Raw genomic sequence first — 144179 nt, forward strand, 5'->3', positions numbered from 1 at the left:
TCCTGCAAGGTCTGCATCATCCAAAGAAGTTGTGTGCAACAAGATGCCGCAGCCACATATTCTGCTTCAGCTGTAGATAAGGCAATCGAACTCTGTTTCTTGCTGAACCAAGATACTAATCTGGAGCCCATAAAGAATGCACCACCACTTGTGCTCTTCCTGTCATCCATGCTTCCGGCCCAATCTGCATCTCTATAAGCATGAAGTGTGAGATCTGTATCTCTAGGATACCATAATCCATAATTTTGTGTCCCTTGAAGATATTTGAAAATTCTCTTCACTGCCTGAAGATGAGTCTCCTTTGGATTTGCCTGAAATCTCCCAACTATTCCGACTGCATGCATGATGTCTGGTCGGGTACCTGTCAAATAAAGCAAACTCCCAATCATGGATCTATAAGTTGGTTGATGAACTGCTGCTGATTCATCATTTGCACTGAGGCTGCATCCTGTAACCATGGGTGTACATACTGGCTTTGAATCTTCCATGCCATACTTCTTCAAGATCTGCTTGAGGTACTTGGTTTGAGACAAGAAGATGCCTCCTTCATTTTGTTGGATTTGCAATCCAAGAAAGTATGTCAATTCTCCAAGTAGTGACATTTCGAATTCTTTCTGCATAACCAAGGCAAAGTTTTGACTCATAGTCTCTTCATTGCTGCCAAAGATAATATCATCTACATAAACAACAAGTATTAACAATTTGTTATTTTCAACTTTGATATAGAGATTGCTATCTGCTGATCCTTTTGAAAAGCCTTGTTGGTGAAGATATTTGTCCAATCGATAGTACCAAGCCCTTGGAGCTTGTTTGAGACCATAGAGAGCCTTTTTCAATCTGCATACAAGGTTTGGATCATTCCCAAGAATGAAACCATCTGGTTGCTCAATATATACTTCTTCTTCTAAGTCTCCATTCAGAAAGGCTGATTTTACGTCCATTTGAAATACCTTGAAGTTTTGAAAGCTTGAGAGAGCAAGGAACATTCGGATGGCCTCAAGTCTTGCAACAGGAGCAAAGGTCTCTTCAAAATCTATTCCTTCTTGCTGCGCATACCCTTTACAAACAAGTCTGGCCTTGTTTCTAATTACTTCTCCATTTTCATTCAATTTATTTTTGAAGACCCATTTTGTCCCTATGACATTTTTATCTTTTGGTCTAGGAACCAATTCCCAAGTGTTGTTCTTTTCGATCTGCTCAAGTTCTTCATCCATTGCTTTGACCCAGCATTCATCTTTGCATGCCTCCTTCACACTTTGTGGTTCAGTGGAAGAGAGTAATGCCAAATAGCTTGAAGCTTCTGCAATTCTTCTTCTTGTTTGTACTCCTGCTTCTTTCTGCCCCACAATCTGAGATTCTGGATGATTCTTTTGAACATATCTGGATGGAGTCTTCTCCTCTATTCTTGTCTGCTGCTCTGGTTCTTCTTGAGGTTCTTCTTCTTCTTGAGGTTCTTCTTCTTCATCATTCTGCCTTTGAGGGTAGCCTTCATCTTCTCCAATGTCTTCATGATGAACTTGCCTAGGAATATATCCCTTCTCATCAACCACTACATCAATGCTGTCAACAATTCTGCCAAGTTTTTATTGTAGCACTTGTATGCTTTGCTATGTGGAGAATAACCAAGAAGAATGCCTTCATCTGCTCTTGGTTCAAGTTTGCCAAGTTTCTCATCATTATTCTTAATATAACATTTGCTCCCAAAGATTTTTAAGTGCTTTACCGAAGGAGTCTCACCACTCCAGAGCTCATGAGGTGTTTGAGTGTTGTTTACTAGGACATTTGTTTTGTTAAGAATAATAACCGCAGCATGTGCAGCTTCACCCCAGAAGGTTGCGGGAGTACCTGATTCATCAAGCATAGCACGAGCCATTTGTTGGATTGTTCTGTTCATTCTTTCCACCACCCCATTTTGCTGAGGAGTTCTAGCTGTAGAGAATTCTCTTCTTATCCCATGTTCTTCACAGAAATCGAAAAATTCGTTTGAGGTAAACTCCCCACCTCTGTCAGATCTGAGGCACTTAATTTTGTGTCCTGATTCATTTTCAACCAAGGCTTTGAAGGATTTGAATTTTTCGAATGCTTCATCTTTGTGCTTCATAAGCCCTAACCAGACAAACCTGGAGAAATCGTCAATGAATAATATCAAATATTCTTCTCCTCGAGGTGTCCTTTTCCTAAATGGACCGCATACATCTGTATGGACTAGCTCAAGAGGTATGCTGGCTGATCCTTCCTTTTCTGGAAAATTAGTTCTGGTTTGCTTCCCAAACTGACAAGATTTGCATATAGTGTTGTCTGGAATTTTGATATCTGGAAGACCACGAACTGCCTGATATTTGCATGCTTTCCTTATTTGTGAAAAGCTTAGATGCCCCAACCTCCGATGCCATAGCCAGTGTTCATCATCCTTGCTCAAATAGCATTGTCGTGGTCCTTCTTCAAATATGTATAGATTATTTGGAGTCCTTCTTCCTTTGATCACTGTTTTACCTGTATCAAGATCACGAACACAACATCCATTTGATCTAAATATTACCTCTGTTCCTTGATCGCACATTTGACTGACACTCAGAAGATTATGCTTCAATCCATCAACATACAAAACATTTCCAGCTTTGACCTTCTCTTTCAATGGAGCAACACCTTTTCCTTTTATGGCTGCAGAGATATCGTTTCCAAAAGAAACTTTCTTCCCCTTTTCTAATGCGGTATATGACTCAAGCTTTTCTTTGTCCCCTGTCATATGCTTCGAACATCCGCTGTCAATGTACCATAGACTTTCTTGACCTTCTGCATAAAAGGCTATCCCACATCTTTCTGGTTGTGGTTCCTTTATTCTCCATGTTCTGACATTTGAGGTTTGTTCCTTCTGAGTTGTCTTCCAGAACCTGCTCCTGCATTCAGAGTCTTCATGACCAAAGTTATTACAAATAGAGCATTCAATTTCATTTTCAAGAACCGAAAAGTTGTTATAAGTCCTTTTCATGGTTCCAGTCATTCTCCCTTGCTTTTGAGCTTCTCTAGTCATGATTGTCTTGTAGGAAACACATTGAGCTGCTTTGTGACCGAAGTTATGGCAAGAAAAGCATTGGCCATTAAAGAAACTTCTGCGATAATCAGATCTATCATCCAACCGATTGTAGCTTCTATTCACATTCATTCTTGGAGCAAATTGGGAAGATTTTACCTGTGGCTGATTGTGGCTTCTGTTTGTCCTTAAGGCAGTTTGTCCCCGAATTTCTTGATGGTCTTTATTTGTTCTTGAGGTAAACTATCCTTGATTCACCTGATGACTTTTATTTGGCCTTTGCTCGCTTCTCCTTGCTGCATCAAGATAACTTTTAGAGGTAGAGGCTTGAGATGTTTCTCCATTATATCCAAGACCTGTCTTGATCAGAGGAGATCGCTGCACATTGATAATCTCATCCAAGGTTTCAGATCCTTTAACAAATTTAAGATTAATCGCTTTTGTTTTCTCAATCTCCTTTCTAAGACAAACAATCTCACATTCCAATTTTTCAAGATGTTTTTCCTTTTCAGCTAGTTGACATTGTAGAGAATCAATAATAGCACTCTTCTCTTCTAAGAAAACTTTGAGATCTTTCATTTCTTCACAGAAGCCTTCTACATCTATAGCATCCACGTAGTCATCATCTTCAAAAGCCATTAAAAGTTTATATCTATTACCTTGTTCATCTTCATCACTATTTGAAAGACCATCACTATCTTCATGAGTGTAATAGCTTTTCTTCTTTTCATTTTGTTTCTTGTTCCATTTAACAAGTTCCTTTCCCTTGTCATTCTTATCTTTGTGAGGACATCTAGCAGCATAATGACCTACTCTTCCACAAGCAAAGCATTTAAAAGGTAACTTACCTCTGAACCTTCCAGAACCCCTTTGAAGATTTCTGACAAAATTTGATTCTTCTTCTTCATCTTCTGGCATGTGACTTGCTTCATAATAATCTCCTTTGCCTGAAGCTTTGAAAGCAGCTTCTCTTCTGTCTGATGGACCTCCCTTTCTCATTTCATAAGCAGTTAGAATCCCATGAAGCTGAGACATAGTAAGAATTCGTAGATTTTCCTTTTCTTCTATTGCAGACACTTTAGATTCAAATTTGGGGGACAATGATCTTAGAACCTTTTCAACCACAATAGCCTCTTTTATTTCTTCACCCAAGTTTTTCATGCAATTAACAATCTCATCAACTCTAAGGAAATAGTTAGCCACACTTTCATCATTATACATTCTGAGAGTCTCATACTTAATCCTGAGAGTTTGAAGTTTAGCATGCTTTACCTGTTCGTCTCCTTCATAGCTCGTGACAATCTTGTCCCATATTTCTTTTGCAGATTTATAGTGCATTACCTTCATGAATTCCGATTGGGATATACATCCCAATAGAGTACTGACTGCTTTCGCATTTGTTTCATATTTCTTTTTCTCGTCTGCATCTGTAGGAGTAGCTGAAGGAAAAGTGTAGCCTGTCTCTACGATGTCCCAAACTTCTGTACCAAGAGATTGAAGATAGGCAGTAACTCTTACCTTCCAATAATTGAAGTTTGTCCCATCAAAAACCGGTGGCCTGATTGATGCTTCTCTCTCATAGTTGCTCATGATGAACGATCTACCTTCAAGCGATCAAGCTTCTCTGAAGGACCTGCTCTGATACCAATTGTTGGAAATAATACTGAGAGGGGGGGTGAATCAGTATTATCAGAAAAACTTTTTCATTTTATGCTCAGAAACATATACGCTACTTCAGTTAAGTGAAACAGCGTGTACACGCTACTGTGTCTAAAGAAACCAGCGTATAACAAGAAAACTTATGATTCAGTAGCTTATCTTCAGTAAATGCATCAGTACATTATTAACCATGATAGTAAAACAGGTGCAGTATAACAGAACAGATCATCATACAGAAAACACACACATGAACACCATGATATAAGGTGGAAACCCAATGTGCGTGAAAACCACCTGCTGCAAGTCGTCTCTATCTTTCTTTAATATGAAACTTCAGTTTACAATCTTTTGTACTGGTGCAGCCTTATACCAGTACGCAGGCTACAACCTGCTGAAGGCTTCAACCTTCTCTCGTTCTCCAAACTTCCTTGGAAGGGAGCTCCAACCCCCTTTGCTCTTGTACTAGCTAAGATACTAGTACGTAGGTGCTGGCCTACAATCTTCTTTCCTTCAGGTACCACTTTTCATCAATTTTCAGACTGGATATTCCTGAAGCACAACATTACAATCTGAAGACCACAATTCATTCAACTTTCATAACAGATCATTGAAGCACAAAACAACCAATACTAGCATCATCAATCTTTGAATCACTGAACCACTGAAACCCTGTCAACACCAGTCACCAGAACACAGAGCAGACTACAGAACTCTGTAATAGCAGTCAGACCCAACTGCAACCCCAGAAATCAAACTTCAAAAGATATACGCTACTTCAATGAGAGAAACCCGCGTATACACGCGCTTTTACCAAAGACAACCTGCGTACAGATCTAAAAATAGATTCTCTTAACTTGCAGCTGTACCAGACATCAGTTAGACCCAGAACATAACATTGCGTCAGTATGCAGATCAACCATATCATAATAGTGCATTTCAAACTATTAGATCCCGATCTCTCCTTAGATCTTGTTCTCCATCAACCGGTGAGATCTCTCCTTAGCTCAGATCAAGCAATTGCATCATCAACCCATAACCTGCATACTGGATCTAATACTTCATCAGATATTCAAGACTTTTCAGATACAATTGCCTAATGATATTCTTCTCCTTATATAGCCTTAGGCCTTGCTCAATACCACGGGCCAAAACCATAGAGATCCAATACCATCAACTTCAAAACTAGGGATCAACACGTTCGTCGAGACACCATGGTCCAAAACCATAGGCACAACTTCCAAGGAATAACCGCCACGGACCAAAGATAAGTTTTCCACATACATGCTCTTTTACTGAAGCCAACCTGCGTGTACACGCGACTTGGTATATAGCGAACCAGCGTATACGCGACTTGGTATATAGTTAACCTGCTTGTATACGCGACTTGGTATATAGTGAACCAATGTGTATATATTTTCTCTTCATACTTGTAGTCTGATCATCAATTCCTTGCTGCTATCCTTCTGCACTATGATTTGTCATCAGTGTGATTTGCCATCAAGGCCAACACTTGTTTCATAATGCCAACACCTATTTGTAGTCAGGACTTATTAATGTGGGAGCCTCCATAATAGCTTTTTTGATTGAATCAAATGATTTCCTTGTTGAATCAGTCCATCTTACCTTTGACTCTTTTCTCAACATGGAGGTAATATGCTTTACCAGCTCTGCAAAGTTTGGAATAAACCTCGTTACAAAATTTATTTTGCCCAAAAAAGAATGAATATCCTTCTTTGATCTAGGGACAGTCAAAGCCTGAATTGCTTTGACTCTTTCTAGGCCAATTTGAACACCTGCAACAGACACAATATGTCCTAAAGCTTGCCTTCATTTAAAGCAAATTGTGATTTTTTTGGATTGACTGAAATTCCAAACCTCCTGCACTTCAAGAACACTTTCTTCAGATGCTGCAAATGATGTTGATGGCTGCTGAAATAAACTGTTATATCATCAAGGTAGATAAGCACAAATTTGTCCTTCTCTCCCACAAATTTTATATCCATAGCTCTTTGAAAGGTGGCTCCAGCATTCATCAATCCAAATGGCATTTTAGCATACATAAACGTGCCCCAAGGAGTGGTAAATGCAGTCTTTTCTTGATCATCTGGGTGCACAGCAATCTGATTAAAGCCTAAAAATCCATCCAAAAACAGCATCACTTTAGCTCCTGAGACCTTCTGCAACAAATGCTCCATATTTGGCAGAGGATAGTTGTCTTTCTTGGAGCATTTATTCAAATTTTTGAAATCAACACACAGTCTGATTTCTCCACTCTTCTTCCTCACCACCACTAGATTTGCCACCCATTTTGAATATCTGAGAGGAACAATGATCTTGGCAGCCAGTAATTTTTTAATTTCTTTTTCAATCAGTGGAAGAAGCATAGGAGTTATTGGTCTCAGCTTCTGTTTGAGAGGAACAATGTCATTTTCCAGAGGGATTTTGTGCTGAATTATATTCCTGTCATATGTTTTCAGATCACTATATTCCCAGGCAAACACATCTGCAAATTGCCTCATTAAATTGCAGTACTTAGCACTTTGATCAGCAGACAAATGAGTGGACAGATTCACAAATTTAGGCTGACCTAGACTTCCTATATCATGCTTACAAACTGCAGATTGGTCTTCTTTCTGGGAAGCTTTGTAAGACACATCATTCTGGTCAAACAGTCTTTCAAGAGGAATTAGACCCTTAGGAATATGGTTACTAGGAAGCTGGACAATGTTGTCTTTACCAATTTTATTTCTAAGCTGGGATTGGGAATTTTCTAATAGGGCTTCATTCTCTTGGTCAATTTGCAACTCAGAAAACTCATCAATGACTTTTAGAAACCTATTTATCTCATCATCATCATCAAAAACTTTCCAATGGTGGACATTATCAAGCAAGGATGGTCTATACATCATTTGAACTTCATAAACTAATCTGAGAGGCATGGGAGGTATAAATAGACTAGCAAAAACAGAAAGGGAATCAGCAAGTTGATTCTGGGCTCTAGGAATATATGAAATACAGAAATAATCAAAAGAGTCTCTGATTCTCCATACCTCATTTCTGTATGCTTTCAGCCTTGGGTGCTTTTTTTGAAATGTCTTATTAACTTGCTGAATTATCAGATCAACATCTCCAAACACTTTCAGATTTTTGATCCCTCTGTCTTTAACTGCATTAAAGCCCAACAACAGTGCTTCATATTTTGCTATATTATTTGTCACCTAAAAACCAGCTTAAAAGACAACTGAATACTTTCTTGTTGTGGAGATACTAGCACCACCCCTGCTCCTGAAGTCTCCCTGGAACATGCTCCATCAAAGAACATCTCCCAAATCTGACTTCTTTGCTCCTCAGCCTAAGCTGTTGGTTTCCTGATCTGCATTTCGGCCTTCTGAGATTCTTCTATTTGGGGAATGCATACTCCAAAATCAGTGTCCACTGCATATATAGGATGATTGTAGGATTATTTTCAACACTGATAATATATGCCAACTGTGCTTCTCTGTACAGCCTCCTGCTTTCTCCTCCAAACATTAGGACAGTGGCATAAGATAAATCATTCTGTAGTGTCCCACCTAGTCTCTTAATCCACCCTCTGGACAGCAGCATGCCAAACTTAGGAGGGACATCTGCTACCACAATATCCATCATCATACTCTTCATGGGCATCTGAGTCAAGGTAATGGCCAGATCTTTAATCAATCCAAGACATTACACCTTCCTTGAATCAAAATAAAATAAATCAGGATAGGGTCTAGTGATATCAAGGCCTAACTCTTCCATGACAGCTTTAGGCATCAAATTGTGGCTAGCCCCTGTGTCTAGCAGGCAATTGTGGAGGATTTTGTCATGAATGGTCAATGAGACATAAAAAGATGGAGAATTATTATCAGCAGTTTCAATCATAGGGCTGAGCACAATGGCAGGCTTGTCATCTTGCGAATGGACAGAGTCAGTGGAGGTTTGTTTGGTTTCTAGCTCAAGGGCCTCAAGGATAGGCTTCCTAAATAACTCACTCTTCACCAACTCAACCAGAGGCATAGATATTTTCAATTTCTGAACTTCTGACTCAAAGCTGAAAGAAGAAGATGATTTATCAAAACCCTTTACCTCTTGAACTGGAGCCTTGAGGATGACTGGATCAGCTGTTGGTCTTCTTTGTTTGATATTCTGTGGTTCTATTTGGACAGCAGCTCCATGGGCAGCATTTCCTCTGATATTCTTTACATTGGACCTCAGATTGTATCTCTGATGCTGCTCACCAGATTGTAGAACAGCTCCTCTGTCCCATTCTTGACTATCTTGTTCTTGCAGCAATGATTGTTCATACTAAGCCAATGTCAAAAATGCAGCGCTGCCTTTGTCTTCCATACAGTGAATTTCATCATCATCTTCTTCAAATTGTTCCTCCTCCATGACTACATTCTGAAAAGGAGCTTTAACTTTCTGATCTTCCTTTGATTCTTCACCCCTCCACATTATTTGTAACTGCTCATTTGCTCTTCTGAAAGAATTTGGGTTTCTTGGAGCAAATGTGTTATGCTACCTTGTTTTCCCTAAATTCTGCTCAACCTTCATCTTAGAGATTTCAGCAGCCAATGACTCTATCATCTTAGTCATTTTATCTAATTTAGTCTCTGAAGATGATGCAGAAGAAGTAGAAGCCTGACTTCTTTGTCTTCTCCTGTCAGCTTGACTTTTTAGTTTCTCTGCAGCCATAATATTGGATTCCACCTCTAGGGTTGCATCTTGCATGTCTGCCAATGTAGCACATCTACTTTCCCTCAATAACAGGCAGAAATCAGATTCAAAAGCATTGGCATAAGTAAGTTTGGCAGAGGTAGGAGTAGGCTTTACCTCAGCTGGTATCTTACTGTACATTCTATTGAATCTTTTATTAAAATCAGTTATTGATTCCCCATTTTCCCTCTTCAAATTACCAAACTCTGTGTGATAATACAGCAAGTCATTTTTATCTCCCCATTGCTTCAAAAATGCATCATCTAATGCTTCAATATCAGTTATAGATCTCTGGGGCAATTCTCTAAACCACTTCCTAGCCTCTCCATCAAGGCTCTGGACAAAAACTCTCATCCACACATCATTTTCACTTATATCTAAATTATCAGCATAACTGTAAAAAGCTCCTAGGTGTTCTTCTGTTGTTACTCCCTCTGTACCAGTGAATTTAGCCATATATTTCTGATATTCTCCCACATGCATAGGATTTAAAGGCACATGAAATACTAAAGGTCCATATCTAGCAGCAACAATTCTCTCAATCCTCGTAGGTGCTTGCTATCCTGCCATGATTGGAAAATTTGGAAGAATACTAGCAGATGGAGTAGTAGGAAGTAATGTGATAGATGGCAAAGATAAAGGGATGTTTTGGGCTGAAATGGAAGCTTTCTTTGGACTGAGACTCAAAGGGGAACTAACTGTACAAGGGGCTGAACCAATCTCTGAAGACTTTTCCTTATTAACAGTGCTATGTTCTAAACCTTCCAACTGTAAATCTTCAGCAATAACTTTATCTTTTAGAGATGAATTAGATTTCTTAGGCTTACCTGATCCTGATGCCCCTTTCTGTGTAGATTTCTTCGATTTACCAATCTTCTCAGGTTCAGGCACTGGTTCAGCTGGTAATTTCTGAGGATTCCTTCGAGTATTTCTCACAAACTGAGCCAGAACTTCAAAGTGGAGTCGCCAAAGGATGGTCTTCCAACAATGGAGTTGCCAGACAGATGATTACAACCAGAAACTGTGTTCAAACCTTGTCTGTCATCAAATCTTGAAGCTATGTCATTCTCCCAGGGAAGCTGAGCTTCAATTCTCCTCTCCCCGGCAACGGTGCCAATTAATGTTATCACCCCAAGAAACTCACCTAGGTTGTATATCAGTGATGCTCGGGAACATTACAAACTCAACAAAAATGTTGGATAAATGGTGGATGAATGAAAGAAATGTTGCATATTCAAGCCAGATAACCACTTCTACTATGATTGACCCTAGACATGGGTGAACACCCCCAGACTACAAGGCTTTTAACCACCAATTACTCACAGTTTTAGAGACAATGTGATGATGGAGAACACTGATCACACCAGCAGATGCATAGGACCCTGTGATGGCCAGCTGCAACCAGTAAAGAGGTCTGCAAATCTATCTTCTAATGCACAGACAGGATGACAGCTCTCTGGCATTAAAACAACAGAACATGCATGCAATTTCAATGAAACTAACTAGATTTTAACACAGAGGTGGGATGACAGCCCCTCTGATGCTAAATATCAGCAGCACATGAACAAATGCATACAAGCACAACCTGGAACATAGAAGAAGCAGAAAGTGAGCAATTAACAGCAAAAGAAGCTTGTACTAGTTGGAAATGAAGACCAGAAGCTGCAGGTTACACAGTAGTTACAGTCTATAGAAGTTGAAGCTTACAACAAAATAACACTCATATGACACTCATCAACCCGATTACATTGTTTTTCTGAGTATATATAGAGTGTTTACAAAATATCTCTATTAGGCTATGCGTAAAGGTTTCTTAATGGATCACCAACCACATTTACAAACTATTATGGGCCTCTGATACATTCTGACTATTTTAATTAACAAATTTGACATTCTCTGATACTTTGATGTACTCCTTGAACAGGTGGAATGTTTCTTGCATAAATGTTCATAACTGCTGAATGAATTCAACTGCTCGAGGTAGTACTTTCTTGTCCTTGACCATGTTGTTCCTTGAATGGAGTTGCTGAGGATTAAATGCACTGAAAACCGGATCATCTTTTGCTCCTTCGCGCACCCAAAATTGGCCAAAAACCCAACAATATACATTAAGAAGGGACGAAGGGACAAGGGGAAACAATGGCCGTCGGATGGAAAAAAGGACGGCCAAGATCTATTTGGAATGGCTTACCAGGAGTATACGGGAGCGGAGCATTGCGGAACGTCAGATCATACACATGGACGAACAGGATTAGTTTATGGAGGGTATTGGGAGACGGGCGATTGAGTTAAATGAGGGTCGTCGGATCATAATCGGGGAGATCCGACGGTTCACGGACGACAGAGATGCGAGCACATTAACCAGCGGGGAAAGGGTATAGCAGCGGTAAGCAGTTTCCCCACACCGCTTACCCAGGCTCGGCAGTTTTCGTACAAACGGGCGCGATGCAATAATATGAAGACACGTGGCAGATGCGATGGCGGGTAAACCACTTTCCCCGGGGGTTATATTACATGCAGGTTCACGGAGCGGGGGAAAGCGTCAGTCGTTGGATCAAAAGGCGGGCGATCAGACAGTTGAGGTAACAGACATGTGATACGGGGTTGATGTGACAGGCGCAGGCGGGCCCGAGCTCTATTAAAACTTAGGGCTATAGTTTATTATATGCATGCTATATGAACCAAGGTTATGACTTAAGCACCCGGGAATAAACATATAAGGTTTATGCAAGGTTTAAAAGGCTTTCGGGCTTTTATAAAGGGTAATGGGGTTTAAACCAAAAGGGAGCCCAGGAGCCTGAAAAGAGATTATGAAGGGTTTTGGGGCCAAAACAGGGATAAAGGGGTTTTGAGGGAATGAGGAAAAAGCAAGGGAAGGATGAAATGATGATACGGGGAGTTATAAGGGCATAATAAAAATGAAGGAGAAGGATGAAACGAACAACTACAACTTCTCTACAACCCAAACCAGCATTGTCTGACCTGCTTTAACCCATGAAATGTTGCAAACTGTAGCAGAGCTAACAGCCACAAATACGATACCAACTGCAAGAGTTGGGGAAAATAACGTCTGGCAAAGAAACGACCATCGTTGTGCTCAATGCACTACCTGATGAATGGGGAAAATTTGTATCAATCATTTATGGAAAGAAGGAAGTGATCCCATTCAATGAAATTTGGTAATTATGTGAGGTTGAAGACACCAAAATAAAGGAAAAAATTGATGTAGGATCAAATGAACAAGTTCAAACATTTGTTTCCATGGATAGGAGAAAAGAAAAGTTTGGAAAGTTTATCCAATGCAATGGATGTCAGGAATATGGTCATTTCAAGAGAGATTGTCCTAAAATCAAGAAGGAAAACATGAAAGGAAAGGAAGGGAATGAAGCCCTTATTACCAAAGAAGTAGAAGAACCTAATGAGAAGAAATACAAGAAGGAAGGGATATATCCTTAGTATTAAGATCTCTCAGGTACATAGAAAGGAGAAGTAGGAGGTGAAAATACCTCTACCATAGTTTTTAGGATAAGAAACATTGTAAGTATGATATGATGCATCATATTAGAAATGGCATCATATTAGAAGCATTCAATTGACGCAGAAAAGTGTCCATGACATCATTATAGAAGCTTGAAAGGATAGCTAAAGTAGAAAGCTACATGGTTGTAGCAGCCATTATGATGGAAAGGAAATAGCTCATGGTACCTCATTGAAAGCATAATTAGTAGTATATATGGTTGGAAGAAAGTCATCTAGCATGATAAGAGATATCATCATCATCATCATTAGGAAGGAGTATTTGCATGATGAGGATAATCAATATCCTCCATTGGAATATTAATTAGAAGATTCACCTCTACTTGGAAGAAGAAAATGTCTCATTGATAATTCACCTTGTGTAAGATCCATTGTTTAGAAGGATGATGGTATGGTGACAAAAGAGTGCAACATGTAAATATGATTGAAATACTTTCAAGCAAGGAAAGGAAGTCATCGAAGGTAGTCTAGATGACCAAAAGGAGAAAATAGGTATGTATGTATTTGATAGATTAATTCATGTCATCATATAGTTGCAGATAGCATGGTTGAATGCTCTGTCTTATGAGCATGATCGAAAAATAAGGATCTATTCTTTTAAAATTATGCATGAAGGCATATACCTTAAACTAGTTCACATATTGATAAGATGAAGTCAACATAATATGTCCTCGTATAGAATATGAGGTGGTTGAAATGATGAAGGAACTATGTATAGAAGTTCCTGGGGAGAAATATGTGAAGAAGAAGGAGAGTTCATGAAAGATGAAAATATAGTGACGTGAGATAAGGTAAGTGATCAACATTCAATAACTAGAAGAATTAGCTATAAGATTTTCATAGAGAAGGTATGATGACCTTGATAAAGTCTGTGAAGGAAGGAGACCCTTGACATTTAAAGTCTTGGAGATGTGTTTACAAATGTGCAAGATGTTGATGTTGCAAGAAGTAGATGTCATGATGAAAGGCCATCATAAAAGGTAACTTTGATTTGATGTTCATTTTTTATTTTTTAATAACATCTGGTTGGGTTGAAACAAGGCTACCGAAAGGGAGTTGTAGATGTCACCTACAACTGGTACTCATGATAATGGATGGAAGATCCTGAAAGAAACATGACTTGGAAGAGGTATCTATGTGAATAAAAACCAAATGTGTACTAGAATATTACTTTTCGATGCAAAGAAGGATGACATGACTATTGGTTCAACACTATGGTTTGTTGAAAGGAAAGTGATGGATGGTTGATTCCCTACGAAGAAAATATAGAAGATGAAGTTCATGACATCGAAAGAAGGAGCCCTACAAGCAGCTGACAGTACCATGATATCCACCAAAGAGAATATAGTTATTGTTGGTAACAAGTCTCGAGTTAAGAGGGAGCTTAGACAAGTCACTGGGTAAGAGGGATCTTGGGGATATTCCTTTTATAGGAATGAGCATATCTTCCCTAGTTGGGAGGGAGAGGTAGACACATCATTCTTGTCTTCATATTGTGAAGAAATAATGGAGGATTGGGTAAGCATATGAGATTGATTCTAATACTCTTTGAGGATGTGGTAGGGCATCTAATAGGTAAGAGTAGTCAAAGAGGAAACTTAAGGATGTGTTATTCCAAGATAGGAATTTTCCTAAAAGGACATACCCTATGAACACTCGGGTGGGGTAAGTGCCTTGAGAGACAATGATGATGGTATTTATCAGTCATTGGTCTCACCAACATCGTGCTCTGATCTTGTGGAGAGATAGAGATGTCAGTCAAGGCCTTGTTATGTGACAATGTTGGTTAGTATGATGAGATGATCTGGCATAAGCTGAGGAAGTGGCTTATGAGATGGCTTACCAATCTAACTCTTCTTATGAGAATTCTTCAGTCTGAGAATGTCCAAGTACCTTGTATAGATTAGGAATACCTCCCTAGTTAAGAGGGAGTGTTGAAATATGTAACTAGTTTCGATCTTCATAATGACATACATAATCATGATTTTATGTATTTGACGTAAAGAGGAAAATAAAATTATTATTCTTATTCTTGAGGCATGGGTTTCATGCTCAAGGTTATTTGTTTTATAGGTCAAGCACTCATTGAGTGCTTCTAGGGCTTGTCTTTGAGTCAACAAGTCAAATTGAGTCATTTTCATGTATGGAAGATCCTTTTGGGCATGTTACATATTGTAAAGAAAATTTATTTGAGTAAAATTTAGAGTCAAAGACACTCGAATACTTTGTCATAGCGCTACAAACAAGTCGGCCTTCAAAAGGAGAAAGTCGGCCTACCTAGAGGGACAAGTCGACCTATTATGGCACTCAAAGAAGCCTATATATAGAAGCATCCAGCCTCATTCAAAGAGACACACATCCAGTAATAAGAAGTTTGATCAAGGAAAGAAGGAGACCTAAAGAAGAGCGAGAAAGTGGAGGTGAAACAAGAAGAATAAAATTGAAACTTTTGGATTTGTTTTTGGTTACATCTCTTCACACGTGAAAGATCTAGGGCATCACCTTGCTGCAGTAAGGATGAGTTGAAAAAGAAGCTAAAATTTCAGTGACAAGAAGTCAATTTTTCTAGTTGAATAATCAAGGAAGAGAGGGTTTTCGAAGCGAAGAAGAAAGATAGGGGATTATGCAGTAGGAGCTAAAATTTGCAAGTTGAAGTTGCAGTCTAAGGTTACAAGTCCAAAGTTTAGGTCGAAGAAGAAATTGCAGTAGCTACAAGGAAAGTTTGACTTGGTTTGACTTGGCAAGAAGAGGAAAGGTTTGACTAGGTCTTGGAGGGGCCTTGGTCAAGCGTCATAGGTCTTGGAATTTGTCAATTGAATTTATATAAGAAGAGAAGAGTTCTTGTGGGTTTTCCTCTCAAAAGGAGAGGTTTTGGCCCTGAATAATAGCTTATATGTTGTGTCCTATCGCCTCACTATTCTTTATTGTTTGGTAGTTGTTTGATGATAATAACAATAAATATAATCAAGTGAAAGAAGAAGCTACTCAAGTTAAGTAAAATATATCACAAGCGGTTATCAAAGTAAGAGAAATCACCTAACTAGTTGCCCCTAGATTTTTGAACAAAAGGATCATGTAATTCCTCGTAGATCCAAGAAGAATACAATAAGGGATATGTGGGAGGTTCTGACAAAGTCTTATCAAAGTAATAACACCAATAGGAATATGGTGTTGAGAGATAAGCTGAAGAACACCAAGATGACTAGATCAAATATTGTGACCTATTATCTCACCAAAATCACATAGGTTTGTGATGAGTTGGCTATAGTTGGTGAGATTGTGATAGATGAAGAGATGGTAAGGATGGCCCTAAATGGTTCATTAATCCATGGGCTCATTTAATCAAGGGAATTGTGGCACGAGAGGAACTTCCTAATTGGGATGGATTCTGGGATGTTTTCATCTAAGAAGATATTCAAGAAGAATCTCTGTCATAAGGCCATCATAGGGGTGATTTTGAGAAACTTGCTTTGGCTAGTCAATAAAGGAAGGGCAAAGGGAAGGTCAAGAAGGATATAAGTGGAGAGGCTACTTCACAGTCTGAAGAGAAGAAATAATTGAGCAAGTGAAATGCTTTGCGTGCCTCAAGAGGTCAGTATGTCCAGTGTCTAAAAAACAAGGGTAAGGGAAAGGCACAGTAAGTTGCATCTTTTGCGAATACTTAAGTAAATGAGTTTACTGCAAGATTCGAGAAGGAGTTCTCATTGGTGTCTTTCCTTTATGGCACTATAACCTAGCGTGCCCGATTCATGGAAAGTCGTGCTTCTCATCACATGATGGGAGCATAAGATTTTTTCACCAATTTATAAGAAGATGACTCAAATCCACATATAGAGCTTGGAAACAAAAATAAGTATGGTGTAGGGAGTTGGAACCATTAAATTTTAATTGGAGTTAGGACACCCTTTAGAAATGACAAACATATTGTATCTTCTCAGGATAACCAGGAATTGGCTCTTAGTCTTAGCCATGGAAGCTTCCAGGATGGATAGGTGCTTATCAGGCCAAGAGATGTAAAAATGCAAGTTGAAGAAAAAGGAACAAATATCGATCTAGTAAATATCACAACTCAAGAAGATGACAAACCAATTGAAGTAAAAACATATTCAGGTGTTGCAGTTCACACGATGGAAATTTCAAGTGAAGATTTAGCAATTAACCAAGTAACTTCCGTATGTGGAGGAAATTAAATACTTCAAGTAAATTAAGAAATTGCCACAAACAAGATAAGGGGAAATCAAATCACAAGAACTCCTTATCGACACCCAAATCATAAAAGAAGACATCTCAACTAGTCTACAAATCCATAACACTTAGACCAGAAACAAGTGACTTATATTCCAAAGAATATTGATGTCACCATAATCTATTCTTATGCAATCAATCCATCCCAAGCTTCCAGTAACCGCAAGATTCCACAAAAGATTAATTTGGATGGCTAGATCATTTCACTATGCGAAGATTTTGTACCACACTCAGAATTTCATGTCATCTTGTATCATTGAAGATGACAGTTCCAAAATTTGAGAAACATAGTAAGACATTACAAGATAGAAAAATATATCAAGCATTTACATCAATAAGTTTTAAAGGAAAAAAATTCTAAAGGGGAACGCAATGTTATGAATATAAATAGTTAATAGTTAAAAATGATTAATATATTGAAGAGACATGTCCTAAAGAACATGTATATTCATGAAAGGGAATATTGCCCAGTATATCAGTAGGGTTGTCATTTGTAACCAATCATATGATATCAAATGTACATTCTTATATATAAATATTACTTGTCCTATAAATGGATACTTACATATTTCAAATATTTTTAATATTCCGCTAAGTACAAACTTGTCTGTTTCAATAGCCAAAACCTGGTGGAAATGGCTCACCATCCCCAACACTTTATGGAGCAAATTATGGCACAGGAAATACACATTGAAAGTGGAGGGACAAGATCCAATCAAAATAGAGGGAAATCTAAAGGGTTTACAAATTTGGAATATGGCTTGGGAAAACAAAAACCTTATATAGAATCACAAGTTCTAGGAGATATGAGAAGGACAAATTGCCCTATTTTAGGAATATTCTTGGAATCGGCTACCTAAATTGTAGCAAAACAACCACCTCCAAGAACTAATGGCTTGGATGACCAATAATTGTCAGACAAAAGTGGCAGAATACTGGCAAAGAAACAAGGAGCTCCAATATTGGATGGAATGGAGGAACAAGAAGCAATGGCAATATAATGGAAACACAGAAGCATTAGAAGAATTTTGGTCCAAATTGAAATAAAGGCACATAAAAATCCAAAGAGGATATGTCAAACTACGATGGGGATACAAGTCAGAAGGTATTTATAATTGGAAGGAGACATGCAATCTTTTAATAGGATGTGATGACCTCCCTAAAGAGAAAATATGGAAAAATATTTGGAATCTAAAACACTAGTTGACAATAACAAATTTTCTCTGGAAAGTTTCACATCAAAAAATTCTCACATGGGACAATTTAAGGAAAAAGGCATATCATGCACCCTCATACTTTCATCTCTGCAAATCAAAGGAGGAAACAATGGACCATTGGTTATATGCATGCCCTTACACTTCCAAACTCTACATAAAGGTGTTTTAACTTTCCGGAAATTGGACAAAGTAAGAGGTAATATCAACAAGCCCATTACCGAATGGAGGGGCAGTGCTTTCAATAACATTATAGTAAACAAGGCATGATATTCTTGCCAAGTTTTATAATATGGGAAAATTTTACAAAGTGAAATAAAGAATATTCAAAAATATTAAGTAATCATTAGAATAGGTATGGATAAGCATATGCAAGGTCATTAGGGAGTCTATCCTAATTGTAAAGTGGTTCACTCAGGATTGGCAAGGAAACCCGAAGGACACAACAACTTTTCAGAAGAAAGATGCAATAGTCCTATAAAGTGGGTCTCTTCCTCTTGCTAGCAATGTCAAGCTCAACATCGATGGGACCTCTAAAGGAAACCTAGGTTTGACTAGTTTTGAAGGAATCCTTAGAGATGATCAAGGAAGGGCCCTTCATGTTTTTTCACGTTTCGTGGGTATTGAGAGCAACAATGCAATAGATGTTCTTGCACTAGAATATGGCCTAAGAGTTGTTATAAGCAAATGATTAAATAAAATTGTGATAGAAGGGGACTCTCAAATAATTGTCTCAATGGTAAAGAAACTACAAAATGGGACAACACCTTCTAAGGAGGCCAAAAGCTAGTGATTAGAGGGAAGCCCGGAGTGAGTTAGTCTTCTACTAGCTCAAATTCCAATTGTAACCCTTCACATGTTAGGAGAATAGGGAATAAATTAGCAGATAAATTGGAAAATGTAAGGGTACCTATGGGAGCACACATCTTGGATTCAAACTAGGTTGACTTCTATTAAGAAACTCTTAGGACGCAATGTCGAGAACTCATGCTTGCAAACATTCCACCCCCAACATTGGGTGGTCATTATACATGTGTGAATGCATCAGGGTCCAGATGATAGGAGGTTGTGATGATCATAACTTATCATCTACTTCCTACATACAGAAGAGAATGTGGGTCATGTTGATTTAGTTCAACTCGTGGGAGGTTCTATTGGCCATGGGGTTCATATGGCTGGTCAGGGTGGTGATGAAAACTTCTGCAATGAAGGCACACTAAATCATGGAGGTGACAACTATTGTTTTCATGGTGAGAAATTGTAATTATGAGAGGAAGGGAAACATTGGTGGCGTTGACCACTCATGTGTCAACCACCCCTAGAATAGGGTACAGTGAAGAACAGTCAGGATATTTTCAAATTTCACCATCATCTTACAGCTTTTGGTCATCATAATGTAACCCAAATTTTGCGATCTTGTGGGCCTTGTTGTAAAAATGATTCTAGTATGTTTACGAAGCCATGTGAAACATATAAATAACCTAAGATTTTTTCTATGGAGTTTTTTTTCCTCCACCAATTATCTGTGTTTTTAAACATTTATAATTGGTAGATTTTTTCTTCCAAGCATGCCCCAAAGCTATAGTGGGGCTTGATGGTAAGGTATTATGTGAGTACAAGTGTATAGAGTATGTAAATTATCATACTAGATCATCTGTAAAGTGTCGTAGAATTTGGTTGAGTCTAGAGGTCATGTTTGTATTGTCAAAATTCCCCCTTTGTATGGGATTTTCTATGTAATATCTGATGTAAGGATGTAAAAAAGTATTGCCTATAGAGGTTCTAGGGGGTGTGGGTACTCAAAATTATACCTCAACTTCTAAACTTTCTATATGGACACACTTTGAAGGTGGAAAAATATGTTTAAACCCCTCTAGAGTCATTTTTATTATTTTTGGGGAAAGAATGGAAAATAACTAGCCAGAAATTAGTCAAAAAATTAAAATGAGAGAAGTCTCATTTCCAAGGCTGAAAAGACCCACAAAACATTCTTTGAACAAGAAGGAAAATATTTTCTCAAGGAAATCAATTTTTTTGGTCCAAGTGGTTATTTTGAATGAGGGAATTCCAAAAAAAAATATTTTTGAAGACTTTCAAGTGGTCCAAAACCATCCCAAGGTCAAAGATTGGTCCACCTAGTACATCAATCAAGGAGGCCAAAACTTTTTAGAGATATATGTAGCAGCAATCAAAGGGATCTAATTATTTTGAGGAAGATCAAGCCATGGATCAAATCAACTAGTCATTTTTTCCTCTTTGAGGCTCTCGTGCTTTCATTTTTTTCTATATAAGGAAGCTCTAAGCTCCTCATTGTAACATCATGTAAAATTTTGAGCTCTTGGTCAAGTGAAGCTCTGTTACCTTTGTAATATTTCTTTTTTCTTTTTTCTTTTTTTTCTTTTTTTCTTTTTTTTGACAATAAAATAAGTCTTTGGGGAAAAGTTCTGGTGTTATTTTTCAGTTATATGGTATAATCTTCCTGATCTCTTGTGCTTAATGTTCTACTAGTGTTTTAAATTTGTTATTTCCATTAGCTCTTGAAGATTCATTAGTGTACAATTACCTTGCATCATTGTTTAGATTTGGAGAAACACACTAGGTGGAGCAGATCTATTGGTTTTCGGTTAAACCCTTAGACTCCTCTATCACTGTGTTATCCAAATATCTGTGGATCTAACAATTATCTTTCAAGTGTGTAGAAAATAATATTGTTGATCAGATCTTGGATACTTGTGGAAATTCTCAGTTGAATTAACCAACTATTCAAGAATAAACGTTGAAGAAACCATAGTGGGTCATCTGAAGACTTATCATTCGAAATAAGAAAAGGTTTTTTCCTTACCATTTGCTCTGGATCAAAATCTTACTTATCTTGAAAAACTTTCAAATTATTTTAGAGCTTTAATGGATAGATCTGTTATTTAAAGAGCTTATCGTTGTAAATTTGTGAATAGATCTTGTGTATATATCTTCTAATAACCTTGTACATAATTTCTATGTCTCATATATATTCGTTGGGTTTTCTTGTGCTTATTTTGTAGATCTGATGATAGGCATCAATTTTGGGTTTGGATCTATTTGTATATATTTTTGCAGGCTTGATCCCATTGAAATTTTGAAGGAAATCATTTTATGAAGCCAAGATCAGCCTCCTAGTCTGGACGACTATGGATTTTGAGGGCAACAAAAATTTTCAAGGGAGCCATCTAGCCTTTTCTAGTGGTCGCAAGGGTTTGGAGGCTTATTTCCCTCCAAATTGAATTTTTCCTCCAAGGATTTCCTCCATCATAATTTTTTGCAAATTTTTTAAGGGTTTTGCTTGGGGTTTTAGCCATTTTTTGCTCTTCAAATCTCATTCTTGGGTAGCCGCTAGCCTTAGGGATTGTTTAAGCACCTTGTGAGGGTTTGTTTATGGCTCATATAATTTTTGGAGACTCTTTCTTGAGGGACGTATGAATTATAGGCCTTTTTCTCTAAGTCGCAAGCTCTCTAGGGCTTTAAATTCTTGTCGTTAATTTATTTGCTAACCCTTGTGAGTTTGCAAGACTTTTCAATGAATTTTTGGAAGGTTTCACCATATATTTTTGGCATAAAAATCAAATTTTATAGGCTTGTTATCAGTTGCAAAAAAAATTTGGGAAAGCCACATTCTTTAGGGCCTTTTTCCTCAAGGTCAAGAGCTCCCAAAGGAGCCTCTTTTTTTATTGTTGCGAAGTTCTGGAGGACCAAAAAAAATGAAGTAAATTGAGCCTTGATCTTAAGAAAATCATCATACAAATTTTGATGAAATTTAAATAGAATTTTGATTGAATTTCTAAATAGGTCATGAGGTCTTAGAGGCCTTCTCTTACCTAGGTCATGGGCTTGGTTTACTAGTATAATTCCTTGTTGAAGGTTGAGAGCCCTTTGAGGGTTGGATTGGTTTTTTTAAATTGTTTGGAATCATAATTCATAGTTGGTCTGGTTCATCTTTGTACCTTGAGGAGATTGTCTGGAAAAGTTCTTCAATCATTGTATTTCTCCTTGAGTTGAAGGGTTCTTCCCTTTGTCAAAGGACTTCTTCTCTTGTAATATAATAATAAAGATCTTCTTCTTGAGGGAGCTTGGGATCTCAATCCCATGGTATCCCGCCTCGTTATTAAAAGGCAAGCATCATCTTCTTCTTTTTCTCTTAGTCTTTAGATCTAGCTTACTAACTTGTTTCTCTTGCATTGCTAGTTTCATTGTTATCATAGTTTAGATCTGATCTCTTTAGTTGCATTCATTAATTAGCTACTCTATCTAAAGTGCATGTGAAATATCTCGTCTTGTGTTTCATTTGCAATTGAAGATTAAAAGTGGTCTTTCTAATCTCTTGTTAACAATTTCATTTGTCATCATTCAATTGTGCTTTGATTAGACATCATTACTTGTTTCCATTGTCTAAAATAAGTGAAGATATATTAAGAGGCATTTCTTGTCAAAGGCATTGTGAGATGTTGCCATCTAATCTAATTGCATTTCCATTTCATTGAGTAATCTTAAGAATTGTTTCATTTGGATCATTGGCTCATAATCTTTTATTTTGAGTGACTATCATAAATCTTGGTTATAAATTTTCTCTATTGGAGCACCATTGTAATTGGATCTCATTGAAGCATTTGCATTTTCATCTCATTGAAGCATTTGCATTTGCATTGCATAAGCTTGGTTGATAGAGAGATAGGACAACCTTCTTCATTTCCAATTTGAAAAGTTTGACCCTTAAACAACAGTTAAAACGAGTGACCTTGCAGTTTTCTTGTGTCTAAGTCCCTTGTAGGAACAAATGCACTTGGGTTGTTAAAACTCTTGGGTAGGTATCGTTAATGAGGTCTTAGCCTCCTTCCCTAGTAGTTCTCCCAACAACCTTGTTCTAAGACTTGCTTTGATAATCGAAGAGAAGGCCTTCACCTTAGAATAGGCATATAATTAAAATTGACCGAGATCTTTCATTCCACATAGGTAGATCTTGCATTTCAATTGATTATCTGTAAGTGGAATTGTGAGCTCAAGTCATTTAATTGTGAAGCTTTTTTCCCCAGGGATAAAATATCATAATTTCCAATATTTTGTGAAAATTACATGTTGTAAATGCCATAGGCATATGAAAGTACCATGATCGTACTCAGCTGTAAAGAGTTTGTAAGAAACAAAAACTGTAAATTTCAACAAAATTACCCTGTATTGGGAGTATTGATGGTTGTTGTGCATATACATATTAATTACATATTCAAAAATTCACCATTGGTGATTACTATTTTGTTGCCAAAAAGAGATATAAACAAAATAAGACCGATGAAATTAAGGCCTGTCAGCCCTCTGAAGTGCCTAGTCCATATATGGTCTGTGGAAAAAGCGATAGGTACGCTCTGGTGAGTGCTTTGTAATCATCCATTCTCCTCGAGGACAATGTGTTGCCTCTTTCGATAGCTTGTCCGCACCCTCATTGCGCTCCCTGTAAATATGAGTGCATGAGACATGATCAAAATGTGTTTTGAGAAAAATAATATCATCCAAAATAGTTCTGAGTGTATATGCATGGCATGTTGTAGAGTTGTTGAACCAGATTATAACTATTTTGGAATCTCCAAATATTTGAAGATGTCTGCACTATTTTTGTATTGTGAAGTATAGGAGGTGTTGGAGAGTAAGCAGCGCTGCGAAATTATTTGTGCCCTCTCCCAATGCCATGCAAATATGAAAGAAATGTGAATTAGACAGATGAAGGATTAAGCCTCCACCACAACTTTGAGCTTGTGTTGCACCATCGAAGTATGCCCAGGGGTGTTCTTTGTCTATCTGTTCCTATGTGATGTTCCGGGTCCTAAATGCAGGTTCCTCAACCGGGATTTCCTCGAAGCTCATACAGATTTTTGGGGGGATCAAAGGCCAGACTATATTTCGGCCCCTAAATATTATTTTTTTCGGCACATCCATATGTGCCAGCAGACCAAAAGCAACGGGTTTTGAGTTCTCTACTCAGATGATGATTCCCACCATCTTTCCCAGGCGCTGGGGATGTCGTCACCGCTCCAGGATTGAGGGATTCTTAGCGTATGAATGACTTGCGCCCAGGTATGTTGAGTTGTGGTACATGAGAGGAATAGATGGTGGTTCGATTCCTCCTCTGCATGGCATAATACACACCAAGTCGGGCCTGGAAATTCCCTTTTCCTAAGGTTTGCACCTAAAGGTGTTTTGCCCATTATAATGTTCCACATCAAGAGTTTGGTGTGCGGAGGGGCTTTTAGCTTCCATAGATTACTCCACCAGCTCTTCAATCTATCCGGCTTGTGATCAGCGTGTATAATATCATACCCTTCCTTAGGGGAGTAGTGCCCTTTCTTTGAAAAAACCCAGATCAATTCATCCTCCTCATCTCTTAGGCAAACATGGGATTCTATTAATGTCTGCAGGTAATTTCTCCACTATTTTTGCCATTGGTCTGGAATGTCCCATGCCTCCCATGTTTTCCATGCTTGCTGTGAAAAGGTTGTGTTGTGAGGGTCCCCAAGATGTGTGATATAGTGTACTCCATTGTGGTTTAGCAGGGAGATCAAATCCGGTGGAAACTGATAGGCATTTCACTGCCTATCCATGGATCGATCCCTATTCGAACAAACCCACCATTTCCAATCCTCCAGATGAGGTCCCTTCTAATGATGGAAAGAGTGTTTAATACAACCTTCCAGATTACTGATATACCCTTCCTGTTCCATGAGGGTCTTCTTAGCCAGTCCAAGACAGTGCTCGGCCATATGTATTTGTGGGTGACCACCTCCAACCAAAGGCACTTGCACTTCAGGGGAATCCAGGCAATTTTTGCTGCCATTGCCTGAGCGAAAGCAGGTAGATGTTTTAAGCCCCAGCCACCCCATTTTTTAGGAGTTGTGATCCTGCTCCATTTTACCCATGCAAAGGGCTTCCCTTCTTTGTGTCCCTTCCATAGGAAGTGACTGCAGACTCAATGAATTCTATGTAGAATCCCCAGGGGGATCCAAACAAAAAACTAGGGTTGCTTCTAGCACTGCTTTGATAAGCACCAGCGGACCAACTCTGGAGAGTAGGCGGTGGCTCCAATTATTTAATTTTTTCTCCACCTTGGCAATCAACCAAGTCCAATCTGCAATTTTATAACTATCTGCTTTGATCTTGAAGCCCAAGTACTTCAGTCCATCCTTCATTCCCAAGGTTTGGAAGGGGAAATTTTGTAGTGCTAGCTGTGTTTCTTGTTGTGTGCAATCAAAGAAGGAAATTGTAGATTTTTCCCCATTTATTTCCATGCCTGTAGCAGCACTGAAAAGCTTCAATATTTCAGTGAGGGAGATGGTGCCTTGTATTCCCCCATCTAGGAATATGAGAATATCATCAACAAATAGCAGATGTGTTATAAGGCATTGTTCCAAGATCTTGAGGCCCCGAATCCTCCCAACTCTCTTCTCAGTCGCTATCAGTCTGCTTAGTCCTTCCATAACCAGGAGGAAAAGTAAGGGGGATAAGGGGCAGCCCTGTCTGATTCCCCTCTCCGCCAGAAAGGTTAGGGAGGCGGACCTATTAATTAGGATTGCAAAGGAAACTAAGGTAATACATCCCATTATCCATCTGATGAATACTAGTGGGAACCCCAGATGGGTGAGTATCATTCTTAGATATAACCAACTAACCTTATCGAAAGCCTTTGAGAGGTTGATTTTAAGCGACACCCCTTTCAAATTCTTCAACTTGATGGAGTGGAGGGCCTCTTGGGCAGATCCGATGGCTTCATGGATTTGTATATGTTGAAGGAAGGAAAATTGATCATGTGAGATGTGTTTAGATAGGACTGGCTTGATGCGATTTGCAATAATTTTATAGAGACAGTTGCAGAGGGATATAGGACAGAAGTCATGTAGGAGAGCAGAGAATCTGATTTAGGGAGGAGGGCAATAAAGGTAGAGTTTATAGGGGCATATATGCGGCCGAGGATCCGACTTAATTCCACCACCCCTAGCAGATCGGGTCCCATGATGTCGAGGAAGGCAAGGTAGAATTCCACAGGCCAGCCATCTGGTCCTGGACTTTTGTCCTTTTTGAACCACTTGAGAGTTCTCTCCAATTCCCCCATGGTGATTGGTTTGATAAGGTCTTCCATCCCATCAGGTTCCACAAATCCAGGGAAATGGCCTGCAATACTGATGATTTCAGCAAGTGATGTTCCTTACGAGGCTTTGAAGAGCTGCTTGAAATGTGATATACCCAATTGTGCGAGCTAAGTGTGTGTGTTGGCAATCTGATCCAGTGCTAAGGGAATCTGCCAGATGGTATTGCTAGCTTTCCTTCCATTTGCATATTTATGAAAGAACTTTGTGTTTCCATCTCCCGCTTGGAGCCAGATAGCCATACTTCTCAGTCTCCATGTTTCTTCCCGATCAAGTAGAATCTTAGATCTCTGAGACTCGAAATCTACAAGATGAAGCTTAGCTTCTATGGATGCGAAACCTTGTCCACTTTCATCCATTAAGGAGGCAAACTGTGATTCGATGTCAGCCAGATTGTGTTCATCCCTAGCCTTTTTCCTTTGCCCACTCAATGGTTAATCTCTTGAGTTGTCTCAGGTTTCTGCAAAACCCTTCAGCCTTTCTCTGGTCCATGGGTGGAGGCTGAGCTTGCCAAAAATCCGAGACCATCTTGATGTAGTCAGGGTCCTTAACCAGGTGGAGTTAAATTTGAATGGCACCCTAGGCTTTATGGTTGTGCCAACGACTTCCAGGTAAATGGGGGAGTGATCCAATATTGCCCTCGATCCCACCCATTGCTTGAAGATGGTGAGGGAAAGAAGGAGGTCTTCCAGAATGAGGTATCTATCTAACCTTCGGCCAAGGGCAGTGTCATCGGTCCACCTGTTAAGCCACGTGGGCATGTTTTTGTTCATGGGGACATCTATGAGTCCATACTATTCCAAGAGGGTGCTCAACTATTCAGAAAGGGGATCAAGCTGCGAGTGGTGTCCCCAGGATTCCTCATGTCCAGTGGAGAAATTCAGGTCTCCCCCTAGAATAGTAGATTTGTTGATCAAGGGATTTTTCAGAAAGGATTGCCAGAAGGCAAGTCTGTTTTGATTTGGGGCATAAATATTAATGATGTGGAGTTGTTTGCCAAATTCTACTTAGAAAATGTCCATGCCCATGATGCGGAGTTGTTTGCCCAATTCTGTCGAGAAAATGTCCATGCCCGGGAAGCCCTAGCCTCCCTATGAGGATATCACCTTTATAGTTAAAGGATTTATCCCAATGGCTAGACCCCCAGATCTTCTTACTGCATCCAAAGCTTGGAGGTGCCAGTCGGATAAGATGGCTTGGAGGGTCTCAACAATTTGCTCAGATGGACTAAGGGTTTCCTGGAGTAGTATCATGTCACAGGGTATACAATGCAAGAGTCGCTTGAGGGCCAATTTTTTGGAGGGGCAAGACAAACCCCTACAGTTGTATGAAAGTCGCTTCATCAGGGAACAGAGTCAAGGGTGTCAGTTGCTCTAAGTGCCCTTTCAATGGTGTTCTAGCGCCCCTAGGCCACATCAACCCCCGCGGATTTTATGGCTTCGGCAATCTTTGAAGGTCTGCCCCGGGTGGGTTTGAGCTTGATGGAGGGGGGAGGGATACCTAGACCCAGCAGATTAGGGTTTGCCAGTTGACAAGAGTGGAGGTTGTAGGAGTGTGAGCCCGAGGTAGTAGGGCAATAGGGAGGATTATGGAGGTGATTATGTTCATGGACCATCGGTGGCGTGGTGGAAAAAATGGGGGAGAGAGGTTCAAGCGCACAATTCATGGGGGTAATCATGCAAGAGATGGATGCAAACTAAACCAAAGGTGCATTTAAATTATTAAAAAGCAACGCAGTGGGAGAGGGAGAAGAAGTATTACCCAATGTAGGAGCAGTCTCCACAGCAGACCGGGATCGAGTCAGTGGAGGGGATATATGTGGTATCTGTGGAGCACTGGTTTGTTGTGCAGTGTCTCCATCCGCAACCTTTGAGTGATCCAGACTTGTGGGACGCTCATCCACAATCGGGTCTTCCGACTGACGATGCTTCGTTCCTTTTGTAGCAGCCTGTGTAGAAGGAGTGAGCAAAGGGCAGTCCTTGTAGAGGTGGCTGACCTTATGGCATCTTATGCAACAAAATGGAACACCTTCATAGTTAAGGTTCTGTCGACGCGAGAAATGTCTCCAATGGAGGGTTATCTTTTCTTCTAGCCCCTACCTTATATCCAAATGTACCAGGATACGCGCCATTGTCATGATTCCAGTCTTCTCGAAGGATTGATCATGTTTCAGGTATGTGCCCAGAGCATCTCCAATGCGCTTGAAGACCACAAGGGTCCAAAATTGCATCGAAAGGCCTGGAAAGCGAACCCAGATCAGCCCAGCTCCCAGTTGTTCCCTCTCTGGGTCAAAGGGTGGATCCCATCTCTTGAGCAGGACCGAAGCAAATTCTATGTGCCAAAACCGAGATAAAATCCAGTCTATGTATTCCTCCCTGTGGAAACGCAGGGCAAACTATCCTCGAGCCAGTACCTGGATGATGGGCAGTTCCTTTAGTAAGGAGCCCCAGATCTCGGTGGTCCGTAAGCGGAGACAGTCAACAAAGTAGTTTCTGCCACGCACACGACCAACCACTACCTTCTTTGTAGTCTCTACGACTTCACCCATCGAAATGTCTTCACCCAGTGCTAGGTTAATATCTTTGTCCACTGTTTTCAGGCACCTGCCTTTCCTAGGCTTGTTCGAGCGTCGCGTAGTTGGGTAGTCCTTGAGGTGACCACGACAACCCTAATTTACAGTCTAGGGGGTGGAAGGGGTAGATTTAGGGTTGGGTATTGGGGAACTAAAGCAGCTAGAGCGAATAGGGGTGTTAGGGTTAGGCCGCCAGGATTTAGGTTTGCACTGGAGAGGGCAAGGTTATTGAGTGAGGGCTGGAGCTAACCAGCCATATATTGGGTATTTAATGTCCTCAGAGCAGCACACCACTTAGCCCGATAACACGGGAGCGGGCAAATATTATTTAATGCCGAATTTGCCCGCTCCCGTGTTATCGCGTTAAGTCGCGTGCTGCTCTGAGGGCATTAAATACCCAATATATGGCTTATTAGCCCTTTCCATTGAGTGAGGGAGGCCCAGACGAATGGATGCGAGAGGTGGACGGGGTGCAATGCAGAGTGGATATATGGGGGAGTTGAGGTAATGGAGTGTCGAAAGTGGGCGAGGGTTGAAGGTAGGTTCCAAGTAGGTTTAGGGTAGGCGGTGATAGCGGGGGGCAATCCAGACCAGGGGCGTCGTCGATGTGAACCGAGGGCGGGGGATGAGGCGTAGAATAACCTGCGCATGCCTGGACGAAAGGTGCAGCTGACAGGGGGCGCAGGGTTGCAGCAAAAGGACCAGAGCCCGACACGGAGTGCTGGTGAGCCCATATGACCTCCTGGGGATGAGGGTCCTCCTCATAGTCTACCTCGTCCAACTCCATAGTAACCGTCAGTAAACGATTGGTGGAAAGACTGTTGTCGAGGTAAGAAAAAAGGGACGGTGTGGAAACTAGGTAACCGCCAAATGAAGAGCCGCAGTGGATCAGGTAACCACGAGGTGAAAGGTTGAGGGTCGCAGGGGGTTGGGAGGGGTAGGTAGTTAGAGGTCAAGCGAGACGGGAGCGATGTCTAGACCATCTTATCCAGGGCTGTTGGGCCCCTGAAACTCCATGGGAGCCACCATCAGAGCTCTCTAACAAAGATGGAAATAAAATAAAAAATGTCCCTCATTAATTGTGAAGCTTACATTGTTGTACTTGTCATTTTCAAGTTTATTGTTTCTTGAATAACATTTTACTTGAAGTGCGATCTTATCTCTTATTACTCATATATCCAATTGTTGTAATCTTTTGATCTCTCGTACTAACCTTGTCTTGCAACATTACTTGTCTTGTGACTTGAGATATAGTTCATTTTGTGCTAGTAATTTAATTTGTATTTGAGCATTATTATTAAGGCACTGATCTCTCACTCCCTATCTCATTAAGTGTCATATTGATTTGATCAAATCTATCTCTTTGAATTCACCTTACTCAATAATCATAATCTTACTTTCCAATTAACTTTAGATGAGGTTGTATAGAGAATTTTTTGCCTTGTCCTTAGTCTCCTAAAACTTGTTGTTCCAACAAGTTTTCCTCTTTCATCCATCTTTAGGGGCTAACCCCCATAGCTTGTCTAGGAGAGAGATTAAATGAAGTGAGTATAGAATAGGTGGAAACCCCTACTCTGAGAGTTGCGCCTTAGGTGTACATTTTGGGCGACAATAGGTGGTACAAGAAGGATAATTACCATCTTTGTGAAGCTTTTTATACAATGTTTGCATGCAAAGCTAAGAACTAGAGTTGTGCAGAAGTCACTACAATTTTTCCGTGGTAGCGAAAATTTTGGGTTTAAGTCTTGCTAGCTTAACTCTGTGAATAGTTACCTATCTCTACTCTAGAAGTAGTATCTAAGCTCTTGGAGAAGGGAACCTCGTTTGAATCGGCTCAATTTACAAGTACAGGGGGTAATTCTAAATTTGTATACCTTGTTGTTAAGGTTTACAGTGTTCCATTGTCTTTTTCCTCTAGTTCTCTAGAGAGCTACTGTTATTTGGTATGGTCAATATATTGGAGAGTGGGTCGATTAGTGAATTGATACTATCATCCTCCTGGGAAATTTGTTCCTTCTTTTAGTCTAGCTGGTTGCTTGTTTCTTTCTTGGGTCCTGTATCGAATTTAGAGGAGAAATTCCTCTTTACCCCACCTGTTCAACACCAGTCAATTATTTAAAACCTCTAAGCTGTCAGTGGGAGGATAAGGGAGGCACAAAGTCTTTATGTTATCTTATAGATAATCATTGTCTTAACCTTTGTGAGAGGGGACCTTCAACCGTGGTGAACAAAATTCTAGTCTAGTTCATTGCAAGGGCTTTGGGAAAGCCACTTGGTACTTGAACTAACTACTTGAACACCATAATGATCATTATCCATGTATGATTTTTGACAAGGTGACCAAAACAAAATACTCTCCAATCATGCCACGGGGACATAGAGGGAGATTAAGGAGTGTAGAGGGCCAAGGTGTTGCAGGTCATATAAATCAAAAGTCATATGAAGTAACCTCCACCTACATGCTCATCAAGTCGCTAAGCAGACCACCAATAGGTACTTCATTTACACCCCACCAGGGGTTCAAAGATAGATTGTTGAGGCGAAAGAAAGCACCAGAATTAGATGGAGATTTATTTCAAATTCTAATACACTAGAACATGTTGGTAACTGAGTTTTGAATACAAGTTCCACTTATTCCCATCAAATACGCTATTTCAGGGTAATTGATGTATGATGGCAAGTCAAGATTATCATGGGAAAAATAATGAGTGAAATATCAGAAGCTCAATAGGAAACTCAATTCCAACTGGACGAGATTTAGAGGCATATTGGCAAGTGGATCAAAAAATCAATGTATTGGCAGAATAGTTAGCCAACATTGAGTTTGATGACTCATAGGATGAAGCAGCTCCACCTAAAACCATTTAGGTGAACTCTCCAACTAACTAGACAAGGTGCAACATGTTTCCCTAATAACTACCAGTCTATATGGTTATCATGTTATTGTTGTTTTACAGTTATCTTATGGTAGTCTTTAAATATCACCAATAAACAGGTAGGGAAGGTAGCCCAATTTTGATACGTAAAAGCATATATAGTTAGTAGTCAATGTTAATTTTTTCTGACAAAACAATTAATGTTTAGCTAGTGGTCTAGTTTGTTGAGAAACCTATAGAGCAAAAGTTAAGATGATTTCTCTATCTATGATAACAGCTTGTGATATCTTTTTACCTTTTCTTACTTATTAGCTTCTTCTCTTATTATTATGTTCGTTATTATCATCAAACATATATCAAAAAAAGAAGAACAATCATACACAAGAACACAAGATATAGGTTGCAAGCTAGGGCCAAAACCTCACCACTTCAGAGGAAAACCCGTAAATCTCTTCTCTTCTTACAAATTCTTCAATTAACGAATTCCAAGACCTCTAGACCAAGACCAATACCCTTCCAAGACCAAGTCTGGCCTCTCCAGATGATGTGCTTCCTTAGTCCAATCCAAACCTAGTCAAATCTCTTCCAACAGCACAACTTTGACCCCCAGCTTTAGAATTTCAGCCTCTATTACAGGTCTGAAATTTTCAGCCCCCTACAACTGCTACTGCACCCACATGTGTGAGTGAAATTTAGCCTTCCAAGGCCTCCCAACAACTTCGCTTACCTTGCTTCCTTATCTAGGGCTAGTAGGTGACCTATTAGGCCCTTCTTCCAACAATTTCAACCCTCTTCTAGCATATAGAGAATTTCAACCTTGAAGCAGCAAACCCTCGCCTTCCTTCTTCGCACGTGTGAGAGAGAATTAACCCATAAACTTCTTTTCTTCATCCTCCTTTTTTGCTAGCCTTCTTGTGCTTCTCCTTTGCTTGAATGAGTGAGAAGTGAGTGTGTCCCAAGAAGGTCGAGTTCCCTCATTTATATAGGCATCTTAAGGTGGACGTGGCTCCTCAAAATAGGTCGACTTCATAGCTCCCAGACCGACTTGGTCTTGAAGGGTATTTTGACACTTTTAAACACGAAAAGAATTATTTTTACAAGTTACAATGTGCCCAAAGGGGTCTTCAACTTATGACAGTGACTCTTTTGACCTCTTGACCTATGACAAACCTTAAAAGCACTAAATGAGTGCTTGACCTCTAAAATAAAAGACCTTGAGCATGCTCAAAAATAACAATAATAATTTTTCTTTTATTTTACAAAATACAAGAATCAAAAATCCGTTTCATATTTATGAAGACTGAGCCTAGTTACACATTTTTCAACATAGTTTCCCCAATAGTAGCCCAGTGGCATCAACAAAACAATTATCATATGTATTTTTTTTATTTTGCCTTAATATAAAGCTTCCTAACAAAAAAAACATCAATTTAACTAAATTGTTAATTTAGAAACATCTTATCAATTAAGAAAAATAAAAATAAAAAATAAATTAGGAAAGTACAAGAATAATTAATTGTATCAATACTAACCTTGAGTATTGTAGACTTTCTCCTACAAAATTAATATATATTTTGTTAAAAATAACCCATAAAAAAATGTCGTGGTCCTTTTATTACTTTTATATTTTGTTAAAAATAACCCATAAAAAAATGTCTTTGTCCTTTTATTACTTTTTCTATGAATAATTTTGTGTGATAATTAACAATTTTTTCTAAAATGAACAATCGCCGAATATTTAAATTTATATTTACATAACGTAATAATACATCACAAATTACCAATCCATGCACAATATTTCTCACACTTCTAGAAGATACTCTAGACAATAATAAACAACATGCACCATTTTACCGAGCGCTACTCAATATTTCTCAATCACTTTTGGACAATACTAAGGGTAGTGGTGGACACCATGCACCATTTAAGTGTTGCTTGTCTTCAACAAAAATATTTGGCAATCTAAGGTGGTGAAGAAGACAATGGTACAACATATAAAATGTTTAGCCATGAGCAACCTATGGTGAGGTGGAAACATAACATATGTGCCACATAGGTACAATAAACATCTAGTCCTATCGATTGCACTCATTTTGAGACATTAAGGTTCCAACCATTACCTCTTCGATTTACCCTCTATTACTTCAATTGTGTCAACAAATATATGGTTGAACGGTAAGGAGGGGTGCTCACTATGTGGGCCAAAGTTCAAATCTAGTGAATACTTTGCTCCCCACACTTCAATGCATTTAGACATATTCATACCATATTATACAATCGGCTATTAAAATGTTGCTAATGAATATTTATTTGACATAGTCATACCATACTTGGAATAGATTAGAGGAGGATAAGATATAAAGTTAAAATTACAAAGATAAAAGAAATGTGGTTAAAAAGAACCCACCACCATGCATCACCAAATGGTATACATAGGAGGCCAACAAAATCAATTTTCATATATATATCCACATGCTGCCTGCTTTTTGGGACTGTTTTGATCATCTGCCGACATATGCTTTCTCAAACATCCTGGAAGTGGCCTCATATGCCACCCTTATGTATCTTATGATGGCTTTTATATTATCTTAATATAATGCATTTCTGCTTTTTTTCTCTGAAAAATATATATATGTATTATGAAAATGTTATTTCTGACTTTTCTTTTAACTGTTTTTCTTATAATTCATTTTTCCCTTATATAAGACACAAACCAATCAAACCATTGCAGATGGTAACTATCAAATGGCTAAGTTGATATCACTCGTCTCCTCTGTACTAAATTTTTCATCTCAATTTTCATTTCAAGGGTCTTACCAGAATTGACCACCTCATGAATACATCACTTACAATTGTATACCTCTTGACAATATACAATACTTTGCGCGATGCGTAATAGCTATCATTGTTCTCGAAGCATATACACCTGGATAAAATAAGCCAATTAAAAACCACAATAAACTTAAAGACGCTGTTCCTCTAGAATTCAAGATCCGCCATCATTTGCATCTGGAAAGGTTAAACATTTATAAACTTTGCACTGTTGGCATATCAGAAACCCACTCTGCACCAATACAAACAACGTAATCACTTTATGGCTCCTCCCAAGTGAAGAACTTACAAGGTGTATACAAGCTATTAGTGTTTCAGAAAATACTAAAGAAAAGATCATGTCATGTAATACAATAACCAAATATTAATACTTCTCAGTTTGTAAAACCACCTATCTAGCTTTAAAACCTCAAAAGGCTAAGAAGAATGATTCACAAAATACAAGATATTCAGATTGTCTAGGTGTTTGTAATAAAATATTATAGACCAACCTTGTTAACATTAATATACCTGTGGAGAGAGTAACAAAGAAATAACCGTGACAAAGAAAACATCGAGTGAAGCTTTTGCTAAATTTGGGGTTCAACAATCATTGATTAAAGTCAACCTCCACTCCTAGCTAGCATTTCTTCCCATGAACCATTTACTGTAGTAATTTCTTCCATCAATGTCCTCTTTTGCAGAATAGGGATCTCGGGTTACCTAATGTTTAATATTGTTAAACATTGTCCAGACATTATGGAAATAGGCATTTTAAGAATTTCCTAGCATAGTTCCCTCCCATCGTAATTCACAGTTGCTTCAAAGATAAAACTCTTTTAGCTGCAAGCATATTATTGCAAGGTATAAAAGATGTTTAAAACCACCTTTGAACATGTTTTGATGTAGAGCCTATAATAAACTGCAAGGAGATAATCCTCAAATTCAAAAGATGGCTGCATTTGCAAATTTTGCAAACAAGAAATTGGAAACAATGCAAGATTTGTCATCCCATGGGATACATTGTACTTCGGGCACAGTTCCTTTAGTAACCATAAAGTGGATTATCCAAGCTTTCAAACAAGTTAGCATTGTACTTGATATCTGGGACTCTCATGACACCAGAAAGAGAATCTTCTAAACTATACTCGCATGACAATCTTTCCATTTATTGTGTTATTTCAAGTAACTTGTATGCTTCGAAATCACTAGGACAACCCAGTGAAGAAAAAAAGTAGTTTCTCTTATAAGGATCCTACGTTTAGCATATTCATGTTTGTGTATCTTGAGGCAATCGGATTATGTATTTAATAAACACAGGCTGATTAAGTAAAGTGGGGACCAACAGAAATGCCCTATTAGCAAGGAATGAGCCCAAGTATTGATGTCATCAATTCAATGTGTTTTTAGTAAGTTGGCCAATGGGTTTCCAAGCCAAAAAATTGTTCGTTAGTTAAAAGTTCATTAATTGAAACTATGGAATGTCATATATGAAGGTCAGTAAATGAAGAGATGATGGAGGACAACCAAAGTGAGTTTTGGATCTGACCCCTTAATTAAGAGGATATATCTTCTTTTCCATCCATATTAACTATGTTGAAAAGGTGGCAACGTAAATCACATGCCTTGATATGGCTTCATACAATGGAAGAGAGGATCACCTTCAAATTGGACAAACTTGATTTAGTTCATAATGTCATAAGAGCCGTCTTGTGTTCTTCTTAACCAATTCTTCTTGTCCAGGATCTATTGGCGTTCTCCTGGCTTTGGATGTATTTAAGAGATAGGGAATTTAACCACTATTATGATAGCTTGCCTGGCAATTATACCCAACAAAAGCTTGCAAGATAAAGTTTCTGCTGCCAAACAGAGAGAGTTCCATACCTCGTTTGGTATATGTGTCAACAAGATCCTACTTGTATTTGTTCCCACTCGTATTAGATTTCCAAAGAAGGACACTGCAATCTTGTAAATGTTCCTAGTGTGAGCTGATGGACCAGTAGAGACAGGAGACGGTAAGTTGCACGAAGCCAGATGAAGGGTTAGGATAGAGGCTAAGGTCTCTATTTGAATGGAAAAAATAGCAAGATGTGTGCCTTCTCATCTATTGGAGTGTGATGTTTTGCTTCATCTATTATATCTGGTAGCTCAAACATGTTTAGAGAGCACTATTGTTATTGAAGAGATCCATCGAGTTGCATTTTGAGAGTTTTGGTGGACAGCTTGTAACCCCATATTCATACACATTCCTTAGCTTGAGAGAATATTTCCATATTGAATTAGACAGTTGTTTAGGACAATAGAATAATTGGGTGATCTGGTTCCCCATTTGCATTTTACATATTACAAAACTCTTTAGTCTCAGATAGGTAGCATGTAAAAAAAGAATAGGAGATGAAGTATAAATCCTTTCAAAGCCCCTAGGAAATTATTTCAATGGTCCTTGGACTCGCCTAGAATATCTATCCCATAAGTTTCTTTTACAAACTACCCCAAAGATAGATTTTTTAGTAGGAAAAATAAATTGACTTCATTCCTCTCCTAGAATAAAGTCACTTATCTCTATTTTGATGCTTGGTGCAAAGGCGGGCACCACATCCAATGTTTTAGGGCGACTACTACACTCTCCCTTGTAGTAGACCTACATTTATATATGGTATGGAAAGGTCTTGAAAAAGGTTTGAGTGGCTCCTCCTTGATCATCCGGACCCAAGCCAAAGCTAGCCACCCACCTTCACCGAATGTAGGATGGGATGTATGAAAGAATCTCTCCTAGATGGACCCAATAGGGAAATTTCAGACTGTGACCTTATGCATGGGTGTTGATGAGAGATCAAATCAGGATATCACTGAGGTGTGAATTGACTGACTGCGTTAGGTCCTTTCATTGAACTAGATTCGCACATGGGCATATCCATATTTGCCAAAACAGGTCCTTCCCTACCATCATACTTACAAATGGGAGATTATTTGATCCATTGACATAATGACCTTGTTACCACAAATTCTAGCAAGCCTTGGAGAGGGAAACCCTACAAGACAAGAGCTAGACAAAATGTTAACAATTGGGTAGAGACACAATGTCACCTCAACCAAAACCCCCTGCTCTTTATGAACTTTCACTAATGGGAAGAGTCTCGATAGGAAGGAGATCACTTAGAATAGATATGCTAGGTATAGGGCACGAAGTGATCAAGCTAGAACTCATTCAAGAGAGAGACTCAATCATGGTTCAAGACTTCAAAGAAGCAAAATGCTCTCAAAGAAAAGCCCTAGAAAAGAAGACACAGGACCTAGGGTTTTGAGATTTTTCGATGGTGATAGGTATTCACAAGGTCAAGGCTTGGGAGAAAAGGCTTCTTATGATCTACTTCAACAAGTACTAAGCTCATACAACCTTCAATGAAGTCTTCAAGTTGAGAGAAAAAGAACTAGGGTTTCCCTCTTGGAGCAACACCCAGGGCAAGATATTTTATGGATGAAATTTGAGTGAATGCCCACCAAACTTGGAGAACAAGTAGCCTAGACCCTAAGCTTGATGTTTAGGCTCTCAAATCACCAAAAATCCTCCATAAAATTTCGCTACAAGCCCTAGATTTTTGCCCTAGCCTTAAAAGGACCGATTTTAAGGAGAGAAAATTGAGGAGAAAATTTAGGATTGATCACAAATGACTTGGACTAGTGCCTTGTCCTTTAGGCATATCGAGTCAAAAATGAAATAGATAAGCTAGATCCTTTCTAAGGAGGCTATAAATTGATGCCCTAGGTACCAACTTTTTTTTTTTTTTTGTAAGCTCAGGTATTACTCATTCTATTACTGAAAATTTCAAAAGATACATCATCCAAACCATAGTTGCCCGCCCTCAAGGGGAAACCGGGTCAAAATCCACCTATAATTTTTGAGACCAGCCCAAAAATAATAGGCTCTTAGTCTGAACAGAGTAGCTAAAACAGCAGAACAGTTTTGAAACTTACTACAAATCCTAATCAGAACTATATTCTTATTCCTACTAACCATCTAAAAAGACAAGAGCAAAAACAGAATAACAGCTTTAAACATATCTCTCTTCAAGCATTCTCCATATCCACAGGCTGCCTTTCTCTTTGCGCGGGGTCCGGGCGCTCTCTCTTCAGAATTTGGAGAATTTCATCCATCTTTTCTTCCTGCTTTGTCAAGGCAATACGGATGTAGCTCAGCTCTTTACGAGTCTCAGGTTTCTCCTGCAGTAAATCTGCCATTTCTTTAGCAACCTGTTCCAAGGCTTTCGCCATCAATCCTTTCATTACCCAATACATATGTAGGGACTGATTGTATAGAGTCATACGACCACGAGTGTGGCCAGGGTCATGAAGGAGCGTTGCCCACTCTTCCATCTCGTCTGATGATTGCTCTTGTAAGGCCTCCTCCTCAAGATAATGCATTATCCTACGAGTAGCAGGATCAGCATTGTTTTGGAAAGCCTTTTCCGCCTCTCGAATTTGATGCATCACCGTTCTCTTGGGCTTCGCGGTTTGCTGCTGCCTTTTATCAGAATTTTCCCCTTCCTCGCGTTCTGTCTTGCTCTGGTTTCTGCCCCTCTTCTGAGTTTTGTTTTGGCCAACGCCCAGGGGACGACCCCGCTTGCGGAGCCCCGGACGCCTATCTTCAGAGGTTGTCTGCATTGGCTGATTCGTATCCGGCTGGGGAAGGCTTTCTTTCGTACTCCTCTTCTGCATCTTCTTAAAACTTTTCCCTGGGATTCCATCACCTTCCTCGCCTGAGTTGTCTTCTACATCCCAAATCTTGAGCGGAGGGTCTTGTTCTATGGGGCTCTTGCCCTTCCAATGCTGTCGATCTTCATCAGCTGCACTCCGCTCCCCTATACCACGACCCCTCTGACGAGTTTCCATAACACTTGCAGCCCTGTCACTCTTCCCTCTCTGATTATTTACCACCTTAGGATGCCTCTGCTGGGAAATACAGAAAGACTTCTGAACTATCCCACTAAGGTGTCTATCTGTCGATCTTTGGCTCTCCTGACTTCGGATATTTATAATATGCTTGACATAAAATGAGGTCCGAATTTTCATTTCCGGTTGTTTCCCCTCAGGCTCCGGTACCTCGCTGCCTTCAGCCGTCCCATTTCTAATCCCATCCTCTGCTGTGTACCCTGGCACACCGTTTATCTCCCCTCTCAGCCGACGGGTATTCATTACCGCACCAGGTGTGTAATCTTTAGTACCCATCTCATCTGCCATCATAATACCACCTTTTAATTCCTGATTCGTCACCATGTGAGTTTTCATGCAATTCATCACCTTAATCGATCGAACCTTAGGCATGTTCGATCGTGCCCCCTCCAATTAATAATCCCTTTCATTGATCGGAGTGTGATCTCCGATAGCACGATCATGATCTACCTTAATGATCTCTATCAAATCTTTCCAATCCCTATTTGCCTCCGCATTCCTCCACTGACTATCTATCCTGCTTTCCTGACCTCTGCAGCCCCAATTGGCTAGCCAATCCGCAGGTTTATTGCCATTTCTCCTAACATGATTAATGATACAGTAGTCTATTCTTCTAATCATGTCCGCTATCTCCTGTACGATGCCTGCCGTGCGCCAGCTCTTGGTAACCTTTTCCCACCCCTTGCCATTCCTGAGTTTCTTTACCATGTCAATGGCAATCTGGGAGTCGCCTGTAATTTCCAGGTTGGAGTAACCGTTCCTGATAGCAAGTCTTAATCCGGTATGGAGAGCCCAAAACTCGGCCTCATTATTGGTCATTTCCCCCCCCCCAGTCAGCATAGATCCATCTTACTTGTCTATTGCTGTCACGGAATATACCCCCGAACCCTGCCTCACCTGGGTTGCCCTTAGAGGCCCCGTCGAAATTTAGTTTTATAAATTGGTCCCTGGGATAGGTAAACTTGTCTGGGCTTTTAATCCTCATGTCCTGCCCTCTCCTTAATTGATAGTGCACCATCTCAAATTTAATATTGAGTCTGTTCAAAATTTCTTGCTCCCCTGGATCTGCTTTCCAATCTTCGTCTTGCCATCTTTCCACTAGTATGGTTTCTCTCACAGCCTCAACCACCCGCTCCCAGATCACCTCAGGTTCCTTGTTGACATTTTGGAAAATCCCTAGGTACCAACTTTTAACATTTAATATGAATAACATTTAACTACATGTTGTACAATGAATAACATATGAAATACTCAACTAGATAGCCTTTCAAAATTAATTTTCAACAATTAGGGCACAAAATAGCATAACCTAGAAACAACAATTCCATACATTAGACAATTTCAAGATAGAAAATATTCAACAATAAGCACTTACAAGACAACATGTAGTATATCCATCCATTATCCAAAGAAGTAGCTCCAAAGACAATCAAAAATAGCTTCCAAATATCGAAATGCATCCAATATATCTCCAATAGCCAAGAAGGAACAAGTGCAAAAATCCTCTAAGAGGTCAAATTCCAAGTGTGATGATGATGAGAGACTCAAATGAGGTCTCTTCTATTTATACATGTCTAATCAAGTCTAATTTTAGCCTAAAGCCCCTCTTAGTTGTCAAATGATGGGCAAAAACTAATTGTGATTACAAGCCAACCACAGTCAATGTGAAATCATAAAAATTAACTCACAAGAGGGTTGAAATGCTGACATCATCACTATGTGGGCCTCTTGGAGGCGTGCGTTGAGCTCTCGTGGTGCCAAATTAAGTCAACAAGGCTCCGAAAATCATCCTTTAGGGGTTGGCCCTAGATATCCATGCACATCATCATGTGGACCCTAGTTTTGTGTTTGGGGCATAAAATGGGTCTAATTTGTCTCTTGGTGATAGAATAAGTTGGATCTGCTCCAATTTTAAGGGCTCAGAGTATGGTGCTAGCCCTCCCATGTCTCAAAGGGTGAGACAACCTCATCTGGGCCTTGGATCGGCTGCCAAACCATGTGATCATTGCTAAGTTGGTTGGGGCATGCTGGTCCAAGTGCATCATCTCATGAATAATGTGGGGCAAAGCACAGACTGCTCGGGGAGTTGTAGGTGCCCATGGAGTGGAATGATGCTCTGCAAGTGATTGGAGTCCCATGGCTCTCAATGCTTCACCTGTAGGGTGTCATATGCTCCTCTAGTGGACTTGGGCCCCAATTAAGTTGCCCAACCCATGATGAAACCACCTGCCAATCACACATAATGTCTGGTGCTACATCTTCACCATCAGATACAATTAATCATTAATGCATCTAAGTGAACCAAGCTTGTTAATTAAGGGTAGATTGAGATTCCCTATGGGGCTTCTCTTCCAAATTTGGGGTTTTGATCACGTAATACTATTACCCCCCTTAGGTAGGAGTGGCTAATAAATGATCCTATTAGGTGTTCCCAACCCCTAAGGGGAAAGACATGTCCCTGGTACACCCTTCAATTAATAGGTGGCATTTGAATAATGATGACATAGATGGGGGCAAAGGGGTCACAAGGCCAAATGCCATGGATACAAGGATGGTAATAATCAGGAAGTCCACATATTGGGTATATAGATTTGAGGGAGTAATCGTGGATATATGAGTTACCCCAACCTTCGTTTTTCCACTCTTCTTTATTTTTCTTTTTCCTTTTCTTGATTTTTCTTTGTATTACAGCTCGGGGCTTCAGGAAATGAGAGCATTTTGTGAATGATGTATAGCAGTTATTAACCCCTTAAGGTGGGGCAATTCATCGCCTACGGGGGGTTGGGACGTGCATGGGTTCCTTTATGATGTGAGGGGCACTCATGGGCCCTAAAAACCAAGATGATGGCCATGATCATCATAAGGGTTACAGCTCATGTTTGGCTTTTGCCCACGTGCTATATTAAATGTCTCGGCCATCTTTCGCATATTATGATCTTTCTTTTTCTTTTGTTTCTTGCTTGTGGCCATGATATGCTTTTAACTTTCTTTTAGCTCCATCAACCTCCAAGGAAACATTTCCAAGCCTGACCCAGATGTGTGGACAAGGGGAGGGGGTGTGCCAGAGCCTTGTGGACTCAGTGGTCACATGGAACCAAAAAAGGAAAAATGTGAAATAGAGCTTGTAATGTGCGGAGAGGAGTGAAAATTGTGAAACAAGAAAACGAGACCATGCTATCAAAATTAGGGTTTTTGTTCCCATTTAAGGTGAGGGAACAAAGCCATAGTCAAAGCCCATCCTTCTTCCAAGTCACCTAATAATCCATGAAAAAAAATTCCCAAATGAAAAACAAGCACAAACACCTGATTGCACAATGAAAAACATATCGTTGGGTCGGATTGTCCACCTTCTAACATATGCTCTCGATAGATGGATGAGGAAATATACAATTAATGCAGGGAGTAGAGATAAAGTGGCACATCACATCGGCTACAAGGTGGCTCTCAAGGGTTGTTGGTTGTTGGCTGGAAGAAGATGAATAAGAGAAAAGCTCTCCTGGGGTCCCAACTTTTGGTGGGTAACAAAACCTAATAGGCTTTACTTAATTGGCCAATGCATGCATGCAAAGGGTGATATAATGACCTAATTGACTTGACTTATTGGGCTAAGAATCTAAGATGGACAACACTGCTGCAAAATAGCCAAAGATGTCACTATTTTTTTTTTCTTTTCTTGGATTTATTCTTATCTCAGTGGCTCTCATTATAAGTGTCATCACTTGATCTTCTAAACACTTAATTTAGGTAGCTTTTAAGTGGTCATATGTTTTACCATTATGGGCCTAACTTAGAATTCTTTTGCAAGGTTTTGTCGTGTTAAATTAACATGTTGTGGTTTTCATATTACATTGCATATAATCAAATTGGTGCCTAGAGCATTTTACATAATCAATTGTTTCCTAATAATATCAATACAATTGAAGCTTGAGTAAGCCATAGAAAACTAATTGCTTCCAATATATGGGAATTTGAACCAATGGTCATTTTAGTTCCCTCTCTACCTCTTAAGAATATAAAATATGAAAAATACAATGTAGCTTCAAGGAATGGAACCTTAGCAACTACAACCAAGGAATTCAAGGATGGGCACTGCAAAAAACTAAAAGAACAAGAGATTCCATGACCTCTAGTGCATTGGAATCAACTAAGGGCATGAAACAACGGAGCACACAAGTAGCAGCAATTAGAAGAAATCATTGCATCATGTCGACATGGATCATTAAAGCATATTGATCATACTCTAGAGTCTAGATATTGATCCACAAAAAAAAATGAGTCTAATGAAAAACAAGTGAATATTGGATTTTGCAAAGACGTGGCTATAGTGATGAAAATCCACTTGCATCCCAAAGTACGTTAATAGAATTACCAAAGTCAATTCCACTAATAATTACTCTTTATTCTATTACTTAGTCCTTTGGAATATGGCTTACAATGTTGCAGATGCTCCCCTTATGCCAACATAGTTTCATTGGTAAAGTGGTGGAGCTTCATGTCTCACTTCATCTTTCCATGTCTTAGAGCATTACCTGTGTTGATGCTTGGCCTTCCTACCCAACACCCTCTGCATTGTTGCATCCTGTACTGCTGCCCATGGCTCTACCACTGCCACTGCTACATTTGTATGGCAGCTCCTCTACATCTGTGTTGTTGCTGGTCCTTCCTCCCAACACTACATCTGCACTATAGCCCTCTCTCCTCATGCTGCATCGTGTTTCCCATAGCACTACCACTGCTACTGCTGCACTACAACTCAATTACTAAGACGATGGTAACTGATCTACCCAACTACTGACATCCTTGTCAGGCTAGAAACCCTCCTGATGCTGAAGCTCCCTCTGTCGCTATCATGTGCTCCCTCTGCTGCCTCTGCGTTGTCACAACTTTGTGCCTCTCGCACTGCTGCAAGCACCTCTATGCCTTCTTGCACTGCTGCAACCTCCTTTATGCCTCTCTCATTGCTGCAACTCCCACTACGTTGCTACAAATCCCCACACTCTAACACTCTCTGTCGCTTCATCCGCATCCGCTTCTACCGACATCCGCCATCCTACTACTGTCACTTCGGGGCTCCCGTAGCTAGATATGATCCAAGAGTTTGGGTACCTCAAGGATCCTTCCCCTCATCTCTTGTAGTCCTCCTGACTACAGCTCGATATCTCCCCACCTCTTCTATAGAGGTACATGAGCACTCATGGCACAATCGTCATCATCCTCTACCTCCTTTTCCGCCTTTGTTGGTGCTGCCTTGGAGTCAAACACCTCTCCCTTATTCTTCTTCCTTGGACACTCGCTTGCATAATGGCCTAGCTCCCCACAGTTAAAGCACTTAATCTTGGAGAGGTCCTTTTTCTTCCTCTTCCCTTGTTGCCCCGCAGATGCCAGAGCCACATCCTCTTCCTCCTCTTTCTTGACTCGGGCTCCTTTGCCGCTACTTCCTATCTTGGTCAGTCATCTGATCTCTTCTTGGCGAAGAGCTGCCCACAATTCTTCCCATCCTGGAAGATTCGCTCTGCCCAAAATGCTTTGGACGAATGTCTCCCACTCCTCGGAGACTGCGTTCAGGGCGGTCCTCACCATTAACTCTTGATCCGGCGTGGCCCCTATGGAAGTCAGTTGGTCCCGAATCTCCTACAACCTGTTGAGGAAGTGATCTATCTACTCCCCCTTCTGCATCTGATACGACCGCAGCTGATTCTCCAGTAGCATCTTCCTCTGCACGGAAGTGCCTTGATACAATGTCTTCAAGGTATCCCACATTTCCTTTGTTGTGTCCTTCTCGGCAATATGTTGGACTACATGATCCTTGACCCCATCAAGGATTATGCATTTCGCCTTGACCATCGCATCTTCATACCTTTCGTTATCAGCTGGGTCGACTGAGATAGCCACGGTTCTCGAGGCGAAGGCCTTAATGCGATGTCTATCCAGAATAAACAGGATCTTGGCCTTCCAGATGACAAAGTTGGACGTCCTATCTAGCGTGTCCTGATCCCTCAGCCCATTCATTGCCATCTCTGCTCTTCTTTTCGACTCCTCTGAGTCTCTACTTCCCTTCTGGAAGTTCTCTTCTAGACTCCCTCTGAGTCTCGGTTTCCCTCCTGGAAATCCTTCATCCAACAGTTGAATCGTACCTCTCCGATCTCCTTTGCTCTTGCAACACTGATCTGGATTTCTTGGCTAGAAATCCGCCTAGGTAGCGATTCCCTTCTACCTTGGTTCTATCCCGTTAGGTACTATTCTGCTTCAATAGCAACAACACCCCACTAGCTTCACACTCCACAATCTGCCCACAGCTTCCTATGCCCTAACAACTGAAGAACTGAGCTTCTGGGCTCTGTGCAATCCCGGCAGTGGCTGAATCGCTCCACTAACCAACTGCATCACTCCTACTTAGGTGAGAAGGATGACGTGGCTCTTCGTGAGCCTCTTCTGCCTCTCATTGCTTCTACGCTGGCCCCTTCTCTGGCCCGAACTGATGACGTAGGCCGTCTGTGTCACCCTTCTCTGCTGCTTTCTGCTTAGGAACAACTTATGTCACTCAGTACAGTTGTTTCTGCTACAAATTCTTTGATTCAGCTGGTGCCTTCGGTTCTCCTGTGATATGCAATGCTCTGATAACATGTTGGAATTTCTAAGTCTAACCCGTTAGAAATTTTCCTGCACTATCTAGTTTATTTCGCCTACTTGTTTAATTACTAAACAAGTTATTTAACCATATAAATACTAAAATAAACACAATGCAGTCTCAACCATCTACAGATCATCAACTGAAAGAAACAGACGAACACACAAAGGACACCGTTATTTTTGGACAATAGTTCCCAAAAAACCCAAATTGGGAAAACGGGTGCATCAGTTCTGAGGGTTTTATTATTAAGCAAATTTTCTTGAGTACAATTGGGTGCCAAACTGGCTCACCCAACAGAGAAAATAATCTGGCAGTAATACCTCTCTTCAGAAGCAAATATTCTGAAAGTCTACTACATGAAACTCTCTCCATCACCTCTCTAAGGCTCAACATCAGCCCTCTTGGCCTTTGCGTCAATCTAGAACCCTCTGCATCAGCCTCCTAGTGCACTGTGCAGCCTCTCTGACCCTCTGCATCACTTCTGCAACCTCCCTTTACTCACACAGACCCTCTGGGCCTCTGCGCAGTCACTGCTTGCCTCTGCCTCTCTACCTTTGCGCTGGTCTTCCGGCACTATCTCTACCTCTCTGTTATGCACTCACTACCCCTCACTGCAACTCTGATCACTGGTTCGATTTCCCTTAGCAAACCCCGCTCTAGAAAATCGAACTAACTGATCACTTTGGGATATCTCCAACTGATCCTCAAGCCTCCTCTTATACTTTTTTTGTTGAATCTTCAACGACCGAGATTACATCTCTAATCAACGGCTAAGATTAGATTGGGCATGATCCATGTCATTTAGAACCTTCTAACCCAGTTTTATATTAAACCCATTAATATTTTTATTTTCCTAAGTTTAGACTTAGGAACCCATTAAAAATATTAATTATTTTAATATCTCCTTCACCGAGTAGAATTTCCCCAAACCATTTCTGGGTCTTGGAGATTTCATGTGCTTTAGCCTCTCCACCAATTTTCATAGCTAGATCAGATCCGATGCTACCCAAAATCAACAATTGTGGCATCTTACTTTATAAGGATTTCTAGAATCAGAGTGAATTCCAAGCAATAGATGAAACTGTACCAGAAAAAAGAACTCATAATCACTACTCTTCTAGGTCTATCGAAGTCATGGAGTGCTTTTGCATCAAGAATCAACAGTTGGAAGGATACTCCAACATTCAAACAAATGTGGAATGCATGCAGGCAAGAAGAATCTAGAGTATCATCAGTAAACAACAAGAAGGGGGATGAAGAACAAAACACCTCAAATGCGTATATTGCTCATCATAAGAAGAAGGGAACCTTCAATAAGTCCAAAGGACCAAAGAAGAAAGTAGACCTATCAAAGATTGAATGCTACAATTGTCATAAGATGGGTCATTATAAAAATCAATGTCCGAAGAATCCAAGGAATGGGAAGAGAGAAAGAGAACATGCAAATATTGTCGATGAAGCTCCACCTAAGAAGAACAAAATTGAAGAATCAGAAGTCAAGGACTTATACTATTAAGTCCCCTCTCTCTTATCCCTCTTAGGCTTCTATTTTTATGTTTTAAATTGGTTTCCTTTATGTTTTGATTTCTAGAGTTTGTAGGTCTAACATGTCTTGTTAGAACATTTTTTAATTATTTTGATAAGTTGTAGGTATCCCTCTGAAAGATTGGATTAAGAGGGAGCCTCCACCATTTTACCAAAAGATAAGTATCTTGTTCCTTGTTTCCTCTTTATGTTTGGTTTCCTTCTCACATCAAGATTTGTTTGAATTATATTCTAGTAACTTTTATGTTTTCCGTGGTAGGAAATATTGAAGAATACACAATGGTTGTGAAGGAGACTTCAAAGGACAAATTTGAAGCATGGAAAAAGTTTTGTTGCAAAGGAAGCCCCTCTAGAATTTGTTGTCGCACAGATTGACACGACAATGCTCAAACCGGGGGCTGTCACTCTGATCCCCGATCTCTCCGTTTAAGCCTGTCTCTCGCGACTAAGGGGGGTAGACCCTATGGGACAATAGATGACCAACTGTGGACCAATTGGGTTGGGAGACACGAGGGAAACAAGTACTTAATTGATTTTATTAAGTTAATAGACCAGTGCCTTATGGAGTTAATGTTTAAATGATTACTTACTAAATGTTGCAGAAATGTAAACCATGTAGAGCAATCATTTATCATCAGATAACCCGAGCGAGAATTAACTTTTATCAAATGCAAGAAAATGCTTAACGGCTTAATGATACTCCAGCAATTTAAAATTTCGAAAGATAAAGCTTCGATACACAACCACGTAAAAAAAATTAACCAGAGATCACATTCATGTAGTTGACCTTCATATGAACATTAAAGCATGTTAAACATTAATTCCCACATCAACATTTTAGCCTCAGCAGAAAAGATGAAAACTAAAAAAAAAAAAAAAAAAATCCCGAGCCAAGACTGAAAATGGAAAAAGATTTCCCAAAATATTTTTATATTTTTTAAATAAAACAAAAAAAAAATCTAAACTAAATAAAAGAAACCCTTTTTTGCTTTTTTATAATTTTATAAAAAAAAAAAATTGTTTATGAAATTTTATGATTTCTTTAATTTTTTATATATTTTTTATGATTTAAAAAAAAAAAAAAAAAAAAAAACCTAAACTAAATTATAAAATTTAAATCTAATTTTTTTTTTATGAATTTTAATTCTTACACTAAAAATGAAACAAAGATTAAAGAAATCTAATCTAAAACTAAAAAAAAAAAAATCAAGTCTAAATTTAAAATCTAAAAAATCTAAACTTTAATGAGAAATGAAAATTTAAAAAATTTTATTTTTGAATTTTCTATTTTTTTTTAAATGAAAAATTAAAACAACGAATAAAAAAAAATAAACAAAACTGAAATGAGGCTTTTAAAGTCCTTAAAAAAAAAATTAACTAAAATACATTAACTAAACTATGAAAAATAAAATAAAATCGAATCTAAATTTAAATCTAATCAAAAGATACAAAAAATAAAAAAACGAAAAACTAAACCTATGCATATATCATATCAAAAAAAAAAACTTACGCTAAACCTAATGTGCAAAGATGAAATCGTATTTCAAATGTGCAGCTGCAGGTACGGCGGGAGAAGGGTTTGCTGCGGGCTACGTGCAGGTTGGAGATGGATTACAGCAGCAGTTATTTGTTTTGCAGGTGCGTGGAGTAATGGGAGGCACGCAGATCTGGCAGCATTTTTTTTTTTTTTGCAGGAAATGAGCAGCTTGGATAGCAAAATACGATTTTGGAGTGGCAGCTTCGATGATGGACGCAGGCAGAAGCGTGAAGATTTGTTGATCTGGGCAGCAATGTTGATTCGCTGATTTGCTGATTTGATTAATGGCAACAACTTTGTTGATCTGGACAGCGTGAGGAGCACCAATGGATAGAGGTGCAATCTCGATAGCCACCAGCAGAGAAAAGATCGAACAATGAAGAGAAGGACGCTGGCTACAAAACTTTCATCAAAATTTTGAAATTTCTTCAACAAAATCGCAAAAAGCCCCAGGCAGCAGAAAATAAAATGGCCAAATAAAAACCCAGAAATTTCCAAATTATATTTCTGCTTAAAATTTAGCAGTGAAACCCTCAAAGACTTCTGAATAAAATTTATATGTTCAGCTTCAGATTTGTTATTTGAAACTCATGTAAGATCACCTTCAGATAAACAAAAAATTTAAAATCCTGAACTGCAGAAATGATGCACCTGCAAAGCCTAGTTTCTGGGGCCAGATCTGGCTTCCCACAAAATTTCTTTTTAGACCTGCAACCTGCAATAGCAAAACACGAAACACCCAAAAATAAAATGTGCAAAAAAGGAAACTAAAACCCTAAAAAAAACCAGCTAAATAATTACAGTATTTACAGATCTAAGGCTCTTTTAACAGCCATATTTGTCAATAATCCACAGTTATATTTTCGGAATTTCAAACTTAATGTGAAGTGCTTCAGAAAACCCTGCATGCATAAAAAATTTCAAATGATAAGCCCGGGATCAAGAACTGGCTGGGCTCTTTCAGAAAACACAATCCGGGAGTTGGCTGATTCAACCGAGAACTTCCCCTAACGCCCGGTAATCTGAAAAAAAAAAAAAGGATTTCCTGCACAGCTTAAAATCAACCATTAACATAGAGGAAGAAAACAATAGTGAAACCACGATCAAATGGAGATACCTGCCACTATATTTCAGAATCTAAACTATCATTCAAACCCCAAAGATCAGACAAGATACCTGTGCCTAGATCAATCTTCATTAAGCTATCATTAATGGCTGAAAATAAAATTATGCAGAAAAAATAAAACAATCTTACAGCATTTTCAGAAGAGTAACACCAGCAAGATTTTTAACCCCAAAGTCTTCTTTATTGCACAAAAAATGACTACAAGAGAGCTTTCTTTAGCACCAGACTCTCAGATCAAATCTCATCTCAAATGACCCCTAGCACCCTATTTAAAGCAAAAATTCCCAACAGCTAGTTCGAGTGATCCATGTCAAAATGATCTCGATCGTCGATGAGGATCAAGACATCTCTTAATCTCATCCGTCGAATTTTTTAATGCATTAAAAATTGAAATTCTGCATTTATTTACTCAAAAATTTTATTATTTTTAGGTTTTTACTTTATTTTATTATTTTATTATTTTTTATTTAAATTTTTATTTTTTTAATTTTTAATTTATTTTTAAATGGATCCTCGAACTTAGCCTTTGGAAAAATCACCTAGGACCTACGACTTAGGACTTATGAGGGGATTAAAACATTTTCTAACCCTCAAGACACTTTACATCATGATTTTTGCAACTTTACATCTCAAGGGGGAGAACCCATTTGACATAGACCCTCATAAACCACCCAGTTCTACGACACAACTATAATCTAGCAGATTAAGACACTAGGATTCTCCTAAGTTTCTAATGACAAAATCCATTCCGGCTTTGGGGTTAGGCTGAAGGAAAACTCTGTTGATAATAGATCGGTGAGACAAAAAACCTTCCGGAACGTAGATTATCACTAGAAAATTAGGTCCACCTAGGCAATTTACATACATGACTCAACTCTGCTAAGATTATTTACAATTCAATATGCAGACTGGGTTTACAACATAAATTGATCAAGTCGACAATGGCTGTCAAATGGCACGGACATGTCGATCAAGCGCTATCCCTTTTTGCGAAGAAAAGGGGGTGTACTGCTGGGTAGTTGACACGTAGTGGTCAACATCTGGCTCCACTTGGGGACACGTTGCTGCACTGTAGGAATGTGAGATTCCAGAATCTGCACCCATGCAACACACAACAAAACATAAGTAGCATCCATCCAAAAATCATCATATAACATTCAGCACAGGAAAGATATAAGCTCTTCATTTATTAACTAATCTAGAAAAGCAAATCTAATCTTAAAACAGAAATGAAAATGCTGAAATGACAAGGAGTAGGGTTAGAAATACAATACAAAGGATGCCCCATGGCATCAGATGTGTTCAATATAGTGTATACTGAGCATTTTCCTGCTTTCAGACAAATCTGTCGGCTGCTTGTCGGATGTGCCATGTCCAATTTTGCATATGGTAGGACTTTTTCCTATCTGAAAATCAAGCTGCTCACGGCCGTCTGATGCATCAAATCTTCTTTTCGTTTTCTTTCTCTTGTGACTTTTCTTTGTGGCAGGCTGTATTAATGACGACGTGGAACTTTCTATTTCATAGCTCTTAGATGAAGTATGTAAGATATGTGTGACATGTCTTTCCTCATCTTGCATCTGATCTTTATCGTTTTTAATTTTATCTAGATCACCTTCAATTAACCACCTTTCAATTGAACCAATGACCTCCTCATAGTAAGATGGAGTTTGTTGCAGCGGATGAGAAGGCTCTTGATCTATTGATGTTTCCTGGTTTCCTTCATCTTCCGACTGCTGTTGAAATTTCTGAAATTGTATTTTAATGCCGTCTATCTGACTAGAGTGTTCAACCTTTATAGCATTGATTTCCCTGGCATGGTCTTCTTCCATGGTCATCAAGCAATGTTGTATAGAGTTTATCTCTTTCTTATGATTTGCTTGCATGGTCTTCATATTTTCCTCTAAGCCTGACATCTTGCTTTGCATAAAACTAATTTCTGTGTCATGATTAATCTTCATGGCTTCAATTTCCTTACTATGTTGATTTTGCATGATCTCCATCTCCCTATTACGCTTTTCCAGGGGGGTGCATAAAGTTCTCACATCATTGGCGTAATTAGTTTGATTTATCTCCATATTTCTTACCAGTAGCATTAGTTCTTGTATAATTTGCTTATGATCTTCCTTTTCATTGTCAACACTACTATGATCTGCAATGGTACAAGTGGATGGCACATTCTGATATGAAGAATTGTCTTGGAATCTTTCATCGACAGCTGGACCTTTTACAAGATTACTTTCATTTTGTTGCACAATTTTAGGGGCACAAGGCGAGCTATCTGGATCACCATATCTATCTTTAAAAGCATCGACAATGTCTTGTAAAGAAGTGAAAGAATCTTCAGGACAATTATTAAACCAGTTCAAAGCATCACCCTTTAAAGAATGGACAAATAGACACATCTTGACATCTTCATGATTATATTGAGGAAGTCTACAATATATGATCATTACACAAGTAAACCTGTTTAAATGTTGTCTAACAGCGACCGAATCACCACCTGAGAACAAAAATAATTTAGAAATGGCCTCTTTCGGAAAATCATGGAGATTATCAGTAAAATGACATGGTTTAAATGAATAATCCATGATGAATAATAAGGGATCAAATGGATGATAGAACGAGATCTCTGCTCAAGAAAATCAATAGATGAAAGAAGTGGAGTCGCCACTTGAACAATGAATATAATTCTAGGATCCAAAAGAAACCAACAAGCAAATATGAGGGAGGCTTCTTGTCTGAGAAAAAATAAATGAGAAGAAATGGAGTCGCCACCCAAACAAGAAACAAACTGAAGAGAAGTTTTTGATATGACGAAAGATAAGGTGATGAAAAAGATCCAAATGATGCCCAAAAATGTTGAATCTGCCAGCTCAAACGCGAGATGAGAAAGATGAAAGAATGATGAGAAATGAGAATATGAATGTCGTTGAAGCACCAAGAACAAAATATCCCCGGCAACGGTGCCAAAAAATGTTGTCGCACAGATTGACACGACAACGCTCAGACCGGGGGCTGTCACTGTGATCCCCGATCTCTCCGTTTAAGCCTGTCTCTCGCAGCTAAGGGGGGTAGACCCTATGGGACAATAGATGACCAACTGTGGACCAGTTGGGTTTGGAGACACGAGGGAAAACAAGCACTTAATTGATTTTATTAAGTTAATAGACCAGTGCCTTATGGAGTTAATGTTTAAATGATTACTTACTAAATGTTGCAGAAATGTAAACCATGTAGAGCAATCATTTATCATCAGATAGCCCGAGCGAGAATTAACTTTTATCAAATGCAAGAAAATGCTTAACGGCTTAATGATACTCCAGCAATTTAAAATTTCGAAAGATAAAGCTTCGATACACAACCACGTAAAAAAAACTAACCAGAGATCACATTCATGTAGTTGACCTTCATATGAACATTAAAGCATGTTAAACATTAATTCCCACATCAACATTTTAGCCTCAGCAGAAAAAATGAAAACTAAAAAAAAAAAAAAAAAAATTCCCGAGCCAAGACTGAAAATGGCAAAAGATTTCCCAAAATATTTTTATATTTTTTAAATAAAACAAAAAAAAAAATCTAAACAGCCCTTTTTTGCTTTTTTATAATTTTATAAGATATTTTTTTGTTTATGAAATTTTATGATTTTTTTAATTTTTTATATATTTTTTATGATTTAAAAAAATAAATAAAATAAAACCTAAACTAAATTATAAAATTTAAATCTAATTTTTTTTTATGAATTTTAATTCTTACACTACAAATGAAACAAAGATTAAAGAAATCTAATCTAAAACTAAAAAAAAAAAAATCAAATCTAAATTTAAAATCTAAAAAACCTAAACTTTAATGAGAAATGAAAATTTAAAAAATGTTATTTTTGAATTTTCTATTTTTTTAAATGAAAAATTAAAACAACGAATAAAAAAAAATAAACAAAACTGAAATGAGGCTTTTAAAGTCCTTAAAGAAAAAATTTAACTAAAATACATTAACTAAACTATGAAAAATAAAATAAAATCGAATCTAAATTTAAATCTAATCAAAAGATACAAAAAATAAAAAACGAAAAACTCAACCTACGCATATATCATATCAAAAAAAAAAAAAAAACTTACGCTAAACCTAATGTGCAAAGATGAAATCGTATTTCAAATGTGCAGCGGCTGGTACGGCGGGAGAAGGGTTTGTTGTGGGCTACGTGCAGGTTGGAAATGGAATACAACAGCAGTTATTTGTTTTGCAGGTGCGTGGAGTAATGGGAGGCACGCAGATCTGGCAACGTTTTTTTTTTTTGCAGGAAATGAGCAGCTTGGATAGCAAAATACGATTTTGGAGTGGCAGCTTCGATGATGGATGCAGGCGGAAGCGTGAAGATTTATTGATCTGGGCAGCAATGTTGATTCGCTGATTTGCTGATTTGATTAATGGCAACAACTTTGTTGATCTGGACAGCGTGAGGAGCACCAATGGATAGAGGTGCAATCTCGATAGCCACCAGCAGAGAAAAGATCGAACAATGAAGAGAAGGACGTTGGCTACAAAACTTTCATCAAAATTTTGAAATTTCTTCAACAAAATCGCAAAAAGCCCCAGGCAGCAGAAAATAAAATGGCCAAATAAAAACCCAGAAATTTCCAGATTATATTTTTGCTTAAAATTTAGCAGTGAAACCCTCAAAGACTTCTGAATAAAATTTATATGTTCAGCTTCAGATTTGTTATTTGAAACTCATGTAAGATCACCTTCAGATAAACAAAAAATTTAAAATCTTGAACTGCAGAAATGATGCACTTGCAAAGCCTAGTTTCTGGGGCCAGATTTGGCTTCCCACAAAATTTCTTTTTAGACTTGCAACCTGCAATAGCAAAACACGAAACACCCAAAAATAAAATGTGCAAAAAAGGAAACTAAAACCCTAAAAAAAACCAGCTAAATAATTATAGTATTTACAGATCTAAGGCTCTTTTAGCAGCCATATTTGTCAATAATCCACAGTTATATTTTCGGAATTTCAAACTTAATGTGAAGTTCTTCAGAAAACCCTGCATGCATAAAAAATTTCAAATGATAAGCCCGGGATCAAGAACTGGCTGGGCTCTTTCAGAAAACACAATCCGGGAGTTGGCTGGTTCAGCCGAGAACTTCCCCTAACGCCCGGTAATCTGAAAAAAGGATTTCCTGCACAGCTTAAAATCAACCATTAACATAGAGGGAGAAAACAATAGTGAAACCCCGATCAAATGGAGATACCTACCACTATATTTCAGAATCTAAACTATCATTCAAACCCCAAAGATCAGACAAGATACCTGTGCCTAGATCAATCTTCATTAAGCTATCATTAATGGCCGAAAATAAAATTATGCAGAAAAAATAAAACAATCTTACAGCATTTTCAGAAGAGTAACACCAGCAAGATTTTTAACCCCAAAGTCTTCTTTATTGCACAAAAAATGACTACAATAGAGCTTTCTTTAGCACCAGACTCTCAGATCAAATCTCATCTCAAATGACCCTTAGCACCCTATTTAAAGCAAAAATTCCCAACAGCTAGTTCGAGTGATCCATGTCAAAATGATCTCGACCGTCGATGAGGATCAAGACATCTCTTAATCTCATCCGTCAAATTTTTTAATGCATTAAAAATTGAAATTCTGCATTTATTTACTCAAAAATATTATTATTTTATTATTTCTAGGTTTTTACTTTATTTTATTATTTTATTATTTTTTATTTAAATTTTTATTTTTTTTAATTTTTAATTTATTTTTAAATGGATCCTCGAACTTAGCCTTTGGAAAAATCACCTAGGACCTACGACTTAGGACTTATGAGGGGATTAAAACGTTTTCTAACCCTCAAGACACTTTACATCATGACTTTTACAACTTTACATCTCAAGGGGGAGAACCCATTTGACATAGACCCTCATAAACCACCCAGTTCTGCGACACAACTATAATCTAGCAGATTAACACACTAGGATTCTCCTAAGATTCTAATGACAAAATCCATTCCGGCTTTGGGGTTAGGCTGAAGGAAAACTCTGCCGATCATAGATCGGTGAGACAAAAAACCTTCCGGAACGTAGATTATCACTAGAAAATTAGGTCCACCTAGGCAATTTACATACATGACTCAACTCTGCTAAGATTATTTACAATTCAATATGCAGACTGGGTTTACAACATAAATTGATCAAGTCGACGATGACTGTCAAATGGCACGGACATGTCGATCAAGCGCTATCCCTTTTTGCGAAGAAAAGGGGGTGTACTGCTGGGAAGTTGACACGTAGTGGTCAACAGAATTAATGTCCTACAAGGTTTGTTAATGAACAACTCAAGGTATGTCTTGGACTATAAGTTTTATTATAAAGTTCTCTTTATGTAAAGAGTGTGATCATTCTTCTTTTTAAATTTGCTTTACATTATTGACATCGTCATGTCTAAGGTTTTGAATCACAAAGATTCTTGTTAGGGTGATTAATCATTAGACTGAATCTACCCTCATTATATTATCATTCTTGTGGAATCCTAAAAAGGTTCACTGTAAAACCCTAACCTAAGGTTATATTTATGAAACCCTAGTCTACTTAGGGTTGTTGATAAAGTCTAGAAATACTATTCTTTTGATGTTCAGGGTTTTGGTATTGTTATAATGGAAACGCTAGTCCTTTAGGATTTGTTGTTAATGTCTATGTTATGTATTGAAACCCTAGAACTTTAGAGTTTGGTAAATTAAGGTTTATAAGTAAGACCCTTGTATTAGCTAAAATGAGGTCCTAGGAACGAAACCCTAGGTATATATTCATATGTATGATCAAAACCCTAGTCTGAATGAAATTGTTGTATTTCTAACTTTGATGTATTGATGTTTGTGTCTTGGGATATTGATGTGAAATGCATCCTAGATATATGCGAGTATGCTGACCTAATTGTTGATGCTCATAGTTTGTGAATTCTAGGGTTTGTAACAAAGCCCTAGTAGAAGATTGCTATTCTAGGATATGATGATATTGATATAATAAAAATCTAGGGTTTGCTACAAATCCTAGTAGAAGTTTGTAATGTAAAAGCATATTGTTGAAACCTTAGATCCATAGAAGAATTGTTACTTGATTGAATTGCTAATATGTAAGCCTTTGTGTCTCTAAGAAGGAATCTAGGGTTTGCAATGAATCATAGAAGAGTCTGTCATATATCTCTGAAAGTAATATTGAGGCCCTAGATATAATAAAATTGATAACTTGATTGAATGTAGTCTAGGGTTTGTGACAAAACCCTAGCGAGAAGTTGAAGTCTAGTATGTGTCTCTTGTTGATTATGAACCTAACTAGGTTTAGGTATTTGATGTCTAAAGTTTGAATGCTTTGACACTTCCATTGTATTGACATAATTTTGGTATAGCTAACTTCATGCTTTTGTATGTTTGTTTTTGGTTGTACTTGCTATTAAAGGTTTGTAGGTACACAATCTTCAAGATGTTGAAGGCATTCGAAATTAAAGATGATGAAGATGTTCATATAAGCATGATGAAGGAAGTTATGATGATCAAGGTAACCTTGACTCCATAAGAAGGAATGAAACCATGAAAATTTCTCCAACAGAAGAAGGAAGAGGTTGATCTCCATAAGTTAAGAGGGAGCATGGATAGAAGAAAGGGTATATCTCCCCAGTTGAGAGGGGGGGCATATTATGACAGTCATGATGAATACCTTGAAGAATGAAAAAACTACAAATAGATGTTCATGTTTCATGAAGTTGCAAACAAAAGTATTAAGGTTGTATTTGGTGCTACTGAAGAAATGTAAGAAGAAATTTTCCTACTTGATGATGATATAAGCAGTACTCAGATGAATGAGGACCCCGAAGGTTTGTGTTTACTAGTATGTATATTTTAAATTTTATTATTTATTGGGGTTGTGTTTGTACAGGTAAATCTCTCCACAAAAAGGTTGAACACTCTGGAAGCATGCTTGGACAAATGGATATATCTAGTTTGATAGGGAGAGTTGAAGCATCTAATGGTGGATGCTTGGGAGGACATTCGTCCGGCCTATGTTTTGATGTCTAGATCCCAAAGAGGGAGGGTGGCATTGGTCTTGGAGCTCTGACCTTGGATACACACCTAGATCCTTGGTTTGATGGTTAGCAAGTAAGCCTGATGGTACCTAGAGTGGTTGAAAGCTTGAGTCGATCTTAGTCCCACTCAGATAGACTACCCTGGTCAGGTTTCTAGTCCGTAGCACTGAGTGTGCTAGAACTCTTCATAGTTCATTTTGGAGATCTTACATGTACCTCTATATACACATGTAATTATGAATACCTCCCTAGTTAAGAGGGAGTGTTGAAGAATGTAACTAGTGTCAGTCTTCATAATTGTATTTAAGTCATGATGTAATATATTTGTCAAAAGAAAGAAAAATATTTTTTATTATTAAAGAAATTAACTTATTAAAGCATGGGTTTCATGCTTGGGTCAATTGTTTTTAGATCAAAGTCTCCATTGAAGACTTCTAGGGTTTATGTCAAGTGTCCTTGTCCATGTCATAATGTAAAGAACCCTTCTTGGGATTTATTTGTCAAGAAAGAAAATTATTTTAATGTAAATTACGTCTTCTAGGCCTCCTCCACCAAGTCGGCCTCAAGGAAGGACAAGTCGGCCTCATTAGAAGAATTCGATCACCTAGAAGGACTATATATAAGCAGCAACTCGACTCATTTGGAAGACATCTCACATAAGTTCGAATTGCAGTAGCTGGAAGCAGTAAAAGTACAAATTCCAAGGAAGAAGAAGGAAAGGGATAACGAAGGAGAAGGAGGTCATTATCTTGATAAGGAAGACAAAATTCTCTCTCTCTTGTCTCACACATGCGAAGGAACTAAATTTGTAGGAGGGTCAAAATTGCAGTCTTGAAGCTGGGCCGAAATTCTGATGCAATAGGTCAAAAAATTGTCTTTGATGCAGTATTAATGCAGCATTGAAGCAGTGTTGATGCAATATTATTGCAGTTGATCTTTAAAGGTTGGAAGAACTGTTTGAGGGTTGACTTGGTGGAGGAGGAAGGTTTGTAGGTCTAAAGTCTTGGTCTATCTCAATTTGGATCTACTAAAGGAAGAGTTCTGACTAGGTTTTCCCCAATATAGGGGTTTTGGCCCTAGTTGAGTGCCTACATCTGGTGTCCTTGATCTTTGTGTTTTGGTTTTGGTAATTGCTTGATGAATTAAGATAAAAGAAGAACACAAGAAAGATAATAAGAAATCGAAGAAATCACAAGTAATTATCAACAAAAGAAAATATTTCTGCCTTTCCGATTTTCTAACAGTACGGACTGCATGGAACCAGTTTAGAACCAGTTGAGGCCAAACCAGATGGACCAGCCAATTCCGATCCAGTTTCGATAACATTGGTCCCAACTATTCTATTTATATAACTCTTGCATGTTTGAGAGTTTTGGATCCTCCTATAGTATGGTTTTCACCCTCCCAGCCCCTTGAAAATGATGCTTTGATTAATGAGAGAAAAATAACCACTTTATAGATATAATGTCTTCACCTTAGGCCTTGAGGAACCTAAGGAAATTTACCAATGCTCCACCAAATTTCCAAGCCAAAGGGACACAATAATGGGGAAACATGCTAGAGAGACATGTGGAGACACCCCCTAAATTTCAAGAAATTCTGGGGTGCTTGACATAGAGGAAGTGTAAATATTATCAAAAACAATGACAAGTCACAAACATGAACAATGAAAATATTATAATTTTCTTTGGGGTTTCAATATTTTGTGCATTTTTTTTAGATTGACTTTTTCTAAGGCCATTGGGAAAAATAAAAATTAGGGGGTGGGGAAGCGTATCCTAACATCCCACACCCCACCCCATTTGTTGGGAAGCATCCCCCTAGTCTCCCTAATTTTCCGCAAAAAGGAGATGTGAGGAAACAACCCCCATTGAGTTTCCCTATCCTAGAAACGATGGAAGAATGTGGGTTGCAACCCCCACCTGTGAAGCGCATCTGCATGTAACACTATAATTTACACACTACAAAAAATAAAAACAGAGGAAAGCCTCATACTCAAAAGTCTAAAGCACCAATGAGCAAGTTCAACATACATAACAAAATTGGTCCTTCTGTAAAACAACTAAAAATGAGAATAGAGTCTAAAGTCCACGGGTCCTAGATCATCAAACAAATTTAAGCCCCTTGAGGGCAACCAAATGTATTGTAGATGGAAACCAATCATTTAGGGGTGTAGGGTTTTTTCCATTAGGTGCATTGGTACACCGCCATAACACCATGTCTCTACCATCATTGGACCCCATTGAAATGATGGATTTCATATCCAAGTTAAGATATGGAGCAACCATTGAAGTGTTAAGATTCACAAGAGATAGAGATAGAACCAAATGGAACTAACACAAACCCAAATTCTATAATAAAGAGAAATAACCAACACTAGGATAGTGCAACACTTGAAGAGATAGCACAAGAGGAGCATAACCCTAGAGACAAAAAACAATCCAAGAACAAGTGCACTAGAGAGAAAAAGAAACAAGCATAACATAGCAAAATATTTGATCAGTTGCCTTAGGCAATTCACTTTCTAAGAAGAATGAAATAATCACATGAATGAGAAATAGAAATGAAATTGGGTGTATAAACACCCAACTCGAAGGTCAAGGACTTCCCCAATAGTGTTTTCAATAATGATACAATATGGTTAAGAGTATGTGTTTCCTCATATGAGGTCACAGGTTCGAATCCAGAGGGGGTAGAGTATGTACACCTCTGTCAACTTTAGCAGTTAAATCATTGTGCAAAGGCGGATTCTTTTCCCCACAAACAAGGGGACACTTTGTTGCCTCAAAATCTAGCAGGCCTTTTGGAGGGATACCCTACAAAACAAGCACTAGACCAAGTGACAACAATGAGGTGTGGCCCACTGTCACCACAACCACTACCCCCTACTCTTTATGGACTTTCACCAATGGGAGGCTTCCCATTATATAGGTCACCTATGAGATATATTTTAGGCTTAATGGTTAAGGTGACACTAGGGGCTACTAGAGGATGGTGCTTCTTAAGTACAAGGCTCAAACAAGGAAAACAAGGCAATTTTCATCCTCTAGAAAGGCCAAATTGGAGCACACTAAACCTAGTGTTTGAGAAATAACAAACAAAATGGAATATCCTAAGGTCAATATGCCAAGAAAAGGTTTTCAAACAATGAATCTTAGCAAGCCAATGGCATATGAAACCTTTAAAAAGTCCTCAAGTTGAAGCTTAGCAAAACTAGGGTTTTCCTAGGGAAAACTCACCTAGGACAAGAGAATTAGAGCTTGAAATGGAAAGAATGTCCACTAAGGGAGGTTGATTTTGAGGCAACCTACTCTTCCCTTAATGTTGAATCCTTCCACAACCTCAAATTCACCTTCTAATCTAATTCACACCAAGCCCTAGCTTGGTCGCTTATCCTTAAGAGGGTCAAATAAAGAAAGAGAGTGAAAATCATATTTATGGATGAAATGATGTTGGATCACCAAATTGACAAGGCTAGTGCCTAGTCCTTGGGATGATGGACTCTATGGGTGTGATAGAATTGCTAAATCTTGCAAACGAGTGAGGATATTTTAATGTGCTAATGAAAAACCCTAACTATTATCTTTGTGAGGGAACAAGGTCACTTGGGAGAGCTATTACAAAAGTTCACCAAGGGGATTGCCATTCACATTTCATACATGATAAATGCATACAATGATGATATCTGGAAGCTATAAAATAGATTTTCAAAATAAAAGCACAATAGGAAAACCCTAGATTATCAATTCATTCCATATATTAGGCAATAAGATCAAAAAATTATCCATTACAAGCCTCACAAGGTAAAATGCATGAAAAATCCTTTATCGATCCAAGATAACTTCTCCAATGCCAAGAAAATAGCTCCAATAGACAAAGTTCTCCATAGAATCACATCTCTCCAAGATACAAGAAGGTCGAAATTCTCAAGGAGGTTGAATTATGTCACAAGTGATGATGAATAGAAATGAATGATCCTCTCCTCTATTTATATGAGGAGGACAAGAGCTAATTAGCCTAAAAGCCCCTAGAAAACAAGTTTGATTACAACACAACCTTGGGTTACAAGCCAACCCACTAGCTTAAACAATAAATGCCCTAATTAGCCCACACGTGTGAGTTGCTAACTCTCTAGGGCTGATGTCATGCTAAAAATGAGCTCCAAATGGCATGTCCAAGTGATATGAGGTGTCCAAGATGATGTAGAAGCATGTAAAAATCAAGATTTGAGGGTTGGCCCTCAAATCCACCTCAATGGCTCCTGTGGGGTCCCAAGATCCAGCTGGGGCACCACAAAGTGGTCTCCATGGGTCTCCAATTGCTCAAAAGTGGCCTTCTCTTCTCTTGTGTTGAGGACTTCTCAGGTGCAACTAGCCCTCCCTAGTCTTTGAAGGTGAGACCATCCTCATTTGGGTCGTAAATCAACTATCATCCATCAATTGGTGCTAAGGTCGACCTTGGGGCATGTTGGGTCCAAGTGTTTCAACCTGAAGAATCATCAAATCTAGTGCAAAGACATCCAACATCCAAGGTGCAGGAGGTTCCCTGGAACATGTGTCATATGCTACTACCGCTAGGAGGCCCAAGAGCCTCAACGCTTCACCTATTTGTGCCAATACACTTCTCTAATGACTTTGGTAACTATGGAGAAGGTGCCCAACACATGGGTTGATGAACTGCCTGACAATCACAACACAGATTCTAGTGAAAGCAACTAGTCATTAGTGACAAAGATCATTATTGCATCTAAGTGAACCAGACTTGAATGTCGTGGGCTATTTAATACTTCAATAAGGATCCCCTTCCAAAATCGGGAGCTTGATCTCGCAATGGTGTTTTCTCCCTAAATAGGAGTGGCTAAAGGTCAACATTCTTAGGTGTTTCCAACCGCCGAAGGGAAGTAGCATTTCCTTGCTCCACCCTTCAATCGACAGGCGTTAGTGAATAATAATGATGATAACGAAGGGGATAGGACTTCATGGCCAAGTACCATGGTCGAAGGGACAGGCTAATGGGGTGTCCACACTCTGAGTCTATTGATGTGAGGAGGGAGCATTCGTGGATGCATGAGATACCAACTCGACCTTTGTTTTTCCACCTCTCTTGTGCGTCTTTTACTTATTCTTGATTTTTCTTTGTATTACTGCTCCTAGCTCAAGGTTTAGAGCTTGCTTTGAACAATGTGACAGTTCTATTACCCCTTAATGATGAGTTTGTTTATCACTCATCAAGGTTGGAGACATGCAGGGGTTCCTTCTTTTGATCTAATGGAGCCACATGTGCTCAAGAATCGGGTGATGGCCATAATGAGTGAAGTAGAGCTCATGCTAGGCTTTTGCCCACGTGCTAATCTATATGTCCCTGGCCATATTTTGCAATTTGATTTTTCTTTCTTTAATTTTGTTGTGGCCATCACATGCTTTTTCTATTTCTTTTAGTTGCATCAACCTCCTAAGGCAAAGTTTCCAGGCCCTACCCACTTATGTGCCAAATCCCAAAGAACTCATGACATGTTGAACTGAAGAATGGAGGTGAGATAAGGGCTTATAAAGTATGATGGAAGGTGTTAAGTATGACATAGGGATGGATGGAACTACACCATCTCAATCAAGGCTTCCCAAGTAGTGCTCCCCCTATACCCATTAGGCCATTAAGGGAGGTCCCACTAGACTAGGATCAAAAATTAACCCCCCATTTAAGGTGAGAGAAAAAGATCATAGTCAAAGCCCATCATTCTTCCAGATCACCCCATAATCCATATCAAATGCCCAAAAACAAACAAGTATAAGCACTTGATTGCAAAATGACCAAAGTACCTTTTGAGTGGAAACCCACCTTCGTCCATGTGCTCATGCCAGATGGGTGAGAAGAAAATGGCTAATGCAAGTGGCAGAGATATATGGCATATCATCAACTACAGGTGGCTATAAGGCACGGCTAGTTGTATGGTTGACTGACTGGCCATCAAGAATAGGAGAAAAGTTTTCTCCTATAGGGTTACCCATTTTGGTGGGTAACACACCAATTTGGTGTTTGGCTTCACCGTGACCTTAAAATTAGACTATTATTATTATTATTGGTGTTTGGCTTCACCGTGGCCAAAAATGAAGATTACAATATTTTTTACATTCATTATTGAGTTGAGTAGGGACCACAAAGAGAACACATTACATAACATTCCCCCTTGAGCTTAGTAGGGACCATGAAGAGAACACAATACAAAACATCCCCCTTTAATGGAAAATCTCCTACAACAATACAATTCCGCATGCTAGTGAAGGTGGCCTTTGGCAGAGGTTTTGTGAAAATGTCAGCAAGCTAGTCTACGAAAGGTACAAAGATTTGCACACATTGTGCCTAAGAATGTTGTTGTTGAATGCAGTATGTCCCAATTTTATTATGCTTAGTTTTTTGATGATCCACAATATTGCAAACAAGCTTAATGGTGCTTTGATTATCACAAAATAGTGGTGGGGTGCTTTTGAGTAAGACCCTATTCAAGAATCACTCAAATCCTTGTAAGGTGCTTCTTGGCAAGAACAAAATTAGCATATTTGGCGTCTATGAAGAAGAGACCCACATTCTGAAACTCATTGGAACACCAAGAAATTGGTCCAACACCAAGAGTACATAACCGTCGAAAAATGTAGCTCAAGCAAGATATTCTTACATAGGTTTTAATGTGCAGGAGGGGATTGGAGAAATTTCATTGGACACCAAGAGTAAATAACTGTCAGAAAATGTAGCTCGAGCAAGATCTTCTTACTTAGGTTTCAATGTGCAGGAAGTGGTTGGAGACATTTCATTGGCAACCACTTTAGGAAAGTGGTCAGTAATTCTATTTTATAATTCACTCAGTGCAAAGCGAAATATCATATGTTTTTCAGTTGAGACTAGTAAAGTCACAAAGTGCATTTAATGAATTAAATAACTTAGACTAGATTTAATATCGACCATACATCTCAAAACCATATTAAGGTCTTAAAGATTAGGGTTTTGGCAGATTAGGGTTTTAGAAAGATATTGTTCATAGTTGAATAGTTGAACAGGTGGAGTGACCAAAAGAGAGAAAGCAGTGCACAACAGGAAGACAATCGACTTGCAGATTTTGAGAAGGGTTGAAAAAGGCATCTTTGCTAGAGATCTGTGTAGTTGACAAATCTGTACAGCAGATCCATACAATCATACAAATCCATACTGCAGTCATGCAACTATTCCCTTTCTTTTTTATTCAGGTCATACAGCTCAGTTTGACGTAATTTCACCAGGCTATACAGTTACTAGGTCTAGCAGTCAATGGAGGTTTCCTTGTAAGCTTTGATTAAGGAATGAAAGGCTGACTTAGAAGTTGAAATCATCTATGCACATGTGAATGAAATAATGATTTAGAAGGGGAAATCATCTATTACTATTTTCCAGCTATTGTGTGATTGTTGTTGTGTTCAGAATTTATATTTCTATGCTGATTAAATTCTGCAGTTGATCTATTTGATTGAGAACATAAGGACGGAAGTCACCTAGGGTTGGGAAATTTCACATGGTATTAGAGTTTCACTTTGATTGAGATTGTCAAGGGTTTGCATCAGTAAATCAACTGCCAAAAAAAAGAACCAGCAGTTAGAGGATGGGCAGATTTGAGGCTTTTGGAGAAGTTATGTAGTTGAAGGGCCTTTGTAGGTTGGACGCTGCGCCAAAGCACCCCTATGCCCTTCATTTGTGGGTTTTGGGTCATCTTTTGAGGAGTTAAGCCCCTAATTTTAGCACAAATCACATTAGAAGCCACATTTGTATTAATCTAAATCTAAGTCACAGGACATGTCCTCCAAGGTCTCGTGTCCCGTATTTAACGTGCCGGACACGAAAAATGCCCTAAAACGTGCCGAAAACGTTTTTGAACGTGTCCTGGAAAACATAAAACGTACTTTGTCGTTTTCTTCGTGTCCTAGTAATGGAAAACGAGTTTTCTGAGTCTAAAAAACGTTGCCCTAACGTTTTTCTCCAGTTGAATACATACCCCACGAAATCAATAGCTTTAAAGCCCACGTAATTATTTTTTCAGGGTTCTTTTGCTATTTTCCTCCGATGTCGTCACTCTCCGTCGCTGTATAATCATCGTGTGGAGCCGAGTCATCTCCTTGGAGCTGTTTGGTTGCTGGAAAGTTTGGCAACTTGGCAGCGTGTGTGAGGTTCAGGTAAGTCGTAGACCATATGGCATAGACGCAGTTAAAACTTAAGCGGCAAGCCCGTTAAAAATGTGTTTGATTCGTAACAATGACTAGCTGAGGGCCTGAGGCTATAATAAAATAAGATGTCCATTGTCACCGTTCTCTACACCCAGGATTTTCCCTCTTCTTTCGTATCTAGCAAACCAGTTCTAGTTAAACAATATATATACAGTTGAGGGAAATTGTATATCTGGTTCTGCAAGAAAATGTGGCTTCCCAAAGGGTTCTCCACAAGGCAGTTTTTGCCCAGGAAGGTGTCCTCAAAAATTATGTAAACATAAAAGGAAACATCCGAGATTGCACACTGTATGGCTACATATCACCTGCCTGATTACTACACTATTTCTCTCTCTATTTAAAATACCTTAACTATTATGGTGTCTTAATACCATTCCGTGTGCAGCTTACGCTGTCGAATTCTGGGGCCGGTATACAAATATAAATAAGTCTACTCAGACACACTGTCATCTAATCAAATGTTACAATAATATAATAATGATTATGTCAGACGATTTTCAACCCACTAGGTTTTCATTCGAGCTATTAATTTTCTTTGGTTTTTGAAATCAAATTTGTTCTGGTTACGATTATATCAAAAGAGCTAGCATGCATTGTACCTACTGTTTAACAGTTTAATATCAAAGTACATATCTATAAATTTATAATCTTTGTTTCATTATTGACCCCCAAAAACACAGTTGGATCTAAATCAAGACCAAGCATATCACATTCTAATTTCTAAATTCTGATTCTATTTTTTTAAATGAACTATGAACTTTGAAGTAATTATATTTTAATTTGATTAGATAAGTTGCAGCCTGCAATTTAATATGGATCAAAAACTATATATATATATATATATATAAACATGTCCCTCGTGTCCTGTTTCCAGGTCGCTGCGTTCGTATTGAATACTCGTATTTACGTGTCCTCCGTGTCTCGTGTCCTCGTGTCATGTGACTTAGATCTAAATTATTTAATTTGTAGAAAGGGCCTTTTTCCCCTACATAGGCTAATTTAGGGAATTTTAACTTGAAAACTTATTATTTTACTATAGGGGGAGTTGAGAACCTCCTCTATAAATAGAGGTGCATTTCCTCTCATTTTCTCATGGAGTTTTGGAGGAGAAATTCCATAGTAATCTAAAATTTCTTTGATTTTCTCTTGTAAAACATTTGGCTATGGATATTTCAAATTTTCAAGTTGAGTGAATTGTCTTGGGGAGGATGAAATTTTTTGGATAGGCTTTCTTGGGTTGATGAAGTGATGCTATGGTGAATTGTGCTACTTTTGTTGTGAGTATGGTGTCTATGAAATTTATATAATATGTTGAAACATTTTATAGCTCTAAAATCTCCTTTGAAATATTTGTCAGAGTATCCATCAAAGAAACTAGAGTTGCATTCCTTGACCTTAAATCTCCTATTAACTAAAAATTGCTAGAGTTTGATTGAGAGGCTTTTCTCTCTTTACTCACTTCAACCAAGGTCTATAACCATTGACTCACTCCTTGTTTGACTCCATATGCCCAAAAATTCATTGATAAGCCAAGGCACTGATCCTTCTTTCTCCATCACTTTATACAATGTTTTCCATTAAATTCAAAGTAGCATGTGTTTGGATCTATTTGAGTATCTCCAAGACTTATCTTAGCCCTCTAGACTTAGCCAGAGATTCTTTGAACTTAGTACTACATTTCACCAGAAGCCTTATATTATTGAAGATTATTTTGGGGTTTTGTATTAGCAGGATCCTTAGAGGGTATTTAGCCTAGGAATCCTTTGGCTTACTTAATCTCCAAGACTTGTTGGGGTGTTGATGAGAGTAGCTTGGACAAGTACTTTTGCACAAGCCTAAGTGTCTAGATGTGTCGAAGTTGCCTAATTGACCCTTAACCTTCACATTTACTTTAATTATTAAGTAAATTGGCTTTTATAAGATAAAATGAGTTAATCTAATAAAATGCAAAGGTTATTTGCATTAGTGAATTAGATGAATCTCAACCATTGATATCAAGTGATGTTGAGATCTAATCTCAACCATCAATCACTTTGGATATTAGGGTTGTGGATTTAATCAATAACTCAAACTTATAAAAGGAAGGATAGGCTAAGGGAGAAGACACATCTTTAGCACAACACACAACAAGAGTGAGATCTTAATGATTAGGTGGAGGATTTCAATTCAAGTGTGCATGGTTCGAGGAAGAGTGCAAGGGGCAATGAGGGAAGGATCCAGATTAGCCAGCAAATCAAAGGATAGATCAATTGTTTGATCAATTGGATCGAATTCCAAGTTTATTGTTGTATGTATTCTTCCTCAAAGGGCCATTATCCCAAGAATGGAGCCCTTGTAAGTTCTAATGTTATTTGAATGAAGAATTTATTTGAAGGGTAGAAAATATTTGTGTGCATATGTGAGATTGGCATGTGATTTAATTTTCTTCCGTTGTTTATTTTATTTGTGTTAAAATCCCTATCATGCTTTTATTTAGTAGATCTTTGTAATAAATATTTTACCCAAAGTAAATCTACTAAGTAATAAATTGTTGAGTTGTCGGAGTTAGGAGAATTCAACATAGTATCAAATCACAATCTCGGAGAGACCAAATCTCTAAAGAATTGCACACAAGATTGCATGTGTGGAGACTACAAGGCCATACAAGCACAGTTGTGCATAGTCACATGCAAAGTGTATGCAGATCGGGCAAAGATCAAGTCATATGAATCAAGCCATATAGTGACAAAGAAAATCGCATGCGGCAAAGGAAAAAAAAATCAGCCATATCAAGCCTAGGAAAATAGCGGCTAAAGAAAAATGGCTAGGTGGAGGTTGACAATAGCAAATAAAGTGAAAATTAAAAAGGGAACTGAGCCGTTAGTGGTCGGCAATAGAAAAGGTAGTTTCCAAACCAATCGCCCCACTGTCAGACACAGCCAGTAGGAAGCAGCTAGAGCCACTAGCATTCAATCGCACAAGGACCAAAAAAAAATTACATCCATCATACATAGCCACTGAAAAGGGTTATGCACAAAATCATAGGGGTTGAGGGACACTGGAGTGGTATTTGTAGGAGAACCACAGAATTTGTAAAAATTCTACACAAGTATTAGTTCAAACAACAGGGAAGGCAACCGCAAGGGATAGGGTCAATGTAGTTGGTAGACAAGCCACAAGGTTCGATCTGCAAGTGTAAGAGCGGAGCTACCAGCAAGGGCCACGAGGCCGAGGAGAAAATGCACAACCATAGAGAAACAGGCGTTCATGCGCAAGGTCAGCCGGCAATCACCAAAAGCATTGCAATTGTACAATCATACAACGGTCGTACTACAGAATGCAACTACACGTAAAGTGATGCACAAAATAGTCGTTGCAGTTGAGTGGTCACAATAAGGTACAAAGGACAACACTAAAAAATGTAGTACAACCAAAATTGTCAAAAATGATTGGTGGAGGTCATCCTTCAGAGGGAAATGAAGACCATATCGATTAGAAAACTAATTTTGATGGGTGTTTCAAAGGATTGATACACAAATCCACACGGAGATCTTAGTGAATCTATAAACTAGCGTTTATTCTTTATGGATGCTAAAAGGACTTAGCACAAGGCAATAATTATCAAATCTATATATGGTAGCTACTAGTCCCAAGTTTGAAGATTGGTTGAATGGAGCATCTAACTTCTTGTCATGGAAAGCAAGGATCACCTTACTATTGAAGGAACATGACCTTTAGCAATTTGTAGAAAAAAGATGTTCCTAAATAGGTAGTTCTAGAAGACAAGGTGACTCATGTGAAGAAAGACATCAAAACCTAAAGGATTATCATGGATGTCATGAAGGAACACTTGACGCCTCACTTGGAAAAGAAGAAGAAATCCAAGGAGATGTTCAAAGCTCTAGTGGACCTATTCCTGAGTGACAACATGAGCAGACAGATAGTCTTGAGAAACAAGCTTAGATACATCCAAATGTCAAGGTCTAAAAATGTTCACCATTTACTTCATGAGGATTACCCAAACATGGGATCAGCTTGTAGCCACTAGGGAGAAGGTGGAGGATGTATAACTTGTAAATGTGGCATCGAATGGTTTTCCCAAGTCATGGGAACGATTTGTCAAGGGGGTCTGCACTTGGGAAAGGCTTTGGGATGATTGCATCCGGGAAGAGACACAGGAGGAGTATAAATCCAGCAAGCAGAGAGATGGAGAGGAGAACCCGTCCTGGTCAATATGACCAAGAAATAAAAATGGAAGGGTTCCAAAGGTAACAATGAGGGGGCAACCTCTCATCTAGGGAAGAAGGACTTAAGCAAGCTCAGGTGCTTCATTTACCACGAGAATGGGCATTATGCATCACAGTGTCCAGAGAAGAGGGGGAAAGGATGTCACAGTAGACAACAACATCAACAAAGGTTCAACTTGATGAGTTTGCAACAAAGTTTGAGAAGGACTTCTCATTTGTCTTTTATCTATCTACCAACACCACCATCAGGGGGGCTTGGTACTTGGATAGAGGTGGATCATGTCATATGATAGAGACACGAGAGTTATTTGGCAGTCTAATTGGGAGTGACTTAGATTTTCATGTGGAGCTTGGTAGTGATACCAAGTATGCAGTGACAGGGTTCGGAAACATTAAGTTATAACTAGAGTCAGGAGTAACATTGGAAGCCAAGGATGTATTGTTTGTACCAAGACTGAAGAAGACCTTGCTCTCAACCTCAATAATCAAGGATATAGGATATGTGGTTATCTTCAAGAATGGGTAGGTGCTCATTCATCTAGAGGAGTCCATCCCAAACACAACAGTGGTTGTTAGGGTTAGAGAGAGAAATTTATACATATTAATGGGAAAAAATGTTCAGGAGTTGGCACATGACAATGACAAACTATGTGAGCTATGGCACAGGAGGATGGGACACTTGCACTACAAGGCATTCCCGATTCTGAGGGAGATTGTCACTGGTCTAATAGATTCCAATATTGAGCAGCAAGGCATGCGCAAAGGGTGTGCACTTGGCAAGAATGCCAAGGCTACTTTTCCAAACAACAAAAGTAGGTCCAAAGGGATCTTGGATCTCATTCATTCATATATTTGTGAGCCATTGCTGGTGGCATCAATATAGGGAGCACAATACTTACATTCATTAATGATTGTTCCAAGAAAACTTAGATCTTCTTCATGAAGACCAAGGATGAGGTCTTTAGTCAATTCTAGGAGTTTAAGGCTCGGAAGGAGAATTAAAGAGGAAAGAAGATTAAAGTCTTGAGGTCAGATAATGAGGGAGAGTACACCTCCAACAACTTCAAGGATTTCTCCGAGGCAGGAATCAAGAGCGAGATGACAATCTCGTACATACTACAACCCTCAACAGAATGGGGTTGCAAAGAGAAAGTATCATTCCATCATCCGTTCTACCAATGCAATGATACATGACCAAGAGTTGCCTATGTTTCTTTGGGCAAAGGCGTGTAACATTGCAATGTATGTGCAAAATAGGAGTCGTCACGGGATATTGGGGGTTAAGACTCTAGAGGAGGCATTCGCTGGGGTGAAGCCAGAGATAAGACACTTGAGGATATTTAGTTGCCCAATATACATCCAAACGAGAACAAGTTGGATCCTTCAAGACAGAAGGGGATCTTTGTTGGGTATAGCAAGACCTCAAAAGCTTACAAGATCATATCAATGCAAAGGAATATAGTTATGAGTAGGGATGTTAAGTTCGAGGAGAACTTGGCATCTAGGAAGTCTCATGAGTTGCCACCAACAGTGATAGAGGACAAGGAGTAGGAGGCTTCAAAGGTAGAGTAGCATGTAGAGGCTTCCAGTTCAAGGAGTCAACCTTCAAGTGGGGAGGAGTCAATAGCTCCTAGTTTTGTCAAGAGACCCAAGTGGTTTGAGCAGACATTGAGGGATGCTCAAGAGCATGTGGAAGCTCCTAGGAGCACTTTCAGGGACAGTTGGTGTTAGGCTATGAGTCCCTAGACAAACACAAAGTCTAAGACCATGAGTTGTAATCCTTATCTTGATGAGGTGTTGTCATGATCCACCAATGAGTTGTCAGTGACATCTAGAATATCTAGAAGGTCAATTGATGTATTATAAATTCATATCCTAGGATCAATACAGTAATACAATGGCATTAGGCCTTTTCCACCCATTTGCTTGTCTTGTCTCGCTCTTCCTAATTTTAACATGGTGTCAAAGCAGGGTTCATGAGCTTTGAGTGTGTGTGGCATTGTATAGTGAGGGGAAGGTTGCAGTGTCTGTAGCAAATAAAAAGGCTTCTGCTTTGAGCATGAGTGTATTCTTCTTTTTTTGTTTGGCTGCCTCATTAGTGTTGGAGATCACATTTCTTTTTGGGTATAGCATTTGTAGAAGATTGCAGCCCTCCTGTAAAAAAAAACGAGTGGCTCTCTATCATTGTATAGGTTATGGATCATAAGAAGGTTTCAGATCTGAGAGTTGATGTTAGATTCAAGCCACAAGATCTCAGATTGAATAGACTGTATGGGACCTCCGCAGTGGTTTGGATGGTGTGCATCTCCTTAAGTTTTTTGGATCTGTAATTTGCAAAATTGGCTCCCATTTCAGATATTTGATTTGCAGTTCTGTAATATATATGTTTGCGTGAATTTTATGGTAATTAAAATGGTCGTTCATTTGGAGCAGTACTACTGTTGACCTATTTGATTAATTTAGTGGAATTTGTGGCTGATCTGTAGCATTAGAGTCTATTCATGTCTTTTCTGATTGACAGATGTTCTAGTTTATTGGATGAGCAAAGGAAGATACATACTCTCCCACGTGTATGTTAGCAAGAAGTGATCTAATCTACTTTCAGAGGGAATTCATTGTTGACAAAACCTGCTCCTTTCTTCTCATGATACAGAGATCTTTCCTTCGATCAATCAGCCCCCACTACTTCTACACATCTGCACGTGGACACATTAGCCAAATCTTATATTTGAGTGTAAATCATGCCATAGTTCAGAGTTCTCTTGCTTTTGGAGAGCGTAATGAATCTGGCATAGACTAGATGTAACTTCTACAAGAATCAAAAGAGGTGTTCACCATGGGTGATCATTCATCCCTGATGAGCTTTGATTCTCTAATGGATTTCTTGTTGCAACAAAATTATGTAAAGTTCAAATTTAATATATGAATATATAAAACAAATATTATGGAGATTCTTGTTCTTGATGATAGCAAACTAATGTCAGATCAAATATCGATCATCAATTCAGTCATTTAGATTCCTGTGGAAGGCAATGACTCTGGAGGCAAAGTGGAAGGCCATCATGGAAAGGCAACGCGTTCCCGTATGTGACACCTTCAAAAATCAAAGACCTAGGAAAGTCGTGACGACACTCCAGAGGGAACATCTGATGATTCTCCTTATTCCATGTTCCAAAAGTTGAAGGCCTAAAGCTCCATTAGGAATCAAATCGACAACCTCCTTGGGGGACCTGAATTTCCCACGGAATTGAAGAAAAAGCCCTCTTTGAGCCAAGACAAGGTGAACATGGCACCATTTTCCCACAGGTTAACTCACAAATTAACGCCAATTTGGATCTGCTAGCATTATATGCAACACCTTTGCTACATGACCACTACTATTGGAGGGAACCCATTCATATTTAAAAATGAAAAAGAAAATGCCTATTTCCTTGTGAAGAGCAAAAGTCTCATGTGTTGATTTTTCACGTGCAATAAACACAAGCACTAATTTCTGAAATACTGATAATTACTTCTAATGGTGTACATATTCTTTTAGCACTTCCAGTTTATCATTAAGCAATTACACTTTATAAATCCAACCATAAATGCATAAGGATAGCAAAGATCACAATGCACAAAGACAACACAAGACCTACCCTAGGAAAACCCACTTGGGGGGAAAACCCAAAAACCTTTTCCTTAAAGAAATTATTCAGTTCAACAAGAGATACACCTAATTCTCCTAGTCAACTATTAAGATCAAACTGACCAATGATGCTATGGTCAAACCTAGTCAAACAACCCTCTTGTCATGTCAATCTTCTGCTCATCAAACTCAACCCTCTCTAATCTGCCTAGGCCGGAATTCAGCTTCCCAGAATCTGGCCAGAAATTCAGCCTTGCAACCTAGAATATGTTGCCTAGAATTTTGGCCCTGCTACCCAGAAACTGTTGCCTAGAATATGCCCAGAAAGTCACATGTGAGAAATCAAGCAGATAGAGAGAAATGCTAGAGATGAATTAGTCCTTCTTCTTCACTTGGATGCCCAGAATATTTCGTGTTTTTTGTGAGGTCGAATGGTGTCTTTTTTTTACACAGAAAAAAATCGGTAACCTTTTATTTATAGAAATGAAAATTTACACTAAGCATATGCATTGAAGCATTTCTAGAAGTTGCCCATTGGGCTCGAGTGCTTTTGCACACAATGCGACGTAGCGAGGCTACCGTGCATTCAGAGAGAATGAAAGAAAGAGAAAAGGGAAGGGAGGAAAGGCAGAAAAACTGGTTCTAGGGAGTGAGTAAAAGACTCACACCTCATGTTTTTCTCCCCTTTTTCTTTTCGACCTTACGCCACTCTCCTTGGGTGGGCTCGATTGTTGCTAGGACTAACTGTGTTTCTGCTTTCTGTGGAGCTGTATCCTTGTCTGAGTCTGAAGTATCTGAGGGGTGATGCCGTTTGATCCCTCCCATACTCAGATCCTCGCTTGTCTTCTCTGCCTGATTTGAATGGAGTTGTGAAACCTTGTTGGCTGATATGTTTTCCTTTTGGGTCTCCTTTCCTTGGGTAGGCTCAGTATTCTCTGTGGGGGTAACTTCCTCCTCTGCTTCTGATTCGTCGTCCTCTGAGTCAAGAGGGGGGAATTGCCACCCTTTTCTCTGCTTCCCTTTCTGCTTCTTTTTACTATTTGCTTTCTTGGCTTCTGGGCATGTACTTTGCAAGTGTCCTGTCAGCCTACAGTTTCTGCATCTGAAAGCAGTGTTTTCGTAGTCTAGTCCTTGCAGCCAGTTTTGTTGCTTGTATACTAGCCTTATACTTTCCGGCAAACCTTTACTTAGATCAACTTCCACACAAATGCGTGCATAGGTCTAGATCCTCTCATCAATCCTCTCCAGATCTGTTTTGATATATTTCCCTATGTTGTTCCCAATTCCTTCCAAAACTCGTTCACTCCAAAAGTGAAGAGGAAGGTTATATAGGCGTACCCAGACCGGCATTCTGGAGACAGTCATTTTGTTTGGATCAAAATCTGGAAACCATGGGGTCATAAAAAGACCCGATGTTCCCCAAAACCAGGGCCCTACACTGATGATTGTATCTCTGGCTTCCGTGGATGCGAACTTTACAATGAAAAACCCCTTGGAGCATAGATGTATATCACATTCCATGGTCCAACTGGTGAAGATCCAGTGAAATAGATCCATTGGCTTTAGCCAAAAACTGTTAAATCGGCAAATTAGGGCCTGAGTTTCATATGACTTAACGAATTCTTCTAGTCCTGTAGAATCAAAGTTGAGGGCTGGGGTTTGCCCTAGCTGATCTACTATGTATGGCCTAGGTGTATGTCCACCTTGATCTGGAGGGGACCCTGGATCTCTGTTACCCTGTAAGATGTTTTTGTAAGAGGAGCCTCCCTTGGATTGTTGCTGAGATGTTGTCTTTTTCCCCTTGTCTCCTCCTGTGGTGCTTGGATGTCCCTGGGGCAGAGCACCTCCTCTCAGCCTAAGATTTAAAGCAATGGTTGTTTCTGGACTTATATCGTAGTTTTCAGGATTCTGCTATCCTAAAGGGACCACCTACCACTGACCAAATGTTGGATCTGAACAGGGTATCCCATCAATGCCCATATTTGCTGTTTCAACTGCATAATGGTGCTTTCTGCATGTACCCACACTAGACAGGTTTCCCCGCAGGGGGTTTAATAAAAATCTGAAAGCAAGTTGATGTTACCTATTGCCTGGGTTCTGGCTGTTCTAGCTGCCCATGACATTGCTCTGCCTCAAGATGCGAGAAAGGAGGCTGCCCCCGTGATATACACAGATAAGACCTCTTCCTTGCCTCATTCCAGATCTGGAGAAGCCAGGCTTGATCTATGGCTGTGTGCAGCGAGACTGTCTTCCGCCAGGGGTCCTGAAGATGCTTCTTTCTGGCATGAAAATCTCCAATTCCTGGCTGGATCCAATTTTCTTTTGCAGAGATGTTGGTTTCGGCCGCTGACTCTTCCTGTAATCGGTCGAGATCTGGTATCCCTGCATGTACAGTGATGGCCGGTATTTCAAGCACAGCCCCCCTTCGAGGACCCGCACAGAGGGATCTAGGCCATTGAGAAATTGCGCCGAAGGTGCGCAGGCACTGAGCACGATGGCCGATGTATATAGAAACCCCAGCGCATCCCACAGACCACCCAATGTGTGCACCAGGACAGAGATCTCGGACGGACTGTGATGAGGGTGCTTAATTCAAGTATGTGTTCAAAGATGAGGGCACAGTCCGCCATTCAGGTCCGCAGGGGGTCCCAAGAAACAGCCCATCCGTCGCTTGGCCGCGCCCAAGAAAATCTTGGTTTCCTTGCCCCGCAGAAGCACCACCACGAGGGACGACAGTGGACCCCCAGAGTTCGAAACCATGGAAGCTCCTCCAGTTCAGCGAGATCCGACCTGCGGCGGCTGCGTTGGTAGCAAAAAACCCTAGGTCGAAAGAACATTCGCCCGCGCTCTCCATTTTTTCCGACTCGGTCGAATGGTGTCTTGTGGAGGAGGTTGAGTGCCTTATATATAGTGTTCTTCTTGTCCAAATGGGTGTCTCTTCACTGGGGCCAACTTGACTTGAAGGAGGGTCGACTTGACAAGTTTGGAGCCAAAATTCGAAATTTTTTCTTTTGATACTGACATGAAGAACATGTCTTATATTAATTATTTCAAGGGTTAATCAATTAAAATGACATGAAGAAAATGTCTTACAATTTCATTATATATTTCAAGGGCTAAAATATTAATTATGAAGACCGACCATAACTACAAAATTCAACACTCCCTCTTAGCTAGGGAGGTATTCATAATGACTATCCAGATGTTCTCATGTTGACAAATTTCTCTAAGAAAAGGTTACAACAATTCATCATCAGCATCAACATCATCCAATTACCATAATCTTGGTCAACAACTGTGACACATGGTAAATAATTAGTATCAACAACTTACCATAATTTTGGTCGGTACCTCTGACCTATGGTGTATCCTCACCATAACCCTGGTTGGTACTCTTGACACATGGTACATTATTAACATCAACTAGTCACCATGATTTTGGTCGGTGCCTTTGGCCCATGGTATATTGACTAGTCCTAGTTCACCATCATCCTGGTCAATCTCTTTGACTCGTGGTGAAACCTTGGGGACACACTCGAACCATTTGAGCATTCGAGTCCCAAATCCAAATGCCTCACTCTAGGCCATGATGCTAAATGAGCTCACTCAACCTATCTGGAGAGTAATCTGAGCCTAATGTTCAAAATGCACCCACTCAACTGAGTGATCCTGGGCCTCTAGGACCATTCTTCCTAATTCTAGTCAATATACTTAACACAGGAAGAATGATTATCCTCTGTCGAACCATTCTCCCTAATTTGGTCATATTTGACACAGGGAGAATGTTTGTCCTCCATTGGACCATTCTCCCTGATATGGTCATATTTGACACAGGAAGAATGTTTGTTCCTGATGCTATCTCATCAGCACTCCCTCTCACTAAGAGAAGAATTCTCAACAAGTCCAAGCTTGTCCCTGAAGTATACAAACTTCGCTCTGGACAGAGCCTTTATAAGAATGCCATTTATTTTCTCATTAGTAGAGATGTATTGGAGCTTCATTGCTCCCTTTTGCACCATATCACGAATGAAGTGGTACTTACTATCAATGTGCTTCAACCAGTCCTGGAAAACTGGATTTTTTGTAAGCTTCACACAGCTTTGATTGTCACAATATATCACAGTTGGTTCATTTCATGGATATTGTTTAGTTGATCTTTGTTGGATATTTGTATGGGTGAAGATATAGATCATTGTACTCTCCTTTGCTGAATCATTCAATGACAATCTAATAAGAAGAAGAATTTGAAAGGGTTTTCCCCATAGTGGCGTTTTCCCTAGTCTCCGACCAATCCTGGTGTCTCTATGTGTGAACGTTTTTCTTCTATTGTTCATTTATGTTTCGTTGCATTGACGATGATGATATTGTTCTTTCTACATAGTTGCATATGTTGTTGAATAATGATGTAAATCTAAATAATGTTATGATTTTATGGGGTGAATTTAATGAGTTAATGAAGAAATGCAATTATCAAAGCAATATAGCCCTAAGAAAATTAACAATCCTGACCTTTATTTCATGGTTGTTGATAGTGATACTTTGATTTTGGTCCTATATGTTGATGATTTGTTCTTTATTGGGGCAGAGAGACTCATCATTGGGTGCAAGAGGGAGTTGGCCTCAAAGTTTGAGATGAAGCATCTTGGCCTGATGCACTATTTCTTATTATTGGAGGTGTGGCAGCAACCTAGTGAGAACTTCCTTAAGCAAGGGAGGTACATTGTTCATCCCTTGAGGAGATTTGGCATGATAGACTGCAAGTCCATGGCTACATGGTGACCAATCTAAAGAAGTTGAGTGATTCCGCTTCAGATTCAAATTTGATGGATCCCACTATGTACAAGTAGTTGATCGGATCCTTGATGTCCCTGGTATCCAAGCTAGACATTTGTTTTGCAGTAAACACCCTAAGCCAGTATATGGTTGACTGAGTCAGATACATTGGGTTGCAGCAAAACATGTGTTGAGACATTTGCATGGTACAGTTAGATATTGCTTGAGATATGTTTCAGGTGGTGAAGTAATATATGGATTCAGATTGGGCCGGGAGTGCAGAAGACAAGAAGAGCACATCAGGGTGTTGCTTCAACCTAAGGTCTGATATGATATCTTGGTTTAGCAAGAAGAAGACTTTAGTGGCACTCAGTACAATAGAGGAAAAGTACATTGCAGCTAGTGCCACAAGTCAGAAAGCAATGTAGCTTAGAAAGCTACTTGCAGGACTATTTGATCAGGAGCTTAAGCCAACCATGATATTTTGTGACAATCAAAGTTGTGTCAAGCTTTCAGAGAATCCAGTTTTTCATGACAGGGTGACGCATATTGAGATCAAATATCACTTCATCCGAGACATGGTGTAGAGAAAAGTAGTGGAGCTCAAGTACATATCCACAGATGAGCAGATTGTTGACATTCTCACCAAGCCTCTATCTAGAGTGAAGTTTGCATACTTCATAGACAAGCCTGGCATGATGCAGAATGTCTTCCTCGTTGAGAGGGAGTGATGAGGTCTTTATAGGAATAGGCAGACCATCTCTTGGAGCCATAAAGAACTTTGGTCAGGTCATAAAGGACTTTGACCAAGGGAGATGGATACATTAACCTGAGAGCCCAAAAGGACTTGGCTAGGTCATAAAGGACTTTGACCAAAGGAGATAAATGTAATACACCTAAGAATCCATAAAGGACTTTGGCTGAGTGTGAATGATCCAAGGGCAAATTCACTCCTAAGAAGCCAAAAGGATTGTAGTGGATCATAAAAGACTTTGATCAGAGGAGATTGATACATTTACCTAAGGAGCCATAAAGGACTTTGGCCAAATGTAAAAGGCCCTGGATACTCACATCGCCCACTCCAAGATGGAGTTATCTCAGACATACATCAACATGGCAAGCTCACGAACTTTTCTTATAAAGGAGAAATTTCAGCTAAGGGGAAATATGTTGATTTTTGTGTAGCATCAGGAGGTATTCCCACATGCCAAGAGGTCTCTCAAGTCAGCCTAAAAGAATTATGAAAAGTAAAACAAAAATTTTATTTTTGGGCTTCATGCAGGCTCCAAATTGTCAAGTCGGCCCCACCATGAAAGGGTGTTGACCCTTAGTCAAAATCCACCCACTTGACATGTATAAATTCACGAGGAGACTCTTCATTTTGACCAACGAATCATCATCACATCTTCTCCAAAAGACAGGCACAAGTGGAGTTCCTCCTAGTTGAGAGGGAGTGTTAATTTTGGCAATTAGGGCCAAAATCCACCTTGGACAACTCATATGATAACGCTGATATTTTTATTGGATTCCTCTTTCTGAGAGGTGCAGGATTGATCTAAAGATCATCTCATTTTGACATGTACAAATGGAATTAAGAATTTATTTCTTTTATGGACAAATTATCAAGGTCGGTGAACAAACTAATGTAGGCTCAAAAGCCCAAAAGACGTCTTTCCATCCTCAACGTTACATATAAATAGAAGATGCATCTACCTCATTTGGACATCATTCATTCTCACACATATCTCTCTCTCCTTATCTGATTGGGTCGTACAACTTCAGGACAACATTCTTCTCCTCCACACATGCGAAGCTTGACTCCGATTTTCTGTTTCCAACATTGACCAAGTTGCAGGAAGTTTGACCAATGTTGACCTTGTTTAACTGCGATTTTTGTGGGAAAAATTTTGTTTGGGCAGGCCGCATTTTTGGGCACAGAAATTGAGACATTTTGAGATGTTTGACCAGCGTTGACCATAGGCTTGACCCTGCATTGAGTAAGTTTGATTGATATTTTCGGGACTGTTTTGGGCTGATTCGGACTATCCTTGGAGGCCAAGTTGACTGGGTTTGACCAAGATAATTTGGAGGAAGATTTCTGCTAAGTTGACCAGTGTTGACTTTCTAGTTATGGCATCCTGTTGACTGCAGTTTGAATAGACAGATTTCACTGTAAATGGGCAAGTGAATTTTGTATATTGCACTTTCTCTCTCTGCTGAACTTTTGAAGAATAATAAGAAGACTTGATCAAAGGGTTTCCCCACATTGGGGTTTTTCCCTAGCATCCGCCAAATATTGTGTCCTCTTGTCTTGGCTTGTCTTCTGCTTTTCATTTATGTTCTATCTGCTTTTACTATCATCTAAATGTGATTGCTAATCTAGAAATTGATATTGGGCTAATAAGAAAAATTGAAGTAAATTGCTCTTAAGCATAGAACATACCATTGTTATCTAAAATTAACATGGTATCAGAGCTGAGGTGAAGACAAAGCCCAAGCAAGAGTGAAAAGAGCAATCACTGAGATTGTTAGACAAGGACAAGAGTCAATGGCCTCCGCATCTTACTTCAAGCCTGATGACAAGCTCAATGATAAGTTTGATTATCATGCATGGAAGATGTCTCTTGATTTGACTTTGGAAGAGCAGGATGTTATGGACTATGTGCAAGGAAAGATCACTGAACCTCCTTCAAATGCACCGGTTGCCGCTAAAACAAAGTACAAGAAAGGTGAAGTCAAAGCAAAGAAGATCATCAGGGATTCTATTAACAAGCATTTGGTTGCATACATCTTTGATTTGAACACATCTAAGGAGATGTATGACAAGTTGGTTGGCATGTTCAAAGTTAGCAATGCAAACCAAGTTCCCTTCCTCAAGAACAAGTTAAAGGATATAAAGAAGGAAAGAGGTGAAGATATCCAATCCTACTTCATGAGGATTACCGAGATAAAAAATGATCTTCTTTCAATTGGAGAAGTTATTTCTGATAGAGAGCTCACTCTCATTGCCCTTGGAGGTCTCCCTTGTGAATGGCATGTGTTCAACACTACTATCCTCAACAATGAAGGATTCCAAGTTTTGATGAATTGTTGACTAGATGCACTCAAGCAGAGACAAGGATGATGGAAAGAGACATGCCTTCAAATAGGAATGAACCTACTGCTTTCTCCGTTCATGCCAAAAAGAAGAACAATGCAGGTTCAAAGAAGCAATGTCAAGGAAGACCAGAATTCAAATATGGAAGGAAGGGAAGATGCTTCATTTGTAACAGGTTTGGCCACTATGTTAAGGAGTGTCCTAATAGAAGGGATACACCTCATGATGATGACAACCACAACCACAACAATTTCAGGGGCAACAACAATCAAAGGAATGGCAGATTCAACAACAAAGGAAAAAGGAATGCTCCTGCTACTCAACATGGAAATGGTCGACCTCCCAAAAGATCAAGAAACTCCAGGTATGATGAATCTAATGTTGTAGATAACAAGCAAAAAGAATTTTATCTTATATCTTCCCTCTCTACTGCCTCTCCTCCAGATACCTTGGGAAATTGGTTGATTAATAGCGATGCCTCAAAGCACTTCACTGGGTATAAGGAAGCTCTTTCAAATCTAATAGAAAAGGATACAAATTTGGAAATCATTCTTGGGGACAATGTCACCTATCCCATGAAGGGAGTTGGGAATGTTACTCTTCAATTGAATCAAAGGCAACACCATTCATCTACAAGAAGTATTATATGTACCTGATCTAAAGAAGAACCCGCTATCTATCTCAACGATGGAAGATAAAGGATTCAAGGTGACATTCATTGATGGAAAGGTACATGTTTGGAATAGAAATTTCAAAGAAGTGTTTACTCTTGGATTCAGGATTGATAGCCTATATCTATTATCAAGTTGGAAGAAGCCCATTGGGAGCTATGTCTTGCGACACATCTCTTCAATCCGAATTATGGCACCGGAGGTTTGCTCATCTTCATTATAAGGCTTTACTCGATGTGAGAAAGATGGTGACAAGTATGCCCAAATTTAAAGTAGAACATGAAGGTGTTTGTCAAGGATGTGCCGAAGGAAAACATACAAGGGGACCATTCCCCTCAAGTGATAGCAAGACTACCAACATTTTGCAATTGGTTCATTCTGATCTATCTGGTATGATGCTCGTGACATCCTCGGGAGGATATTTGTATTATGCTATCTTTGTGGATGATTTCTCTCGCAAAACTTGGATATATTTCTTGAAGAAGAAGGACAAAGTATTCTCATGGTTCCGTTCTTTCAAAGCCTTTGTCGAAAATCAAACAGGGAAGAAGATCAAAATATTGAGGACTGATAATGGAACCGGATATGAATCAAATGAGTTCAATGAATATTGTAGAGAAGTTGGCATTAAGAGGGAGACTACTACCACATATACTCCTGAGAAAAATGGTGTTGCTGAAAGAAAGAATCGTTCCATTAAAGAAGCCACTCATGCCATGCTTCATGATCAAAGCCTTCCGAAATTCTTATGGGCAGAAACTACCAACACTGCTGTGTACGTTCAAAATAGATGCCCTCATCAAGTGTTGGACTCCAAAACTCCCTGTTGACCACTACGTGTCAACAACCCATAGCAGTACACCCCAATGTTGCACGAAGCGGGAGCGAAGCAGAAGCGCGGAAGCGGAAGCGGGAGCGCGGAAGCGTCATTTTCCAAAAATCTAGGAAGCGAAGCGTCCGCGGAAGCGTCTGCTATATATATATTTTTTTTTATATTTTTTTGCATTTATACTCAAAACAAACATCCCAAATACCAAATTAATTGTAGAAGACATGAAAACATGCATATTTTTGCATAAATCAAGATAGATATGGCATCCATGATTCCATTGTAGTTACTAGTATGTACAACAATCATCTATATTCTAGCTATTACAAACATACATCAAATTTTTAAGCATATTATAAAACATAAAACATTTAAGCATATTATAAAACATAAAACATAGAGCATATTATGATTTATCTAGCAAGTGAGCAACTGTCAACATTTGTCATGTCCAAAATTCAAATAATAATGTTTACAAAATATGTCACTTGGTCACCGCCAAGCCAAAAAGGTTCAAAATTCAAATTCACAAGTCTACAAGTCTAATGAGTAATCTATGACAAAAAGTAGTAGATTGTGAATATATCTACTAATCTCTCCTCCTTCCACCACGAATAGAACGTGGTGGCGGGCCTCCACGTGGTGGCAATGAAGAAGATGGTGCCTGTGTAAGTCGTGGCACTGAAACTGATGAAGAAGAACCCCCTGCTGTTGGTGTTGAACCATGGAACCTAGGAACCAAGGGACCAGATGGGGGTGGGGGTGGTGGCATATCAACACGGTCATCATCATCCTAGAATCGCTCAAAAAATTCATGCAAAAAAAAAAAAACACTAGTTAACAAAAAAATTAAAAACATGAATTAGAGAAATGCTTTATAAGGGAAAATTGGAAAATTCATACCACAATGGACATACCTGGATAAGAGCATCCTCTAATTGCTCTAGTCGCAACACTCCATCCTCCAAATTGGGCTCCTCTAGATTCTTGTCCCAAATCAACAAGTCTTTATTAGACTTTGCATCTTCACAGTAATGGGACAACAATTGCAAGTTGTAATGAACATAAACCAAGCTCTCTGCCCGGTCTAAATTCAACCTGTTCCTTTTAACACTGTGGATGAAAGAATAAGAGCTCCAACACCTCTCTGCAGAAGAAGTGTTTACCACCTGTGATAGCACCCGCAATGCCAAACTCTGTAGAAGTGGAGTACCCCCTCCATGCATGTTCCACCACTCAAGAGCAGAAAAAGTCTCTCGATCTTGAATTGCATGCATGCTCCCAAATGGACCAGTGTTGAGCGTATAGTTGCTCACCTGTCTCCGTACCAATGCAGCCTCCTCCTCATCAGGGATTAATTTACTCAATGCAACCATATATTTTTCGTGAACCTCTCTATCTTGGTGTGGTTTTTTCCTGCTTCCCCCCCCAGGTGCTGGTGTTGAAAGCCATGATGGATGATAGTATTTAGGTGTCAAAACATATGCTAATGCATGCAATGGAATATTTAGCATTTCCCATCGGTTTTGCACCTCTACACGAATATAATTGTACAAGGTGGTATCTCTAGGCTCAACAATGTCTTTAATCTGCCCCAACATGCTATCCATTTGCTCATACACCTCCCCAATTACTGGTCGATCTGAATCTGCAAACTTGATCATGTAATAAATTGGTTTGGTGAATTGCAAAACATATTTAACCTTTGACCAAAAGTAACTGTCAAGAACAGTGTCCTTGACTGCATTAGCACCATCTGTGTCAGTGTTAATTTCATCCCATGTTTCAGCACACACCAGATTAGTTAAAGCTTGTCTCACCCTCACTAGCCGCCTAAAGGTGAGGTAATAACTAGCAAATCTTGTCTTTGCAATTTTAAGCAATTGCAACTTGGAGTAAGTGCCATAGAAGTAGTTTACCCTTGTATGCCCTGTGATGAATTTAATGAGCTGCTTCCCTTTCCTGTAAACCTCAGCAATCCACCCACAATCTTTGTGTTTCACAATATCATGCATCAAAAGGTTCAATGTGTGAACCAGGCACCCAGACCAAAAGATGTGTGGATGAGTACGCTCAATAATTTTTCCTGCTGCCTTACAATTTGCTGCATTATCTGTGATCACTTGAACCACATTATTCGGACCAACATCTTTGATTGATTTCAATAGGAGATCTGCAATGTTTTGTGCAGTTGCACTGATGGAGGAGGAGTCATGACATGCAATAAATACTGCACCACTAGAAGAAACACCAAGAACATTTATCAAATGTTGGTTTCTAATATTTGTCCACCCATCTGATACAATGGATACCCCAGAATCCACCCACTCATGTGTAAAACGTGTCAAAGCTCTTTGAACCTTAGCTTTTTCTCTTTCTAATAACACTGTTCTAGCTTTCTCATAGTTGGGGGCCTTGTATCCTTTTGGGGCTTCATTGATGGCCTTTACCATGTCATGCCAATAGGGAGAGCGAAGCACATTGAATGGTACACCGCAAGCACAAAGAAAACGGACTATCTTTCCATCCACATCATCCCTCCCAGCAACATTAAGGAAATCCCCTATTGTTCTTCTACCTCCAAAGGTTGCAGAAGTACCATGAAGAGATGGGCAACTACCAAATTTAGAGGTTGCACTTGATTCAGAATGAGTTTTTTGTTTCTTGTTTTTTTGTTGTGCAGCCATCTCTATTTGGATGTATTTTCTTCTTTCTTCAGTTGAAATGTTTGGGCAAATTTGTACCCCCACAGAACCCTTTTTTTCATCACTGTCCAGCACCCCACAAAGATGCCTCCTCAGACGGGTATATGAACCACAATATGGTTTTCCTCCATGACAACCATGAGGGCACACAAATTTGCAAGATCCACCACCCTTTCCCCCATCAAGTTTGGTCACATAGTTCCACAAGGGTGTTGATGTACCTTTCCCATCTTGTGCTTCAGTGTCCCCTTCAAGTTCATCCCCTTCCCTTCCTCCTCATCATACATTGGGTCACTACTATTAGGACCAAGTTCATCCCCTTCCTCTTCCCTTCTATTCCTCACCCTTGCCATCATTAAAACCAAGAGTGGAATGATACATAGAAGCCAAAAGAACACCATCTTGGAATATGGATATAGGTGGTGGACAACCTGTAAATAAAGGAGCAAGTAGAAACAATGGGAAAGAGTAGGAGAGGGAGGAGAAAAATACAAATTTTTTTTCAAAAAAACAAGGGAGTTTGGGGTTTGAACTTACCTCTTTAGCTCTTGTAGATGAAGTCCTCCAAGCTCTTGCTCCAAGCTCCTCCTCCTTCTCCTAGCTCCTCCTTCTTCACTCCTCCAAGCTCTCCTCTCTTCTCCTCTCCTTTCCTCTCTTCTCTTCTCCTCTCCTCTCTTCTCTTCTCCAACTCTCATAAACTCAAAGTGAGAAAATGAGGAATGAATGGGAGCTTTATGCTTTTCATTCCTCACCCTAAACTCACCCTAAACTCACCCTAAACCACCCCCTCATTGCTAAGTTAAGTTAACTTTAAAAAAAAATTAAAAAAAAATGAGACATTTTTCCTTGCCCGCGCGGTTTTTTCGGAAGCGCTCGTGAAGCGTACGCTTCCGGGCCCGAAGCGTGGCGCTTCCGGAGGCCCGAAGCGCCCTCCGAAGCGCGCTTCGGGGCCCACGCTTCATAAAAACCAGGAAGCACATTAAAAACTCGAAATCGCGCTTCGGGATTTTTGGAATCGCGCTTCCTGGAGCGCTTCCGGAACGCTTCCGTACGGGGCGCGATTCCGGCCTAGGATCCGGGGGGGGCGCTTCCTGCAACGTTGGTACACCCCCTTTTTTCACAAAAGGGATAGTGCCTAATCGATGTGTTCATGTCGTCCAACTATCATCATCAGCCTGATCATCATGTTATAATGTAAACCCATTCTGCATGTGTATAATGTAAATAATCTCAGCAGATCCATGTCGTGTATGTAATTGCCTAGGTAAACCTACTTTTCTGGTGATGATCTACATTCCGAGAGGTTTTTTGTCTCACCGATCCATTCTCGAATGGTCGGCAGAGTTTTCCTTCAGCCTTACCCCAAAGCTGGAATGGATTTTGTCACTGGGATCTTAAGTGAGTCCTAGTGTTATAGATCGAGTCTATGTAAAAGTGATTTGGGAATAATCCTAACTATTTGGTTAGGTTATTTTATTACAAATTGCTTGGTCTGCTAGATTATATTTGTGTCGCAGAAATGGGTAGTCTGTGAGGGTCTTTTTCAAATGGGTTTTCCCCCTTATGATGTAAAAATATGAAAATTATGATGTAAAGTGTCTTGAGGGTTGGAAAAAATAATTTATCCCCTCATAGGTTAATTAATTAAATTTTCTGGCCAAAAAATTAATTAAAATCCTAAGCCAGAAATTTAATTAATTCTAGGTCCTAGGTAAATTTAAATTCTCTAAAGGGAAAATTCATCGGTCCTTAAAATTCAAATTTTAAAAGGTCCTGGGACTAAGATAAATTAATTATTTTGCTAAATCTTAAGCTTTTGGTCCCTGGGGTTAAGTCAAAGTCAAAATTTTGAGGAAATTAATTTAAAAGTTTAATTTTTTGAATTAATTAAAATTCATTTAATTGAAAAAATCGAATTTCTTCAAGAATTTAAAATTTAGACGGATGAAATTAAAAGAAATTGTGATCCTCATCAATGGTCAAGATTGCTTTGACGAGGATCACTTGAACTAACCGTTGGAAGATTTATCTTTAAATAGAAAGTCATTTGCAAGTCAATTCATCCGATCTTTGAATCGTGTATTGAGCTCTCAAGCTCTCTTGTATACTTTTTTGAATTAATGCAAAAGTCTTTGGGGTTTCAATGTGTTGTAGTGTTCCTCTTCCTAACTTTATGGTAACATTGTTTTAATTTTTGCTTAATATTATGTGAAAACTATCAATTATTAGCTCTCTTAGAATAATCTGAATACAGGTATCTTATTCAATTTGATGGATCTAGGGTAACATTTTTAATTTTGATTGAAGTAGCAGGTATCTCTATTTCTTCATAATTTTATTGTTATTCTATTTCTCTACTTGATTTGATGGTTGATCTATTGTTTTCAGAAGATCCCTCAGGTTCTCATTGAGCGTTTGGGGATAGTTTTCGATTGGATGAGCCAACTCTCAACACACATTTTCTAAAGAGCCTACTTCATATAGGCTTCAGGATTTATTTAACGATAATTTTTTTTTCTACAGGGTGTTTTTGGGCTAGTACCAATGTTGCACTAATCGCGATATAATCGTAAAATCACGATTTTTTAAAGTTCACGATATAATCGGCCGATAAAAACAAAGTTTTTTTTCGCCGATTTTCTGGAAAAAAATCGCGATTTTTACCATAAAAAACGTGCAACCCACGGACAACGCGATTTATAACTAAAAAAACACGATTTTTTTTCATTTGGACAGCAGACAAGTGCGCGACGGGGGTTTGGAGTCTTGGAGTGAGCTCTTGGTCATTTGGGAGCTGAATCCACTAACTGGAGGAGAAAAACGAAGTGTGAGCTAAGGAGGAGACGAATTTTCTCCATAAAACCGGTATGGGCACCAACGTTTTGTGTTTTGTAACTTTGTTTTGGTTTTTTTCTATGTTTTTGGTTGGGTTTGGAATCTGGATAACCCATTGTTTATCAAAAGAATTCAATGGGTTATCAAATATTTTTGAATTGATTTGAATCTTGATGGGGTTTTTGACATTTGTCCAATGTCATTTGATTTTTCATTTTGTTTGTTAAAACTTAAAATTTCTTAAATTGTATGTAATTTTTTTTAGTTTTTGTACAATGTAAATTGTAAGTTTGTAACTTGTAAATTGTAATCCTTATTTTGCCATAGGTTCACCGAATCACCATTCAAGTTTTCAACTTCAAGTTCAAAGTTCAAAGTTCAAAACTTCAAAGTCAAACATGCCAAGGAAATTGGACCCTCTGTGGGAATTTGGTGAACCTGATGGAGGGATTGATAGAATGAACTTGTCTTGCAAGTTGTGTGGGCACCATATGTCTGGGGGGATGTACAGATTGAAGTATCACCTTGCACAGATCCCTAGATTTGATGTAAGGCCTTGCACAAATACAAATCCTGAAATCATTTGAAAAGCCATGAGATTATTGGAAAATTTAGACCACACTAGAGAGGCCAAAGCAGAAATGAAGAAGCAACTAACAAAGTCATTTGAACAAGGAAGTGGCACTAGTTCTACTGCAGCATCAACCAACCCGGTAGCTGCCTCATCATTTTTTGTTCCTCGAACCACACCTGATTCACAACCATTTATCACTTCAATGCTTAAAAAAAATGAGAAAGAACAAGCTGACAAGTTGTTGGCCAAATTTCTCCTTTGGAGTGATATTTCTTTCAGCATTGTAAGGAATAATCCATTTTTCCAGCCTTTGCTATTGATGTTATTACAACTGTTGGCCTAGGGTACAAAATCTCTTCTTATCATGACATTAGAGGCCAGATTCTTCAAAATGAAAAGCTTGACTGCACCAAAAGATTGGAGGATTTTAAAGAATCATCGGCACAAACAGGATGCACTGTGATGTCATATGGTTGGACTGACGAAAAGGGGAGAACCCTTATAAACTTCTTGGTTAATTGTCCCAAGGGGACTATGTTTATCAAATCTGTTGATGCATCTGCACATATCAAAGATGCAAAAACTTTATGTGATTTGCTGGATGTGTTTATTTTGGAGGTGGGTGCAGAACATGTTGTCCAAGTCATAACGGACAATGCTGCAAATTATGTTGATGCTGGCAGGATGCTTATAGAGAGGCATCCTACTTTATTTTGAACACCTTGTGCTGCACATTGTATTGATTTGATGTTGGAGGACATAGGAAAAATTTCCTTTGTCAAAGATATTGTTGAGTCATCAAAAAGCATTACAAAATTTATATATAATCATACATCTATGCTGAGCTTGATGAGAAAATTCACCAACAACAAAGAGTTGGTGCGCCCCGCCATTACACAGTTTGCCACCAGTTTCATATCTCTTCAATCCCTCTTGAATTCTATGTGGGATGTGAAGAGAATGTTTCTTTTAGAGGAGTAGCGTGCTTTGACAATGAGCCGCAAACCAGAGGGAGAGGCCATATGTAGATTAGTTTCATACCAGGAAGGCTTCTGGGCGGGAGTGCAGGAGGTGTGCACCGTTATCGAACCTTTGGTAAAGGTTCTTCGATTAGTTGATGGTGAGAAGCCCGTAATGGGCTATTTGTATGAGGCCATGGACAGGACGAAAGAATCCATTTAGGCTTACTATGATGATAAGGGAGATGAGGGGCTTCAGAGACAACTCCTCCTATGGGAAGTGATTGATGAACGATGGAACAACACACTCCATCGTCCCATTCATGCTACAGGGATCTACCTAAACCCCACATTTTCTTACACATGTGGGTTTGTATTTGATGTTGAGATCATGGATGGATTTTTAACTTGTGTTCAGAGGATGGTGCGATCTCCAGTAGAACGTACAGAAATCTCTAAAGAAATTGAGACATATAGGATGGCAGGTGGCACATTTGGCTTTGACATGGTTGTGACTGATAGGACGATTAAAATGCCAGGTATTTTTTAATTTGTTTCAAATTTCTTTGTCTCTTCAAATTCCATTTTTTTCTTATGTTTATTTCAAATTTTATTTGTAATTTTGTTGTAAATGCATGGTGGAGAATGTATGGTGCCAGGGTACCCCTTCTGCAAAAGCTTGCCATTCGAATCCTCAGCCAAACATATAGCTCCTCAGGATGCGAGCGCAACTGGAGTGTATTTGAAAAAATACACAACAAGAAGCACAACGAGTTAAAACTTAACACTTAAAATATTGCAAATTTCCAAATAATTTTTTGAATTCATTAAACAATATTTTTTTTATAATTATTATTTTATGATCTTTGTACAGGTTGGAGTCTCAGCGACTTAATGACATGGTCTACATCTACTACAATTTTCGATTGTGGGTGAGGCAACTTGAGAGGACACCTGATGTGGAGGCCATCTCATTGGATGGGATTGACACCACTGCTGCATGGAGGGTTGAGGCCGAGAGGCCTCTCATGGAGTCTGCTGATGATTGGTTAGTGCAAGAGGTAGTGGTGGAGGAGGAGGAGGCGGAGAAACAAGAGGAGGAGGTGACACCACCTGCCCGGGCTACCCTTGCCACCAGTAGAGGACGTGGTCTACCTCCTATAACTCCTAGTTCTTCAGCTTCTAGAGCACAACAAAGTCCACTGCAAACTCCACCAACATCTACATCTAGAGGGAAAGGGAAAGCTATGGCATTTTCTCGCAAGAAGGGCAGTGGAAATCAATAGTATTAGACTTTAGTTATTTGGTTCATTTTATTGTATATAACATTATGACTCATGAGATACATTATTATATTTTTTGTTGATATTTTGAGGCTGAGTTGGGACTCAAGAGTCAAGACTTACTATTCAGGACATGATTCACTGTTATGTGTGATGTAGCACTAGAAATGATATTAAACATCTTATATATTAGTTCTTTTATCATATTTATGTGTCAATTTATTTTATGTTGTAGATGGTTTAGATATTAAAAAAATTGAAAAAAATGAATATTTTTGTATGTTACGATTTTTTTCCCAATTATTACCAATTTTTTCCCGATTTTTACAATTTTTTCCCCGCGCCGAATTAATCCCAATAACGATTAATGCAACATTGCTCTCTAAAATTTCAAAATCTTTTAAATATTTTGTGGAAATTTTGATAGATTTGGCTATTAAGAGCCTTAGATTATCAGATCTGAGAGCGGAGTTGAACTCATACTCCTCAGATCTGATAGATCTGTAAATTATTTGTATAGATCTGTTATTTACTTGTGCATATCTGAAATTTTGTAACATAATTTTGAGTTTTAACAATTTGGTTTTTGGGATTTTCTCTATTTTTGTACATATTGGGTATTGGGTTTTTCTCTTTTCACTTGTGCAGGAATAGATCTGAGAAATCAGCCAAGAAAATCTTCAGATCTGAGCTAGATCTAGACCCTGGAGGGCAAGATCTGGACTCAAAGATTGCTTGCAATAATAGATCTGAGAAATCAGCCAAGAAAATCTTCATATCTGAGTTAGATCTGGACCCTAGAGGGCAAGATCTAGGTTCAAAGATTGTTTGCAGGAATAGATCTGGAAAATCAGCCAAGTAAATCTTCAGATCTGAGATTTTTTTCAAGCAGATCTGAGGGTTTTGAGACAGATCTAGGCCCTGCAGGGCAATATCTTGTCCCAAATATTTTTGCAAAGCCAACCATTAAAGATTTTGCAATAGATCTGAAGATCTAAAGCAAAATAATTTTTTCAAAACAAGGGTTTCAGGTTTTGGGGTTCCTAAGCCCAGATCTATCTTCTCCTAGCCCAACGCTAGTTCTATTCGGCCTAGTGCTAGCTCTCATTGGCCCTAGATTCCCCTTGCTCCATTTCTGATTCGAATATTTGATTTTCTGAAGCTAATCATTGGTGGGTTTTTGCAAAAAATTTGGTAAAAGTTTGTGTTTCAGGTATTGAAAGTTTTTTGGCAACTTGGGCAAGTGATCTTCAAGACCTAGGGCCTAAGTGTTTGATCTCTAAACCATTTTTTTCCTCACTGTTTGCTACAACAGTCATATACATTTCTAATAGTGGTGAAAAACACATCTAAGTGGTTTGAAATTAACTAAAAAAATTGCTAAATACATTAATAAGTCATTTATGTTTGATGTGTATCAAAAATTTGGCCTAGATCTACATTTTGGGTGACTCTTATCTCAGAATAGTTTTGTTTCTGAAGTCTGAAATATAACAGTAGCAAAATTTCATGCGGGTTAGCCTATAATCAGTTTCTAAGTTGTCTAATACATTAAAGAATTAATTTCTTGAGTTGAGCATTCATCATTAAGCTTATTTTATGTTTTAATTGCTGGTTGTAATCATAGTTTTTAAAACCGGAACCGGTGACCGGACCGGTCCACCTAATGAACCGGTTTACCGACCGGAACCGGTCTAACCGGGACTGGTTTGGTCTAAACGAACCGGTTTTAAAAAAACATTAAATAATTAATTTTTAATGAAACAAAACTATTTTTAAGATGTAAAACCATGATTCCAAGCCAATAGAGACAAAATATGCAAAGTTTGCTCATTTATATACCATGTAAAGGTGAATATATCAAAATGGCACCGAGTGCAATACATATCATCGACAAAATAGCAAAATACATAAGAAATGAGGCTCTAAATGGCCTATAAAGTCCAAAAACAATGGTGCAAGCTATGAGGCCATTGGCCTACAGTCCTTCCAATTTCACAAGTTCCTTTTTCACACCCAAATGTCAAAACCCTAGAGCCTTTGCTCATGTGATGAAGTCCATCACTGCTTCCAAATCACTGTAGCAACATTTTGTGCAAATAATGATCTTCATTATTCGGGCCTTAGCATTAGATTTCAGAACCTAAGTGTTCATGGTAGTAAATGCATATGGCATCAATCTTCAATCCAACATGTCCTTTATGTCTTTGGCCTGCTGCAAAAGATTTGACCTTTTCAAGGGAGGACCTTTGATTTCTCAAGTTTCAACTGAAGAAGTACTTGGTCTCATTTCCACTGTGATAGAACTCCCTTTACCACAATGTGCTTTCTCCTAAGGCATGCTAGTGAAAGTGGTCCATTTTCTATTTCAAGGGTGAGCATCACAGATACAGTTCTTCAAATACCCATCAGTAATCATATGCAATGCAAGATTCACAGTATAATATTTCCACACTTCAGTCTTTCAGTATATGAGTAAAGATCTCACATTTCTTATATGTGGCTATGACTTGCTTTGAGCCACAATCCATATTGTACTTCTTGTCATTTCATCTTGCTTTAGCACTATTTCATTTGGCATGATTGAAGACTGTTCATCGTTGTCCTTAAGGATTTAAGGATACCTTACAGTCCCTGATTAATCTATAATGAGTCTTCAAGTTCAAACTTCAAGATATACTGAGACCAATAGTTCTGATTTTCTGGAGACCTATACCGGTCCACGGACAGTCTACAAGAATGAAAAATCACTGATAGCAAATTCAGTGATTGCTTCATATGTTTTACTTTGCAAACACATACTGTTGATGTAGATCAGGCCTCATATTCATCATAGAACTGTAGAACTGCATGTACATCTTGTAAACCTTGACAGCCTTCTAACCAGTCACCAGTGGTATTTTATATGATCAGTAAACTGTTTCGTTTGAAGAGCATGCCTAAAACCGGCCGGTTCCGTCCTAAACCGGCCGGTTTTTCACCGGTTAGGGCAAAAACTGGGCGAAGGGGGCCTTCCAACCGGGTTTTTTGGCCGGTCTAGACCGGCGGCCTTGCTAACCGGCCGGTTAGACCGGTAACCGGTTTTTTAAAACAGTTTTGAAAACTATGGTTGTAATAAGTATATTAGATCTTATATAATTCTGAAAATCACATCATAACAGGCTGAAAATTTTTGATAATTCATGTGGGCAAGTTTGGAAAAATTTTGGTAAATTTTTGGCATAAAGATATCATTGATAGTTTACTGTTTTCATTGTCATATTGTTGTTGTCATAAACTTTTTCTTACTGCTGTCCTAAAAACTAATTTCTAAAAATTAAGTACTCTGTCATGGAATTGTAATAAAATGCATATCTTTTGTTTCATAAACTGAGTATTTTTCGAGCATTTGATATTAATTTGTGAAGACACTTTTGTTCTCTTTGAGCTATAATTGCATTTGAAAGAATCTAGAAGATTTGAAGTAAGCTTGTGGTTTAATTATGATATTGCTAAGAAGTTTATCTTTCAATCTTTGTCTAGTGAACTGAACATTCATTTTGACAATTAAGGGCTTTGATATATAACTCTGGATCAGATCGTAGCATAAGCACTTTTCATCCTTGAATCTAACTTTATCTCATCTTCTAATCATCTCGTGTGTTTGCAACTTTGCATATTAAGTTAGTTCTGCATAACTAAAATTTAGTTCTAAACATAAGCTTGGTCGATAGAGAGATAGGTGTTAAATTATGGTATGTTCTATGCTTAGAGCAGTTTACTTCTTTTCTTCTTATTAGCCATAGATTAGCAATCACATATACATTAAGTAAAGTGTGGATAGAACATTAAACGATCAATAGAAAACAAGCTAAGACAAGAGACACAAGATGTGGTGGCTATCCAAGGACAAACCCCAATGCGGGGAAACCCTTTGATCAAATCTTCTTTTATCTTCAATAGTTCAGCAGAGAGAAATAGTACAAAATCAGAATTCTATAATTTTCTATCAGCGACAGCAAACCCTAGATCAGCAAAGTCAAACTTGGTCAAACGAGTTGAAATTGACCTCCAATATGCTTGGTCAATTTCCGGTCAACTAGCCCTCAAACAGCCTGAAGAAACAGCCCTTGAACAGCCCCAAAAACACAGTCAAATTGTTGTTGACTGAAGTCAACCTGCTGCCCAAAACTAGGGAAGTCAATGCTGGTCAAACCTATGGACGGATTGCCTCGATTTTTGTGCCAAAATCTGCGGCCTGCCTAGAAGAGGCAGCCACACCAAAACCACACCCTTGATGAGTCAACACAAGTCAAAGAGACCTTCAGCGTCCTCCTTGCCCTAATGTGTCCTCCCATGTGTGAGCTGCTCCTTCTATAACCCAAAACTAAGGAGAGAGAGAAGAATGAGTGAGATGAGATGATGAGAAAATGAATCAATCTCTCTTGTATTTATATGATTCACTGGGCATGTGTGCCACACATTTAACTGTTGGACGACCTTAACAATTTGTCATGTAAATACAAATAAATTAATATCTCCATAAATACTTGTCGGAATCGAATGATCTTTAGATCAATCCTACACCTCTCGACAAGAGGAATCTAGGAAAAATATCAGCTGCCATAAATGAGGTGACCCACATGGAGTTTGGCCCTAGTTGCCAATTTTAACACTCCCTCTCAACTAGGGAGAACTCCATCTGCAATCCGTCTAACCGTCGCTACTATCCCAGCCATCAAATGCACTACCCTGCACTGCTTGGCCCTACTCTGCTCTACTCTGCTCGAACTATGAAGAAGAAGAAATGATCGAGGATGTATCATACCATCCTCCACTGACTCGAAGTCAGTCTCAGAGTGTGTCATACCACTCTCACTGATCCCAGATCAATGGAGGTCATCCTAGCATAGGGAGTACGGTAGATACAACGATGCGTCCATCGATAGTACTACTATGGTCCCTAACCCCATTTCCCTGCTCATTGATCAGATGAGAGGTACTTCCCATGAGTCCCAAACTGCATGGGTAGGATGCCTCAACAGGAGAACTAATCATCCTGTCCACAGGAGAACGAATCATCATGTCCAACAGTCGCCACAGGAGAACTAATCATCATGTTCCATAGTCACCACAGAGAACTAATCATCCTGGCCCACAGGAGAACTAATCATCATGTTCCACAGTCGCCACAGAGAACTAATCATCCTATTCCACAGTCGCCATGGAGAACTAATCATCCTGTTCCACAGTCGCCATGGAGAACTAATCATCCTGGCCCACAAGAGAACTAATCATCTTGTTCATCTGTACCGATATGTTGGAGCCTTATTGCTCCCCGCTACACCATATCCTGAATATACTGGTACCTAATATCGATATGCTTGGAGCGATCATGAAATACGAGATTCTCTGATAAACGAATCCCGCTCTGGTTGTCACACAGGATCATGGTGGTATCCAATGTAAATCCAAACAGCTCACTGAAGAGCTTTCGCAACCAAACTGCCTCACAAGAGGCCATACTAGCAACAATGTACTCTGCCTCAGCGGTGCTCAAAGCCACCGACTTCTGCTTCTTGCTCATCCAGGATATCGAGGTAGATCCCAAAGAGAAACAGCACCCAGAAGTGCTCTTTCGATCCACCACACTGCTTGCCCAATCAGCATCAGTATATCCATGTAGTCTCACATCTCCAGCAGTGTATCTCAACCCATGAGTGATTGTGCCACAAAGATATCTCAACAGATTCTTGGCACCAATCCAATGTGAGTGGTGAGGCTCAACCATATGTTGACTCAACGTGTTGACTGCAAAACATATATCCGAACGAGATTTCACCAAGAACATCAATGCTCCGATGAGTTGACGATACTCAATAGCATTTCGTAAAATGGGTCTAGCAGCACTACCGCTTAACTTCTTAAAGTCAAGCTCCATCGGGGTAGTCACGGGCTTGCAGTCCACCATACCGAATCTCTCCAATATCTTCACCACATATTTTCCTTGAGATAGGAAAATCTCCCCTGGCTTCTGCCAGACTTCTAGTCCTAGGAAATAGTGCATTAGTCCTAGGTCCTTCATCTCAAATTCAGAAGCCAACTCATGTAGGCTCAGAAGCCCAATAGTCACATTTATTCACCCACCAATGTTGTGTATAAATATAAGAGGACTTTTCCTCATTTGGACTCACTCATCTCATCACATCTCTCTCTCTCTCTACTACGCAGAAATGAGTCTCTTCTCTACTACGCTGAAATGGGTCTCTCTCTCACACATGTGAAGCCGGAAGCTGTTGAATTTGAAGCTGCAACTGCAGAAGTAAAGATTGACTTGCGTGGCCTAGAAGATCTCTTTGGAACTGCGTTGTAGGTTCATCTGAACCTCCTTTGAAAGCCGCAACTTTTAGTGGTGGAATGAAGTCAATCCGATGAACGGTTTGCAAGATATCGACTGCCCTAGTTTGAAGCCGGAAACTGCTGAAACTGAAGCTGCAACTGCAGAAGTAAAGATTGACCTGCGTGGCCTAGAAGATCTCCTCTTTGGAACTGCGTTGTAGGTTCATCTAAACCTCCTCTGAAAGCCGCAACTTTTGGTGGTGGAATGAAGTCAATCCGACGAACGGTTTGCAAGATATCGTCTGCCCTAGTTTGATAATGAAGCCGCTAATGCTGATGCTATTGATCTAGGGTTTGCTACTGCTGATATGAATCAGATTTATTGTACTATTTCTCTCTGCTGAATTATTGAAGATAAAAGAAGATTTGATCAAAGGGTTTCCCCACACATTGTGGGGTTTGTCCCTGGCTAGCCGCCACATCTTGTGTCTCTTGTCTTGGCTTGTTTTCTGTCGATCGTTTAATATTCTATCTGCACTTTACTTTATGTACGTGTGATTGCTAATCTTTGGAATATAATAAGGAAAAGAAGTAAACTGTTATAAGCATGGAACATACCATAACTTAACATGGTATCGGAGCTGAGGTGAAGACAAAGCCCGAGCAAGAGCAATCATCGACGAGAATATTGGCAAGGCTATCGTAAAAGAACTATGGGGTCCTCAACACTCTTTCCTGCTGAAAACAAGCTCCGTGAGAAAGCTGACTATCACGGATGGAAGATGTCTATCGATCTAACCCTTGAGAATCAAGGAGTGTTGGATCATGTGAGAGGCAATATTGTTGAGCCTCCATCAAATGCATTCGCTGCTGCCTGGAACAAATGAAAAAATGGAGAAGTCAAAACAATAGAAGATCATCCGAGACTCTATCGACAAGCACTTGGTGGCCTACATCTCTGAACTGGACACCTCCAAGGAAATCTACGATAGACTGGTGAGTTTATTTAAAGTTAATGATGCAAATCAAGTTTTGTTTCTTAGAAATAAGCTGAGGGAAATCAAGAAGGGTAAAGATGAAAGTATGCAAGCATACTTCTTAAGAATCACCAAGATCAAGAACAATCTCCTATCTATTGGGGAAACTATTACTAACAGAGAAATGGCACTCACAACTCTTGGAGGATTGCCATTTGAATGGTATGTGTTCAAGACTACTCTTTTGAACTATAATGTAATTCCTGGTTTCGAGGAATTAATGGCTAGATGCATTCAAGAAGAAACAAGGGAAGAAGTGCAAGAAATGCCCATGCCTAAAGGTCCTCCTGCTGCCTTTTCTTCTCATGCAAAGAAAAGAAATAATTCCGGGACTAAATCAAAAGGAAAGGCTGGACCTAAGGCTAGAAGCAAATGACGATGTTACATTTGCGATAAAGCAAGTCACTATGTATGAGATCATGAGCATCATGATGAATGAGATCATGGACATAAAGGGCAACATGAGATCATGGACATATAGGATAGCATGATGATGATGCACACTAGTTTGAGCAGCATTATGATGGATAAAATCATGGACATGGGCAGCATGATGATAATCATGATTAGAGAAGCATGGTACAGTATGCAGTGGTGCAACTCGAAATCCCTCTGATGGCAATCAAAGGAATGACAAATTCAACAGCAAAGGTAAGAGGAGAGTTGCGAATCAAGGAAGAGGACAAGCATTCAAGAAGGCTAGAAATTCTAGAATGTATTAAATGCCCCTGACCTCAAAAAGAACCTAGTGTCCATCTTGGCAATGGAAGACAGAGGCTTCAAGGTAACCTTCAGCAATGGCAAGGTATGTATATGGAAAAATAATGTTAAAGATGCCTTTACTCTTGGGTTTAGTGTTGATTCATTATATCAGGTCGATGGAAGTCCGCTAGGTGTCATGTCTTGTGACACAACTCTTTAGTCCGAACTTTGGCATTGGAGGTTTGCCCACCTTCATTACAAAGCTCTACCCGATGTAAGACAGATGGTAACAGGGATGCCCGAATTCCAAGTAGAGAAAAAAGGTGTATGTCCGGGATGTGCCAAAGGAAAGCTCAAAAGGGGACCATTCCCCTCAAGCCAAAGCAAGACCTCCGATATATTACAATTGGTTTACTCAGGCATACCTGAGGTTGGCATTAAGAGGGAGACTACTACACCACATACTCCTGAGCAGAATGGTGTGGTGGGAAGGAAGAACCACACGATGATGGAAGCTGTCCGAGCCATGCTACATGATCAAAGACTTCCAAAGTTTCTATGGGCTGAAATTACAATCACCGTCGTATATGTACAAAATCGATGCCCTCATCAAGCATTGGGTTCCTAAACTCCTGAAGAAATGTTCACCACCGGTCAAAGGGAAGTCGTGATTAGTCATGATGTCATCTTTGACAAAGATATGGCTCTCAACAAGGTGGACAATTTGCTGACTTTGAGTAGCTCTCAAGAAGCCGACACCAGGGAACCGAAAGAAAAGGATGATGAATCAATGCCTGATGTAGAAGAACCCATGGATCCGATTGATCCTCATCCACATGAGCCTTCCTCTTCTAGGAAGAGGCCTTCATGGCTTAGGGGGATACTTGATGATGCTGAAGGACATGCTGCACCCTGAGGAACCTTCCATCAAAGTAAGAAACTTAACAGGTATCAGGGATACCTAACCATCATGAGCACGATCATACAAAATGAACCTTCATCATTCTCAGATGTCATCAAGCATTAACTATGGAAGGATGCTATGACCATAGAATATGAGTCTATTATGGAGAATGATGTCTGGGAAGTAGTTCCCAGACCCTGGACAGGACAATTGTTACTTCAAAATGGCTTTACGAGATAAAGCATGCAGCAAATGGAAGTATGGAAAAGTATAAGGTTCATTTTGTTGCTCGTGGTTTATCCCAGAAGGGAGGTATAGACTATGATATTTGCACCTGTTGCCAGATATACGACCATTCGCTTGATCATAGCCCTTGTGGCTTCACAAGGATGGAACCTACGTCAGATGGATGTTAAGACCACGTTCTTGCATGGTTCTATCAAAGAAGAGGTCTATGTGGAGCAACCTGAAGGATTTGAGATTTATGATTGAAAATCTCATGTATGCAGGTTGAAGAAGGCTCTCTATGGGCTGAAACAAGCACCCCGAGCATGGTATGAGAGGATCGATAGCTACTTGATGAAGCTGGGATTCACTAGGAGTGAAGCTGATCCTAACCTTTACTTTAAGGTTGAAGATGACAAGCCTCTCATACTGGTGTTGTATGTGGATGACCTCTTTCTAACAGGTGCAAACCCTCTCATTCACAAATGTAAGAGGGAGATGGCTTCTGAATTTGAAATGAAGGACCAAGGACTTGAAGTGTGGCAGAAGCCAAGGGAAATTTTCCTATCTCAAGGAAAATATGTGGTAAATAGATTGGAAAGATTCAGTATGATGGACTGCAAGCCTGTGACTACCTCGAGGATCTTAACTTTTAGAAGTTATATGGTAGTGATGTCGGACCAGACTTGGGAAATGCCTCTGAGTTTCAAAAACTCATTCGCATTGATGTTCTTGGTGAACCTCCGTCCGAACATATGTTTTGCAGTTAGCATTGTGAGCTCATATTTGGTTGAGCCTCACTGGATTGATGCCAGGAATCTTCTGAGATGTCTTCAGGACACAATCTCTCATGGATTAAGATACACTGCCGGAGATGTGAGACTACTTGGATATACTGATGTTGATTGGGCAGGCAGTGTGGTGGACTGTAAGAGCACTTCCGGGCACTGTTTCACCTTAGGATCTGCTACGATATCCTGGATGAGCAGGAAGCAGAAGTCGGTGGCTTTGAGCACCGCCGAAGCAAGATATATTGTTGCTAGCATAACCTCGTGTGAGGCAGTCTGGTTGCGAAAGCTCTTCAGTGAGCTATTTGAATTTACACTGGATACCACTGTGATTCTTTGTAACAACCAGAGGTGGGATTCGATTACTGAGAAATCCCGTATTCGTCAATTGCTCCAGCAGATAAACATCATCTGGGATATGGTAAGTCGATGAGCAAGGAAGCTCCATCACATTAAGATGATGTACAGGTTGATACACCTTGTCAAAGCCCCGAGGAAAGATCTAATCTGTGATTTTCCCAAACGACTTGGAGTCGGCAAGAAACCCTTGTACAAGGGTCCTGCATGTTGCATACATTGAGCTCTAGGAGCTCTGAGGGCTTGCGGTTCCTACTGGAGCAACATATGACCACAGGGTGACTCACCCTCCCCTGGTGGTGCACACTGGAACAAAATGATTCGCTCTCTTGTGGGACAAGATGATTCGCTCTCTTGTGGAATAGGATGATTCGCTCTCCTGTGTAGCAGGATGATTAGTTCTCCTGTGAGGCCTGGATTGATGTGTTCTCCATGGCAGCCTAGATTGATGTGTTCTCCACGGCGATTGTAGCAGGATTGATGTGTTCTCCTGTGAGGACAGGATTGATTAGTTCTCCTGTCGAGGCATCCTACCCATGCAGTCTGGGACTCATGGGAAGTACCTCTCATCTGATCAATGAGCAGGGAAATGAAGTTAGGGACCATAGTAGTACCGATGGACGCATTGTTGTATCTACCGTACTCCCTACGCTAGGATGACCTCCATTGATCTGGGATCAATGATACTGGTCTGGGACCAGTGGTAGGAGTTGTACCATACTATGACGCTGACTTCGGGTCGGTTGAGACTGGTCTGGGACCAGTGGTACATACTCCGAGACTGACTTCGTGTCAGTGCAGTACTGGTCTGGGACCAGTGAGAGTGGTACATACTATGACGTTGACTTCGGGTCAGTTGAGACTGGTCCGGGACCAGTGGTACATACTCCGAGACTGACTTCGTGTCAGTGCAGTACTGGTCTGGGACCAGTGAGAGTGGTATATACTATGACGCTGACTTCGGGTCGATTGAGACTGGTTTGGGACCAGTGGTACACTCTCTGAGACTGCGATACTGGTCTGGGACCAGTGGTAGGAGTGGTACTTACTATGAAGCTGACTTCGGGTCGGTTGAGACTGGTCTGGGACCAGTGGTACGCACTCTGAGACTGACTTTGAGTCAGTGGAGGATGATACTGGTCTAGGACCAGTGGAGTTGTACTCACTATGACGCTGACTTCGGGTTGGTTGAGACTGGTCTGGGACCAGTGGTACATACTCTGAGACTGACTTTAAGTCAGTATGATACATCCTCGATCATTTCTTCTTCTTCATAATTCGGACAAAAGCAGAGCAGAACAGAGCAAAACAGTACAGATCAGTACAGGGCAGAACAAGACAAAGCAGAACAGGCAGAATAGAGCAGAGCAGGGCAAGGGTCAGGTTGTACAGGGCAGTGCATTTGATGGATGAATAGTAACGACCGATAGACAGATTGCAGATGAATTTCTCCATGGTTGAGAGGGAGTGTTAAAATTGGCAACCAGGGCAAAACTTCATGTGGATCATCTTATTCATGGCTGATAATATTTTTATTAGATTCCTCTCGTCGAGAGGTGTAGGATTGATATAAATATCATCCGATTCCGATAAGTATTCATGGAGATATGAATTTATTTTGATTATGGAATTATTATCAAGCCGACCTACAACTCATGTAGGCTCAGAAGCCCAACAGTCGCATCTATTCACCCACCAACGTTGTGTATAAATATAAGAGGACTTTTCCTCATTTGGACTCACTCATCTCATCACATCTCTCTCTCTCTCTACTACACAAAAATGAGTCTCTTCTCTACTGTGCTGAAATGGGTCTCTCTCTTACACATGTGAAGCCGGAAGCTGTTGAATTTGAAGCTGCAACTGCAGAAGTAAAGATTGACTTGCGTGGCCTAGAAGATCTCCTGTTTGGAACTGCGATGTAGGTTCATCTGAACCTCCTTTGAAAGCCGCAACTTTTGGTGGTGGAATGAAGTCAATCCGATGAACGGTTTGCAAGATATCGACTGCCCTAGTTTGAAGCCGGAAACTGCTGAAACTGAAGCTGCAACTGCAGAAGTAAAGATTGACCTGCGTGGCCTAGAATATCTCCTCTTTGGAACTGCGTTGTAGGTTCATCTGAACCTCCTCTAAAAGCCGCAACTTTTGGTGGTGGAATGAAGTCAATCCGACGAACGGTTTGCAAGATATCGTCTGCCCTAGTTTGATAATGAAGCCGCTAATGCTGATGCTATTGATCTAGGGTTTGCTATTGCTGATATGAATCAGATTTATTGTACTATTTCTCTCTGCTGAATTATTGAAGATAAAAGAAGATTTGATCAAAGGGTTTCCCCACACATTGTGGGGTTTGTCCCTGGCTAGCCGCCACATCTTGTGTCTCTTGTCTTGGCTTGTTTTCTGTCGATCGTTTAATGTTCTATCTGCACTTTATTTTATGTATGTGTAATTGCTAATCTTTGGAATATAATAAGAAAAAGAAGTAAACTGTTATAAGCATAGAACATACCATAACTTAACAAATATAGAAGGGATCAAAGGGTTAAAACTTAGATAGGCATCTAACTAAAATTAACCAAGATTCTTGCATCTCATATTAGCTTTAGGATCTGCACTTCATATAAGATAGTTATTCATCCAAGCAGCGGTTGCAAATCAATTACTTGGTCCTAAATTTCCTAGCAAGATAGTTGACTCCATAAGGCACTAGCATCAATTGCTTAAAATCTAATCAAATCCTATAAATCTTGCTAAATCTAAATCAAGTACTTGGTCGCTTCACTGTGTCTCCCAAACTGGCTGGTTTCCAACTAGTTCTCCTTCATTCCATTTTCGTAGGGTCTACCCCCCTTAGCCTGTTGTAGGGAGACAGCTTAAACGGAGAGATTGGGGATCAGGGTGACAGCCCCCGATCTGAGCCGTTGTCACGATGCCTAGACATTCTGTGCGACAACACTCCCGAAGAAGTTTTCACCAGTAAGAAACATAACGTTTCTCACTTTAGATTTTTTGGTAGCCCCTTATATTTTCATGTGCCGAAAAAAAAGAGAAGCAAATTGGATGCATCTAGGAAGAAATGAACATTTGTGAGCTACAGTGAAACCTCTAAGGCATATAGAATCTATGTGCCTGGTCAAGGAGAAGTGGAGATAAGTCATGATGTCACCTTTGATGAAGATGCTGCCCTTGGGAAGATTAGTAACCTTCCTATTCCAAGGAAGGACAAAGAAGCAAATACAGGAAAATAGGGAGAACCGTAGGATGAGCCGATGCCTGATGTTGAAGGACCAATGGATCCCATTGATCCACCTCCCCATGAGCCCTCCTCCTCAAAAAGGAGACCCTCATGGCTTAGGGAACTCTCGAAGATGCTGAGAGACATATTGCACCAAGGGGGACATTTCGTGAAAGTAAGAAGCCGAATAGGTACCAAGGGTACTTAATTGCCATGAGCACCATTGTTCAATCTGAGCCTTGCACATTCGAAGAAGCTGTGAAGCACCAAGTTTGGAAGGATGCTATGAACGAAGAGTATGAGTCAATTATGAAGAATGATGTCTGGGATGTGGTCCTTAGACCCAAGGACAAATCCATTGTCACCTCGAAATGGCTCTATAAGATCAAGCATGGAGCTGATGGAAGTTTTGAAAAGTTCAAGGCCAAGTTTATTGCTCGAGGCTTCTCTCAAAAGGAAGGTGTGGACTACGATGAGATATTTTCACCAGTTGCCCGATATACCACCATCCGTTCAATTATAGCCCTCGTTGTCTCGCAAGGATGGAACTTACAACAGATGGATGTCAAAACCGCCTTATTGCATGATTCAATTAAGGAGGAAGTCTATGTAGAACAACACGAGGGGTTCAAAGCTCAAGATCGTCGGACACATGTATGCAGGTTGAAGAAAGCCCTCTATGGGTTGAAGGAAGCCCCTAGGGCTTGGTATGAGAGGATCGACAACTATCTGATGAAGTTGGGTTTTACAAGAAGAGAAGTTGATCCGAACCTTTACTTTAAGGTTGAGAATGACAGACCTCTCATCTTGGTACTTTATGTGGACGATCTCTTTCTGACAGGTGCAAACCCTCTCATTCATCAATGCAAGAGGGAGTTGGCTTCCGAGTTTGAAATGAAGGACCCAAGACTGATGCATTATTTCCTAGGGTTGGAGGTCTAGCAAAAGCCAGGTGAGATTTTCCTTTCTCAAGGAATATATATTGTGAAGCTACTTGAAAGATTTGGGATGGTGGACTGCAAGTTCATGACTACTCCAATGGAACTTAACTTCAAGAAGTTATGCGGAAGTGCTGATGTGCCCGATTTGGGAAATCCTTCTGAGTATCGTCAACTCGTGGGGCCCCTGATGTTCTTGGTGAACCCCCGTCCGAACATATGCTTTGCAGTGAATAAATTGAGTCAGTTTATGGTCGAGCCTCATCACATACATTGGATTGCTGCCAAGAATCTTCTGAGATATCTTCGGGGCACAATCACCTATGGGCTGAGATACATTGTCAGGAATGTGAGGCTCCATGGTTATTTTGATGTTGATTGGGCTGGCAGTCTGGTGGAACGTAAAAGAACATTGGGACATTGCTTCTCTCTAGGTTCTACTTCGATATCCTAGATGAGCAGGAAGCAAAAGTCAGTTGCTTTGAGCACCATTGAGGTTGAATATATTGTTGCTAGTATGGCCTCCTGTGAAGTTGTTTGGTTGAGAAAGCTCTTTAGTGAGCTGTTAGGACATGTGTTGGATACCACCGTGATCTTCTGCGACAACCAAAGTGGGATTCGTCTTTCTGAGAATATTGTGTTTCATGGCTGCTCCAAACATATTGATATCAGGTACCACTTTATTCGGGATATGGTACAACGGGGAGCAATAAGGCTCCATCACATTGGGACTAATGATCAGGTCGGAGATATTCTTACGAAGCCCCTGACAAAGGTCAAATTCTTAACCTTCTATGAACGACTTGGAGTCGTGGAGAGACCCTCTAATGAGGTTCCCGTTTGATTTATATATTGAGCTCCGGGGGGGTTTAAGGTACTTCTTGGAGCGATGAGTGACCATAGAGTGAGTGGTTCACCTTCCCCTAGTGGTGCGCGATTAAAGGGTGAGTGGTTCACCTTCCCCTGTGATACCCCATGATGGTTGAGATATGCATAGGATGAGTGGTTCACCTTCTCCTATGGCATATGAGCAGGATTAGTGGTCACCTTCTCCTGCCGATACATCCTACCCATGTAGTCTGGAACTCATGGGAAAGACCTCTCATCTGGCCAATGAGTAGGCAAATGAGGATAGGGACCATAGTACAACCGATGGACGCAACGTGTACTACCGTACTCCCTATGCTAGGATGTTTCATATTGATCTGAGATCATTGGAGATTGACTTCGGGTCAGTGGAGAGTGGTATGTTACACTCTCGATTATTGGAGGCTAACTTCGAGTCAGTGGGGAATGGTATGACACATTCTCGATCATTTCTTCTTCATTATTTCTTCATAGTTCAACAAAGCAGAGTATAACAGGGATGTCAGAGATGGTACAGATTGAAGGTGGAGTTCTTCCTAGTTGAGAGGGAGTGTTAAATTTGGCAACTAGGGCCAAACTCCACCTTAGACAGCTCATACGATGAAGCTGATATTTTTATTGGATTCCTCTTTCCGAGAGGTGTAGGATTGATCTAAAGATCATCTCATTCTGACATGTACAAATGGAATTATGAATTTATTTCGTTTATGGACAAATTGTCAAGGTCGGCCAGCAAACTAATGTAGGCTCAGAAGCCCAAAAGACGTCTTTTCATCCTCAACGTTGCATTTAAATAGAAGGTGCATCTACCTCATTTGGACATCATTCATTCTCATACATATCTCTCTCTCCTCATCTAATTGGGTCGTACAACTTCAGGACAACCTTCTTCTCCTCCACACATGCAAAGTTTGACGGCGATTTTTTGTTTCCAGCATTGATCAAGTTGCAGGAAGTTTGACCAGCGTTGACCAAGGAACATTGACCTTGTTTGACTGCAATTTTTGTGGGAGAAATTCTGTTTGTGCAAGCCACATTTCTGGGCATAGAAATCAAGACATTCTAAGTTGTTTGACCAGCATTGACCATAGGAATGTTGACCACAGGTTTGACCCTGCGTTGATCGAGTTTCACTGATATTTTCGGGACTGTTTTGGGCTGATTCAAACTATCCTTAGAGGCCGAGTTGACCAGGTTTGACCGAGCTGATTTGGAGGAAGATTTATACTAAGTTGACTAGCATTGACTTTCTGGTTAGGGCATCCTGTTGACTGCAGTTTGACTAGACAGATTTGACTATAATTAGGCAAGTGAATTTTGTATATCGTACTCTCTCTCTCTGCTGAACTTTTGAAAAATAATAAGAAGACTTGATCAAAGGGTTTCCCCACGTTGGGGTTTTTCTCTGGCATCCGCCAAATATTGTGTCCTGTAAGAACCGATAACAGATGTAAAGCAACCAATAAGGGATTTAAAGCATGAACCTGTAACATAATTAACAAAAACCAGACAAAATGAATTTAACGGGACTGTTGAGGTACCTACCTGCACTCCTGCGGTTGAAGATGCCTCCGGTTACGCTGCTTCAGTTACCGAGAGACTGAATCCACCCAACCAGACTGAGCAGAGCCTGGCTACTCAATCCAGTAAGCTTCTCAACAGAAGCTGACTGTCCCCCGTGCCCAGAACCTCAGAACGCTCAAGCTCTTCCAACGGCTGATTCCCTTCCCTTCCGAATTCTTGCTTCTGGTTTTCTTCCCGGTTCAGCCCCCCTCTAAAAACTCCGTCTACCTCTATATGTAGCTTTCCTTGGCGGTGACCGCCCTCTTCACCAGCGATCCCACCGTTTTCCATCGTAGTGACAGCTTTTCCTTTATGAACGTGAGTCATAATTCTTTACAGGTGTATTTATCTTATATTTAGGGTTTAGTTTAATTTAAATGCCTTAGGTTCATATTAAATTCTTTTAATATGACCATCACATTTGGATATACACGTACCACTAGAACATTTATAACGTTATATATATTTTTAACATAACACTTTGTTTTATTTATATTTGTTTTAATATAAAGTTTTATTTATATTTGTTAACATTTATAAACTTTATACTTGGACCCTTTTTTTAATTAATTATTTATATTAATAATTAACCTTTATTTTATTAATTTATTAATATAATTTTATCAATAATCTGGAACATATAATATGTATAGTCCTCTTTTAAGATCTAACCATACATTACCCAATATTGATGAATGAGTAGAACTTCTATTCCAAGAAGTGTCATAGTATTTAGCACTTATAATCAATTTAGTATAAAGTACTAGTGCGGTGTATGCGACACATGCATATGTAGCTATCATATGCATGTACCGTATACCTGCTATTATGCTTGCGTTCTTTGTATTTATAGATGGGTCGTTACATCTCCTCTTGTCTTGGCTTGTCTTCTGCTTTTCATTTATGTTCTGTCTGCATTTACTATCATGTTAATGTGATTGCTAATCTGGAAATTGATATTGGGCTAATAAGAAAAATTGAAGTAAATTGCTCTTCAGCATAGAACATACCATTGTTATCTAAAATTAACAACTTGGCTAGGTCATAAAGGACTTTGACCAAAGGAGATAAATGTAATTCACCTAAGAAGCCATAAAGGACTTTGGATGAGTGTGAATGATCCAAGGGCAGATTCTCTCTTGAGAAGCCAGAAGGATTTTATTGGATCATAAAAGACTTTGATCAAAGGAGATTGATACATTTACCTAAGGAGCCATAAAGGACTTTGACCAAATGTAAAAGGCCCTAGATACTCACATCGCCCACTCCGAGATGGAGTTATCTCAGACATACATCAACATGGCAAGCTCACAAACTTTTCTTATAAAGGAGAAATTTCAGTTAAGGGGGAATATGTTGTAGCCAAGGAGAATACCTCCCTCGCTAAGAGGGAGTGTTGATTTTTGTGTAGCATCAGGAGGTATTCCCACATGCCAAGAGGTCTCCCAAGTCAGCCTAAAAGAATTATGAAAATTAAAGCAAAAAATTTATTTTCGGGCTTCATTTAGGCTCCAAATTGTCAAGTCAGCCCCACCATGAAAGGGTGTGACCCTTGGTCAAAATTCACCCACTTGACATGTATAAATTCACGAGGAGACTCTTCATTTTGACCAACAAATCATCATCACATCTTCTCCACAAGGCAGGCCCATGTGTGAACAGAAGAAGACCGAGTAATCTGCAGTTTGACCGAATTCAAGTCTGCCCAAGTTTAACCATTGACTGAGGCTGACCACAGTATGAATTTGACCACAGGTCGAGTTGACCACAGGAATTTGACAGCAGGTCTGAGCTTGACTACTGAACAAACTTTTGACTGTTGACCAGTGTTGACTTCTCTGTTTTTGGGTGGTTTGAGAGTGTTGACTGGCTGGAATTTTGATCAGATTTGACTGGTATTTGGACTTGGATTTTGGCACAGATTTCTAGACAATTTTTGTAATTGTGAAACTTGCTGAAGAATAATTTCTCCTAGAAGAAAAATTGTTGGGGTTTCTCCCAAGTTTGGGTTTCCCAGGGTAAATTTGTTGTCTCTATTGTGCATGGATATCTCTTTATGATCTTACTGTTTTTGCTGCATTGTTGTTGTGATTTTCTGTGTATAATTGCTCAATTATATCAATGGCATTAAGATCAAATTGATAAAAGATCATTAGGAAGTATATATTGGATCAGAAAATTGGTTTCTACTGTTCAACTTGTAGAAAATTCAACATGTTATGGGTTCCTGCATCCTCTCCTTCAATGTAGTTCTTTAGTCAAGTCGTTACCTATGCTACACCTTGCAACTTTTCCCAGTTCTATAAGTGGACCCAACTTTGACATGTTGATATGACTCTTGATATGGGTAATTGTGGTCACACAACTCTGCCACGACTGAATATAGAGAGTTAACTGCCTTTTTGACAAATTGGATTAACTTTTGAACAATTCATATAGATCTTGATGATTCGTCACACAACTTCTGTACTTTTCTTTAGGAGAAACCATCACTTTGCATTTTTAAATCCCACATATATAAAATGCACTATACACAACCCTCTATCCATAGCATCTATATATTCCAAATTAGATTAGACAATTCTTCCCATCAGAAAAGGTAACTAGCTAGGCAGATTGCGAGTTAGACTTTGAAGTCTGCCAGGTGAGACAGAGTCTGTAATCTGCCTAAGGCCAATATTGATCCTAAAACAGATCTGATCATGCAAATCCTTGAAATGGTGTTTGGAATCAGAAAAAAATATATCCAAGCAAATTGAGGCAGAGGCACCCTTAAATCTTATTTTAGAGAAAATACTCGATGCTCAAGTCCATTAGAAGAAAAGAGTTCTTGGAAAGAACCCAACTTGCGATGGTAAAATTGTAACTCAATCATTGTAGTGTATAGAATTTGTGATTGCTGGCATCTTAACCTACACATTAACCATGTCTGCTGTCATATTTTATCAAAGTTTCTCTAATAACTTCCCAGATTGATCCAGACACTTAATGATCTTGCTTAATCAAGTTTCCACTAATTATTCAAACTATAGAACTTGGAAATTGTATTTAAGTTAAAACTCTAATTGAAGAGAGATCAGTATACTCACAATTCACCTGTCACCTACTCAAAGGCCTAGCTGGGTAAACAAAGAGAATTTTGACTGCTTCATCTTCATTAATTCAAGAATATAGTAACCAGACACCTCTCTACACCAGGGATGCTGACAAATTCAAAAACATATTCATGGCTTCTGCAACTAATCAAGCAATGACTTTGTGCACCATGAAGTTAAATACTATAAGTCCTAAAATTGATTATATGTCTCATCCGAAATGGATCCGAAACAAAAATGTATGGTTAATAAGACTCAGTACACCCTAGCAGTGGACAAAAATTGAGGGTTGAAAAAACGGTCAATGCAAGCACAAAACACTACAAAGACAAGAATGCAAGGAATTTTGAAGAGGAACATTTCTGGGAAAGTCTGAAATAGGAGAAAATAACATTAGGCAATGGAAAATGAAGGGACGAGGATGCTTGGACTTCTATCTAACCCGGCACTTTCTGTATCCTATACCAAATTGACTCAGAAAGGGTTTTTGGCAGAGTAAAGGAGGATGCAAAGGATAATCCTGGCTATGTAAAAATTGAGAAATGACCCAGAGAGCCATGAGACTGCATTGTAGCCTTGAATATTCAAGAATAAAGACTGAGCATCACCATTTGAAGCTTGATGGAGTTGTGATTATAGCTGCATTCAATGGATTGTTATGATAAATTTCAACCTGTGTTGGCATTCAATTCTGCTTAGAAATTAGAATCAATTCTTGTCCATAGTTTTGCTGATCACAATAGCTAGGAACCAAAGGCCATTCATCGAATTGTGTTTGGAGAGATCAACGACTATAATAAGAAAGCTGTCACATTTTCTCGGCTATATTCTATTGCCAGCTCCTTGTAATTAGCAATTCAATCATATCCCAGACCGTTGGGTTCATTAAGAGAGCCATACGCCTTCACTCTGGTGCTTGGTTGTCCAAAAGATGGATTGAGTCTCCATCCTCAGCGAACTGTGTGAAGATTCAGCCTACAGCCATCCACCTTCATTTTAATACATTGCTGAGATAGCATTTCTATTATTTCTTTAGCCTGAATACTCTAATGCGTGGTTGTGGCATCACAGTCCATTTGTAAACAATTATCAACTGAATATCGTCTTATGTGATGGGGAAAAGCATTTTAAGCTATAAGATCGCTTCAATAAACTATATGAATTGATTGCATGAGAATACACACTGCTTATTTCCTCATTAATGACATTAAAATTTCTGCTCTGCATTTGAAGATATACATTTATCAATGTTGGGCATTGTTGATGTTGAAGAGAGAGTCTATATCTTTATTTAATATTGGAGTGATATGCTTCAAAAGCATTTCTGTTCTTTACTAAAGTTGGAGCAATATGCCTAGTTTGCTGTTGGAGTATTGTGGAAAATAGTGCTGGGTAAACTAGTGTAGCTGCAGCAGCATTGGTGAACAGATAGCACAGTTTAAACCAAGTGCATATTTAAATCCCCATCACCTTGTCTTCCAATTAAGAAGTGATTGAGGTAAGTGTTTCCTTGAAGGAGAGTGCTCATTGTGAAGTTTGTTGTCTAATTGAACAGTAGACAGAGTTGTTCTTTCACTTGACTCATGAGCATACAAGTGCTGCTGTCTTGTTTAATAGAAGGCTGGGCTAAGTTTCGCAGAAGCAGATTTGTTGTTGGTTGACATTACATGCAGTGGGTTGGCTTTTTCTTGGGCACTCATCCTGACCTGCACATACAAACACAGGCATTTGGAACCAGTTATAAACCATAGGCATTTATACTAGGGTGCACTCAAATCGGTGCTGGATGTATTGCTTGAATGTATATTGAATGGGGAGATATGGTTGAGACAACCAAAATCTGTGATCGTGCATTACAATACCCAAAGTATGTGATGTAGTTGGCTTGGAAACAGAGAAGTGTAACAGAACTGAACACTTCCATACATACTACCCCATTATGCACGAGAACTCAGGAAGCTTTGATATCAGCTTCGCCAGATTGACTGTTCCATTGTAGAGAGTGCATTGGGATTGGCGATTAGCATTGGTTCTGAGTCTTCTGACTTTTCACAGCTCAAAACCAGACCTAAAGCAGTGACTCAATCTGGAACAGAAACCTTGGAATCAACTTTGAAGACTGCACCAAATTTCATTCTGCAGAACATACGTGTTGGTGAGACGTGAGGACTCTAAGCCCTGCATTACAGATCATGTCTACATTGCCATTGCAAGACATTCCCAAGAACATAAATACATAAGATGTGATTCCATGTATGTTTGAGTTTCAGGTAGCCATGAACCTTTATCGCACCTAATCATTCAACCAAAATAAATAGAACACCAGACCCTTCATTTGCACGCACTTCTCACAAGTCTGCATAGCTGTTTGGCTTTTGATTTTTACTTTCATCAAACCCTTCCTCTTCTCCAGAGGAAACATATCTCTAATGAAGCAATGAACTCTCTTAGATATCTACATCAGCAATTGGGTGTCTGCCATCCAACGATAGCATTGAGGATAAACTGCATTTCATCATAAACATGTCTTACAATCTCTTCACTGAGATTTTGTAAAGCTTGCTTCTACTTTTGGCAGACCTGGCTGAAAGGAGAAAGTGCACCAACACAGGCATACCCAGCACAGACCTGATGTTTGCTTGACCACAGTATTCTGCACTTTGAAACATCGAGTGCTTCTGAGCATCCATATTTTACTATGTTTGCCAAATTTTTATAGTTGGTCTTTCCTTGCGCTACAAATCCCCAGGTAAAATGACTTTTACAGACAATATCAGTACAAAATGTGCAAGACAATTAAGCATCACTATACACATTTATGATGGCAATTTTAATTGTCAAAGCATTATTTCTAGTTGAATGAAACATAACCAACTTCTCCACATAGAAGGAAATAAATTGAATCCAGGCACATTAAAGACCACTCTCAAGACAACAAAATGGGTATATCCATAACAAGAAGAGGCTTTCAAAATGAAAGTTCGTTAATCCATCTATCTAAAATCAGGCTTATTCAGATAGAGATGCATAGTCATGTGAACAGACTCACAGCTCTGCAAGAGGGACAACGCCGATAAAATCGCTTGCTCTGCACTTGCACATTTATCTTCTGACCTTCACAGAAGTCACAGACCACCCATCCTTTTCCCTTGCAAGGATCACAGAGGATGCCAGCACCCTTTACTTCCTAGAATGTAAATCACGATTCACAAACTAGTTAAAAATCAATAAACTTATATGCATTTTAAATACCAATCAGGAAACAGATTCAAGTATATACTATTACTGCATCAAAAACTCGCAGGGTACAGTAAGTAAAACCAGCATATATATAGAATAAAGTACGCAAAACCAATATATATGTATGTATGTATGCGCGCCCGCATGGCCTAGAGAAAATTCTGGTGAGGAACGGGGTTGGGGATCAATAATACTCTTTCAAAAACCCTATAAATTAGGAAATTATTGTTGGCACCTTGTTTGTTTTCCAATACAAAGGAAGCATATTTAAAATTACAGTTCAACCTAATGAACTAAGCATAATCATAATGGGTAACACCATTAATTAATACGTATCCTTCATTGCAGGCAGCCATCGCGAGATAAGTATAAATAACCTGTCGCGTGATTAAGGTACCCAATTAATTTTTTTGCAGAGTAAAACAGGGAGAAGTGCTTTTATGTACTTGTTGGGATGGAAGTGAAGAAGCCCTGCAACTAATTCTTTGTGGAAAAGCAGGCCTCGAGTTGGACCATGAAGAAGCTGAGGCAAAAAAGGTGCTTCTGATTGGATTTGCAGAAACCCACATGCTCATTTCCATCTCAATTGCTTACAGCCCAGTTTTTAATGTAAAGCCTTCGAACTGAACGTGTTATCCACACCATTCGGTGCCACCTGCGTTTTAATTTGATTGGTATGTTCTTAACTTGCCCTTTTTTATTTAATTAAACAAAAGTTAATTACATTTGCATCTGTTTCAGGCCGGCAATTATTAGACCATTGAGGAACCTTGACCGTAGAAATTATTGTTATGCTATGCGGTTAATTTTGCCATTTTGCCATTTTGTTATGTTATGAAGAGGTACGTCGCTAGATTCGTGGTCGTGAATGCATCTTGGAAGGAGCAGGTCGGGAAGATGTCCGCGTAGCGACTAATGCACAGTGAAATCCGCCAAGAAAGAAGCTGCCGCTGAATTTTACGGCGGGTATTTTTACCTTCGACTCCCGAGGATTCCAAAGCCGAAACCCCAGCCAACTAACCTCTTGACTCTAACCGAATCAACAATCCCACTCCATCAAACGGGTGTTGTCGGGCCTGGAACAAAAACAAGATTGGAAGTGTTTTTCTAGGGTACAGAGAACATTGTTTCGGTTGGGGAAACGATAGTGCAAGACACATGCATTCAAACATGACAACGAGATATGAAATTTCGGTACCTACGAAAACAAATGATCTAAGTCAAGAGGTAAAATTGTCTTATCAATCAAAATAGGGAAGTGGGTTTAGGTCAATGTCAAATAGTATCAGGGCATTTTAAAGCAAAATCTAGCCCACTTAAAATAGGAGTAGACAAAGAAAAACTGTCTCAAAGGGAAAGTACTTGAGCCCTTTGTAATAAGCAATATTCAAACAAGTCTCCTTTGCAAGCATGGAGCAACAGTAGGCCCCAAAGGAAAAGTCATCGATGATTCTGCCTTCTATAGCCCTACATCCACACCTGACACCTAGTCATTTGATCTTTATGTGAAAGAATTGTTAAGTTCAAAGAAGTGGTTGGAGGTTTTAGACGCTAAAGAGCAGCAAAGATATCATAAAATTCATGTAATAACAGCGAAAAATCAGGCTTTAGCAGAAAGCATTAAAGTTTTGAAGGAGCAAGTGGCATTGCTACAGGTAGTCCTCTTGATGGGGAAGACAAAGGTACAAAACATGAAGAAATTTGTAGTGGAAAGTACAAAGGTGGTGAATTCGAAACCATCCTAGGATAAAGGGAAAGTGGTTGCCCAAATAGACAACCATGAAGAGAAAGTATGAGAGGAAAAGAAAGCAGGGTCCATAAAAGTTTCCAAAACTTGGGCTCGAGCTATTAGCAATTTTGCTAATAGGGAAGAAGAAGCAAGCATTCGGGTTGGCAATATGCAAGATACAAAAAGCAAGGAAAGGCAAGATAAAGCAAATATAATTATTAAAGGGGTGAAAAATTATGGGGAAAATGGATGTACTCTTGACCTTGCAAGGGACTTCTTAAAAGACAAGCCGCTTTTGCAAGGACAAATATGCCAACCATGGAGTATGGGTAAGATTAACGGGGAGAGATTCAAACCCATAAGAGTCATCATGCCTAGCTTACGTGATAAATATATCATTCTAAGCAAGAAGCAACTCTTGAGGGGTTCTCGACTTTTTTTAGAAGAAGATTTAACTATAAGACAACATGAGGAAAGGAGGGAGGAAATGTCAAAGGTTAGGGCAACAAGGGACGAGGGCAAGACAGCATGGATTTATAAAAGTAAAGTTGTGTTAGCACATTTTAGACTTCATTCCAAAACAAAGCAGCAAGATGATAACAAAGAAGAGGTAACAAATTCTTTAGCAGGAAACCATGCAACAAGGTCAATATGGGCAAGTAGGAACAAAGACTCAATTGTGAGTCTTGTATGTGAAAACAAATAGCAATCAAGTCATACCTAGGTTTCCTTAAGACTAGTTTGTTGGAGCTGCAAAGGTTACCCATGGAGACGAGGCCCTAGGTTAAGGCCTATTGCGGAAGATAGAGACATAATTTGCCTCATAGAAACACATGAGCATGAACGGTGCAAGACACCTTTGTTTGAAGGGTACTAGAAGATGGTAGTGTGGAACAAGGCAGCAGAGAATGGCAAAGGACACAGGGGTATCATGATATTACTGAGGGAAAAGGAAGGTTGTTTCATTTAGTTAGAAAAAGAAGACTCAGATAAACAATTCATTTGGTTTCAAATATCAGAAAATGGAAATCACATTAGAATTGCCGCGTGTTATTTTGTGTCGCAAGTTTCAAAAACTTACAAAAGTAGAGGGCTTGACCATAAACATCCCTTTACAACCTTAAAAGTAGATATCACCACATATTCTCGGTTGGGTGAAGTCCTTATAGTGGGTGATTTCAATGCTAAGGCTGCAAGTGAACAAGCTAGCATTCTTTGTTGTAAAGAAGATTACGACCCCTTTTGGCTTACAAAAGAGAGTAATCATCAGTGGGAAATAACTTCAGAGTGCTGTTAGGATATTCCGACACATAGGAAATAGTTAAGTTCAACTTGGTCTAGTATAGAGTTAGGTAAAGTGTGTTTCTTTACCGTTGTACATTTTGTAACTTACAATCCGACGGTCACGATATGTAGTGATCCGACGGTTCATTCTCTCCTCGGTATTACCGACACTTGATCCGTGGCTTGACACCCGATTGGTCCATGAGTTCTATTTAAAGCGCATGGAGGGTCATTGTTCGGGTAATCCGTGCATGAGAGAAGCTTATGTAAATTTTCATTCTTTGATTAATAAATTGCCTGTAGTACCCACATTGGGACAGGCCGTGGACTGTTTCCCTCTTTGAGGGTTTTAACCACGTCAAAAATACTGGTGTATTGATCTGTGATCTGGTTGTGAGCGGTGTCCTTTTGGTATTCTTTCTGAGGAACTTACCCTGTAAATTCCTACATGGTATCAGAGCTATTTGAGGGCCGCGTCCGTTGGTGATCCAAATCTGAAGCCGGTAAAACTGCATCTGGCTGTCGTTTCCTAGATCTGTTGTTTCTGACTGCTTTCGGGCCGAGAGGACTGCTCTGTTGCGTTCGGAGCATCTGTTCCAGTGAGGAACCCCTTTCGTTTCACGCGAAAAGGTTTCCGGTAGCCCTAGCTGCGTCATTTTTCAGATCGGGAGGTATACAGTGTTTTTTGCAGTTTACTGTTATTTTCTCTCTGCTTATTTCGGTTTCGGTTTATTTAGCCTTTTTTTTTAACCGGATCTATACCTTTCATTTCTGCGTATGCTCTTTGCCCTGCGACTCTGTGCGATCTGGGCAAATCAGAAACAGAAAGGAAGGATTTTTCTCATGCGTATGCTCTTTTCCCTGCACCTTAGTGTGATCTCGGAAAATCAGAAACATTGAGAAAAATATTTAGTTTTTCGGCTAAAGCTAACTTTGAGATTTTTTTTAAAAATTTCTAGTTTTTGGCTAAAGCTAACTTCGAGCCGCAAGGTTCGTTTTTGTTTGCATATTCGTGTTGGGTTTTGTGTTTTGTGTTTTGTAGGAAAAAAAGAGCTTTCTCAAGGCAAGCACGCAAACCAAGGCCCCCCCCCCCTCTCTCTCTCTCTCAAATTTTTTGTATAGATCAATTGGTTCAAAGCTATTTTAAGAGAGTAGAGGTCTTGGGTTCAAGTCTCCATTTTGTGGGGGCGGATTTTTTCATTCCCGCACATTCGCGCACTTTGCCGGCAACGTCAACAATTTTTTTAAAAAAGCCATAACTTCTTCATCCGGAAGCCTTTTTCAGAGCCGTTTTTTTTAAAACCGCCTATTTTTTCGAGATCTATCCATTGGAACACTTACTTTCAGCATTTTCAGCTTCAGTTTTTTTTTAAAAATGGAAAGTCCATGCCAAGTCATTCTTGACAGCACTAACTACTTCCAATGGGTAGCCTACATGGAAGATTTACTTAGAAGTAAAGGTCTCTTCAGAATAGCCACAGACCAAGAGAAGAAACCAAAAGATGAAGACAAGGCTGCAAAATGGGAAAATAGACAAGATCAAGCACGTGGTTTGATAGGGATGTCTATTTCTCCTGATCTTAGATTCCACATTGCAGAACTTGAGACTCCTCATGAAGCATTAGAAAAACTCGCTAAAGTTTTTGGGATTAAAAATGAAATTAGAGCCCATCAACTTGAAAATGAGTTGCTTACTTTGGATCCTAATAATTTTTCTTGCATTGAAGATTTCTTGTCCAAATTCAAGACCCTTAGATATCTCTTGGAAGGTGTTAAAGTTAAGAAAGAAGATGGTAACCTTATTTATTCCATCCTTACTAAGTTGGGACCAGCCTACTCTGTATTTGTTTCCACTTTCCATTCTACAAGGGAAGCTTTCATTTGTCAAGGAAAAGACTACAAGGCCCCTTCCTTTGACTCCTTTTGTGATTCCTTAATAAGAGAACAAGAAAAACTCTTACACCTTGGTCTTCTTAATCTTGGAAACTCTTCCACGAAAGCGTTAGCCGCCCAGCAGCAACCAAATTCAAAGAATCCTAAGAAGTCATATCCTCAAAAGAATGGTCCTAAACCAACTCAGCCTCAAAATGAAAGATCATTTCAGCAAAATGATAAGACCAATAAAAACAAATGGAAGAAGACTGATAGACATTGTAACTTTTGTAATCGAGATGGCCACTTAGAATCTAAATGCTTTAAGAAGATGGAAGCCTTGGAAGCCGCAATGAAGAAACATAACATCCATGTGGAGCCTACTTCAACTTCAACTTCCGGAATGGCACTTTCTGCATGTCGTTGTCAATCATCTCAGTCTGGTTATGCATTAAATGTATCTTCTTCTTCTTCTCATTCTCATGAGTGGCTCATTGATTCTGGAGCCTCTTATCACATGGCCAAAAACCAAGCCATGTTTTCTTCTTTAAATGATTGTAACACCAAAAATATATATGTTGGTGATGATAGATCTCTTAATGTTGTAGGGACTGGAACTGTTCATCTAGACAATGGTCAGTTTAATGATGTATTATGTGTTCCAACCCTATCCTGCAACCTTCTATCTGTCTATCAGATAACTCATTCAGGTGAAGGTAAAATTGTTGAATTTTCACCTCATGATGTTGTAATCAAGGATCTAAAAGATCCTAAACAGATTCTAGCTACTGGTCTTGCTGATGATTCCACAAGGTTGTTTAAGTTTCACAACTTTGGGTCATCAAATCTTCCCTCAGTATTTGTTGCTCATAATGATGAAGTGAGCAAACTTTGGCATGAGCGATTTGGTCACTTAAACTATCGCTCCCTTCAGCATCTATGTAAAGAAAATATGGTGACAGGTCTTCCTATGGTATCTTGCAGAGATGGTGTTTGCTTCGGATGTGTACTCGGAAAACATCATCGGGACAGTTTTGACAAACGTGCCTCTTGGCACGCCTCAGCCCCTTTACAGCTTGTGCACAGTGATTTATGTGGTCCTCTTCCTGTTGCTTCATTCTCTGGCTGCAAGTACTTCTTAACTTTCATTGATGATTTCTCCAGACGCACTTGGGTATACTTCTTAAAACTCAAGAGCGAAGTATTTAACACATTTTTGGCCTTCAAAGCCTTTGTTGAAAAACAATCTGGACATCAAATTCTTAAGCTAAGAACTGATAATGGTGGAGAATATGTTAAAAACACATTCATCAACTTTTGCACCGAAAATGGAATTCAAATGCAACATACTGTTCCATGCACTCCACAACAAAATGGTGTAGCTGAAAGGAAAAATCGCACCTTAAAGGAAATGGCAAATTGTATGCTGCAATCTAAAGGACTCAGTCTTAGTTTTTGGGCCGAAGCAATTAATTGTGCAAATTATATAATCAATCGCACTCCTACTAAGGTTCTAGAGAATATCACTCCAGAAGAAGCTTGGAGTTCCATTAAACCAGATGTAAGTCACTTTCGTGTGTTTGGAAGTGAAGCATGGGCCCATATTCCAGATGAAAAGCATAAAGCTTTAGAACCTAAGAGTGAGAAATGTACTTTTGTTGGATATTCTGAAGATGTAAAAGGTTATAGACTTATTCCATTTAAGTCCAAAAATGTTATCATTAGAAGAGATGTAAAATTTGATGAAAATAAATCGGCCTGCGAGCCTAGTCCGGCGGATGTGCCACCTCTTCCTATCTCTTCTACTTTTGAAAACATTTCTTCTTCAGATGATGAAAGCGAGGATGATAATCCTCCCCCACCTTCTCAAGATCCTCAACTTCCAAGATGGGTCCGTGCTACTCGGGATGCAGCAGGTGATCTTGCCGGTGATCCTACAGATCAGCGACGTACACGTTCTCAGTTTGAAAGAGCCTCTTCTTTACTGGCTCAAGCTCCAGTAAATCATGATCCTGACACTTTTGCAGAAGCTTCAGGCCATCCACATTGGGAAGCAACTATGAATGAAGAATATCATTCATTGATGACAAATGATACATGGGATCTTGTTCCTCTACCAAAGGGACGCAAACTTGTTAGATGTAAATGGGTTTACAGAACCAAGTATGGACCAGATGGGAAAGTTGATAAACATAAGGCTCGTCTCGTTGCTAAGGGCTTTTCACAGGTTGAAGGCATTGACTACACTGAAACCTTCTCCCCTGTTGCCAAAATGAACTCTATCCGCCTTGTTCTTTCCTTTGTTGCCTCTTTAAAATGGGAAGTCCATCAGATGGATGTTAAATCTGCCTTCTTGCATGGGGACTTGCAGGAAGAAATCTATATGGAACAACCCATTGGCTTCATACAAACAGACTCCAGCCTTGTTTGTCGACTTAAGAAATCCCTTTATGGCCTCAAGCAAGCTCCTCGGGCTTGGTATGCCAAAATGGATAGCTTTCTTTTAGAATCTGGCTTTTCTAGGTGTCATTCTGACAATACTGTCTACACCAAGAAAGTGGGCAACTCTCTTATCATCCTTGTTCTTTATGTTGATGATCTTATTCTTACTGGTAGTGATCCCAACCTTATAAACCATGTGAAGTCCAGCCTTAAAAAGAAATTTGAAATGACAGACTTAGGACACTTACACTATTTTCTCGGTCTTCAAGTCTTGCAATCCAAGGAGGGTATTTTCCTTTCCCAGTCCAAGTATGCTTGTGATATTCTTCGTCGTTTTCACATGGAAGACTGTAAGCCAGCCCCTTCTCCCTTTCAGTCTGGAGTCAAACTTTCAGTCTCTTGTACTTCTCCTGAAGTTGATGCTACCTTATACCGTCAACTTGTAGGAAAACTCTTGTATTTAACCCATACTCGTCCTGATCTTTCCTTTGTTGTTGGCCTTGTTGCTCGTTTTATGCAAAACCCCCGTGAAAGTCATTGGAAAGCAGCTAAAAGAATACTTCGTTATGTTCGAGGTACAGTACAGTTTGGGATTCATTACAGTGCCAAAGCAGCTCCTCTGTTAGTTGGTTTCACTGATTCTGATTGGGCTGGTGACCCTGATGATCGGAAATCTACTGCCGGTTATGTCTTCACTCTTGGTTCAGGACCTATTACATGGGCTTGTAAGAAACAGGCTGCCATTTCTCTTTCGTCAGTAGAAGCAGAGTATCGTGGTGCCGTGGAAGCTAGTAAGGAAGCCTTGTGGCTTCGTCAGATCCTATCATAGTTTGGCTTTGAGCAGCAGCATCCAACCACACTTTGGTGTGATAATCAAAGTGCCATTCAGCTATGCAAAGATCCAGTCCAGCATCAGCGCAGCAAACACATTGAACTACACATGCACTTCATCAGAAAGCTCATTCATGACCATGTTCTTGAAGTGCAATATTGTTCAACAGATGATCAGGTTGCAGACATCTTCACAAAGGCTCTCACAGAGGCGAAGTTCACTAAACTTCGATATATGCTTGGAGTTCAGGAAGTTGTCACTAAGGGGGGATAGGCTCTAGTGCCTCCTTCCTTCTCCTATTGTGTCATATTTGTAAATCCTTCAATCCTATCCCAAGTTGTTCTTAAGGGGGGATGTTAGGATATTCCGACACATAGGAAATAGTTAAGTTCAACTTGGTCTAGTATAGAGTTAGGTATAGAGTTAGGTAAAGTGTGTTTCTTTACCGTTGTACATTTTGTAACTTACAATCCGACGGTCACGATATGTAGTGATCCGACGGTTCATTCTCTCCTCGGTATTACCGACACTTGATCCGTGGCTTGGCACCCGATTGGTCCATGAGTTCTATTTAAAGCGCATGGAGGGTCATTGTTCGGGTAATCCGTGCATGAGAGAAGCTTATGTAAATTTTCATTCTTTGATTAATAAATTGCCTGTAGTACCCACGTTGGGACAGGCCGTGGACTGTTTCCCTCTTTGAGGGTTTTAACCACGTCAAAAATACTGGTGTATTGATCTGTGATCTGGTTGTGAGCGGTGTCCTTTTGGTATTCTTTCTGAGGAACTTACCCTGTAAATTCCTACAAGTGCAAGGGCTTCAATCTCTTTGGTGAACAATTGCTTACTCTATGTGGGGCTTTCAATATAGTCATTTGTAATGGTTTGACTAGATGGGCAAAGTCTGGTAATTTCACTTGCACTATTTACAATATTGGAGCAAGTGTAGTAGATTATGTAACTTGTACGCATAGTTTTGTGTGAGAAAATGGAGGAAGTTTTGATTGAAGAACAAATTTGGGATTTAAAATCGGATCACAAGCCAGTTTATTTAAGTTTCTCTTGGACTGGAAAGAAGCAGTTAGGGTCAAAGACTCAATGTGTTCAACAAATCTCCCAAAGGGTAGAATTCTTTTTTACTCCATAAAATTGTAATACCTTCAAAATAACACTAGAGGGGCTCTTCGAGAAGGAGAAAATTATGATCCATGATCTTCATAGTCATGAATTAACACATTTAATTCAAAGCGCACTTGCGGAGTAGAAAAGAGCAAAAATTAAGAAGGTCGAAACAAATTGTTTTCAGTTTACTGCTTGGTTTGACGAAGAATGCAAAAAAGCAAGGAGAATGTTGAAAGAGTCAAACAAGGATAACATAATGTAGAAATTCTACAAATCTCGCTCCTCTAAGACCATAGAGAAAATCTGACTATAGATTAACTCGATAATGCAAAATACTATAATCTACTTCTACTATCAATTTGCTTTGTGGAAGCTTAAAAATTGAGCAAGATCGAGCTGAACACATATAACTAGAAGAAGAAGAATCAATGCACAATACACATGAAAATACTTTGGGGAAAGCCTCAGCTAAAAACCCCACTATCTGTATTATCATACAAGGTGGAAATACATCAGAATTATACAAAGCCTTAGCAAAACGAAAGAAGTGGTTTTCTCTACTAAAAGAAAATGTAACCAGCGTAAGTTCTACTTTGAAGGCAACGCTCTGGAAGAAATTGTGGATTACAAATACCTCGGAATTGACTTCAATAGAAATGTAAGCTGGGATAATTGTATAAAGAAAAGAACTTTGGGGGCTTGGAAAGCATTTTATGCTTTTCAAAATAGGTGTAGAGACGCAGAGTTATGGGACTGGAAGACCACACAAACTCTTTTTGGGTTTTTAATGATTCAGGTGATTCTTTACGGTTATGAACTGTGGGCTAGTCGTACATCTGACATGAAGTGGAAATAGATTGAGAAAATTCAGAAGCAATTTATTACAAACAAGTTCAAAATTAAAAGTGTTGTGCTTTATGATATCATGTTAAGTGAAACGAGGGCTGCTCCAATTGAAGCAATTGTCATGGTGCGAATCATAAGATATTAAAAAAAAAAGGGCAAATGGAGGGTAGATGGCCTAAGGTTGTCTTTAACAACATATTGTGCAAAAGAAAGAAGACTTAGATGCAACAAAATAATAAATGGTTTAGCAAATGGGGAATTTGCTTGAACATTTGTCCCACAAACATCAAAGAGATAAAAACTTGTGTTACGGATAAGTTCCACAAGCATACTTGGGATAAGGAACTTATAGGGAGAAAGAAAAACACTATATTGAAGATTTTAATCCCGCTTATAATCATCAACAAAAAACGTACATAGGGGTCAATATTTTCTGGAGAGCCAAAAATCTTATTGCTTAGTTAAGGACTAATTATCATCAACTCTGTTGTGAAACAGGGCGTTGGAAAAGGCCAAAAGAAGTGTGGGAAGAAAGAGTGTATTTTTGCTCTTCCGGAAAAGTGGAAACATAAAAGCATTTCATTTTAGAATTTGAGGCCTTCAAAGACAACAAGGAAAGTTATGTAGATATTATGGCAGCTAGCTCTTGGGACAATTTATTGAGTGAGGGGTTTGTCGAGAAGCTAAGAGAGTTTATTGTGAGGCTTCACAAGAAAAGGGTTGAACACATGAATCAGATGGCGAAGCAATCTATCCCATATGTTATCTTTAGCCTCGTGGACATTAAAATAATTTCTTCTTCTTCTTCTGATTAAACACAAGTTAGCTACATTTGCATCTGTTTTAGGTCAACAATTATTAGACCATGAGGAACCTTGACCGTAGCAATTTATGTTACATTATGCGGTTGATTTTTCCATTTTAAATCAAAGATAACATTTAATGAAAAAGTTCAACACCAACTATTTGTTGAAGAAAGTGTAACTAGGTTCGGTCTTCATAAATTTACTTTTGATATTTGTATTTATTCAAGAAAAGAAATATTATTTTTGTTATATTAATCAATGAGTTTCTTGCTCATTGAAATAGGTCTATCACATGTCAAAGTGTTATAGGTGAGTCAAAGAGTCAAAAGAAAATGTTGAAGACCCTTAAGGGCATGTTACACCATGTATATATTTGTATAAGAGTCAAAGAATATCCCTCCAAGCAAAGACAAGTTCTCTCCATGCAACGACATCCTGAAAGGAGGCAAAATGAAGAAGAAAAATGAAGTCAGCCTACTGTCCTCAAGTCGGCCTAAAGGAGGGACAATCCTCTATATATAGAGGTTGTCCACTCCTCCAACGACAAGCCAAACACACCTTTGAAATCAATGAGGAAATATAGCTGAGAAAAGGTGAAGAAAAGTCGAGTTTAAGGAGCCTCTAGTGCAACGAAGAAGGAGAAGTCTAAACCAAAGTTGAAGGGACTATTTTTAGGGTGAAAAATAGTCACACGTGCAAGAAATAGAGGACAATATGCAGTTACATCAGTAGCAAGATCACAGTCATATATATCTTATCATTTGGGCTAGAAAGTTAGGCCTATAAGGCCTCCTACTCAACCGAAGGAAAGGCTCTCCCAAGCAAAGTTCAAAGGAGCCTAATATTCAAGGAAACCACCCACACGTGTGAGAAACTAGGGTTGTTGTGTTGTCACATCAAGCCTACAACTACACATCAAGAAGAAACTTGGTTGGTCAAGAGAAGGAAGATGATCCATAGGTGAAGGATATCACTAAGTATAAAAGATAAGTATCTCTTCTAGAGCTCACATAAACAAGGTATATCTCCAGTCAAAGAAGGAAGAAGGAGGATGAAGTGCTGAGAAACAAAGTGCAGGAAGAAGAAAGGACTTGACTTGTGCTTGGAGGATATTCTTGTCAAGGGTCTAGGGTTTGGCATTGACCAATAAGAAGCTTCAATAAGAGAAATTTACAAAAGGGTTTTCCTCTCTAAGAGAGAGAGGTTTTTCCCTGACAGAGAGCCAACATCTTGTGTTCTTGTTCTTATGTTTTTGGTAGCAGTTTGATGAAGTAAACACACATGCATTAATAAGAAGAGAAGAAGATTAAGCTAACACGATAAATTGTAAAGAGCTTCACAAATTGTTATCAAGTCTAGAAGAATCCTACTATACATCATTTCCCTAGATTCTTCAACATGGTATTAGAGCTAAAGTGACACATCAAAGAAAGGGCATTTCAAGAACACTCATAAGGTGACTCATCAAGAAAGGACATCTCAAGAACAACTACAAAGTTGAAGCATCAAGCCAAGAAGTCTCAATCACATCAAGGATAAGAAAGTCTACCATCTACTATCCATCAAAGAGAACTACAAAGCAAGAAGAAAAGCCTTGTATAAAGGCACCTACAAGAAGAGCAAATCAAAGAGGGACCTACATCAAGCTACACCATCTTCAAAGGGAAAAGCACTACAAGTCAAGTCATCAAGAAAATCTCATCATCAAGCAAGTCCATTTGGAGAAAGCAACTTGAAGAGCATCAAGAAGACAAGCCATCAAGTCTTCAAGAAGAAAGCAAGTCCACTACATCTCAAACTCTATCAAGTAAGTGTATATGTCCCCTCCTAAACATACATCAATGTCTTTTTGCAAGGAAACCAACAAATTGGTTGGGACCACTAACTTCCGTGCATGGAAGAAGAGGATTGATTTACTTCTCAAATAGAATGAACTTCTAGACCTCATCAGAGGGAATACCACTATTCCTACTAAGGAACAAACTCAAGCCTTAGCCAAGAACAATAAGTATGAGACAAGAGCTCAAAGGATTCTAATAGAATCTATCAAAGACCCTCTCATTCCTTATGTCTCCAAATTTGAAACATCAAAAGAAATCTATGATAAACTAATAGAGCTATTCTCGATAAGCACAACTAGAGAAGTGATATCTCTACAAAATGATTTGTACAAAATGAAGATATCCAAGGAAGGAATAGCTCCCTACTTCATGAAGATCTCTGATGAGAGATCAACTTCAATAACTAGGAGAAGTCATGTATGACAGAGAAATGACAACTATAGTACTCAATGCTCTACCTGAGGATTGGGGCAACTTCACATCAAGCATATATGCCAAGAAGTAAGCTACTCCACTAGGTGAACTATGGTATCTATGCAAGATATAGGAAACTAGACTCAAAGCAAAGGATGATGTGGGATCAAAGGAGCAATCATTTGCTACCATGGCCAAGAGAAAGGGAAAATTTGGCAAATTTGGTCCACAAAGAACAAGCAACAGAGATATGTCCAAAGTCCAATGCTTTGGATGCCAATAATATGGAAACTACAAAAGGGATTGTCCCCAACTTAAGAAGGACAACAACAACAAGAGAAAAAGGGAAGAAGATCACATAACTCAAGAAGTGAAAGAAGAAGACAAGAAGCAAAAGAAGGAAGATCCTTCAGATCTCTACTATGACTAATTCAACCTCTTTACTTAAGTCTTCTTTCAAAGTTTTGAGTAGCATAGGAGCATATAGAGATAGGATATAATGCATTGTTAAGTAGCATCTTCTAGAATATAGGAGCATGGTGTAGATATAGCTCAAGATATTCATATAGAAGGAGCATACCTATTATAGGACCTCATCCACAATGAAAGAATAATTGATCATGATTGAGAATCTTAGAAGGCCTCTATCATCAAAAGGAAGAAACATTTGCAGGATAAGGGTCTTCAAGATCCTCTAATAGAATCTTCAAAAGAAGGTTGATAAATAAGAGTAGATGTCTCATTGAGAGTCCCATTCATGGGATTCAAGAAAGGATGATATGCAGGAAAGAAAAGATGAAGCAAGAAAGGCTACACCAATCAAGAAGAACCATCAAATGAAGCCAAGATGATCAAAGCAGAATCAAGATGAGGTATGTATGCATCAAAGTTTAAGTCATGTCATCATATGTATTATTGAATCATGGGAAATGTTCTAAAACATGATCAAGTATAAAAGGATCTCTTTCACCAAAGACATGCTTGAAAGCATGTACTACAATCAAATGAAGGTCAACATGAAGAAATTCTCTCATAAGGAGTATGAGGTTGTTGACTAAACAATCTAAGAAGAAGCAAATGAAGAAAGAGATCAAGCATGTAAGAACACCATGGGCATGAAGAATCATTATCTGACAAAGATTCGGTATAAGACATCTCCCGAAAGAAGGCGTGACAACTCTGACAAAGGAAGAAAAAAATCAAAGGACCCTTGACACCCATGAAGGGCTTGGAGATATTAATATGAAGATAACTGATTCAACTCTACAAAGATGTCATGATGGAAATCCATCCAACAAAGCACTATTTGATGTTGGAGTAATATCAGGATGAAGTCATGAAGGGCTTGTTATCACCCCAAGAAACTCTCCTAGGTTGTATATCAGTGATGCTCGGGAACATTACAAACTCAACAAAAATGTTGGATAAATGGTGGATGAATGAAAGAAATGTTGCATATTCAAGCCAAATAACCACTCCTACTATGATTGACCCCAGACATGGTTGAACACCCCCAAACTACAAGGCTTTAGACCAACAATTACTCATAGTTTAAGGAAAATGTGATGATGGAGAAGACTGATCACACCAGCATATGCACAGGACCCTGTGATGGCCAGCTGCAACCAGTTAAAAGGTCTGTAAATCTATCTTTTAATACACAGACAAGATGACAGCTCTCTGGTATTAAAATAACAGAAACTTGCAAACAAATTCAATGCTACATGCTAAATCCTAACACAGAGGTGGGATGACAACCCCTCTAATGTTGAACATTAACAAAACATGAATAAATGCAAAACAGGCACAACCTGGAACAAGAAGAAGAAGTGGAAAGTGAGCAATCAACAGCAAAAGAATCTTGTATTAGCTGGAAATGCAGACCAGAAGCTACAGGTTACACAGTAGTTACAGTCTCCAGAAGTTGAAGCTTATAACAGAATAACACTCATCAACCTGATTACAACATTTTTCTGAGTATATATAGAATTTGTTTACAAAATTACTCTGCTAGGCTATGCGTAGAGGTGTCTTACTTGGCCACCAACTGCATTTACAGCTAGATATGGGTCTTCTGCTACAATATGAATGTTTTAATGAACAAAATGGCTCTTTTTGTACTTTGATGTACTCTTGAACCGGTAAAATATGATTTGAATGCATTTCCATAATTGTTGCAGTCCTTTATCTGCTCAAGGTGGTTCTTCTTGTCCTTCAGAGGTACACTGTCTCTTGAATGCAGTGGTTGGAGATTGAATGCGCTGAGAATTGAACCATGAGCTCCTTTTATTCGGGTGCACGAGATTGCCATAAACACAAAGACTACACAGGAAACTGGCGGGAGGCAATGGAAGACATAGAGGCAGAACAGATGGCGGAATGAATCCCAACCATTGGATCATAAAAATCAACGGCGGAGATTGCGCGGGAGGAGCTACCGGGAGGTGGCAAAGAATATGCAATGAGGACCATTGGATCACCATCGGGCAGATCCAACGGTGATTGGGGTCAGAAGATGCACGGTTATTAACAAGCGGGGGTTTGGCGGTATAGCGGGCGGGCGGTTTCCCCGCACCACTTATCAGGCGATGGCGGGTTTCATGTGAGGGTGTGCAATCAAGTTATATTACGCCGTGTGGCAGACAAGTTCGACGCGAAACCACCTTCCCCGCTGCCTAACGGACGAGCGACTAATAGGGTGAAGGCTTGCGAACACCGTCAGATGATGAAGCGGGCGCGATCAGACGGTTGAGGTAACGAACATGTGCTCCGGAGTTGATGTGACAGGTGAAAAGACAGGTAAGGGTCCTGCCAGGTTATGTTTTTATTACATCTGCGCATTATAAAGGGTTAGGGCTATAGTGCCAGGGTAAAGCAAGAAATAGATTAATATGGGGTTTATAAAATTATCGGGGATTTAATAAAATTATAACACACAAAGCGCCCAAAAGTCGATTTAACGGTTTATGCAGGGTTACGGGAGGAAAACAAGGACAAAGGGGCTTAAAGAAGAATAAGGAGGACCCAAGGGGAAAGAGAACATGAGGATGTGGAAGCTATAAGGTGAAGAGGGAAAATGAAGGAGAAAGTAATAAAAGTTGTTGCCAGCCTTCTCAACCAAACCAACATTGCTCAACACCTATACTTGATCCATCAACTGCTGAAGAACATAGCAGAGCTAACACTGGCTCCTTCTGGGGATGAGATCCTCCCTGCGAGGTCTCAAGAACCTGCAGATCAATGCCTTTCCAACTGAAAACAAATTAGCCAAAATTCCTAGTGTTCCATTGGGCATGGAGTCTACTGTATCTGAATCAAAGCTGATAAAAACACAATATTTACAACCTTTAAGGCCAAAGACCTTAAACAACATAAACTTTCAAAAACCGCACATTAATTGGGCCATCAAAAACTGCTTCTCCTCCCATACTTTTCAGTATGAAGGTGTTATTCCCTTGAACCTATGAAATGATGAAAGGCCTTGTCCAGAAAGCATCAAATTTCCCATGATTGCCTTTCTTCTCCTTAAGTGCATCCCATTTCAAAACCAAGTCACCAATCTAAAAATTATTTGTTTTTGCCTTTTTGTCAAAGGCTTCCTTGATCCTTCTCTGATGTGCTGCACCTTTTTCAACCAACTGTTCTCTAATTTGATGTATTTCTGCTAGATTAGTGATCCTCTTTGCCATGCATTCTTCCTCATCCTGCTCTTCTTGAAGGAATTTTGCCACAGGGAGAATTAGCTGAATTTGGAATACAACATCAGTGCCATATACCAGCTTGAATGGAGAATTCCCTATGGATTTTTTAATTGTCACTCTGTCAACCCACAGTGCATACTTGAGCTTTGAATCCCAATTCTTTTTATTGTCCTCTAATAGTTTTCTAATTATCCTGATCAGACTTTTGTTAGAGGATTCTGCTAGACCATTTGCTTGAGGATAATAAGAGGTGGAATGAACCAGTTTAATACCCATTGAATCACAAATTTCCACCAAATCTTTTGCCCTGAAGGCTACTGCATTACCTGTAATTAGTTTATGTGGACAACTAAATCTTCTAAAGATATTTTATGTCAAAAACTTCATGACCACATTATGATCAACCTTCCTTGTAGGGACTGCTTCAATCCACTTTGTGAAATAATTAGTGGCTACTAATATCCACTTGTGCTGGCCACTGGAATGTGGATTAATTTCCCCAATGAAATCCAAACCCCACTGCTGAAAAGGTCCTTTTGCCTGAATTGGTTTTAGGGGCAGAGATTTCAACTGTTGTTTTCCTTCAAATCTTTGGCATCTGTCACATGATTTAACAAAAGAAAACACATCAAAAAAAAAGTGGGCCAATAGTACCCAACTCTGAGAATTTTATGGGGTGTAGTTTTCCAATAATGGTGCCCTCCACACATGCTGTTATGAAACCGCTGCATAACTTCTTTTGATTGTTCTTTGTCCAGACACCTTAAAAATATTCCAGATGGATCCCTCCAGTAGAGCAGATTCTCCATAATGCAATAGTTTGCTGCTCTAAGTTTTAATGTTCTGGCCTGACTTTGAGTAAATTCTGAAGGGATTTCTAGCTTCAACAAGAAATTAATTATTGCGGAATACCAACCACACAAAGATAGATTCTCGTCCACAGACTGTTTTTTCTCTGTTGCAGCTATTTTTTCCTCTTCTGCCTGACCACCTTTTTTCCTCTTCTGTCTTGCCATGATTGGGATAATTGGAAGAATACTAGCAGATTGAATGGTAGGGAGTGATGTGATGGATGACAGAGATAAAGGGATGTTTTGGACTGAATGGGATGCTCCCTTTGGGCTGAGATTCAAAGGGGAACTAACTGAATGAGGGGCTGAGATAATCTCTGAAGGTTTTCCCTTATTAGCAGTGTTGTGCTCTAAATCTTCAAATTGTAAATCTTCAGCAATAACTTTATCTTTTAGAGATGAATGAGACTTCTTAAGCTTACCTGATCCTGATGCCCATTTCTGTGATGCTTTCTTCGATTTAACAGTCCCCTCAGGTTCAAGCACTAGTTCAGCTGGCAATTTCTGAGGATTTCTTCGAGTATGTCTTACAAACTGAGCCAGAATTTCAATGTGGAGTCGCCAAAGGATAGTCTTCCTCCAATGGAGTCACCAGACAGATGATTACAACCAGAAACTGTGTTCAAACCTTGTCTGTCATCAAAGCTTGAAGTTGTGTCGTTCTCCCAGGGAAGTTGAGCTTCAATTCTCCTCTCCCCGACAACGGCGCCAATTAATGTTATTCCCTAAGAAACTCTCCTAGGTTGTATATCAGAGATGCTCGGGAACATTACAAACTCAACAAAAATGTTGGATAAATGGTGGATGAATGAAAGAAATGCTGCATATTCAAGCTAGATAACCACTCCTACTATGATTGACCCCAGACATGGGTGAACACCCCATACTACAAGGCTTTAGACCACCAATTACTCACAGTTTAAGGAAAATGTGATGATGGAGAAGACTGATCACACCAGCAGATGCACAGGACCCTGTGATGGCCAGCTGCAACAAGTTAAAAGGTCTGTAAATCTGTCTTTTAATACACAGACAGGATGACAGCTCTCTGGTATTAAAATAACAAAAACCTGCAAACAAATTCAATGATACATGTTAAATCCTAACACAGAGGTGGGATGACAGCCCCTCTAATTCTGAACATTAACATCACTTGAATAAATGCAAAATAGGCACAACCTGGAACAAGAAGAAGAAGTGGAAAGTGAGCAATCAGCAACAAAAGAAGCTTGTATTAGCTGGAAATGTAGACCAGAAGCTGCAGGTTACACAGTAGTTACAGTCTCGAGAAGTTGAAGCTTTCAACCTGATTACATCATTTTTTTGAGTATATATAGAATTTGTTTACAAAATTACTCTGCTAGGCTATGCGTGGAGGTGTCTTAATTGGCCACCAACTGCATTTACAGCTAGATATGGGTCTTTTGCTACAATCTGAATGTTTTAATGAACAAAAGGGCTCTTTCTGTACTTTGATGTACTCCTGAACCGGTAAAATATGATTTGAATGCATTTCCATAATTGCTGCAGTCCTTTATCTGCTCAAGGTGGTCCTTCTTGTCCTTCAGAGGTACACTGTCTCTTGAATGCAGTGGTTGGAGATTGAATGCGCTGAGAATTGAACCATGAGCTCCTTTTATTCGGGTGCATGAGATTGCCATAAACACGAAGACTACATAGGAAACTGGTAGGAGGCAATGGAAGACATAGAGGAAGAACAGACAACAGAATGAATCCCAGCCATTGGATCATAAAAATCAACGACGGAGATTGCGCGAGAGGAGCTACTGGGAGGTGGCAAAGAATATGCAATGAGGACCGTTGGATCACCGTCAGGCAGATCCGACGGTGATCAGGGGCAGAAGATGCACGGTTATTAACAAGCGGGGGTTCGACAATATAGCGGGCAGGCGGTTTCCCCGCACCGCTTATCGGGCGATGGCGGGTTCTGTATGAGGGCGTGCGATCAAGTTATATTGTGCCACGTGGCAGACAGGTCCGGCGGGAAACCACCTTCCCCGCTGCCTAACGGACGAGCAATTAACGGGGTGAAGGCTTGCGAACACCGTCGGATGATGAAGCGGGCACGATTGGATGGTCAAGGTAACGAACATGTGCTCCGGGGTTGATGTGACAGGTGAAAAGACAGGTAAGGGTCCCGCCAGGTTATGTATTTATTACATCCACGCGTTATAAAGGGTTAGGGCTATAGTGTCGGGGTAAAGCAAGAAATAGATTAATATGGGGTTTATAAAATTATCAGGGATTTAATAAAATTATAACACACAAAGAGCCCAAAAGCCGATTTAATGGTTTATGCGGGGTTACGGGAGGAAAACAAGGACAAAGGGGCTTAAAGAAGAATAAGGAGGACCCAAGGGGAAAGAGAACATGAGGATGTGGGAGCTATAAGGTGAAGAGGGAAAATGAAGGAGAAAGTAACAAAATTTGCTGCCAACCTTCTCAACCAAACTAGCACTGCTCAACACCTATACTTGATCCATCAATTGCTGAAGAACATAGCAGAGCTAACATTGGCTCCTTCTGGGGATGAGATCCTCCCTACGAGGTCTCAAGAACCTACATATCAATGCCTTTCCAACTAAAAACAAATTAGCCAAAATTCCTAGTGTCCCATTGGGCATGGAGTCTACTATATCTGAATCAAAACTGATAAAAACACAATATTTACAACCTTTAAGGCCAAAGACCTTAAACAAGATAAACTTTCAAAAACCACCCATTAACTGGGCCATCAAAAACTGCTTCTCCTCCCATACTTTTCAGTATGAAGGTGTTATTCCCTTGAACCTGTGAAATGATGAAAGGCCTTGTCTAGAAAGCATCAAATTTCTCATGATTGCCTTTCTTCTCCTTAAGTGCATCCCATTTCAAAACCAGGTCACAAATCTGAAAATTATTTGTTTTTTCCTTTTTTTCAAAGGCTTCCTTGATCCTTCTTTGATGTGCTGCACCTTTTTCAACCAGCTGTTCTCTAATCTGATGTATTTCTGCTAGATCAGTGATCCTCTTTGCCATGCATTCTTCCTCATCCTACTCTTCTTGAAGGAATTTTGCCACAAGGAGAATTAGTTGAATTGAGAATACAACATCAGTGCCATATACCAGCTTGAATGGAGAATTCCCTGTGGATTTTTTAATGGTCACTCTGTCAACCCACAGTGCATACTTGAGCTTTGAATCCCAATTCTTTTTATTGTCCTCTAACAGTTTTCTAATTATCCTGATCAGACTTTTATTAGAGGATTCTGCTAGACCATTTCCTTGAGGATAATAAGAGGTGGAATGAACCAGTTTAATACCCATTGAATCACACATTTCCACCAACTCTTTTGCCCTGAAGGCTGCTGCATTATCTGTGATTAGTTTATGTGGACAACCAAATCTGCTGAAGATATTTTCTGTCAAAAACTTCATGACCACATTATGATCAGCCTTCCTTGTAGGGACTGCTTCAATCCACTTTGTGAAATAATCAGTGGCTACTAATATCCACCTGTGCTGGCCACTGGAATGTGGATTAATTTCTCCAATGAAATCCAAACCCCATTGCTGAAAAGGTCCTTTTACCTGAATTGGTTTTAGGGGCAGAGATTTCAACTGTTGTTTTCCTTCAAATCTTTGGCATCTATCACAAGATTTAACAAAAGAAAACACATCAGAAAATAAAGTGGGCCAATAGTACCCAGCTCTGAGAATTTTATGGACTGTAGTTTTCCAATAATGGTGCCCTCCACACATGCTATTATGAAACTGCTGCATAACTTCTTTTGATTGTTCTTTGTCCAGACACCTTAAAAATATTCCAGATGGATCCCTCCAATAGAGCAGATTCTCCATAATGCAATACTTTGCTACTCTAAGTTTTAAAGTTCTGGCCTGACTTTGAGTAAATTCTGAAGGGATTTCCAGCTTCAACAAGAAATTAATTATTGTAGAATACCAACCACACAAAGCTAGATTCTCGGCCACAGACTGTTTTTTCTCTGTTTCAGCTGTTTTTTCCTCTTCTGCTTGATCACCTTTTTCATTTGCATATAGGAAATCAATGTCCAAAGACTTGTAATTTTCTTTAGCCAATAACTTGGAAAGACCCTGACCTCTAACCAACTTGGTGGGCTTCAACTCTATATTAAATTCCATCATTTTAACAATCCATTTTGCCCTTCTTCCATCAACATCAGGTTGTGTCAAGACATCTTTTATTGTAGCAGAAGGTACATATGAAATTATCTTTGAATGCAAGATATAAACTCCAAAAGCCTTTAAGGATTTAATAAGAGCATATGCCTGCTTTTCTATAATATCATACCTCAGTTCAGCATCCCTCAAGTTTTTTCTGAAAAACGCTACTGGATGTTCTGAACCTTCTTCATCTTGCTGCAATAAAACAGCTGCAATGGTGTCTTTAGAGGCAAATGAGAAAATATGGAACTCCTTGCTGTAATCTGGACTTATTAATGTGGGAGCCTCCATAATAGCTTTTTTGATGGAATCAAATGATTTTCTTGCTGCATTAGTCCATCTTACCTCTGACCCTTTCTTCAACATGGAGGTTACATGCTTCACCAATTCTCCAAAATTCAAAATAAACCTCCTGACAAAATTAATTTTGCCTAGAAAGGATTGGATATCCTTCTTTGATCTAGGGACGGACAAAGTCTGAATTGCTTTGACTCTTTCTAGGTCAATTTTGAACACCTGCAACAGACATAATATGTCCTAACAGCATGCCTTCATTTAAAGCAAATTGAGATTTTTTGGGATTAACTGAAATTCCAAACCTTCTACACTTCAAAAACACTTTTTTCAAATGTTGCAAATGATTTTGATGACTGCTGGAGTAAACTGTTATATCATCAAGGTAGATAAGCACAAATTTGTCCTTCTCTCCCATAAATGCTATATCCATAGCTCTCTGAAAGGTGGCTCCAGCATTCATTAGTCCAAAAGGCATTTTGGCATACATAAAAGTGCCCCAAGGAGTGGTAAATGCAGTCTTTTCTTGATCCTCTGGGTGCACAACAATTTGATTAAAGTCTGAAAATCCATCCAAGAAAGACATTACTTTAGCTCCTGAGACCTTTTGTAGCAAATGCTCGATTTTCGGCAGAGGATAGTTGTCTTTCTTGGAGCATTTGTTTAAATTTCTGAAATCAACACAGAGTCTGATTTCTCCACTCTTCTTCCTCACCACCACCAAATTGGCTACCCATTTTGAATACCTTAGAGGGACAATGATCTTGGCAGCCAACAACTTTTTAATTTCTTTTTCAATCAGTGGAAGAAGCATAGGATTTATTGGTCTCAGCTTCTGTTTGAAAGGAACAATATCTTTTTCTAGAGGGATTTTATGCTGAATTATGTTCTTGTCATACGTTTTCAGGTCACTATACTCCCAGGAAAACACATCAGCAAATTGCCTCATTAAATTGCAGTGTTCAGCACTTTGATCAGCAGACAAATAAGTGGACAGATTTACATATCTAGGCTGAACTGGGCTTCCTATATCATGCTTACATACTGCAGATTGGTCTTCTTTTTGGGTAGCCTTGTAAGGCACATCATTCTGGTCAAATAGTCTTTCAAGAGGAATTAGACCCTTAGGAATATGGTTACTAGGAAGCTGGACTATGCTGTCTTTACCAATTTTATTTCTAAGCTGGGACTGGGGTTTTTCTTCCAAGGCATCGTTCTCTTGGTCAATTTGCATTTCTGAAAACTCATCAATGACTTGAAGGAACCTATTTAACTCATCATCATATTCAAAAACTTTCTAATGGTGGAGATTATCAGGCAAGGATGGTCTATACTTCATTTCCACTTCATAAAGTAGTCTGGGAGGAATGGGAGGAATAAACAGACTAGCAGACACAGCAAGGGAATCCGCAAGCTGATTTTGGGCTCTAGGAATGTATGAAATATAGAAATAATCAAAAGAGTCTCTGATTCTCCATACCTCATCTCTGTATGCCTTCAACCTTGGGTGCTTTGCTTGAAATGTTTTATTCACTTGCTGTATAATTAGATCAGCATCTCCAAACTGTTAGGCCCCTATACTACTAGTGTAACCCCTTATTGTTATTAGTATAACCCACTTATTATATTGATGTACCCATGTAGTGCCCATATTGTTACTATTGTGCCCCATAGAAGCCCACTATTGTTATTATTGTGCCCTTACATTATTATTGTTGTGTCGGCTCTGATTATGTTATGACCCCTTAGACTCCTATATATAGAAAAGAGGTCTTTTCATTTGTATCATCCAATAATTGTTCATTTATGTAATGTAAAGGAGGTTGCCCCCTTGAAGAGACTGAATTATAAGGCGTTGATCTGTCTTTTCTTGAGCTGGTTTCATAACATTTGGTATCAGAGCTTTGGATTCTAGGGTTTCGCTGCTCCAAACAGGTCATCGTGGCATTTTCGCTATAAATTTTTTTATGTGACGTTTCAGAAGTCGCAAAAAAAACCCATTTGAGAAGAAATTGCGTTGAACCTTGGGTCTGAATTTCAGATCTTTTCGTGCGATATTTGCGGAGATATGATCTGAGGAAGTTGGTCTTTTTCCAGACTCCTGAATTACATTCAAAACAGGTGACCTGGGGAAAATCGTCATAACTTTCTCTCTGGGATCGGATTGAAATTTCGTAAGAAGGTACAGAAAGAGGACGGACTGTAGTTTCTTGTATGCATTTTTCAGATCCAAAGGTTGAAACAGTGACTCGTGGCACGTCGTACAAGTTCACTCTACTGAACTAGTCTATAATCAGGTCATCTTGGGAGATTGTGCATAACTCTTTCTTGGAGAATCCAATTTGGATTAGACTGGTGGCATTGGAAAGAGGACACAGAGGGCTACTATAGGTCACAATTTCAGAACTTAAAGATCCGAAAGTACAGAGTTACAGTCGTTTCAAGGTAGAGCTCCTAAAATCAAGAAAAAGCAAGATGAGGAAGTTTGATGGCAAGGATCCAATAAATTGGATACTTCAGATGGAGCAATATTTTGATATACATGGTGTACAACTGTTACAAAAGGTATGTATTGCATCTTCATATTTAGAACCAGATCAATTTTTATGGTACAAAGAGCTTTGTTCTCGTAAACAACTTGTTACGTGGTCAATTTTCACGGAGGAAATGATAGCACATTATGAGGATACAAAGAGCAACACCTTCTTTAGAGCAACACCACAACAATTGGAAAGAGTAAAAGGGCTTTGTGACATAGTGGAAAGCAAAATTATGGAAACCAGGAAGTGTACCCCTCACAACTATAAAGATGGAAGTGTTGTTTCTCCTAGCCTTCCACAACCTACAAGGGTTACACCACAACAATTGGAAGAAAAAAGAGAAAAAGGGCTTTGTTACAATTGTGATAGCAAATGCACTAAAGGTCATAAGTGTGCTGAGAAGAAATTATTTTACATAGAATATGAAGAGGAGGAAGAAAAGGATCAAGAAACAACAAAAGAAGAAGATATACGCCAGGACCCCACCCCAGAGAAAGAAGAAATGAATCAGACCATATCTTGTAAAGCATTGGCAAGAATTACCTCTCAAGATAGAAGGACATATCAAGAAGGAAAAGGTGCAAGAAGTGAAATATCACATCGAGAAAGAAGAAATGAATCCAACCATATCTTGTAATTCATTGTTCGAAATTACCACTCCTCAAACTATCAAGATAGAAGGACATATAAAGAAGAAAAATGTTCAAGAAGTGAAAGATCACATCGAGCATCAAGAAATAAATCCGACCATATCTTGTAAAGGATTGGAAGAAATTAACACTCCTCAAACTCTAGAGATAGAAGGACATATCAAGAAGAAAAAGGTTCAAGCAGTGAAAGATCACATCGAGCATCAACAACAAGTTCTCCAACTTTTAAAGGATAACGCCACTTCGGTGCAAAATCAAACGAAACAACAGGCACTTAAAAAATGGCGACCTTACCAAATGGGAAGACTCTTCAAGGATGAGGATGTGGAAGCATTGTTTTGTGCTATTTATATTATCCAACCAGATTGGATAAACGAAGCAAGGGATGAATGGAAGAAGGACGAAGAAGTATGGCCACTTATTCAAAAGTTGCAAAAGATCCCAATTCAAACAATATTGCCAGAAATTAAAGAGGAAGGAAAAATCATATTGGAACCTGGAGCAGTCACAGAAACAAGAACCCGACAGCTACGAAATCGATCAATTTCAGAGTATCTCATCAAGTGGAAGAACTTACCTGCTGAATATTCCACATGGGAGGACAAGACTTTTATACAGAAGCATCAAGAACTACTCAAGTGTTGAGGACAACGCTTTTTGAAGGAGAGGGACATGTTAGGCCCCTATACTACTAGTGTAACCCCTTATTGTTATTAGTATAACCCACTTATTATATTGATGTACCCATGTAGTGCCCATATTGTTACTATTGTGCCCCATAGAAGCCCATTATTGTTATTATTGTGCCCTTACACTATTATTGTTGTGTCGGCTCTGATTATGTTATGACCCCTTAGACTCCTATATATAGAAAGGAGGTCTTTTCATTTGTATCATCCAATAATTGTTCATTTATGTAATGTAAAGGAGGTTGCCCCCTCAAAGAGGCTGAATTCTAAGGCGTTGATCTATCTTTTCTACCTTTTCTTCAGCTGGTTTCATAACACAAACACTTTCAGATTCTTGATTTCTCTGTCTTTTGCTGCATTAAGGCCCAACAGCAAAGCTTCATATTCTGCTATGTTATCAAGCTTAAAAGACAATTGAATGCTTTCTTGTTGTGGAGATACTAGTACCACCCCTACTCCTGCAGTCTCCCTGGAACATGCTCCATCAAAGAACATCTCCCAAATCTGACTTCCTTGCTCTTTCTCGACCTGAACTGTTGGTTTCCTGAGCTGCATTTTGGCCTTCTGAGATTCTTCTATTTGGAGAATACATGCTCCAAAATCAGTGTCCACTGCATATATGGGATGATTTGTAGGATTCTTTTCATCACTGATGATATATGCCAACTGTGCTTCTCTATATAACCTCCTTCTTTCTCCTCCAAAAACTGGGACAATGGCATAAGATAGATCGTTTTGTAATGTCGCACCTAGTCTCTTAATCCACCCTCTAGACAGCAGCATGCCAAACTTAGGAGGGACATCTGCTACCACAATATCCATCAACATACTCTTCATGGGCAGATGAGTTAAGGTAATGGCCAGATCTTTAATCAATCCAAGACATTTCACCTTCCTTGAATCAAAAGAAAACAAATCATGATAGGGTCTAGTGATATCAAGGCCAAACTCTTCCATGACAGCTTTGGGCATTAAATTGTGGCTGGCCCCTATGTCTAGCAGGCAATTGTGGAGGAATTTGTCATGAATGGTCAATGAGACATAAAAAGATGGAGAATTATTATCAGCAGGTTCAATCATAGGGCTGAGCACAATAGCAGGTTTGTCATCTTGCAAATTAACAGAGTCAGTGGAGGCTTGTTTGGTTTCTAGCTCAAGGGCTTCAAGGATAGGTTTTCTAAACACTTCAATCTTCACCAACTCAACCAGAGGCACAAATATTTTCAATTTCTGAACTTCTGAATCAAAGTTGAAAGAAGAAGATGACTTATCAGAACTTTTTACCTCTTGAACTGGAGCTTTGAGGATGACTGGATCAGCTGCTGGTCTTCTTTGTTTTAAATTCTATGATTTTGTTCGGACAACAGCTTTTTGTGTAGGATTTTCTTTGACATTCTTTGCATTTGACCTCAGGTAATATCTCTGTTGATGCTCACCAGATTGTAGAATAACTCCTCTGTCCCACTCCTGACTGTCTTGTTGCTGCAGCAATGATTGTTCATACTCAGCCAATGTCAAAAATGCAGCGCTGCCTTTATCTTCCATGCAGTGAATTTCATCCTCATCTTCTTCAAATTGTTCCTCCTCCATGACTACATTTTGGAAGGGAGCTTTTACTTTTTGTTCTTCCTTTGTTTCTTCACCCCTTTGCATTATTTGTAACTGCTCATTAGCTCTTCTGGATGGATTGGAGTTTCTTGGAGCAAATGGGTTCTGCTGCCTTGTTTTCCCTGAATTCTGTTCAACTTTCAGCTTAGAAATTTCAGCAGCCAATGACTCTATCATCTTAATCATTTTATCTAATTTAGGCTCTAAAGATGATGCAGAAGAAGTAGAAGCCTGACTTCTCTGTTTCCTTCTATCAGCTTGGCTTTTTAGCTTTTCTGCAGCCATGGTATTGGATTCTACTTCTAGGGCTGCATCCTGCATGTCTGCCAACGTAGCACATCTCCTTTCTCTTAATAACAGGAAGAAATCAGAGTCAAAAGCATTGGAATAAGTGAGTTTGGCAGAGGTGGGGGTAGGTTTTACCTCAGCTGGTATCTTACTATACATTCGATTGAATCTTTTATTAAAATCAGGTATTGATTCACCATTTTCCCTCTTCAGATTACCAAACTCAGTATGATAATACAACAAGTCATTTTTATCTCCCCATTGCTTCAAAAATGCATCATCTAATGCTTCTATATCTGTTATAGATATCTGGGGTAATTCTCTAAACCACTTCCTAGCCTCTCCATCAAGG

At 39.4% G+C, this 144179-nt stretch overlaps 1 protein-coding gene across 2 annotated transcripts; it reads right to left on the reverse strand.

The window, feature by feature from the left end:
• Positions 1–34762: 34762 nt before the first annotated feature.
• Positions 34763–116577, reverse strand: LOC149176101 (chaperone protein dnaJ-like protein). 2 transcript variants are annotated; one of them, XM_089419857.1, is made up of 3 exons: positions 116259–116577; positions 115622–115759; positions 34763–34956 (listed from the first exon to the last, which is right to left on the reverse strand). In XM_089419857.1, exons 1-3 carry the CDS (start codon positions 116391–116393, stop codon positions 34933–34935), a joined length of 297 nt encoding a protein of 98 aa, XP_089275983.1. In that variant the 5' UTR covers positions 116394–116577; the 3' UTR covers positions 34763–34932. The 2 variants fall into 2 exon arrangements, with proteins under 2 accessions (XP_089275983.1, XP_089275982.1); XM_089419856.1 differs by having other exon boundaries at positions 34763–35094; positions 116259–116530.
• Positions 116578–144179: the final 27602 nt, after the last annotated feature.

Source organism: Pinus tabuliformis, chromosome 4_1, assembly GCF_031772625.1.
Source record: "Pinus tabuliformis cultivar Carrire ecotype Pingquan chromosome 4_1, CPIR1, whole genome shotgun sequence".
Lineage (NCBI taxonomy): Eukaryota > Viridiplantae > Streptophyta > Pinopsida > Pinales > Pinaceae > Pinus > Pinus tabuliformis.

Excerpts from the sequence above, each read along its gene's own strand:
- LOC149176101 (XM_089419856.1), bottom strand. The coding sequence starts at position 116,393 with ATGGAAATGAGCATGTGGGTTTCTGCAAATCCAATCAGAAGCACCTTT. Across the intron at positions 115,760-116,258 it reads CTTCACTTCCATCCCAACAA|GAAGTAAAGGGTGCTGGCAT; the intron begins GTACATAAAAGC and ends TTTACATTCTAG. Across the intron at positions 35,095-115,621 it reads GTTGTCCCTCTTGCAGAGCT|AGTGGGTTTCTGATATGCCA; the intron begins GTGAGTCTGTTC and ends GTATTGGTGCAG.